Here is a 140,921-nt window from a genome sequence, read left to right on the forward strand (position 1 = left end):
TCAGCTCATTACAATTGAGGAAGAGAAGCAGGAAGCAAAGCGCCAGTAAGCAAACGGAATTTCTTTTTCATCTAAAGAAGCCCCCAGTCAGAATGGGTATCTCCCACTCACAACTAGCATTGCAAGATCAGTACTATAAGTACTTATTATAATACTCTCTCTCTCTCTCTCTCCCACACACACACACACACACACACACACACACGATTACTGAAATTCTATAGGCTGTCTTTCAGGGCCATTCCCTTGAAAATCGGCACACACAATAAAGAACATAATAAATTAAAAAATACTTCAACATTGGTATAAATTATTAGGAGACAACACTTTGGCATTGTAGGTTTAAATAAAACCATTGAATTTTGACACGGGTTGTGGGAACAACATTTTCAAATAAAAATGCTGAGACCAAATTTCAAATTTGCTAATGTTCCAAGTTAAGAGACTTTGTTAGGATATAACTTTTAAATACAGGCATGAATGTTGATGGCATAAGAAGCTACTGTGTAGACCAAGTCAGACCCTTGGTCCACCAAACCCTGCAGCTCTCCAGGGTTTCAGGCAGGAGTTTCTCCAGCCCCGTCTGGCAGCCTGGACCGTTCTGCATGCAGAGCAGGTGCCCCACCACTGAGCCTTGCCCCCTTCCCAATATGATTGTTCATATGGATATGATTGATCCACAGGCAGCTAGATGTGGCATAGAGCAGCCTCCTACCCCTGACTGCCATGACATTTATTTTATTTAAATTATTTGAAGATTTCCCTTTTGCTCTCTTATCCACAGTAGCACTCATCAAGACAGGCTTTTTAAGGGGAGGGGAGATATGATGCAGCCTAGGATCTTTTTCCTCCCCCACTCCTCGCATCCAGCAAAACTGCAGGGAGGGTACCGCTATTGTCACTGGGTCAGGGCTTGTGGGGGTAATGCAGCCGGAGCACACCTTGGGCCAGGAAGCATCAGCATGTCCACCTGTCAATGACTGCAAGCTCAAGTGGTTAATTTTATCTGTGAATGGACACTCGCAGGTATAACATCTCAAACATTCATATCATCTCACATAACCTCAGAGGCAACTTTTTTTCCCCCAGTTCACACATTCGTGGCTCAAGAAATCACATGCTATACATTCATGTGTGGAAGAAATCATTATTTATTTATTTATTACACTTATATACCGCCCCTATAGCTAGAGCTCTCTGGGCGGTTTACAGAAATTCTAAAATTGAGATAAAAACGAGTATACAAAATTTAAAGTTCTAAGACGCAGAACATACATACGTAAAGCATTAAAAACCATTAAAAATAAACATGTGGGTGATTAAGATGTGCTGCCATATGCCTGGGCAAAGAGGAAGGTCTTATTTATTTATTTATTACATTTTTATACTTCCCAATAGCCAAAGCTCTCTGGGCAGTTCACAAAAATTAAAACCATTAAGAACATAATAAAACATCCAACAATCTAAAAACCCAAATACAAAATACAATATAAAACGCACAACCAGGATAAAACCACACAGCAGAAATTGATACAGGATTAAAATACGGAATTAAAACAGCAAAGTTTAAATTTAGGTGTTAAAATACTGAGAAAATAAAAAGGTCTTCAGCTGGCGACGAAAAGAATACAGTGTAGGTGCCAGGCGGACCTCTCTGGGGAGCTCATGCCACAGCCAAGGTGCCACAGCGGAGAAAGCCCTCCTCCTAGTAGCCACCTGCCTCACTTCCTTTGGCAGGGGCTCATGGAGAAGGGCCCCTGTGGATGATCTTAATGTCTAAACCTGGTGCCGGAAAGATAGCAGTGTTGGCGGCAGGTAAGCCTCGTCAGGGAGATCGTTTCATAGTCTGGGGGCCACCACCGAAAAGGCCCTGTCCCTCGTTGCCACACTCTGAGCCTCTCTCGGAGTAGGCACCTGGAGGAGGACCTTAGATGTTGAACGTAGTGATCGGGTATATTCACGTCGAGAGAGGCATTCCTTCAGGTATTGTAGTCCCAAGCCGTGTAAGGCTTTATAGGTCAAAACCAGCACCTTGAATTGGGCTCGGAAACATACAGGCAGCCAATGCAAGCGGACTAGAGCAGATGTTATATGGTCGAAACTCCTGGTTCCCGAAATCAATCTGGCCGCTGCATTTTGCAGAAGCTGCAGCTTCCGAACCGTGGTGGTGTATCCGAATCATGTGATGTACAAAGAAAAAGCCAGGTATGACATGGCTGTTGAGCCTCCGGCCCCGCCATATTTCAATCAAAGGATCAGCCCACGACCACTATATAGTGGTCCACGACCACTATATAGGAGTGCTACTGCTTTGCCATGATGGGGAAAAAAAGCCACAGCAAAGCAGCAGTGGTGGCCCTACCCAGTTGTCTCATAGCAGCTCGCCCTGAGGAAGGAAAACAACAGAATGAAATTTAATAGGGATAAATGCCAAATTCTACATTTAGGAAATAGAAACCAAATGTTACAAGATAGGGGATACTTGGCTCAGCAATACTACAAATGAGAAGGATCTTGGAATTGTTGTAGATTGCAAGCTGAATATGAGCCAACAGTGAGATATGGGTGCAAGAAACGCAAATGCTATTTTGGGCTGCATTAATAGAAGTATAGCTTCCAAATCACGTGAGGTACTGGTTCCTCTCTATTCGGCCCTGGTTAGGCCTCATCTAGAGTATTGCGTCCGGTTCTGGGCTCCACAATTCAAGAAGGACGCAGACAAGCTGGAGCGTGTTCAGAGAAGGGCAACCAGGATGATCAGGGGTCTGGAAACAAAGCCCTATGAAGAGAGACTGAGAGAACTGGGCATGTTTAGCCTGGAGAAGAGAAGATTGAGGGGAGACATGATAGCACTCTTCAAATACTTGAAAGGTTTCCACACAGAGTAGGGCCAGGATCTCTTCTCAATCATCCCAGAGTGCAGGACACGGAATAATGGGCTCAAGTTACAGGAAGCCAGATTCTAGCTGGACATCAGGAAAAATTTCCTGACTGTTAGAGCAGTACTCTGCTATTCTATGATTCTATAAGGATGCTATGAGCATCATCAGACAGGTGGATTTTTGCATTTCCCTACCGTCGCTACGGCCTCCTGCTGCTGTCCCACAATAGCGACGGTCTCTTTACATGGGCAGAGAAAGAGGAAGCAGCAACAACCACATGACCCTTTCAGGGGCTGCATATATAGCACTGCTTTTCCTGCACACAGCAGGAAATGGAGGCACATTCCGTTGTTGTTTTTAAAAAGAATGGATTAAAAGTGGCCTATATTGCAACAGAAAAACTAGCGGAAGGGGCCAGTGGCATAGCGTGTAGTTGTCTTTAAAAAAAGCAGACACAAAAACTGACTCTTGAGGTGCAATCCGATGAAAGTGATGAAAGTTGCTGTTAGTTCTTTATATAAAAAACTAAAATGCTAAACCCCTGAAAATATACATCTTCAAATGGCAGCAACAGAAAAGGAAATGCTAAATGTGTGCTCACTTCAAATCCCTGAAAATGTCAAATCCGTGCCTCTACGAGAGTGCTGTAGACTGCAAGAAGATCAAACCAGTCCAGTCCAGGAAATAAAGCCAGACTGCTCACTTGAAGGAATGATATTAAAGGAAAAACTGAAGTACTTTGGACACATAATGAGAAGACAGGACACCCTGGAGAAGAGGCTGATGCTAGGGAAAGTGGAAGGAAAAAGGAAGAGGGGCCGACCAAGGGCAAGAGGGATGGATGATATTCTGGAGGTGACGGACTTGACCTTGGGGGAGCTGGGGGTGGCGACAGCCGACAGAAAGCTCTGGCGTGGGCTGGTCCATGAAGTCACGAAGAGTCGGAAGCGACTGAACAAATAAACAACAATGCTGCAGAGCTTGCACTGCTATGCTGTTTTTGTTTTTCTAAATCGGTTTATTCTGCGGCCTGAAAAAAGTTGGAAGCTCAGTGGAGCAACAATTTAATGATGACAAGTGAGTCGACAAAGCATGGCAATGCCACAGTACTTGCCAAGGGTAGATTCTGGACTCTTAACTGTAAACATCTATGCCACTCCTTAAATATTGGGACAGCAGGGGGCAGCAGAATACAACTTTTTTTTAAAAAAAAAAACTATATTGTTGTTGCCTAATGGCTTTGGAAACCAGCTATTTCTCCTCACTCTCTCTCAGCATGGTCTACGCCAACATCAATGAATCACAGATGACAGGCTTAAGCATCTACTGAAATCTGTTTGCAACTTCCAATCACAGACTAGGAGAACTGGAGGGAGGGAGAAAGAGTGAGATTAAGTCAAGAGGGAATCTACACTTCGTACTGAAGGCGCCTGTGTGCGCCTCCAGTCCGCCCTCAAAACGATGGTGTAGACGGAGAAAGAAGAGACGGAGGAAGAGGCGGAGGAGGCGGCAGCTGGGGAACCGGCCGCGTCCTTGCCGCCACCGCCACTGCTACCTCCCCGCCGGCCTCCTGCTGCCGGGGTAAGAGCCACCTGGGTCGGAGAGCTCAGCGGAAGCGGAAGCCAAGCTCTCCGACCCGGGTGGCTCTTACCCCAGCAGCAGGAGGCCGGCGGGGAGGCGGCGGTGGCGGCAAGGACTCGGCCGGTTCCCCAGCCGCCTCCTCCTCCGCCTCTTCCTCCGTCTCTTCTTTCTCCGTCTACACCATCGTTTTGAGGGCGCACTGGAGGCGCACGCAAGCGCCTTCAGTACGAAGTGTAGATTCTCTCCAAGTCAATGGCAGGGTCAATGCACACCTCTAATGTGTGTGTGTGTCCTTAGCTAGACCTAAGGATTATCCCAGGCAAATGGAAGGGTCGTCCCTGCCTGCTCCCGGGATCTCCTGTGTGTCATTTGGATGCACAGGGATGATCCTGGGACAATTCCAGGATATAGGCCTGGTCTAGCCATGGCCTCTCTGTGTGTGCGTACACATATATACATACATTAGGAATGTGCACTGATACCCAAACCCACACATACCAATTCAGGCCCTGATTCAGCTTTTGCTCGGGCCAGTTTGGAGTCGGTCCACTTCAGCTCAACCTGCGTCAAGGTTTGGAAAACTGAGTCTTTATATTTCCTGTTGACTATCATGAAAAATTAAACACACACACACATATAGTAACATTTTTCTCTTGGTCAGAATTGATGATAACTGCAGGTATAGCAGCCCCTTAGGAGGGGATTACAACTGCCTGTTGTCAGAAAAATAGGTCCAGTGTTTCTTGCTATGTACCATTATATTTTGATGAACTTTTAAAAGAAACTGCCAATAACATTTTTCTTCCTTGGCAGAACTGGAGGAAAATTTCAGGATTCGTTGCCCCATCAGAGATCATGGGCCTTGCTAGACCTACTGCTGAATCCGGCGGTGAGAAGGGGCCAGGCTCCACTAGAAGTAGCGCAGCCTGTCGGCCCCGTCTACACCTGAGGCGTGACGGGGCCAAGGGAAGTCCCGTCGCGTCTGCCATCCCCCCCCTTAAAGTGGCCGCATGCGCAGGAGCGCACCAACGGCCAGGTAAGTGTGTGTGTGTGTGTGTGTGTGTGTGTGTGTGTGTGTGTATATATATATATATATATATATATATATATATATATATATTTAAAAAGCCCCCCCACCTCCCCTGGCCTCCGATCCCCCCTCTCCCCCCCCATGTCCCCACCTGCTGTTTGCCGCCGCTGCCAATGTCCCAAGTCGCTCTGTGCCGCCGCCGATGACGCCGATGTCCCCAGCCAGCGTTTCCTGCGATGCCTGCAGGCCTGGGGACATGACAAAAGCAGGAAAAGCCGGCTGGGGACATCGTCGTCATCGGTGGCGGCATAGAGCGGCTTGGGACATCAGTGGCGGTGGCACAGAGCGGCTTGGGACATCAGTGGCGGCAGCGGCAAACAGCAAGTGGGGATATGGGGGGGAGGGGGGATCGGAGGCCAGGGGAGGTGGGGGCAGGTGGGGGGAAATCGGGGGGCAGGGGGGCAGGAGCGCTGTGGCCTGTCCGCCGCTTTCCCCGGCTACTCGCACGTAAGTCCACACGCCCACGGTTCCGGCCTCAGCCCGACTTAAGGCTGGGGCCGCAGGAAAAACCGGGCTAAAAGGGGTTTCAATTATACCGGGCCCAGGGAGGTTTCACCCCTGCCTGACCCCGGGATCCCCTGTGCATCATCTGGATGCACAGGGGCGAGCCCGGGGCGAGCACCAGGCTAACCCTCCGTCTAGCAAGGCCCCATGTCTGCCAAATTGCACAATGACAGCCACAGGGCTGGGTTGTACAAGGGAAGCCTTGACATTTTGAGGGTCCCCAAAAGAGGACATACTTACTGTATCTTCCTATGTTCCTTGTGGACCATTGTTCTGAAAATTAAAGACAGCCTAGAGGTGTCCCTAAATAACAAATCAGCAAAGGTTCAGAGGGATAGGTGCAGCATTTCATGTGGAAGGGGAGTTCTCCAATTTGGGGAGTGATTTGCTTTTCTTTCCCTTCACACACACCCATTTTTGGGGGGTAAATTTGTATGAAAATGTACAGGTCATTAGAGGTGTCTCCAGGCAAGAAACTTGCGAAGTGTCAGAAGGATAGGAGCAGGGGTTAGGGAATTATGATGTTTGAAATCCAGTTTAAGGTATTTCCATAGCAAAGTGTGCTGACACAGGAAGGCTGGCCATGTCATAGGGGCTGTCTAAACGCACAGAAAGCCCCGGGGTGGGTGCGCAGTGGCACTGCGTGGATTATACAACACAACAGCCACTGCGCACCCACCCCAGGGCATCCCAGCAAAGCTGTGGAGAAAAAAAAGTCAAGGACGCATTTTCATGCTTCTGTAGAAACAGCCGGAGACGTGGTGGGATGAGGTTCATGCTTGGAATATAGCCATTGAGGGGTTTTCCTTGTTCAAAGGGAATAGATCCCAAGAAGGGAGGGGGAGTAGTGTTATATGTAAGGGATGTATATAGCTGTGTGGAAATTCATGATTGTGAGAGTGGAAGCTCTGCTGACAGCATTTGGGGACAGAGAAGCTACAGGTCTTGTGGCTACAGGTCTGCCAGCCATTTGGATGATATGATGGATGATGGTTTCCTGGAACAGATAACAAAATTTTCACAGAGACAAGCAATGATAATAATGGGGGGTACAACTGTCCTGACATCTGCTGGAAGTCTAACTCTGCAAAGAATGAATCATCCAATGTTTTTTTGCAGAGTGGTAAAGCAGCAGTTTCTGCAGCTGAAACTCTCCCCACGGCCTGAGTTCGATCCCAGTGGAAGCTGGTTTCTGGCAGCCGGCTTGGGTCGACTCAGCCTTCCATCCTCCTGAGGTCGGTAAAATGAGTACCCAGCTAGCTGGGGGAAAGGTAATCACGGCCGGGGAAGGCAACGGCAAACCACCCCGCTATAAGGCCTGCCAAGAAAACGTCAACGAAAGCTGGCGTCCCTCCAAGAGTCAGTAATGACTCAGTGCTTGCACGAGAGGTTCCTTTCCATTTTTCCTCAGACAATACGCTAACACACTGTGGGTTGCATTCAGGAGTGACCCACAAGGCGTTAACATGTTGTGTGTGTGTGTGCATGTGGAGTTTTTCACATCCACAGTAGATACATTACCCACCCTCATTACCCACTCCCTGTAGAGTGGGTACGGGCCCTGGGGTGGCTTACTGCCTCATCTATCAGGCTCCCTGTGGATAAATCCAGGTGACCATAGAGATGGCCTCCTAGAGCTGTCATGGATCTGCCACAAAAAGTCCTCAAATTGGCTGAAATGATTACTGAAGAAAACGACTATTTAGGAATGTTTAACAACAATGAGATAATTAAGATTGTGAGCTCTAATTTATGGGACAGTTGATAATAGGCATGTGCTCCGCTCCGATTAGAAGCGCAGAAGCAGGAGCGAATTGGCCTGCTCCGCCTTGCCCAGAGGCGGAGTAGAAGCGGACCGCGGACCCCTAGAAGCAAGACGAAGAGAAGCGCCCATTTTCGAAGCGCTCCGGTTTCCGCGTTCCGCTTCTATCGCCATCTTGAAACATTTCGCCCATAGGATTGCATTGCGGAAAAGAAAGGGGGATAACTGTGTTGTTTTTGAAGCTATCTTTCTAAAAATTCTTGTGCTTGGAGAGTCGTGGATGGGGGTCATTTTGAGACTACTCTCAGCTCTCTGCGTGGTGCAGGTCGCGTGCTAGAATTTTTAAAAAAACCGGCGGGAAAAATACCTTTTCCGAAGGGCTGAGGGGCAGAGTCAACTCCCGGTCATGATCACATGATCCCAAAGTTGGAGGAGGGGATAGGCAAAACGGGTAACTTGGGATTCTGGGAACTTCTCTTTCTTAGTCTGAACGGACTTTTCCCAGTGTTTTTTAAAACAGTAGCCCCACCAAATGCACAAACACAACCTGTGAAATCATATACTAAGCCAATAATTAGAGATAGAAACACAGCACTGCTACCCACCCTAACTTTGGGGAACAACTGAAAAGATGTGGTGCAAGGGGATGAGCTCCCCTAGGGCATCCCATGTGGACGTGCCCCCACTCTCTCCTGTACTTGGAGGGCCATTAGAGCCTTCCAAAGAGAGTAACCCAGTGGAGCAATGCCTATCATGAGTTGAAGTGAGCTCTCGTGGTGGAGCAATGGCTTTCATGAGTTGAACTGACAGCCTTGCTTCTTAAAAGACTGGTTGACCAGTCAAATTGGCAGCTGCTGCTTCCCCCTCCCCTGGGCATGTCCCCCTATTGCTGGTAAAAGACAGATATAGCCTTTTTTAAAAAGTTCTTCTTGTTGTTTATTCAGCAACACTGCTGCTTTTAATTCCACCCCTCCTTTGTTTATTTATTTATTCCATTTTATATGCATTACTGGCTTAAACTTGGCTCACTTCCTTATGCCCCCAGAAATGTCTGCTGCCTGCCTGCCTGCCTTCCCTCTCTCCTCCCCTGCCCGCCTCGCAGGGATGTTGTGTGTGTCTGGCTTTGACTCAGGGGAGAAGTCCTTCCTGCGCTCACTTGGAGTTTTGGAAGTTCCAAATCCATTTTTCAAGTGTGGAAGAAGATTCATACTCCCCAATTCATGGCATGTTGGGATTTCCTTTGAAATGGCCCCATTGAGATGTCTGCAGGTTTAAGCCCCGCCAAAATACAGGGAATGATGGGACTGCCTTGAGTCTGGGCGTGCATCTGTATCCCTGGATAAGCTATCATGGTGGCGAGTTTGAGATTTCTAACGTGCAAATTGACGGAGCTATTGGAAAGGGGTGTGAATGCGTGTTGGATTTTCATAAATTCCCCAAAAATCAGGGGATGATGGGACTGCCTTGAGTCTTGGCATGCATGTGTATCCCTGGATAAGCTGTCATGGTGGCGAGTTTGAGGTTTCTAATGTGCAAATTGACGGAGCTATCAAAAGGTGTGTGAATGGGGTGCCCGATTTTCATAAATTCCCCAAAAATCAGGGGATGATGGGATTGCCTTGAGTCTTGGCGTGCATGTGTATACCTCTATGAGGTGTCATGGTGCCAAACTTGAGGTTTCTAACTTTCACAGAAAAAAAGTTGTATACTTTTTTAGCTTAATGCAAGCCTATGGGGGGGGGAGGGAAATGGAGCTCCGATCCGGATCCGGAGCTCTGAGCGGAGCGGAGCGGACATGGGCGGAGCGGGGGCGGAGTGAAGCGTCCCGATCCGCAAATCGCGGATCTGGAAGTGAAGCGGAGCGGGGGGTCCGTGCATACCCCTAGTTGATAATATCAGTTATGAGGTAATTTCTACACAAAACAGTATGGGTATGTGCTGATTTTAGAATGCGAGAGCTTCTTCTTAGAAGCTCCTCCTGTCAGCTGAATGGCCTATTCAGTATTGAATATGGAACTTGGTACTTAGAATGAGAGCTCTCCTTTTTAGAGGGTTAGGACTAGGACTCTAAGAACAAGGAACAGTTGAAATTCTATTTCTTTGTTATTAAGGTAAGGTGGTAAACAAGGAGCGAAATGCTTCCAAACTTTTGAACTATAGACAGATAGCACAAAAAAAGTTCCTCGTCCATAGCAGAGCGCCTGATGGAAACACATTTGATGATCTGTATGGTCGTAATCACCTAGCAATGCTGGGGTGGCCAGCGGGACCCCATTCCTGCCACGATGGCCACGGGGATGTGTGGATTCAATGGCGGGAAGATGATTGTGGGACTGTGGGAAGGAGAGAGATAAAGGAACCACACTGCCTGGTGTAGTTCCATGAACATGAGTACTAGAATTCTCCCTTGTGCACTTTAAGAGCCCGAATGATATACTCTCATGGAACACATCCTGTTATCTGAGTTATGGGCTTCTGGTCTGGGGTTTATAAAAGGGTGTTGGTGTGTTGAGAGAGGGTGCAGGCAGAGTTCCACCAAGTCCTATACTTTGTTGTGGTGATATGAGCAGGGCGGCTGGCGATGGGAGTGATTTTGGGGTATTTCCCCCTTCTCCATTTAGACAAATGGGAAGGATTCCCCCCAATGTCTGATGCCCCCTGCTCGCCCCTCCACTCGCCCGCTTGCTTGCCCGTCCGCTCGCCCCCCCACTCGCCTGCTTGCTCGCCCGTCCACTCGTCCCTCCTGGCCCCCATCTCTCCCCCCCCCGCGATTCCCTCGCCCCCAGCCCGATGGGCACAGCGCTCCATAGGAGCACTGTGCCCAGTGCGTGGCTTCTACTGGCTACTCGCGAGTAAGCCGTGGAACCTGCTAGACTTTCTGCAGCCCCGGGCTCAGCATGGGGCTGTGGAAAAACCGGGCCAAAAGTGGATCTAGTTATCCCGGGTCAAGGGTGGGTTTAGCCCGCCCTGACCCTGGGATCCCCCGTGCGTCATCTGCATGCACAGGGGTGAGCCCGGGTTTCAGCCCGGGCTAAACCCTCGTTTAGCAACGACCCAAGGGTCCATCTAGTCCAGCACTCTGTTCACACAGCAGCCAACCCGCCGTCGGCCAGGGATGAACATGCAGGACGTGGTGCAACAGCACCCTCCTACCCATGTTCCCCAGCAACTGGTGCACACAGGCTTACTGCCTCGAATACTGGAGATAGCACACAACCACCAGGGCTAGTAGCCATTGATAGCCTTCTTCTCCAGGAACTTATCCAATCCCCTTTTAAAGCCATCCAAATGGGTGGCCGTCACTACATCTTGTGGTAGTGAGTTCCATAATTTAACTATGCGCTGTGTGAAGAAGTGCTTCCTTTTATTTGTCCTGAATCTCCCACCACTCAGCTTCATGGGACAACCCCACTGGGTTCTAGTATTTTAAGAGAGGGAGAAAAATGTCTCCCTGTCCACATTCTCCACACCAGGCATAATTCTGTACACCTCTATCCTGTCTCCCCCTCACCCTCCTTTTTCCCAGGCTAAACAATCCCCGTTGATGTTACCTTCCCTTGCAGGGGAGGTGCTCCAGCCCCTTTATCATTTGAGTTGCCTTTTTCCCAGCTCCATCATAACCCTTTTTAGGTGTGGTGACCAGAACTACACACAGTATTCTAAGCATGGCGGCCCCATAGATTAAATTTTGTTTTAACTGTTTTATTCTGTTTTTATTTTCATTTTATCTTGTACACCGCTCTGAAATTTTTCAGTGGGGAGTGGTATATAAATATTCTAAATAAATAAATAATAAATAGATTGGTATAAAGCAGCCTTCCTCAACCTGGGGCGCTCCAGATGTGTTGGACTACAACTCCCAGAATGCCCCAGCTGTCCAAAACATCTGGAGCGCCCCAGGTTGAGGAAGGCTGGATAAAGGCAGTATGATACTGGCAGTTTCATTCTCCGTTCATGCCTAACATGGAGTTCGCCTTCTTTGCAGCGGCTGCGGGGTGGGGGCGGGGCATTCTCGCCGTCGAGCCGCAGGGGCGTTCGGTGTATTTAATATTCATGAGGTGGGCGGCGCCACAGCGCAGGGGCGGCGACGGCGTGGCCGCGAAGCCACACCCACCCGTCCTTTCTGCCTCGTGCCCGATAGTAACCCCGGCCACGCCTCCTCCTCCTCCTCCTCCCGCCCCCCTCCCTGCCTGGCTCTCGCCTGTCTTCGGACAGCCAATGGAAAGCCGCGAGCCGCCTCACGCGCCGGGCGCCGCCCTTCTTTCCCAATAGGAAATGGCTTCCCTTCACTCTCGCTCAGCCCGGCAGGGGCCGCCCTCGCGTGTGCTGCGTGAGGGAGGGAGGAAGGGACGGCGGCAGAGGGTGTGGATAACCTTTGCCTCAGTGAAGCGTTGGAGTCCTGGCTCCACCCTTGGGCCACCTGTTAGCCAATGGGCGGCGGGAGCCGGGAATTTCGGGGCCAATCGCCCTGAGAGGGGAGCCGCCGGGGGCGGGGTCTAGATGCGGGGGCCGCCGCGGCGGTGCTGCTGCTACTGCTGCTGCCGGGCTCGAAGCGGGTCCGGCTGGGTGGCCTGGCGGAGAACATGGCGGAGGGCGCCGGGACGGGGTTCCGAATAGGCGTCAGCCTGGCGGAGGTGGCGGAGTCGGTGGGCTCTTCGGAGCAGGCGCTTCGCCTCATGCTGTCCATCTTCCTGGGTGGGTAAACGGGAGCGCGGCGGGGCGGAGCGGTGACGGCAGGGAGCGGAGCGGAGGCTGCTGCTGCCGCTGCCAGCCTGGCGCCCGCGGCACGCGGCAGGGCCCGGCGTGAAGGGCAGCCCTGCAAGGGGACCTTCTGCAGGCGGCTCCCTTGTGGCTCGTGTGGCCCCAGGGAAAAGCTGCGCCTGCCGAAGTCTCCCCCGCCGTGGAAATGGAGCCTCCACGTTCCTAAGCAGTCTACCTCGGAACGAGGCTTCTTGAATCAGGGAGGGCTTTCCTGTATGTGGCACAACACGTGCTCAGCGGACAGAAGGACACAAGCCTGCTTCCTGGCGTGTGGAGGATGTCTGGGAGCAGGTGCTGGGGAACACCTCTGCCAGACACCTGCTGGGCCCGCTCCCTGCTTCTTCTCTCAGAGGACAGGACTGGGCTAGATGGTCTGATTCGGAATAAGGCCGCTTCCTTTGAACAGAAGTTGCTGAAGAAGGAGGAGGGGTGAGGGGAGATGAAAAACAGGAGTTGGGCGGGTGCCTTCATGCCCTTCAGAAGCATCCGGCTGGCTACTGTTGCAAAGAGGATACTGAGCTAGATGGTCCTTCAGTCTGATCCAGCAAGCAGATTGTTATGTACCGACTCCTTTGCATTTAGGGTCATCCTTCGTCTGCTTGCCTTAGTTACAGGCGTCTGGCGTTAATACTGGTCTGCCATAAAGGTCTTGAGCAGCGAAATCAGAGGGACTTGTCTGCAAAGGAGGGGACTGCAGGGCTCCTGTATGGTTGTGTAGGAGAAGGGATTTGAGTAAACCCAGCAGCCTTTCTCAGCCCTATATGACAAGTTGCATGTACCAACACTTTTTTTTCTCTTACATTCTTTTAGAGGCATCCACAAAATCTTATGGCATAATAAAGTTGTTAAAGGTGCTGCAGTCCATCTCTGTGGTCACCCACTGGTTATGGATATCTGAAATCATCACTGATCTGCCATTAAGGTGTAGCACAATCAACTGTGAGTGAAAAGTTGCAAAGAAGAGGACAGCAGGGCTCTTTTGCATTTTCATGAGTATACAGAAGAGGGAAGCAGCAGGTGCAGCAACTTTTCTCACTCTTGCAAAATTCCTCTTCTTCACAGTTCTTAAAGATGCACTGGCTCTTCTGGCTCCCTCTTGCATCAGTAGTCATTTCCTGGATACAGTTGCTTGAAACTGGGAACGATCAGTCAGTACCACAGGTGTAGAGCAGTAAGCATACAGGTGACTAGATGCAAAAGAGGACAGCCATGGTGCCGTACATGCACATCATTAATGGTGGTGGTGTGGAGTCCAGTGGTGCAGTTCTAAGCACACCTATTTGAAAGTCGGACTTGGTTAGGATTGGGGTGGTTTTATTCTATTTGTGATTCACACCAGCGTTGGTACAATTCTAGAAATGACAGGATAGTTTCCTATGTAATTTAAAATGCAAGAATATATGGAGTTCACTGCTATGTACATAAGGATCTGTAAGTTGGGGCACTGATCCAATTTGGCATTACAAGAAAACTGGTACAGGCAACTCTGATTCCTTCCTAAAGCCCCATTAGCCAGGAAAGAGGGCAGCGAGGGAAGGAAGAGCCGTGACAGGAACTTGCTTATGTTTTGGTGGCCCATAGCTAGACCTGAGGTGCCAAAAGGGAAGCATCTCTGGCTGCTGCAGGATGTTTTCCTTTCTTGGAATATTCTGTTTCCCTCCGGCGGGTGCGGGGGACGGATAGGGGCAGGTATCCTACAATTTGAGAGCAATTGGCATATGGCTTTTAGATGTTTGTGGGATGCATGTCCAGAAAAAGAGAGAGATGGTTGTGTTCAATTTTAGTGTAATGTATCTAAATTGTGAAAAGGAAAACTAGATCTAGGTATATGAAATGATTTCTGATGTTTACACTTGAAAAGGTGATAGTAACACTTCCACATGGAACCACTGCTGCATAGGATGCTTTGAAACAGGACTCTGTAATATATTTTTTTGGTGAGGTAGTAGTACTTGCAATAGATATGTCACTTTGAACAAAATCACTTTATCAAAGCACCTTTTTATATTGCCTTTGTCTAAATTGAGACAAAGCATAATTGTGTGTATTTTCTCAGAAGTAAGTCTTTCTATGTTCAGTGGGACTTGCATATTTGCTAGAAAGTTAGTCCCATTGAACTTGTAACAAATAAAGTGATAATGATCCTATATATAAGTACATGGCAGTAAATTCTGTTTAATCATTGGGATGTTAGAGAATATCTTACAATGCTGTTGGGATCCTTTAAACATTAATACTTAACATTTATATGTTCACCTGTTTCCCCATGAGAGTCCACATGTCTATACAAGCAAAATGTGTGTTACACAAACACTATAAAAACCTGAAACAGAATTCACCACCAAGGCGTGGCTGTCTTAATAGTAGAAGAGCGTGGGAATCCTGGAACATAGTTAATTACTGTGGGGGTGAGAGAAATTTACTGGTTTTGCTCATTGGTGTGGTGCTATCACGTGAGAAATATTGTGTAGACATTCTGCATTCTAAGGGTCAGGCACTGTCAAAATGCAACATGTCTTGCTGAGGGAGTGTTATATATATTGAAGCACATAGTTCCTTCTGCTTGCTGTTCTTGATGGTCAAGAACATTTTCACTGATTTTAGGATCTTCCTCATAAAATTGATTGATTCTTGATCTTCACTTGCAGGTACTCTGGGATCTCTTTGTTTCTGAAATTGGAATCCATGTTTATGAAGCTGGGTCCCCGTGTCTTTTACCCTTTAGGTTTTCACATTCTTCCCTTAGTTTTTTATCCAAGGGAATCCTCCTCTTCCATTCTTCCACATCACTCCAAGCTTCTACCCACTTCTTGCCTGAACAGAATTCTTTTCTTCTTGCCATTCTTACTGGGGTACTAAACCTCTACTAACCTCCCCAGTACCTGCCCCCAGTTTCTTTCCCTATAAGTCCGGATGGAAAGCACTTCATCTGTGAGCAATTCACTTCCTCTCAATGCTGAACCCACCAATCCCACAATATCTTGCGCCATCTTTAATTGGGCTTTACATTTCTGAAACTACTGGGGAGAGGAAAGAGAAAGAGAACAGAAGAAATCTTAAATGAGGGTTTAGGTGTGTTTTAGACCTAAACATTTAAACTTATTTCTAGTTTTGTTCTTACCTGTTTTGAAATGCAGGAACTACTCTTGACAAAGATAAGAGTGTGCCTATCTGAGATGATCCTGGTGCTTACATGCACTACTTCCACCAACCTTATGGCTTGTGTACTGGGGGCGTGGCTGCCCATTCTTTTCTCCCATCCTGCTCCTCTTCTTTCGGTTCCTACTCCACCCCAATGGGTGGCTGCCTTAAAACTATGCTAAGGTGACTTCTATGCCAGGCTAGCGTGTGTGGGATGCTGGCTAATTCCATATCTAGGCAGACAATGTTCTGTATCTTTGCCAGGCAAGGAGGGGTTGGGGAAAAATGCAGGCTTAGCGGCCACCATGCACATGGAACTCCTCGTGTGCTGCTGTACTGTGCAAACCATGTTTACCACAGCTATTGCTCTCATGCTATAAATGCAACTGCCCAGTTACCTTATACTGTATAAGTTACATTGTAATTGGATTTTGCCAGTTTGTGAGGGTATTTTCCCAACTGCATTTATTTATTTGTTACATTTATATCGCACCTTTTCTTCAAGGAGCCCAAGGCAGTGTACATGATCCTCCTCCTTCTCCATCTTCCTCTCCATTTTATCCTCACAACAACAGCTTTGTGAGGTAGGTGAGGCTGACAGTTAGTGATTGGCCCAAAGTCATCCAAAGAGCTTCATAGCTGAGTGGGGACTAGAACCCGTGTCTCCAAAATCCCAGTCCAACACCCTTATCCACTACACTACACTGATTCTACATCTTTGTGCTTTCAGCAGTACAGCCACACCTGATGGCTGGAAGTAGCTTTGCTCACTTCGGGTGAGTGCCTAATTACAGGAGTCCTTGCATCCAAGCGTGTTGTGCAACACCTCCAAAATTATAGCACTTTGAATTTGTATCCAGCACTACCTTGTCATGATTCTCAAGTTTTAATAGAATTGATTTCCATGGTTATAGCACAGCCTTCCCCAATCTGGTGTCCTCCAGATGTTTTGGACTTCAACTCCCATCAGCCCCAACCAACATGGGCAATGGACAGGAATCCTTTGAGTTATCTCCAAACCATCTGGAGGGTATCAGGTTGGGCAAGGCTTATATAGCGCTTCTCGTTTTTCCATGCCAGCTCTCTCATTTTTATTTTAACGAGATCATCTTTGGTCTTCTGGTACTTTTTCAGTATTAAAGAAGAAAGTTGATGTCAGCATCTTGGGCATGCAGTATCATTAAGTGGTCTTAAGATTTAGTCTTCTGTGCCTTTCCTTATTACTAGATGCATTGATTTAGATGGATATTGACTTTAATTGGGGCCCATAAAGTCTGCTATACCTCACTTGTCACTGTGTACTGAACCCTCTTCCACAACCTGGCTCTGAGAGAGCTGTCAATCCTATTTCTAAGTCAGACCATTATTTCATCTAGCCCATTACTAACCATTCTGAATGGCAGGAACTCTTCAAGGCCTTGAGGAGAAAGAAATCTTTCCTCAGCACTGCTGAGTTTCTGCAACTAGGAATGCCAGGGATAGATCTGCCACTGACCTGTGGCCCTTTCTAGGTGAACATTGGAGGTCCCAGGCTGTAGACAGACTGAAATGATGTATTATTCAATTTATGAATCACCCTATAGCCAAAGCTCTCAGGGTGACATCATAAATAATGCCTCTGGTCTACTCTTGCTAACGTTGGATGATATAGCTATCTCAAAGACAGGATGCTGGTTCGTTAGAATACTAGTGGAGGGCAGGGTTGGCCTTACCATGGGACAAGCTGAGAGAGACACTTCAGGGGAGTAGTTTGGGGGCACTTATTACAGGAGCCAGGTAGGAGATGGACAAATCTGATGCATGGGGTGCAGCCCATCAGTTCTGTGCAAACCACATTGACACATAGTACTTTGTGCAGCTCCTGTTCATATCAATAGGGCTTGCACAAAAGCCCTTCCCAGTCAATTGCAACCTATGTGGGTCCCCCCCTCTTTTATTACAGGAATTTCTACCTAGACCCTCAAAACAATCCTAGGGTGGCTTGCAGTGCCAAAATCCAAAGTATAATGAGAAACATTAAAACATATAAAAGTACTCTAAAAGGTTCAGAATCTTTGACAGCAGCATAAAATCATAAGCAGAGTTAAAACAGACTAGGAGATGTGGAGACAAGAGATGAAAACTAAGTGTGTGTGTGGGCTGCCAATTGGCTCAGACTCTAGGCAGTGTTCTGGGTGAAGGCTACCTGCTTCTTATATTGAGCACATATGCAAATCCTCTGGCACTATCAGGGTTCTGAAGGGTTGGGTTTGTGATTGGAAATCTCATGGTGTTCAGAGCTGTTAAGTCATGGCTGCAATTCTGCCAAGAACTACATGTATCCCCTACAATCTGCCCCATTTGCCTTTCTGAGAATCAGCCTTTTTCTTTTGCAGTTCCTTGCTTGTGTAGCTGTGAAGATAAGCGTGGGAATATAGTGGACTATACTGAAAAGGCAATGAGCGTTACAAGCACAATAAAACACATTATAATGTATCAGAATGGTTGTGTGAATTTGGCCCTTAAAATGACCTGTTTGTCTTGAAGGTAGATCACAAGAGACTGTTTGAGAGAGGAGTATAGGCTCCCTAAGGTTGGAGACGGGATATTATTTTCTGTCTTCTGTTATCCAGAAAGTTAAAGTTGCATGATACACAGCCAGGGGCAATGGTGTGTGTGTGTGTGTGTGTGTGTGTGTACACACACACATGGTTCTTTTGTCCCATATTATTATTGGGAAATAAGTTTTATAGATTTTTGTTATGCTTCAAAAATCTGTTTGGCCAGAGGCCTGAGTAGGACAAAAGAAATGAGTGCAAACCACAGGAAATGATTCTAGTGTGTCTACTTCCTTCAACTCCCTTCCTTAAAATCTAGTGAATTTCCAGCCTAATGTTCTCAAAATTCTGGGCTGCTGCTAAGATTAGGAAGATTAGGCAGGACAGAGCAAGACTGATGGCTTTAAACCTTTGATTCCATCAGTAAATCATTAAACCTGATATTCTGAGTGGCTCATTGGTAGTATGGATTTGAACCTTGGAGCTGCCTTGAAGCCTTTGGGCCATAAACACAGTGATTTCTCAAAGGCATTTCTTCAATGTTCAAACTTAAAGCAGAGCCCCAAGTTTGTTGTGAAGATGAATGAGCATTGGAAACGTTGTAGCTTTGCTATAAATCGAATATTAAAATAACACAGAAAGCTTTGTGAAAGAGAAGGCACGTGGACTCAGAAATAAACCACTTCAGGGGAAAGGAGTGTGAGATCTGATTACAAAGTTACTTCTTCGGTATATGGCAATTGGGTGGTCATATTTATAGCGTGACTGATTGTACTGGAGAGCAGTTGGTCTCGTAAAACGTAGCTTTACGCGATGCTGGAGTTCAATGTACAATAGGCTAAAGGAGCTAAAGTTAGTCATGAACAAGGGGGGAAAAAGACGAGGAGAAGTGAATTGAGTTGGCTCTTAGGCGGAGGGAGTCATGCTCCAATTTAGAGTATAGAAATGTAAAAAGAGCTTCCTGATGGATTACAAAATGTTACAGATGGGAGTGGGGAAACTTGTGTGATCAGTTGAACAAATAACTGCCTTAACAGATTTTATATTGTAAGGAAGTGATGCAGGAAAGCCTGTGTGGTTTTAATAATAACTTCATTGTGGACATTTTGCAGTGAGATGTGCAAGAAATAAAGATTTTATATTAAAAGGGCCTTTAGGGGACAGGACCTATCATTTCGATGCACTCTGTGTATTGGGATACATTGCATTTCTCTACAGGATCCCTGTCAATGAAGTCAGGCCATCTCACAGCAGCGAGGGGATATTTTGCCACCTTTACCACTGTCCCAAGTGGCCCTTATCAGCCCAAGTCTTTCCTAGCCCCCTCTTCCTAGTTTTTATTTCTTGGTCACATGATGAAAATAGAGAGAGATAATCAACACAGTGAGACTTGGCTCAATCAATATAAATCATTATATTAACAATATAAAATAATAAACGTTAAAAACAACCATTTTACTACAGAAAGATCACTATAAATTGTGTTAACAGGTTTTGCCTGGGGTTTGTGTGTGTTGTGCTGTGCTTGTTTTACTTGGGGCTGTGTTTTGAGTGGGTGGAGGCAGTGTTGGTGTGGGTGGGAGATTTGTCTTGTGTTTGTGCACGCATGTTTTTCTGAGGATCAACAGTTTGCCTTCTATAAAATGGGTATTTCGTTTTTTTTAGTACAAATGTTTGATTTGGCACTGGGGGCTCAGACCTCATCTCTTGGCCAAGTTATGTGTCTCTGAGGCTCATCAGTTTGGCTTTGGAGAAAAACACTACAGGATGAAGAAAGCGTTTTTGTATTTTGGTGCCCAGACTGCACCTCTGCCTTGTACTTAGGTTCTTCAGTAAGCTATTTTGCTTTAGGCCTCATCAGTTTGCCGCCTGGGAAATGGGCATGTTTTGACTGGTCACATCCACCATAGCGGCCATTTTGTGAATAAGCAACTCCCACCTCTTTCATGGCAAACATTATGTGAGAAGAGTGCCTACAGCACACTCTCAAAATTCTAAATGTGCTCTCAAGCCCCAAAAGCTTGGGTACCTCTAGAATAATCATTACCAGAGAAATAGCCTTCTTAATTTGTGTGATATAACCATTGGTATTCAGAATAGTATTTGGAGGAACAGGGAAACCCATACTACCCAGCCGTTTCCAACAGCTTAATTAAGAGGTGTTGAACTTGGCTTGGTCTGGGGACCAGATTTCTCTCCCACCCCCAATCAGTCCAGCCCTCAGTGATGTTATTTGGTACTGGTCCTTACCCACCCCGTCCAAATTTGGCTTTTCTTTGTGCCTCTTTCTTCATAGCCATCAGTGCTTGCAGTCTCTGACTTTGTGCATTGCTTATCTTTCCGATTGGAGCAGTGCATGGACTCGGCCAGCATTTGGAGAAGAGGCTCCTCTAAATGCCAGTTGAGTCTTTGGCTTTGCACACTGCTCTTTATTTAGGATTTATACTTTTCGGGTTATTAAATTTGTCCCCTACATGCGCTGGCTTTCCCCTTGTTTCAGGTTTTATTGGAGTGGGACTAATACCAGTATAATAAATGTTTATACAGTTCTCCCCCACTCCAAACCCCCCACCCCAATCCTTACAACCATATAAAATAGGCCAGTGTAAACACCTCTGCCCCATCCTCCTTACAGATTGGGCTTATGAGATAGCTCTGTAAGGCCATCCAGTGAGTTCATGAGATCTGAACAGGGGACTTAGAGGTCCATCTGTGTTCCGTGAGTACTGGAATCATCAAAGGGTTGGGTGGGTAAGGTCCAGCTTTTATAGAATCCCTTTTGTCTTTGTCAAGACTAATTTGTGTTCCCATTCTCTCTCTTTAGGATACCCTTTTGCCTTGTTCCAGCGTTATTTCCTTTTCCAGAAAGAGCTCTACCTCATTCACCTGTACAACACGTTAACCGGGCTCTCAATTGCTTACTTCAACTTTGGTAAGGGGGCTGAGAAGATGGCTGCCCAACTAGTGAGTACCAGTGTGTGGGAGGGAGGGTGATGTTGCTTCTTTGTGTGCTTTCTAATCACCTTCCTTTGTCTTTTCAGGGACACAGTTCTGCCACTCCTTCCTATGTGTCTTCATTCAGTTTCTTATACTGAGACTCATGGGCCGTACAGTCACTGCCGTTGTCACTTCTTTCTGCTTCCAGATGGTAAATATGTCCTCTCTGTGTTTCTCTGTGGTTTTCTTCTCTAACCTAGTGCCTTTCAGAAATATTGGACTTCAACTTCCATCATGGCCAGTGGTCAGGAAGGCTGAGACTGTCCTCTACAACAACTGGATGACACCAGTTTAGGGAAGGTTGCTCTATATAGGATTCTTTTTGCCCACTACTGTTCTACTCAGCAAGTACTATGCAGGAGCCTGGGGCAGATAGAGGAGACAGAGAGCCTAGGGAGTAATGTACCATTATGACTAATGTTTTTCAGGCATATCTGATGTCCGGCTATTACTTCACTGCCACAGAGAACTATGACATCAAATGGACCATGCCACACTGTGTCTTGGCTCTCAAACTGATTGGTAAGCAATTCTGTTTCTGAATCCCTTTTACCACTCAAACAATCTTGCTTATTTACAGTGCAATCCTATATGTGTCTACACAGAAATAAGTCCCACTGAGTTCAATGGGGCTTTAAACCCAAGTAAGTGGCTATAGAATTACTGGTATACAAGTACCTTTCTCTCTTGGTTCTTTTAAAAATATGTATTTATTTGTATCTTCTTCTTGGTGGAATATCAGGGCAGCTGACCTGGGGCTTATAAACAAACAGTGACCAGATCCACGTCAACTGAGCTCCAACAGTAATGCTCACAGACCATTCATCACCTCTTGTTTATTTATTTATTTATTATTTATTTATTTATTACATTTTTATACCGCCCAATAGCCGAAGCTCTCTGGGCGGTTCACAAAAATTAAAACCACAGTAAAACACCCAACAGTTTAAAACACAATTACGAAATACAGTATAAAAAGCGCAACCAGGATAAAACCACACAGCAAAGTTGATATAGGATTAAAATACAGAGTTAAAACAGTAAAATTTAAATTTAAGTTAAAATTAAGTGTTAAAATACTGAGTGAATAAAAAGGTCTTCAGCTGGCGACGAAAGCAGTATAGTGTAGGCGCCAAGCGGACCTCTCTGGGGAGCTCGTTCCACAACCGGGGTGCCACAGCGGAGAAAGCCCTCCTCCTAGTAGCCACCTGCCTCACTTCCTTTGGCAGGGGCTCACGGAGAAGGCCCCCTGTAGATGATCTTAAGGTCCGGGTAGGTACATATGGGAGGAGGCGTTCCTTCAGATAACCTGGCCCCAAACCGTTTAGGGCTTTAAATGTCAATACCAGCACTTTGAATTGGGCCCGGACCTGGACTGGCAGCCAATGAAGTTGTAAAAGGACTGGCGTAATGTGATCTCGCCGGCCAGTCCCTGTTAATAACCTTGCTGCCCTGTTTTGCACCAGTTGAAGTTTCCGGACCGTTTTCAAAGGCAGCCCCACGTATAACGCATTGCAGTAATCCAAACGAGAGGTTATCAGAGCATGGATAACTGTTTGGTCTGGAACTTCTTGATCATATTGTCATGTGTTTCTCTCTAGGTTTGGCCATTGATTACTATGATGGCAGAAAAGAAGTGGTGAGTAAAATTCAATTATTTCTCTCCCCCCACCCGGTCCCTCTGTTATCAGGAATTAGGTTCAGAGCAGTGATTGGAGACCAAACTTGTAGTTATTAGGAAAGAGCCCTATGACACATCCTGGGTCATCTATGAACTTAGGAATCCCTCCCCAGAATGCTTATCGGGTAGAAACACACACACCCCTTTAAAAAAAATAGAGGTTCTGGCGGAATCTCAGAATTGAGTTTCAAAACCTTGCTGGGTATTAACAGACAAGTAGAAAGGAACCTCTTGTAACTACAGAAGATTGCCAGATCCTAGTAGCATAAGCTGAGCTACAAGTAGGGGTAGAGAGAAGACTTAAAACCCCTTTAGACACAAGTGTCTGGTATAAAAAGTTTTAAAAGGTGGGTTTATTAAAGGAATCTGAATCTTAAAGGCATTTATTTTATAGTCCCCATCTTTCAAAAGGTTCAAGAAGCAAAGGAAAAGGAAAGGAACCTCTCATGCAAGAACTGAGTCATTACTGACTCTTGGAGGGACGCCAGCTTTCGCTGACGTTTTCTTGGCAGGCCTTATAGTGGGGTGGTTTGCCATTGCCTTCCCTGGCCGTTATTACCTTTCCCCCAGCTAACTGGGTACTCATTTTACCGACCTCGGGAGGATGGAAGGCTGAGTCGACCCGAGCCGGCTGCCTGAAACCAGCTTCCGTAATGACTCTGTAATGAGAGTCAGTAATGACTCTGTGCTTGCATGAGAGGTTCCTTTCCGTTCCTTTCCTTTCCTTTCCTTTCCAGACAAGAAAAGGCATTTTATTGGCAAACTAGGCCAATGAGTTTGAACCTCCAATCCAAGGGAGCAGTAATGTCTTCTATGTTAATTCGTCTTCTATACCAAAGCTCTTGTGAAGTATTAACCCCATTCACACCTGTGGGCAGGAGATTTCCAACGAACTAGAAGGGAGAGTGTGAGACTCCTAATCATGCATTTGCTCACTTGTGCTCTGGACTCGGCCAAGAGCTGCTGGGAAGAAGGCCAGAAAAAAAATAGAATTCTAAGCCAAGTTTATTTCAAATATGAATCTGTGATCCTTTACAGGCCCATCTCCAAGTGTCTGGGCAAAGAGTAGCAGATAGTATTAGGATGGCATAAGGTGGGGGGGAAGAAATACTGTAAATTCTCTCTGATGACCTTCTCTTGTTCCAGGCAGTCTCTCTGTGGGTGGGTGTATCAATGTGTGCAGGGAGTCAGGGTTGGGATTAATCTAATCTCCTTGGAGAGTGTAATTTGTTGATATGAATGTTTGAGGAATCATGTGTTGGAGGATTGGGTAGAGTGATACTCTGTTACCAAAGTAGAATCTTATCAAAGTTTATACTGTACCAATCTCTGCCCCCAGTATCTGTAGCTCCAGGGAACAAAGTGAGAAAGTCTTGCAGTTGGCAAGCACTCAAATAAAGTAAGTCCATTATTAAGATTGCTGATGTGACATCATGCCATCGGGCTGGAGTCTCTGTATGGCTGACAGTGGGGAAGAGACTGCTTTTGGAATTCTTGTCAGTGGACCCTCTTGCTCAGGCGATGTGGAACTACTGAGATAGGGAGCTTGAAGGCTAACTCAAATCTCATGCAGCTAGGAAACGTCTAACTTAGGGATGCTAATGTTGGTGTTTTTATTGTTACAATGCAGGAGTCCCTCACCCATGAACAACAGCAATTTGCTGTTCTGGGAGTTCCTACTTTACTAGAGGTCTCTGGCTTCTCCTATTTCTATGGTGCCTTCATGGTGGGGCCTCAGTTCTCCATGATACAATATCAGAAGCTGGTAAAAGGCGAGATGACAGATGTCCCAGGCCAAAGACCCAACAGGTAATCCTCCATGTCGAGGTCCCCTATCAATCAGCTCCCAAAGTACCTCTGTTTTGAGGGTGCATCTTTGCTGTTCCTTGTGCGTTAGTAAGTAGTACTTCTAATCAAATGTGTTGCACTTTGGGAGGCATTTTGGCATTCCAACTTCGTAAAGGTAATTGCATCAGTGAAATACATAAGACTTGATTGATATGAGACACACACACACATACTGTTCTGAAATAATAAGAGTACAGGATCTCTAGGTTTTTTTTCTTGACACTTATTTCAATTTCAGCTTTGTGCCTGCTCTTAAGCGCTTGATCCTGGGCCTCTTCTTCATGGTAGTCTACGTGAAAGCAGCCCCCTACTACTCTGAGGAATATCTTATCTCTGATGCTTATCTGGTAAGTAGCGCTAGAGGGAATGGAATGCTAACTCCAGGTTATTTGAAGGAACGCCTCCTCCCATATGTGCCTGTCTGGACCTTAAGATCATCCACAGGGGTCCTTCTCCGTGAGCCCCTGCCAAAGGAAGTGAGGCAGTTGGCTACTAGGAGGAGGGCTTTCTCTGCTGTGGCATCCTGGCTGTGGAACAAGCTCCCCAGAGAGGTTCGCTTGGCGCCTACATTGTTTTCCTTTCGTCGCCAGCTGAAGACCTTTTTATTTTCTCAGTATTTTAACACCTAATTTAACTTAAATTTAAACTCTGCTGTTTTAATCTCATATTTTAACCTATATCAATTTTTGCTGTGTGGTTTTATTCTGGTCGTGCTTTTTATATTGTATTTTGTATTTGTGTTTTTAAATGGTTGGTTGTTTTATTATGCTCCTCATGGTTTTAATTTTTGTGAACCGCCCAGAGAGCTTCGGCTATTGGGCGGCATAGAAAATAAATAAATAAATAAAAATAAACTCCAGAACAGGAAGAATAAACTTAGAGATAAGAACTTTTAAAATCTGAGTGATTATGATAAGGAAGGATTAAACTTTTCACTCCTGGCCATTTTTAACAGCAAACGTGCTGAACTGAAAGGAGGAGCAAAGTTTGGTGTACAGGCTCCCAACTTTCCTGCTATTGGTTCTTTTGCTTCAGTTCAACCAGTACTGAGTTCAGTTCTTTGGGCTGCCCCAGTGCCCCACATCTCCATGTATTTCCCTTCATGAAGCACCATAAAAACGTGCAAGAGAACCTTTAATTCGCTAGGAGAAATGAAAACCTACACTTTATAACCAAAACTACATGAGAAATCACACCTTTTTAGTATCAGAAATCCACCATAGACACTACGTGGTTTCGAAATAATCCTTCTCTTTTATTTATATGCTACATTTCTTTAGAAAGTTTAAGGGAGCGATCCTGTGCCCTCCCCTTCCAAGACAGCTTTTCGGAGGCCATAGGGTTGTTCAGTTTCCTGGCTCCAAACTGGTGCCAGGAAACCACACTGCCCTCCTTCTCATAGCCGGCACAGAGAGAACCATGCCCACTACCTCTCTGCACTTGCAAAACAGATATGGAGATGGTGGGTAGGGGAGAGCCATTCTCAGGGGCGGGGAAAGAACCAGATGGGTATCCCCAGCCCCCTCCCCTCCCCTCCCCTCCCCAGAGCCTCTGCTGGATGGACATGTCTGTCTAGCTAAAATGCAGAGCAGGAGACGTGAGGCGCCTTCTGCTCTGCATTGGATACTCGTAAGCCTCCACGTTTGGAGGCTTACGAGTACTGAGAGCACATCCCATAGGACTGGCTTTAAGTAGCATATCCAGTATACCCATTGTAGCACTGAGAATATATGTGTGTGTGTATCTGTGTCTGCCTGCTGCTATCTAGGCTAGGAAAATTCACCTTAAGCTGCCTGGAATACTCAGTTCTTGGGTATGTGACTGACTGAGCCTCTTGCTTGGCACGGCCTTGTCTTTGTGCCGGTCTCTGTATTGTTGCAACTTTGCGACTAGCGCTCTTATATAGCTCTCGTTTTCCCAGAGTGCTATATTTGATACACCATCAGATTCTGAGATTGGTTATGTTGGAGCCAAGCTAAATTACCAATGCTACAAATTGGGTTTTTAAACATACTGGTTCTTTCTGGGGGTGGGGTGGGGGTTTAACTGGAAAGGTCTTAATGGTATCTGCAGCTATTAAGATCTTTGAAATTCTATTTTATTGTAATTGGGATTGTTTAAAGTTGTTTAAACTTAAAAGCGTTTTCATAATTTGTGATATTGAATTCTATTATTCTTATATTGTAAGCAGCCTAGGGAAGTTAATGGTCTCGAAAGGCAGCTAAAAATAGATAAAATAAATAATTGATTATCACTAGAATGCTTTCATACAAATCCTGTCTCTGGTTTCTGATACAAATCACAGATTTCCTGTCTTCCTGCAGGAAGAGACCTTCTGGTTCCGCTGCCTTTATATATTGATCTGGGGCAAGATAATACTCTACAAGTATGTTACATGCTGGCTGGTCACGGTAAGCCTGGAAGCTAAACATAGTCTGCAAAACCACTTCCGCCACTTGGGTAAGGTTGGGTGATTCAGGACAACTGAATCTTGTGAATCTCTGTGACTTTCATTGCAGGAAGGAGTCTGCATCCTAACTGGTCTTGGATACGATGGAAAAGATGAAAAAGGGATGCCAAAGTGGGATGCTTGTGCCAACATGAAAGTGTGGCTCTTTGAGACAACTCCTTATTTCACAGGGACCATTGCCTCCTTCAACACGAACACCAACGCCTGGGTAGCCCGGTGAGCAATGCTGACAGACTTCTGCAGAACAGTTTTAGCAGTACCTGGACAGGCAGGAGATGGCCTTGCTGTGAGAAAAGCTCTGTAGATTTTGTACCTGAGAGTGGCAGTGGGGTTTTTGGGGGGTTTTTTTTGTTTGTTTGTTTAAAAAAGGCACATTTCTAGCTTTGAACAGTTCAGAAGCGTGAACAACTTCTGGTGAAACCTGCAGAGCTGAAAGGAGTTCAGTATGGAATTCCAGCAGACAGAAAAAAATCTTCAGTGCTCTGCAGAGCTCCGTGCTCTTCACACTAGTTAAAAGTCTAATAACAGCTACTAGAGCAGGAGTCAGCAAAGGCATCCCAAGACCCCTGAGGTGCCCATTGGACCCCTTCCATCCACTCCCTGGCACTTTCCCTTATCTCTGCAGCTGGGAAACAGGAAGTCTCCCAATTACCTGAACCTGGTAATTACTCAGAAGCGATGGCAGTGGCAGGTGGAACAGCTGGCCAGCCAGTCAGAAGCAGTAGAAGGTGGGGGAGAGGAGCCAGTCATATAAGAGATGGGGCAAGAAATGTGCCCACAGCCTGCCCCCAAGAGTAGAAGCTGCCTGGGGTGGGTGGGAAATTGCCGCGTGATGCCTGCCAGACTTTTAGTAAATTCATTAGGATTTTCTTCTGAGTAAACATGCCTATTTTAGTCAGTACATTTATATCTGTTTTTCTTCCATTATGGAACTCAAGGTAGTGTACATGGAGCTCCTAGGTCAGCCTTCCTCAACCTGGGGCGCTCCAGATGTGTTGGACTACAACTCCCAGAATGCCCCAGCCATCTGGCTGGGGCATTCTGGGAGATGCAGTCCAACACATCTGGAGCGCCCCAGGTTGAGGAAGGCTGTCCTAGGTGGTCTGACCAGAGTCCTCTTAGGAAGCTGTGCCCTCACACTAAGCATGCAAACTTCTTCTAATGTCTGTGGGCACAATCTAGCCACCCCTCGTTAGGTTCATATGGCCACCTCCTCAAAGGCTAAATGTTCTTCACCACGCGCACCATTTTTAAAAACTTGGTAGCCACCTAGCAGTGGCCATGGGCGCACATATTAACTTGTGAACAGGCTGAACACAATCCTCACTATAAGTCTTTATTTATCCTTATTGAAAGCCATGACAGTTGGTGAGTTTTGAAAATGATAGGACTGCAATGTAACACCGCATCCTTTCCCTCCTCTGGAACCTGTAAGGAAAACGAATTGGCCGAAGGTTTCACGGTATTTCTACTCAGAAATATCAACTATTCCCTGTACATCTATGGATAGTGGGGATGGCTTCCATGCAATAGTCTATGAGCATGACTTGTAGATAGAACCTTACGTTTAGAAATTGAGTCACTGCAGTTCTCACACTTATGCATATTCTTAGGAGAATGCCAACACATCTGTTGCCCCAAACTGAAACATCATCAGAATGTTTAGAAGACAGGAAACACTTGCACCGATCAAAGTCGTCGGAGGGGAAAATGAAAACTGACCATAGCAAAATAAAATTGAAGTGAAGCTTGGCAAAACAAATCCTAGTTGTGATCTAGAGTCTAATTTGCATTATACATCTTAGCATCATTTACAGCAGGAGTGCATGACTTTTTCGGCCCCGAGGGCTGCACACGCCGGCAGCCTTCTCTACCTCCTCTCCCCCCCCACCCCCAGTGATCCTGATACAGGTTGCTCTTTTCAAGCTGGTAGACCTGAATCTCCACTCGCTCCCCATGCAGACCGTGCGTTCCTCATAGAAAAGAATGGTCTATATCGCAGATAGCAAAAGTGCCATCAGGGGAAGATTCGGGAGCAGTAATGGTGAAAGGCCGCAAGGCCTTTGGGGCCCAGGGTTGTGCACCTCTGATGAACAGGATTGCTCTACACCACGTGATCACCTTGACAGGTTGTAACAATAGATTTGACATACCTCTAATTTTCTCCGCTGCTCAAATACAAAAAGCGGCAATATGTCAGTAGCAACGGATATGCTTCCAAGCATCAAGCTTCAGGTTATATTCCTAGCATCTCCAATTGCATAGTTTTCCCCAAAACATCCAACTAAACCACTTCTTTCCCTAAAATTTGAAAGAACGAATCATTTCACCACAGGGGTAAAAATTAGGGTTTAATTTGAGCCGGGGGTGGGGCTAATTTTAACTGCAGATTTAAAAGTCTTTCCTTTTGCTCTTTGATCTTCCTGAAGCAAAAAAAATAAAAATAAAACCTCCTTGACCTTTTTCTGGACCTTCTGGTTAATGTTTCTTTCTGGACACAATAAAAACAGTGATTGTCTTTTAAGTTGCCAACCGACACTGTTACTTTTTGTTCTTCATCTGCAGCTATATCTATAAACGACTAAAATTCCTGGGAAACAAGTTAATGTCACAAGCCATCTCTTTACTGTTTCTGGCTGTCTGGCATGGGCTGCACTCTGGCTACTTGGTGTGCTTCCAAATGGAGTTCCTTATTGTCACCGTCGAGAGACAGGTAAGCTTTTAAAGGAGTCATTCTAGTAATTGTCTTGCTAAAGTTTAGTATCTGGATGTTCTGGTTTTTCTAGAAAACCCTCCATCAGATTAGGTGAATTGTGTGTAGAGACACTATATTCTCTGGATGTTCTGGTTTTTCTAGAAAACCCTCCATCAGATTAGGTGAATTGTGTGTAGAGACACTATATTCTCTGGATGTGAGAGCAGCACTGTGAATCACTAAGGGCAGTTAATTGTGACCTCATTTGTGTGTTTCACCAGCAACATAACCAGCATCAGTTTAAAGAAGTCTGTTTGGGTGTTTTTTAGCCCATTTTGTTTGTATTCGTTAAATATAAAATGTAAGCCATTCCTGTGCTTCAGTATTCCAAAGGCTGTAGTAAACGCCAATCTATTTAAAATGTATTAATTGAACTAATGCAGATGATTAAATTCTGTAAACTAAGGCAGCATCTACACTACTGCTATAAAATGGTTCATAACCGTAGTGACAACTGTTGGGGCCCAGGACAGACTTCACAGACTGTTTTCAAATCATTTTCAAAGCGTCGTATGCTGCTTGCTGTAGATCTCGCCTAAGACGTCAAGGCAAAGCTGTTGCAAATGATATCCTACGAAAATGCCAGGAAGGCATAATGCAAACCTATGGCTTACTTTAATGTCCGAACACAGGCCTGCCCACAAAGTGATTTGTTCTGGGTTGGCTAATTGTGGCCTGCTCCTTTTTACTGAATTTTACTGAACCATTAACAAACCACAGTTGGGGCTGTTGCTCTGCCTCAAGAAGTAGCTGCACCATGGAAATGGGAGTGGGCTTGCAAACTTGAATCATGAGCAGATTGGAAACAAAAGCAGACAAACTGCTCAAACTCTGCTGTGGGTTCTTGACTATTAAAAAGCATGATTTTGTTACATCTCAATCCAGCCACTGAGTAGTTCTTTTTGTTGCAGCTCATTAGCCTGGTACAAAGCAGTCCACCTCTGACTACCCTGGCCTCCATCACCATCTTACGGCCAATCTTCTATGTGCTTCAGCAAGCTGTTCACTGGATGTTCATGGGATATTCTCTGGTGCCGTTTTGCCTCTTAAGTTGGGAAAAGTGGATTAAGGTACTGAAGAAGTATAAACTCTCTAAAAGGAGGATGGCCTCCTCTCCACACTTACTGGCAGGAGGAAGTAAGAGTGAGCTACCTTAACACTGACCTCTGCATTTTCTCCTTCACAGGTGTACAAGTCTATTTATTTCCTAGGTCACGTGTTGTTCTTCACATTACTGTTTGTATTGCCTTACATCCGAAAAGTACTTGTGCCACGAAAAGGAAAGTTAAAGAAAGCTGAGTAACAACCAAAAGGTGAGAAAATCCCTCTGGTCTGCTATTGCTTAAGAATAATGGTCTTAGAAGGCAAGCAGCTAAGTAGTTTTGTTTTTTCTCTTTCAGATTGTACCACGTGTGCATTTATTATGGGGATGGTTGAAGCATCACCTGCCAAACTTCTGTGGTCAAACCCTTGCAGGGTGACCAGGGGCAAAAAGAGCACAGGGGCCAAGACCCCAAAATTAGGGGAACTGGCTGCAAACTCCTCCATCCCGTCTACAGGTTGCCTTATCTTTTAATGTCTCCCCACGAACACTCCTGTCTCTGGAAATGTCAGATGATTGTAAAGCACTTGATGCAGCTGCCATCTGGGAATGGAGCCACAGCCTGACTTTTTTACTTTCCAATTCTGCTAGATAAAATTGGTCCCAGTTGGTTTTTCATTCATGCTTGAGATGCTTTTTTCCACTCATTTTTGGAGCTGGAACTGTTTCTCTACTGTATCCTGGCTTTCTTGGCATGGGCAAAGACTAGTGTTGTATGTAGGCTAAAGCAAAGTATGAGGGATATACTTAATGCAGTGTTTTATGTGATTCTTCAAAGGATGTTCCTCTCCCCTCTAAGGCACACGAAGTTTACCAATTATTTTCAGGCCTTGCTCCTGTCTTCAATAGTACTGTACACCACAGCAACTGAACTGATGAAGCTATTTCCTAGCAGAGATGAAAAGATTGTAACCCAGTTGCAGCAGGAAGCATTTATTAAGATAGCAGTCCCACCACCACCACTGCTGCTACAGTGGTGGACACTTTATTAGCTACAGTGACTGCTCTGAAAGTTCCATTTGAGAAGGTAAGGGATAGAACCGTGGTACTAGTGGTTCTTGGCAGGGTACTTGCCTGAGGACATATAGAAAACTGATACCCTACAAGAACATAAGAGCCATGCTAAATTAGACCAAGGTCCAGCATTCAGCTCTCATATGCTGCAAGATAGTAGAGGTAGCAATATAGCCATCGGGACATATAGCCACTGTTATCCTTCTCTTTCAGAAATTTGTCTAATCCCCTTTTAAAGCCGTTCAAGTTGGTGGCCATCACTACATCCTGTGGTACCAAGTTCTAGGCTGTGTTCAGACAACAGTGAGGTAATAATCACCTTGACAGTTGTTTATCTAGGGGGTACTTCCCCCCCCCTCAAATCCAGCTGGACGAGAGCGGCAGCCACCACTTTGACCACTTTTGCCTTGTGACTTTGTAGCTGAAGAAATATCCAACGGTGGTTCAAATAGCCAACTCTGCACAGCATTATGTTAAAAACTCCCTCCACACAACATAACCCATGATGGGTTAAATAACCAACTGTCAGCTTTTTAACTTGCCATTGGTTATTGTGTTGTCTGAACCCAGTCCGAGTTTGACTATGTGTTGTGTGAAGAAATGCTTCCTATTATCTACTCTGAATCTCCCATCATTGAGTTTCATGGGATGACCTTCGATTCTACTAGTATACGAGAGGGAGAAAAAATGCCTCCCTATCCATCCCCCACACACCATGCATAATTTTGTACACCTCTATCACGTCTCCCTTCACTCGCCTTTATTCCAGGATGTTGTAACAGTTCCTCATAGGGGAGGGGCTCTAGCCCCTTGATCATTTTGGTTGCACTTTCAGTGCCTTGTCCAACTCTACGGTATCCTTGTTGAGGTGTGGTGATCAGAATTGTATGCAGTATTCCAAGTGTAGTCACACCAGATTTATATAAAGGGAGTATGATATTGGTAGCTTTGGTTTCAATTCCTACTTATGCCCAACATGGAATTCACCTTTTTCTTAGCAGCCATGCAGTGTGTCAACATTTATCTAGCTGTCACCACTCAGATCCCATGAGCATATACGTGAAGTTACCATACGTTAGCCTGCCTATGCATAGCTCTATATGCAAGGACACTTCCACTTCATTAAGACAGTTTTTATTTGTTACAAAAGAGAACAAAGGAATTTAAGCATCTATTACTTCCATTGAAGAAAGAACGCAATAGGTAGAACCCTGCAATATACATAATCACTCCAGAATGTTGCGCTAGCAGGTGATGTCAAAATTAGCATTAATAAGCTTACACCACTCCCCACGCTTCTTCAAAAGCTGTAGTGATCTTGGCACAAGTCAAAGCAGCAGAGAGTGGATAGTTGCTGATAGAAATACTCTTCTCTGAGTAGTCAACATTAACCTAGAAGAGAAAAACAGCGATCAACATTTCAGTCAGCTTCCATATTCTATTTCTGGTACAAATTGTTATGTAGACAAAGGTGGGCAGCTTTTGGCCCATTATCCCTCACCAGTGGCTATGTTGGCTAGGGCTTCTGGGAGTTGTAGGCCAAATCAGCAGGGGGGACACAAGTTCCCCACCCCTAATCTAAACACTTCTTTTGCTTGCCAATGTAGACAATACAATGCTGGATGGACAAATGTTCAGACTTGATGTTAGACAGCTTAACAGCATCATGAACCAGTCAAGCTATATTTATTTTTAAAGCTCCACTCAATGGTCAAAAACGGAGATAAATTACTTCTACTGTTGTAGGAGATATTCCCCTCTCCTTTCTACAAAAGCAACTTACCAATAATACCATATTTCTTCAATTCTAAGACGCGCTTTCCCCCCATATAAACATATTTAAAAATGGGGTGCGTCTTAGAATCGCAGGCGTGTCTTAGGGGTTTTTTTTTTCTGTTGGTGGTACTGAAATTAGTGTGCGTCTTACAATCGAAGAAATACGGTACAACACACTACAGTTCTTGAAAGAGTTCCACAGACACAGCCCTTACAATATGCCTGTAATACAGGCAATTATCCTACAGGATGTGTGCCTAAGTATAATGTGCCCATCATAACTGAGCAGTGTCTTGTCCTAAGGCCTTCTATTATTATATTTATTTATATCCCGCCTTTTACCCAATACTTAATAGGTAAGAAAACACATATTTACACCTCTTACCGAACCATGAGCAAAAGCTCCCACAATGATAGCTATAGGGTCTGCAGTAGGGACTAGGTCACGCACGTCTGTCACAGTAGGGGCTGAAAAGGATGTGTCGATTTTTGTGCAGCCTACGGGGAGGTGATCAGTCACTGGATTCTTAATAACCTACAAGGGGGGGGGAATGAATTAATGTGGAAGTAGAAACAAGAACCAAAGCACATAGAACCACATAATACACTAGCAGAGTTATTACCTTTAATAATTTCTGTGGCCCATCAGCAGCTCTGACACTGAATTTATGCAGCAACTGAACTAAGGAGACAGAGAGAAAGAGTTTTACATTGGAGATACAAGACTAAGGTAGATGCCATTGCATTTATCTGTTTTGGAGTTCCTTTTCCTGCCCTGTTACTTTCTGACTAGTGATCCAAGGACCCCTTTCCCTTAGAACACACTTGCATAGTGAACCATTAAATCAGCCGTTTACGCAGTATGGCCAGCCAGGCAGTAACCATTCTGATATTCCAGGGAGGCAGGCAGGCAAAAGAGGAGGCTGAATTGCTGTAGAAAAGGTAGGGAATCTGACCTTCCAGATGCTGGACAATTCCCTGACCACTGAAAATGCTGGCTGATGGGATTTGAAGTCCAACAACTGGCTGACCACAGGTTCCCCACACCTGTGTTAGAAGAGCTCATGGATTTAATAAGATATTCACACTGATGTGCAGCTGATGCTACAAACCGTCTGGAAGAGCTGCATTGCAGTTAATTTGTGCTCTTCCGAAGTTTAGTAGCCTGTACCATTCAGCTACAAAGTAATTACCACAGGGCCAGTAGAACGGAGTGGCTGGGGACTACAAATGGGCAGTTTTTCATCTAGTTTAGGGCGCCAGGAGACCATTTCCTTCCTGCCACCCCAAGGCTGCAGTCCCAGAAAAGAATGTAAAACTAAATTGGGGGGTGGGGGGGAAATGGTGTCCATAGTGCAAAGAGGGCCAAATTTAGCTTACTTACAAGCTAAATTGGACCGTTTTAGCGTTCTAGCCCCCCAAAAAAAACATTTTTAGAGGGTGCTCTGTGAATTTGGAGAGGGGGGGGAGGGAACCTGCAGGTTGCCCACCTTGATGTAGGTAGAACCACCCCATGGTATGCTTAAAAATCATGTCACTAATGTTATTTAGCATTTTCCTTGACCTTATGATTCCACTATTATTTTTATTCCCTTGAGTACTGTAGCCCAAAGCTTGACATGAACAACAACAACAAAAGATCTATGTGTACATCCCCCACCCACCCCCCACACTTTTAGTTCCCAAAGCTACTTCCACAGAACCCCATGAGGTGGATGAACCCCAGTTCATCCACCTGTGCCCTCCGTTTTTCCATCCAGCCGAAGGTTCTGGTTTTTTAGTCCACTGCCTGATCCCCTAGTTTTTATAGGCGGTTTTTCTATTCATCCTGCCTTCACTCTGAACTTTAGGTCCTGCATAATTATTTTCTGCTACACAAATTCACCTTTCATTACCTTCAATGAAGCTACACCATTTTTTAATATTCTTTCTCCAGCTGCAACACTGTTTGCATCCCGTCTACTGTGTGACGTGGCAATGCAAACTAAGAAAATGCAACACCCATATTTATTTATTAACACTTATCTACCACTCTATATCTAAACTGATTCCAGAGTGATGAACTATAACGGTTAAAAGAAAAAACCCCACCATATTAAAAAGGTTTTTTTTGAAATACCAATAAAAACCATGGCTGGCCAATCAAGGAAGGTTTCTTGAAATGAAGATATTTTCAGCAGGCACCAAAAAACCCGCAACGTTGGTGCCTGCCTGAGCTCCAGGGGCAGCCAGAACACTGAAGGCTCTTTTGCGGGTGGACTCCAACCGAACCATAGAGGTTCACAGAACCAGCAGGGACATGCCCCTGACCAGGCAGGTTTATAAGATAGGCGTTCTCTCGGGTATTCTGGTCCCCCTGTGACAAATAGGCAGCCAGGGCAGTCCCTTCAGAAAAGGAGTTGCACGCTGAAAAGCTCCTGACGCAACAGCTGGCCAGCTACATTCTGCACTAGCTCCAGCGGCCCAGCCCCAAGGGCCGTCCCACAGAGTGCACTGCAGTAATCCAGTCTTGAGGATGCTAGTGCCTGTAACACTGTTGCCAAGCTATCCCTGTCCATGAGATGCTGAAGCTAGTAAAAGGCATTCCATCACTGGCCACTGGGCCTCCAGCAACAGTGATGGATCTAGGACGGTGATGGATCCAGACTACGAACCTGATCTTTCAAAGGGAGCGCAACCCCATCCAGAACAGGCAATGAGCCTACCTTCCAGATTTGGAACCCCCTCACCCACAGGCTTCCATCTTGCCAGCCCATCAGTGAGTTTAGGCACTGATCCGGGACTTGCACAGCCTCACCTTATTCAGATGCCACAGGGAAAGAGAGCTGTGAGCCATCAGCATACTGATGGCACTTGGCTCCAAATCCCATAATGACTGCTCCCAGCAGATTCATATAGATGTTGAACAACACTGGGACAAAATTCTACCCTGCAGAACCCCATAGCTCACTTGCCAAGGAATGGTCACCCAATGTTACTCTCTGAAATTGACCCCTCAGTTAAGACAGGAACCACTATAACAGAGTGCCCACAGAGTTGATCCAGGAGAATACCATGGCCGACAATATCAAAATCCAGTGAAAGATCGAGCAGAATTAACAGGGTTGCACTCCCCGTCTCTCTCCCAATAAAGGTCATTCTGCAGGGTGACCAAGGCTGATTCGGTGCCATAACCTGTTTGAAACCCAGACTAGAATGGGTCTAGATAATCAACATCCTTCAAGAGTGTCTGCAGTTGCTCCACCACAGCCCTCTCAAGAACCTCTGCTAAGGAAAGAGTTACTGCGCCTGGGCAGTAATTGTCAAATACCATTGGGTCTAGAGTGGGGGTTCCTTCAGGAGAGGTTGCACTACTGCCTCCTTAAGGAAAAAAAGGAACCACCCCCTTCACGCCAAGATGCATTTATCACTCACTGGACCCACACAGTCATATCCCTTCAGCTAGCTTTTATTAGCCAGGAGGGGCAAGGATTGAGACGCCACGTGGTTGTTTGCATTGCTGCAAGCACCTTGTCCACAACATCATGCTACAGCGACTGAAATTGATCCCACAAAATCGGGCAGAGGGTGGCATCAGGAACCTCAACTGGAGCTGAACTAACAAAAGCATCAAGTTTGCTGCAGAGACAAGCGCGATGCACAAAGGCCACAGCGGATCCTTGAGGGGACCAGGGCTCCATTTGCTATGGAGAGTTAGTCACTGGAACACCTGAAAGAACTTTGTGGGATGGCTACTCGAGGCTTACTCTGCTGCCTGCACTGCCATGCGATAGGCACAATTATGTGCTCTAGCACGTAATCTGTCTAGCTAACATCCTGCATGTTTCATTGACCACAGCCCCCCAGTATACCAAGAAGCAGAGTGGGCACTAGAGCGCCAGAGAGGGCACTCGGGTGCAATCAAGTCCATTTAGGTTATTATACATGCATAACACTGGCAAGTGATGCGTAACTGTAAATATTAGTAAAATAGACCTGCCAACCTATGGTGGAATCCAATAAAGCTCCAATAAAGTTGGAGGAGGACTATTCTCCCTTGCCCCCCCCCCCTCAAAAACTGCTTCAGAGGACTGGGGAACCCCTTGGAGCACGCTGAGGGACTGCAGGCAAGAAGCAAGGAGGAGAAAGTCTCGTAGCTGGATTCTGGCCATAGCCCGTTCTTACCAGCCTTTGGACACATAACCCTTTTCTCACTCAGGGCATGATATTTTAAGAGGAGAAATGAATCTTACCCATGAGGCCACAAAAACGATCAAAAGTCCGAGGAATTCTTGTCTGGGGGTTGACTTCAATTAGGACATTCTTTTCTGTATGGATATATACCTGGAGAAGACCAGCTCGGTTCAAAGGACTGTCCATGAGCATCAGGAGGCTCTGTGATGAAAAATGAGAGACACAATCTTAGGGAACAATCCTATGGAGATAGTTGACAGCCTCCCCTCCCCCAGAACCACCCCTCCCCCCCCATCTCCATGTGTGGAAACATAGCCAGAACCATGCTGGGTCTAAGGAAGGGGGGGGTAGGGGAGCACAATTTCCGGGCTCCATGGTCTGAGCCCTGTTTCCTATGTATCCCCCGCCAAAATTTTTGTCTAGGGGGCACAGGATTGATCTCTTACATCTATTTTAAAAAAGGAAATAATTTTTATTGTATTAACATCTGTCCAAAGATTTCAGTAACATTTTAGAGAAAAGGCTGTATCTAAAGGAAATACCATTTTATAGGTATGTTTCTGTAAAGGCTTCAGCTGATACAGGTTGCTAAGCAACAGTAACAACGTGTAACATCAGCTGATACAGGTTGCTAAGCCCCTCGCCTGACTCCTCCGGGCTTTCCAAGGTAATCCTACCCCCTTTTCTGCCTCTTCGCTCCCCCCCCCCCCACAAAGGGGGCAGTGCCACGGTCCGGAGCATGAGCGAGGCACAGCCGGGGCCCTTGGTGGTCGGGTGGGAGGCCGCTCGCCTGCTGTGAGCCCCAGCCCCATCTCATGTGAGCTGGGCGGGCGGCCCAAGGCTGACAGGAATCCCGGGGAGAGGGGGACACCTGCTCCCCCTCCCCGCAACCTCCCTGCCCCCTCCCCCAGGTCTGCCAGACGGCACTGTATCGGCGGCCTCCAAGCAGCCCGTGCCCCTGCGATGATATTTAATTAATAAACTTTAAGATATGCTACAACGGCGTATGTTACACTGAGTACAGCTAGTTACAAGACATATGAGTTAGGAATAGAAAATATTTGACATATGAGTTAGGAATAGAAAATATTTGGGAACATTTGTGGTTTTAATCAAAACTAGAATTAACAGTGCTATTTTTATGGCTTTTCCATGACAATTAACCAATCAATATTTCAGGACTAGACACAAGTCATAGGCTGGACATACGATCTTTATTGTATGTTAGACATATGAACATACCTGGTGGGTGATGTCAGGTCGAACCTTTCCAGGGTCCCGGCCACTCCGCAGAAGCAATGATTTATGCTTGTCACAGTTCAAAAGTTCATATGTTTTCCCAACCTGGAACCATGAATTAATTCATTCATTATCTTCCATCCCACATTGCCCATTGGTGTAATCAAAATGGCTTATAATTTTATTAAAAAAATAAAATACAAAATCATTGAACAAAAAGGTAAAAAGCAGTAGTTAAAAAAACATTTGGCAGATTAAGAAAATACTTATTGGAATAAAATTGCCTTCAGCATGCCTCCCCAGGTAGGCTCTTCACCATCTGAGCGCCACAACTAAATAATAATGTAACTGTGGCTCAGAAAAAGCAAACAGTATAGAATCTTAGGTTGCACAAAATCACCGCATAGGCAGAGCAGGGCTCTCCAACACGGCACCTGCGGTTGCCATTGCTCATGTAAGGCCAGACTGAGGCACCCTCCGAGCTATTTTCATCCTCTGCAAGTGAATGGCTTGGTCCATTGGCTTTAATAGGGGTAGAAAAACCAGCCCTAATGAAAAACAACTGGAGGGGAGCAAAGTCCACACCCCACCAAGGACCACTGAGGCAGTAAGAAAGAAGGAGCAGCCAGAGAGAGAGAGAGAAAAGAGCCAGTGTGAGTAGCACACACATAGGGCGCACATTCATATGCACACACACAAGTAAGCAGGGGAGTGCTCTCAACTTTTTGTGATTGGTCCTCCACTTCACCCCACAGTGTGCCTAATTTGTGGTGGTGCCCTGGCACTTTCACAAAATGCCAAATGTGCCCATACTCCAAAATGGTTAGAGACCACTGCAGTAGGGGATGCCCCTATGCAAGTTTCGGCCAGAAAAACAAAGAACCATCCTGTTGGATCAGACTGAAGGTCCAAAATCCTCACTCCAACAACAGGCAATCTTATGCTGCTGATATTCAGTGGCATACTGCCTTTAAATATGGAAGTTCCATTTAGCCTATCAGAGGCCGCCACCACCAATTAGGCACTCCATTTATCTGCCTAATCTCTTTTGAAGGCATCAAAACTACTAGCTGTAACCACATTTTACAACAGTGAACACCACGTGTCATGTAAGGAATGAAACACTTATAACGAAACTAATTGAGAAGAACATAAGAATTGCCTTGCTAGATCATGATTTTGGAAAGGACATGAACAGGCCGTTAAGGCCAAAGCTCCAATCTGTTTATCCCATGCCCTAATAACCAATATTTAGAACATGTACAGGCAACCTGGTACCCGCAGAGATGTTTTTACTACAACTTCCATCAGCCCCAGCCTGCATTATCAATGGTCAGGGTTGATGGGAGCTGCAGTCCATCAGCTTGCCTACCTGATTTAGAGGTTTGCTGCCTCTGACAATGGAGACTCCATGCAGTTATAATGGCTCTTAGCTGTGTTTAGATCTTCCACCCTTCATGAACCAAATCATTTTTCAAAAGCCATCAGAGGCTCAATCTACACGTGCACTAGCGGAATGAGGAGGCAGAGTGGCCACTTTCGCTGGAGGGATGCTGCTCTGGCTCCACCTGCGACATCCTCCACGAATTATTTATTTAAAATATTTATACCCTGCCCTATATCACTAACACCTCAGGGCGGTGTACAGATAAAAACATACAGTATAAAACAATAAATATACACAGTTAAAAACAAATTAAACCATGAACCAAGTAAAAACAATATATAATTTAAAAGCAATACAATTAAAACAATGTGAGTTTAATCATCAAAGGCTTTGTTAAAAAGCTATGTTTTTACTTGGCATCGAAATGCAATCAATGTTGGCCCCAATCGGACAATTCCACAGTCCGGGTGCCACCACAAAGAAGGCCCTCTCCCATATAGCGTATATGTTGCATTGGTGGGATGAGGAGAAGGGCTCCTCCAACAGATCTAAGGTCTCGGGCGGGCGTATATAAGGAGAGGCGCTTTCTCAAGTGTCGAGGTCCCAAGCCATTTAGGGCTTTAAACGTCGTTTCCAGCACGAGTGAACACGCAAACCCGGCGGAGCGAAAGGAGCTGAACTCCGGTAGCTTTCCGCTTGCAAGAAGGCTTGGGGTGTTTCCACGCGAGGCCCCAACACCGGCCCGCCTTCTCCCCCAACACCGGCCAGCCTCCCTTAGGAGGAGGGACGGGGCTCGCTCGCCATCGGCGTTTCCCCCCGCACCTTCACCGTCTCCAGCGACGCCCCCTCCAGCACCACCAGCAGCCGCCGCCTCCCCGCGCGGCCAGGCTCCGGGCCCCCGGCGTCGCCTGCGGGGCGCTTCCGCGCGGAGCCCACGGCCGCCGCCATCTTGGAGCCAGGCGAGTCGCATCGCCACCACGCCGCCCGGCAGGCGTCTCGGTTTTTGAACCCACGGAGTTACTTCCGGGCCAAGGGTCAAAGCTAAACCGCTCCCGAAAATCGCACTTCCGTTCCAAAGCTCACGGACGGTAGAACTTATGTCGCGATTTAAGCAACAGGCGGCCGTGTCTGTATCCAGCACGCCGCCGCCATCCGTTTTTCCTTGCCGTAAAGGAGGGGAGGGGAGGGCCGGGCCGAACGCGGCTCAGGCGGAAACCGTTCCGGAAGTAATACCTGCCGCGGAAGTTGCATATCCGGCACCGTAGGGCAAAGGGGAAGAGGTCGTCCCCGAGGCGCCCGCCTTGCTCCGAAGGCCGTCACTTCCGGTGCCCTTCTCTCTCTGGAGCAGCGGCGTGGTAGGCAGGCAGGGAGAGCCGTTGGGAGAGGCTTTTTGGGGGTGGGGAGGGAGAGGCTTTTGTGGGTTGAGAGCGGCGGAGGCTCTCCGGAGCCCTTAGTGCGCTTACTTAGCAATAAGCCCCATTGAGTTCAGCGGCACCGCTCTCGAGGGCGCTGGCCTCGTGGGAGTGGTGCAGGGCAGAGGGCGTCGCAGGGGCTGCTTGCTTGCCAGGGTTTGGGCTGCCAATTTTTTGAGTTAAAAATGCTAGCACCCTAGATCTTGAACATGTGCAGACTGCCTTCCTCTGATGAAAATGAAAAGCAGCTAATGGCACAGTTCTTTGAGCATGTGCAGAGAGTGCTTTTCTGTGATGAGAATGGTTTCTAAAAGCTTGTGACATAACTTGATGGGCATGACCTTTCCCCCCCCCCCCCCAAAGCCTGTGATGCAGTGGTTCTGAGCAGGTGCAGAGTGCTATTCTGTATAAAGGAGAACAGGCCAGCTTCTGTTCTCTGATTTCAGGTTAAAAGTGTCCAACATCTGAGGAATGATCGTCTCGAAATTATATTCAGTTTAAAAAAGCAAATGGAAAGTAGAGAATGTCAGGGATGCTTTAGGGTGGATTCCTGCATTGAGCAGGGAAGGCCCCTTCCAACTCTGCTATTCTATGATTCTATTCAGCTCAGGGGTCCCTTTGGTGTAGCTCTTATAGTTTTTATAAGAGCCACACCTTTTATCTGACTCAATCACTTTTCATTCTCCTGGTAGCAGGAGAATGAAACCATGAGGCAGGGTTTAAGCGTTTGGGTAGGGAAATTTGTAGGTATGCATAGAATGCAACATTTTGATTTCTCATTTTATGGCTCTTTTCCCATACGAAGGTGACTATGGCTCAGAGCCTGAAGGACTTCGCTGGGCGCTTGCCCACTGGCCCACGTGGGATGGGCACTGCTTTAAAGTTCCTGTTAGGTGCTGGTGCTGCTGCCTATGGTATCCGTGAGTCTGTCTTTACCGGTAAGGCGTTTCTGTGACTTTTGCATGCTTTTATCTCTGTTTTCTGTACAAATATGGTAGCCTCTGACTGCTTTTGTCTCTATTTCAACAGTGGAGGGTGGGCAGAGAGCAATATTCTTCAACCGCATTGGCGGAGTTCAGCAGGACACCATTCTTTCTGAAGGACTGCATTTCAGGTACCTAACTGCATTTCAGGTCTGCGCAGTATAGGAAGAATGTTTAGAACCTACTAGGGATTCCCAAGATGGTGTCATCCCTACACCAATATTTTCCAGTAGTATCCCATCTCCATGGAGATTTCCTATTGAAAAAAGAGCCTGAATTTAATTTGAAGTGCCAAGACTTTTTTCCTTTTCACAACCCCCTCAAGGACCTATCCAGGTCAATGTGAAATCATTTTTTAAAAGATGTATTGATTCTGTACTAATGTTGTTCCCCACCTCAATCCAAAGGGAGAGGCGGGTAAGAAATAAATAGATGATGATGATGGAGATGGACCTCTTGTTAGTCACTAAGAAGGAAAAGGTTCTGTTTCTGCTAAAGATCACATTCTGAAATCTTCAAGAGGTATCTACCTACTTGTAAGAAGGTAAGCCCTAAAACCTGGGCCAAAACACTGAGGATTGTTTGTTATTTTAGTGCATTACTACAAGTAGGAATCAAATAATACAGGTTATTTATAACCCATTATCAAGAGAATGCATTGTTTGGGAAGGCACTGTAGCATGTTTTTTCCTCTTGCCAAATGAGAAGAGAGAGAGGGTTTCCTTTTTTCCAAATACTTGTGACACACATGGTTTGTTTTTTTCTTACACCTCATATTTCGTTTTAACCTATCTCTATTTTTACCTCTCCAGAATACCCTGGTTCCAGTATCCAGTAATTTATGATATTCGAGCTCGGCCTCGCAAAATCTCCTCTCCAACAGGCTCCAAAGGTGAGGGCGTAGAGGCACACAGTTTTGGGGGTTTTTTTTTGGTTTTCTATCCCAGCCTTCAAGAAACTCAAATTTTTACAATAATCCTCTGATGGGTGGAAAAAGGGGTAACTGTTCCAAGGTCATCAAATGAACTTCATTTAAGACTTGAGATTGAATGTAGGTTTCCTCCATCTGAGTTCAACACTCCACTGCATAGGCCCCTACATCCTTCTGTTATGGAAGGACATATGGTTATGTAGCTAGGATGTGAAGGGAGGTATTTAGAGAAACCTGTACAAAGGAGTACAACCTGAGACAATCTGGGTCAGAGCTAGAAAGAGAAAGATGAACCTCTGGACTCTGATTGATTTGATTCTCACTCTAGATCTGCAGATGGTGAACATCTCCTTGCGTGTTCTGTCACGGCCCAATGCTGCAGAATTGCCCAGCTTATACCAACGCCTTGGCCTAGACTATGAAGAACGGGTCCTGCCTTCCATTGTCAATGAAGTGCTCAAAAGTGTGGTGGCGAAGTTCAATGCCTCGCAACTCATTACCCAACGAGCGCAGGTCTGTTCCCTTCTCCTGCAGGAGACCCAGTTCCGCTTTTCACAGGAGGTGGGTTAAAAACTGGGGGCAGAGTGGGGCTCAGCCGTCGGGCTGTGGGGCACAAACGTGGATGCTTCCAGGACATGAGTGGTTATGGATACTTTAAGGGAATTTCCAGGGGATGGATGGAATGGGTTACAGTGCTGCTTCGGACTCTTAAAACTTTGTGACCCCTGGCTGAAGGAAATTGCTACTTCCTAGAGGTAGATGCTGAGTCAGACTTATGGGGTCATTATTTCAGGTATCTCTGCTTATCCGTCGGGAGCTCACAGAGCGGGCAAAAGATTTCAGCCTTATTCTGGATGACGTTGCCATCACAGAGCTGAGCTTTAGTCGGGAGTACACCGCAGCAGTTGAGTCCAAGCAAGTGGGTGAGTTGCTACTCAATTCCAGGGGAAGGGTTAGGGCTTGTCTTTCATTGTCTGTTGTTTTAAATAAAGAACCAAGCGGTGGTTTTTGGTCCAGGATAATACTAATACTGCAGGATTACTAGTAAAAGGTCTGAGAGAATGTGGATTTACAGATTGATTTGCTGTATTAAAAAATCTGGTGGTGTAATGACTTGTAGAAACTATTTGGTCTCAAAGCAGCCAGCATAAGGAAAAAAGAATTAGAAAAAATGGCTTAATAAGTAGATTTTATTAAATCTCGCAACACAAGGGGTTTTGTTAACTGTTAGTCTTAAATGATATATCATATAGGAACTGTATATTGTTTTAAATTGTAAGTTTTAATTAATGCCTGTATGTTTTTAAGGATGACGTGATCTTTTGAAATGGTAGGAAGACTTATTCAATAAAGTTTTATTCATATTCGACTTGTAGAAACTATTTGGCTGTGTCTTGACATTCCCACTGGAGTATTACACAGGCCTACTTCTCAGCAGTGTAGCCTGAGTCTGGACTATACTGCTCTGGATTGCACATGGGGACTGACATGATGAACATGTGGTTCACTGCCTTGGGTTTTGTTTTTTGTTTTTTGCAAAAAGGCGGTATATTAATAAGTAATGTTCCTCCATAATTTTTTTAAAAAAGAAACACATAGAAAATTAGCATGCCAGGGAGAAGTGTAGCCTAGAACTGTTTTCCTGTAGGGGTTATTTTTAAAACTTATAGAAGAACATTCAGTCATGTCAGCCTCCATCTGCTGTCTGAAGTGGTACAGCCCACCTCAAGTTCTGTTTCCTTACCTAAATTTGTAACAACATAAAATAAGAGTGCTAAGATGGCTGCACCATGCACAAATGCCTGGGAGTAAACTGTGTTGAACATAGTAGGACTGTTCTTGAATAAATACGCATAGAATTGCCCTTGGAAGGAGCTGGTACTGAGAATTTTGGGTAGATGATCCCAAGGAAGTTGCCCTTGATTCCCAAAGACACTGGTTTGCTTTCCTTTCTTCTCTAGCCCAGCAAGAGGCACAGCGCGCTCAGTTCCTGGTGGAGAAGGCTAAGCAGGAACAAAGGCAAAAGATTGTTCAAGCAGAGGGAGAAGCTTCAGCTGCCAAGATGATATCCTTCCTTTGCTGTGAAGAGACAGGCTGCTGCAGTTTCCAAAGAAAACAGACTCTCCCAGAACTGCCAAATTGCGGGCTTTTGAGTTTGGACTGACCTGAATGGCATCACCTTGTACCTGTGAAGTGAACGGCATCTGTTCTCGGCTGTTAGGAGGCATTGATGATTCAAAAAGCAAAGGCAGGGGGCGTCACGCACATAGCAGGGCGTGCAAGACGGCAAGCACTGAGATTTGGGGAGGTTCCACAGCTGCCAAAAGACCAGCAGCAGCTGGAGGTTACTCCCTCCCAAGAGTATTTTCCCCTCTTTCTGGGAACCCCTCTCTATCTTATCCAGAAACAAGCCAGGTGTGCTCCGTGGAGGAGAGATTTGGAGAGGCGGTATACGGAAGGGGGAGCACTCCTGCTCAAATAACGTCCCCCCTTCCTGGTTTATATGCTTTTTGTGCAGCAACACGGTGGAGGCATTTACTCGGCCGTGTAGGTTTATCCCAAATCTCCAGGTTCTGGAAGGTGGCAAAAGGTTAGGACAGGGTAGGTAACGTGTGGCCCATGTGTGTTGTCCCTTGCTGTGCCTATTTGTTTTTTTTAATTATTATTATTATTATTTATTTATTTATTTAGCACCATCAATTTAGTGGCAGACCATTGCAAAGGCTTAGAATGGATCGATTTAGCGTGCTTTCAAGCTAAATTTGTCCTTTCGAAGCCTCCGTAGTGGCAAACTGAAACTTTGTTTTTACTCTCTGCCCCCCCCTCCCCATTTTCCAGTGCTGGGAGGGAATGCTGCCCTTGGTGGGTTAGGGTGGTGGGGAATTGGCCCCTGGACTGCTCAGAGTTGCCTGTCCCTCAGTTAGAAAGTGGGGCTGAAATTCCAAAACTTTTGAGAAATGCTGCCTTGACCAATTCTTCACATTGGTGAAGCTCTCAGCAAGAATCCAGGTTACATCAAGCTGCGCAAGATCCGTGCTGCCCAGAACATCTCCAAGACGGTGAGTTTTGGGATGATGCGTTTGCTCTCATGCCCAGGCTTCCCCCCTCAGGCGCTCCTCCTTCACAATGCCAGGCCAAGTGATGAAGCGAAGGCGAATATGATAACGCTTCTCCTGCTGATGCCTCTGTCCACTTCTGGTGCTTGCTTATTTATGTCAGTCTCTTAACAGGGGGGCTGGAAGCCTTTGGTCCTTGTTTTAAGAGCAGGCCCACATCATGTTCAATGTGCCACACCTAGCCATGGCCACTCGCAGACCACAGTGTGCCACAGGCCAGGGAAAGGCTCACAGGAAATATCAGATGAGAAGCAAAATGAAATGCCTGAGTGGAAAGACTGATGGACCTGGCTTGAAAGGAATCGGTGATAGAGCAGGATTAAAGCACGTCGTGTTCAGAGTTAAGCTGAATTTGGAATTCAACTTTTAGAGCTTCAAATCACTGCAGCCATTCGTTATTTTCTAGTTTCTGGGACCTAATAAAACCCTACCCTTAACTGTTTGTCTTTTCCACCCCACTATAGGCTTTGGCAGCCACCTTGGTTAAAAGTTTACAGCTCAGTGGTATATTTTAACTCCAAAGAAATGGTCATTAATTTATCCTCTCCCCCCCCCCCCCCAATTTTAGTGAAACCTTGTGCTCTGGTGGGAGTTTTGCTAACTCCCTTCCTCTTGTGTTTCACAGATCGCTGCATCTCAGAACCGTGTGTATCTCACAGCAGACAACTTAGTACTGAATCTACAGGATGAAGGTTTTACTAGGTGAGCTGCTTTGTAGAGATGCAAATAGGCTCCCTTCAAGGCTTTTCGTTTTCTTCTGCGATGGAACTTATGAGCTATATTCCCAAATATGATTTAGGGAGTGTTAATCTGAATGTTGACCACCTGGGAAGCCTTTATTTCAGCTGCTTTGAGTTCTTTGGAGGAAGAGCAGAGTATATACAAATTAGAGAGAGAGAAATGCACACCCATACACAGCTCTATTTACCTTGATTTCTGGGTGTTATATAAATGCACATATACTGTTAGTTCTCCAAGCTGTCTGGGTGTGTCTCACTTGCAGGCGCGCAGGTAGGTATAACAGGCTCCACAGATATTTCTAACCAGTCCTTTTTTCTCTGTTCCTTTTCCCTCCACCACCATCTTTTTGATTCTCCGGAACCAGAGGAAGGTAAGACTCCGTATTCTAACTTTATTTTTATGTCTTATGGCATGTTGTAAACCGCCCAGAGAGCTTCGGCTGTGGGGCGGTATATAAATCTAAATAAATAAATAAATAAATAAATAAATGAGAGTGGAATAGTAGGGCTGTAGGCTGACTAAAAAGACAATCCCGGTTGATTAGGGCCACTCATCTAAGCAAAAGTTGCTTTTAATAAAACTTCTTACGGTGCTAGCAGGTGGCAGATGTGGCAGCAGGCGCTCTCTTAGAATGGCCATTCCCTCCTTCGCTATGAGAGTGAAAGGGGAACGCCTCTTCTGAGACGATCCCTGTTGTGACATGTGTACCATCTAAAAACACCAGCTGCGGTAATGCGAAAAAAAGGAATAATGTTATTAAAAGACTTACTATGATGGGACTATTGGTTGTGGGGAGGATGAGGACTGGAGAAGCGGATTGGATTTAGCTTGTCCTGAGCAGAATACCTGAAAGGCAGTTAATCATTAGGGAAAGATGCTGCATAGAAATAACATTTCTAGTCATTTTATGCCCACCGTTGCAGTTTTGTGGGAGAGCCTGTGTGCCAGACTAGGTAGGCCTAGTTATGAGCCAGACTAGGCATGAATTCTAGTGCGCACTCTCCCAACAGTGAGTTCTGTTTGTTTTAATTGAAGTTTAGCCACAGGGGCTATGAATTTGTAGGCTGGGGCAGTTGCTTATTACCACGTTCAAAATACTGGCACCTTGAAGGTGGCCGTAGCTGTGCAGGGCCAATTTCACTGCTTGCACAGTTACTTTTGAACTGCTCTCACCAGAGCATACACATAGAAAGTGAAACACGTGGGTGATCTACCAAGATAAGACTTTCTAGAGAACCTTAACTATGGCTGTAATCCTATATACATTTTCCTGGAAGTACATCCCATTGAACTCAGAGGTGCTCATTTCTGATGTAGGGGTGTGGCTTTTGGTGCAGGCATGAACTTCTTGATTACCCCAGAAAGGAAGTAATTGTACAGATAGGAAATGTTAGTTGAAACCAAGCCTGTACAGATGAGTCGCAATTCCTATCACAGGTCCCCCTGCCTGTGCTGTGTGTCTCATAATCAGGGATGATTTAGGGTGGATCCTGCATTGAGCAGGGGGTTGGACTCGATGGCCTTGTAGGCCCCTTCCAACTCTGCTATTCTATGATTCTATGATAATCCTGTGATACCTCTTTCTTTCTCTCCCAGTGACAGCCTCCTGTTTAAACAGGTGAAGAAATGAAGTACCGATTGCCTCCTAGAACCACCCAAATGACTGGCAGCCTGGGAGTTATGGATAGCCTTGGTAGTGCCTGGCACATCACTTCTGCCCATATGTATTCTCCTTGGCCTTCCTTTCAGTTGTCATTTCCCACTTGTGTCATCTTCTCTGCCCACTGCTAAAAAGCCCTTTCTGGCTCATCTGATTCCTTTTTTCGAGAACTGTCAACTATGGGAACCAGCTATAGAATCCAGCTTCGCGATGAAGTGGTGGGTCGAGTCTTTGCCCCCTTGAGCACTGATCACATCCTTCTCGGCCTGAAGCCTTGGGCAAGCGGAGAGGTTGCATTGTGCTGTCTTCAATTTTGTGTCGATTCTTCCTGCTGAGTCTGGGTGAGGCATTATGCATTTAATAGCCTGTCGCTGTCTCGCTCTCTCTGAACCCCATTGAGCACCTAATCTCAGGAATGGATGGGTCAAGGGGCTTCTGCAAGTGCTGTGATCTCCATTTATGTAACTTCTATTCGCCTTGTGATTCACATCTTTATAAAAATAAAATCAGGTCCAAAACTCTTCCAAAATCACTGTAAGAGTTGTAGAGTTGACCAATGGAACTTTGCAAGCTGGTCCTGGGCCTCCTTCAGTCTGTTCAGCCAAACGATGCTCGATAATGTCTATATCAGAGAGCTTTGACTATTGGGTGGTCTAGAAATATAATAAAGAAACATAAACCTTAAAAGCATGCTATGACTTAAGCAATCTGAGGATAAAACCATGGTGACGGACTCCATCTCATAGGCAGTTCTGTTGGTTGTATCATACAGGGCACCATCTCTTATGGTCTGGGATGACTGAGTTATTGAGAGCCATAGCTGTAGGCATGGTGTTCGGAGGGCAGGCTCCCTCCTGGGCGTTCACCCTTTTTAGGTCATGACATCAAGCAGGGCGAAGTTGAGAGGCGGGCTTCAGAAGTATTAAATGCCTTGTGAGAGGAGTGTTTCTAGCCAACCTGAAGTAGGGGGCTGTGAAATTACACCTAAATAGAGCCTCCTTGAAGCCCCAGGATGATTCCAAATATTGGACAGTCACAAACCTACGCTTTTGGGGCAAGATGCTCAAGCAAGTGGTGGTTCTACAACTCCAAGCACTTTTGGATGACCCTAATTATTTGGATCTATTTCCATCTGGTTTCCAGCCTTGCTTTGGCACAGAAATTACTGCCATCCTGATGATCTATGCCAGGAGAAGGAAACTCAATCCTGATCATTTTCCTGGAGCTTTCGGTGGCTTTCAATACCATTAATTCCTGTGTCTTTTTTTAAAAAAATGGCTGTTGGGGTGTGTATTGGGGGCGCTGTGTTTGAGTGATTCCATTCCTACATGGATGGCCAGTTTGAGAAGGTGCCCAGCCCTGGGCCACTGTGCTATGGTTTGCTGCAGGGCTCTATTTTGTTCAACATTTACATTAAACTTCTGAGTGAGGCCATCTGGAGTTACAGTGTGAATTCAGGTGACGCACAGAGGTGCTGAACTGGTTTCTGGAGTTAATAATGGAATGGCTGAGGTCTAATAGTAACTGAACTTTGTTCCTCGACAGATGGGTATGTTGTGGGAAGATGGTTCAGCTGGGCCAGGAGGTGGTGTTGGGCCTGTTTTGCGTGGAGTTGTACTCTCTTGAAGTACATGTTTGTAGTCTGGGGATGTTATTTCATCAAGCCTTATCTTTGGTGGCTCAAGTGGCCTCTGGGGAATGAAGTGCCTTCACCAGCGAAGACTGGTGTGTTGGTCACATCCCACTTGGATCACTGCACTGTAGGCCTGCCAGTTCCAAACACAGATGGGAAACTAGATAGTACAAAATACAACAGCTAATCTACAGCCTGGTCTATAAGGCATATAAATATGCTTGAAATTAGTTGCATTTGTTCCCAGTCCATTTCTGGGCTCAATTCAAAGTGCAGGTTTCAGGTTTTAAAGCTTTTAATGACTTGAACCAGAATACCTTAAGGACTACTTCTTTAAGGGAATCATTTTAATGCTTCCAAGTATTCAGGCCCTTCTCCCAAGCCGTCTTCATAAGTAAGGCAGGGGCAGATCTGCAAGGATGCCTTTTCTATGGTGCCTTAACTTGGAAGGCTCTCTGGACAGGAGGGTGGGGAAGTACCCTTGCATGAAGTCCGATGTCTCTTTGGTGCCAGGCAAAGGCCTCTTTATTCGCCCAGATCGTTTAGACGTGGAGTTTTTGTGCAACGATTCAATCTGGTTATTATTTTCTGGTGCCACTTTCTTACTCTGTTTTGAAGCACATAATGGTTTTGATTTAAGTTTCTTAGCCACTCAGAGGTTATAGCCTGAAGAGTGGGATAAATGTCTTTCAAATGAAATAAATGTTGGCCGTCCCTGGGACAACTACTAGATAGTTGTGTAATACAATGGTTTGGCACAAGAGGGCAGTGCTCTGTCAAAAAACAGTACAGCCTACCCAAAAGGGTATGGGGGAGGGGACTGCTGCTCTCCACCTGTAGGATTGGGGGGGGGGGCAAATTCTGTCCCAAAGGCCTTTCCACCAGTGGCATGCTATTGTGGCGGGATACAGGGCCACAATAGTTTTAAATGTTTTAATTAGTTATATGATGCTTGCGTTTGTATTGTACCCTGCCTCACTCCAGAGGGAGAGGCGGGTAACAATTACTATTATTATTATTATTATTATTATTATTATTATTATTATTAAGATTCCCAGCCACTCATGGAAGAAGGATATTTTCCGAAGACCTTCCCACCCAGGGCTTGGGTACACCCAAGTCGAGAGCCCCATAAAAGTAACCATCCAGAAGGATTTCTAGTTATTTCCTGGAATGAGCTCCTCAAACATTCCACGGGGTTGGGTGACATGAAAAAAGAGTACCACATTTCAGTCTGTTCTGTCAGGGATAGTCAACCAGCAACCTGAATCTGGCCCCCGAGGCAATTTTTCTGGTCCTTGTCAGCTTCTAGCCAATTTTAGACAAGATATCAAAATATTTTTGCTCACGGTCATAAGACAAAGAAAACTCTCAGAACATACTAAAAGGTGGGGATATTTCACATTTTAATATTGCATCTTTTAGGTTTGGGGCAGCCCTGGGCATCTGCCCCTTAACTTGGAACCATTTCCTGGATGGAATACCCATTCACATAGAATCAGAATAGCAGAGTTGGAAGGGGCCTACAAGGCCATCAAGTCCATCCCCCTGCTCAAAGCAGGAATCCACCCTGAAGCATCCCTGACAGATGGTAGTCCAGCTGCCTCTTGAATGCCTCTAGTGTGGGAGAGCCCACCACCTCCCTAGGTAACTGATTCCATTGTCGTACTGCTCTAACAGGAAGTTTTTCCTGATGTCCAGCTGGAATCTGGCTTCCTGTAACTTGAGCCCGTTATTCCGTGTCCTGCACTCTGAGAGGATGGAGAAGAGATCCTGGCCCTCCTCTGTGTGACAGCCTTTTAAGTATTTGAAGAGTGCTATCATATCATGCTAATGTACTCCAATCCTTTGTTCACAGGCAGGAACTGCCCTCAACATTTAAGAGTTTTACGTAGCAATTATATCTTTGTCATGCAGGCATGATATCAATGCTTTTGTTGAAACTCAAAAACTCAAGGGGTGTTTTTTTTTACCATAAGATGTGCCATTTTGTTTATGGGTGCCAGCCATGGCTTGTACAGCATTTTCTACTCACTTTTGCCACAGGATGCTTAATCTCTGGGTTCCTTCAGGTTCTGTCGCTTGAGTCGTGGATGATCCCTCCTGGGGAAGGCAAACTCCGGTATCCTACTCACCCTTGGACAACCCCAGATAGAGAAGGGCTCCCACAAAAGGGTACAGGATATTGGGCTTCTGTGCCTCTCACACTCCTTAAGTTTACCCAAGTTTAGTGTTTGCCTGGTTGTTTTGGACCATGCCCTGCCATAGGCCCCAGTCCCTCTCAAGCCTCATTTTAAGAAGGACATACTTTTCCTGTCCCAACTCGGACCAGGAGGTTTAATGCATCCTAATTCATTGGTCTACAAGGACAGGGTTCAATCCTAGGAGAGGTATCTAAAAGGTCCCCATCTATTTTTCTGCACGTGTAGCCTCCAAATGCCCCCTCTTGCGTGTGTGTTCATTGGTTCCATCTCCTTGGCCAGAACCTCCGCTTTGAGTGTGTCCTTCCCTGGTTTGCTTGTGGATGGAATTGCAACTGGCACTCCTTTTGCTCCTCCTTGCTCACTCAAGATTTGGGTGGTGTTGCAGTCAGCCCACGCTTCTTGCAGAGATGGCTAACACTAGGTTTAGTCGGGCATTCATAACAATCAGGGCATTCAGAACAATCAGCCCTGGAGGAGGAGCACTCCAGCTTGCCCCTCTCATCGTTTGTCAACCTCAGCTCGTGTGTGTGTGTGTGTGTGTGTGTGTGACAATCTGAAGGGAACCACCTCTTCTACCTGCGGAGGCTCTCCAGGTGAGCACAAATGCTAGAACATCGGCATTCTTGCTCCAGTGGACGGGATACAGGAGGTTCTCTTCTCCGGACTGAGGGAAAGGCCGTTGATTTTAACCCCTTTTGGAATGCCTGAATAGGGCTCAGGCAATTCCACAAATAGGGGAATGGTGACTGAACAAGGCTTGCGTAAAAAAGAAGGTAAGCTCATAAAATGCTTTCAAACTGACCAGGCAGGTATGCAGTTTTGGACTGGACCCCTTCTCTCTTCCCTTTTAGTTAACGGCAACTTGGAGGAAAGAAGGTGGGATATAAATGTAATAAATAAATAATCTGGGCCTGGGTAACTAGTGTGGTGTAGTGGCTAGAGTGTCAGACTGGGAGTCAGGAGATCCAGGTTCTAATCCCCACTCGGCCATGGAAACCTACTGGGTGACTCTGGGCCAGTCACAAACTCTCAGCCCAACCTACCTCACAGGGTGGTTGTTGTGAGGATAAAGTGGAGAGGAGGAGGATTATGTACGCCGCCTTGGGTTCCTTGCAGGAAAAAAGGCAGGATATAAATGCAATAATAAATAATAACTAGCTCCATTGCACCTCAGCACAAGTCCCTTGCTTTTCCTCTTACTTTGCTTTCTACACTTAACCTCGACCGTTCCTTTTCCTTCCAAAGAGTGTTAGTGACTCCCAGCCTTCCTATGCCCCGTCTGTAGGTGGGTGGGAGCCCTGCGGTGGCTGTGGATCTGCGCCATGTCGGTTAGAAGATGCAATCGCAGCTTCACAGCCACCGTGGGGCTTCCCCGTGACGCTGCGATTTCGAACAGAGCAGCGTCAATACACCATTTGCGTTGCCTGACGTTGCTCTCCAGGGCCAATCTAGAATGGGAGCTCTTGGACAGAAGCAGCAGCGAATGGCCAATGCCCCTCTAGCATGTGCCGCCCACTGAATTTTGCTTCACAGTAACACCCCTAACCTGTGAGCAGCTTTGAATCACTCCCAGGGAGCCAATAGTCTTTCTCCACCAGGATTTGTGCCCTGCCCTCAAATCTGAGATTGAAAACCCAATTAATAGTAAAGCAAAAATTAAGAAATCCAGAAATGAAACAAATAAAAAAAACACTGATTGAGTTCCAGAGTAAAGAAAACCAGCTCATTAGATGAGAAAGGAAAGGGAAAGGCGCCTCTCATGCAAGCACTGAGCCATTACTGACTCTTGGAGGGATGCCAGCTTTCGCTGACGTTTTCTTGGCAGGCCGGTTTGCCGTTGCCTTCCCTGGCTAGTTGAGAAAATCACCCAATTATTTCCAGAGAACAGTGAGAAGGTTGGGTTGCTAATCAGAGTTTGGCATTGAAGTTATGGTTCTCAGTTGTTGACAGAAGATTCAAACACATAATGGAAAGAAATTAGACCAGGAAGAAAGTGAAGCTATAGAAGCAACATTTAATCAAAGGCAGTGTATCTGATGTCTTGATATGGCAGGGTCTGGTGCCTGGAATGGCTGAGAGGTCATGAGGAACAGAAGAATCTGGAGCCCATGTCTTAGGAAAAAGTAGCCTGAAATAACATGGGGGAATGTTTCGAACTCTCAATGGATTTACTGGGATATGTGGAAATCGAAGGGGTATTGGAGGAGGATGGTCATGTCACAGTTGTTGAGTACCACAGTCTGCACATGTGCTGGAAATGTGTGTCAGAGATTCTGCCCCCCCCCCAAAAAAAAACAAGCCCATACAAACATGCCCACAGTCAGCTAAACATAACATGGATGTGTCATAAGAGGGAGAGGACCGCGTTCGAGAAGGTGCCATTTGCATCTTCCATCTGAGACCCTGAAATGCCTTGGGCTGTTTCTCCATAGTTCAGTCAACCTCTGGGGGAAGTTCTTAGCAGAGAACAAGAAAGTGCCTGCTGTGAATGGAGACATTGAGGCAGCCTCACTGGAAACAGCGTGGCATTACTTTTTCTTCAGGGAGCCCTTTGGTTTCTTCTCCTTTCCTGAAGGCCATGGTGTTTTCCTTTTCTCCTCATTCTTCCCTTTGGTATTTTCTAAATTCTCATAGAGGATTGGTTCCTCCTTCTGCCTGTACAGAAGAAAAGGAGCAAAGAAAGATGAGACAGAGAGTAAAGGGGAAAATGGGGGTGGTTCAGATGTAATACCAAACCATGGCTTGGTGTTCTATGAACCAGCTTCATCATAGCACCCCCCCCTTCCCCTCTAATGTGGGTATCCCTTCCTTTCCTGTTGTGAGGCAAAGCATAGTTTGCCATTTTGTCTTCGCTGGTAGACTAGACTGGAAACCAACAATCAAGCCTTGGTTTCCAATCCTGGTTCTCTGAGTAAGGACAAACCATAGTCTGCCAATTCGCTGTTTTGTCCCAAGCCAATGAAGAAGGTATTCACCATGCATGGAGGGGAGAGGGAGGGAGGAAGAAGAGTGAGTACCTGAGGCTGAAGGTCCAGCCAGGCTTATTCACAAAATGTCAAACCACACACCTGAGAGATGAGCTCAAGTTAAAGGAAGCCAGATTCCAGCTGGACATCAGGAAAAACGTCCTGACTGTTAGAGCAGTACGACAATGGAATCAGTTACCTAGAGAGGTTGTGGGCTCTCCCACACTAGAGGCCTTCAAGAGGCAGCTGGACAACCATCTGTCAGGGATGCTTTAGGGTGGATTCCTGCATTGAGCAGAGGGTTGGACTCGATGGCCTTGTAGGTCCCTTCCAACTGCTGTTCTATGATTCTATGACTCCAAGGTAAGAACCATTACATCGGGTTCTGGTGTAAACCCAGTTTTGCATTTGTGGTATACTAATAAGTCACTGGATCAACAAGTCGCTTCCCATGCTATGGAAAAGTATTGGCCCTTAATCTTATAATCATAGAATAGCAGAGTTGGAAGGGGCCTACAGGCCATCAAGTCCAACCCCCTGCTCAATGCAGGAATCCACCCTAAAGCATCCCTGATAGATGGTTGTCCAGCTGCCTCTTGAAGGCCTCCAGTGTGGGAGAGCCCACAACCTCCCTAGGTAACTGATTCCGTTGTTGTACTGCTCGAACAGTCAGGAAGTTTTTCCTAATGTCCAGCTGGAATCTGGCTTCCTTTAACTTGAGCCCGTTATTCCATGTCCTGCACTTTGGGAGGATCGAGAAGAGATCCTGGCCCTTCTCTGTGTGGCAACCTTTTAAGTATTTGAAGAGTGCTAGCATGTCTCCCCTCAATCTTCTCGTCTCCAGGCTAAACACGCCCAATTCTTTCAGTCTCTCTTCATAGGGCTTTGTTTCCTGACCCCTGATCATCCTGGTTGCCCTCCTCTGAACACGCTCCAGCTTGTCTGCGTCCTTCTTGAATTGTGGAGCCCAGAACCGGACGCAATACTCTAGATGAGGCCTAACCAGGGCCGAATAGAGAGGAACCAGTACCTCACGTGATTTGGAAGCTATACTTCTATTAATGCAGCCCAAAATAGCATTTGCCTTTCTTGCAGCCATAGCGCACTGTTGGCTGATATTCAGCTTGCGATCTACAACAATTCCAAGATCCTTCTCGTTTGTAGTACTGCTGAGCCAAGTATCCCCCATCTTGTAACTGTGCCTTTGGTTTCTATTTCCTAGATGTAGAACTTAGCATTTATCCCTATTAAATTTCAGCCTATCAAGATCTTGCCCCAACCCTCATGCATAAAGGGGTCTATTTAACTTTTATTTTAAGCAGCCTGCACATTATAGAACCGTCAGAATTGGCAGTGATTTTGGAGGCTATCTAGTCGAACCTTCTGCTCAAGGTAGGATCTGCAGTGGAACTACACCTTTCCATCAACAGATGTGAATGTCCAGCCTCTGTTTAAATACCACCATTAAAGGAGAGCCTCCCCCTTCCCCCAGCATTCATTCCACGATCGAATGGCTCCTACCATTAGGAAGCTGCCTCTAATGTTTAGCTGGGACCTTTCCTACAATTTCTACCTGTTGGAAGTTTTAGTCCTCTGTTCTGCAGCAACAGAGAACAAATCTAATTCATCTGTTGCAAGACAACCCTTCAGGTACTTGTAGACTGTTATCATGACTCCCCTTAATCTTATCAAGAGTAAACATACCTCTCTTTCAACTGTTCCTCAGAATTTGGTTTTCAGACCCCTATTCATATATAGGTTTATCTCCCATCTTAGCAGTAAAAAGATTTCAGAAACATTTTGAAAATTGATAGAAGGGGTTGAGGGTAGGACATTCACTGCAGCTGTCTCCCTCCACCCAAATCAAATTCAAACTGAACAATGCTGGAACTTAATTGTGTGTGTATGTTTTAGAGTTTGCCCCAGGAGAGAGCAATGTTAGTATGTTTGGAGGAGAGCCATGCCACCATCGAATTGCCGCTCTCAAAATGTCACATTGGTCTCCACCGTAAGATGGCTTAAGAAAAGACGCTGTAGCCATTTGCACTCTTACTTGGAGGATTTCCGCGAAACCTTTGTGTGCGACGCCTTCTGTGCCGGTGGGTAGGTTATATTCCCATATTCGGACTCGTTTGGTCTTCCTTTCTGAGACTATAGCAGAAAAAAAGAATTTACAGAGTGGGGTGCTGTGTAGCTGAACTGTTGCATGTGTAGATGGACTAATTGAGTTGATGTGCACCCAGCCTTTCTACCAAGAAAAAAGTCACTCAAGACAGCATGTAATCAAATACAAACAAACAGAAGGCAGTAGTTTTAAAATGACTAATATATATAGGGTGCCAAAGCTGCTTTCTGCGTTTTTCTTCAGACCATAAACAGACAGGCTGCCTTCAATTGGAGGGGTTTTCTCCCCCACAAGAAAGTTTTTTGAGGATGAATATCCTATAATTGACGGTTTAACCTGATATGGCGTTTGTTCCGAGGAAGCTTGAGCAGTGAAAACGGGAAGTTTATTGCAAAATCCTGTCAACATCTTACAACGCTAGAAAGAATAAAATATAATAAGAGCAAACCTTATTTATAATATATCCGTGAACATATGTTTATGTACTGATGTATAGCCAAATGTGTTTAATAGACTAAAGTGTGTTAGTGTGTCTTTGTTGGGCTATATTATAGACTTGCATTGTCTTATAGTAGGAATAGCATTCTAATTATTGGTTTATTGTATTATAGTACCCAACACCGCTATTGTCCAATAACTATGGGATACATCAGCTTTTTTGTAATTTTTGTATAATAATGAATGGGTTTCTTGTTAATCATCCTTCTCCACTAGTGGTTCGAGTAGTTTTGGCACCCTATATATATTAAGCATGTAATCAAATAACATTTCATTAAAACCATAAACAATAAAAACAGAGCAATAACAGAATAAAAACAGCATCCAACCCAACAGTCCTACTTACTCAAGATCAGCTTGAGTAAAAGCATCTTTGGCTGCCAGCAGAAGGACAGTAAAGAGGGAGCAAACCTAGCCCCCCCCCCCCCCGCCTGGAGGTTCCACCGCCTGGGAGCAGCTGCCCAGAAGGCTGTCTCACCTATGCACACGCACACGGTAGTGAGTGCACTAGAACCTGGAAGTATTTCGCCAGTAGCAGAAGAGGAACATGAGCTGGCCAGCTCCATAACCGACTTCTCCCACAGATAATATACCAACCATGCACAGCGACTGAGTGGCAACTGCACTTAGTCTCCCATACCTGCATAACATCCAGCTTCTTCTTCGTGATCTCTATAAACTGGCAAATGGCCATGTAGATGAACTTGTACTGAGCTTCGGTTTGCACCATTCCGGAGCGCTGGGCCCGAACCATCTGGATGGCCTTTGGGATGTCGATGTCACAGTCCAGCCCTGGGCCACAATGAGAAAGACAAAGGAGAAGAAGACCAGCAGTTAGCAACATGTTTACGCAGCAGTCTCACTGAGTGCAATGGGGCTCACCCCAACTCAGCACAGGCGGGTTATCCATTAGCAGCAGAGCCCTGGCTCCCTGCCTGACCTCAAACGGATGTGTTGCCCCCTGCTTTTTTCCTGCTTACCGCTGTGCTCCTGAGTCCACTGAGTGATCTAATGCAGGACTCCCTGTTTTATTTTGGAGTGGAGTTGCACAAGTGCAAATATAGCAGAGCGCTGCGCATGCTCTGATCTCTCTACAGGCATCTGGGCAGGCAGTTCATCAGAGAAGGCCATGCTGCCTGGATGCCATATGTGGACGTACCAGGCCCACCCAATCAGGGGGATCAAGGGTTGAGTGGTGGAATGGGCCTCAAGGAGGATGGCCCCAGCTGATTGGAGTGTGCAGTCCACAGCTGAAAGGGGTTGCCCTGCTTGCACAGAGGAAGCGAGCAGCTGATTGGGGGAGATTGAGGGGCGACATGAGAGCACTCTTCAAATACTTAAAAGGTTGTCACACAGAGGAGGGTCAGGATCTCTTCTTGATCATCCCAGAGTGCAGGACACGGAATAACGGGCTCAAGTTAAAGGAAGCCAGATTCTGGCTGGACATCAGGAAAAACTTCCTGACTGTTAGAGCAGTGCGACGGTGGAATCAGTTACCTAGGGAGGTGGTGGGCTCTCCCACACTAGAGGCCTTCAAGAGGCAGCTGGACAACTATCTGTCAGGGATGCTTTAGGGTGGATTCCTGCATTGAGCAGGGGGTTGGACTCAATGGCCTTGTAGGCCCCTTCCAACTCTGCTATTCTATGGCTCTATGACTTGCACTGGTCTTCCTCCCTCCTCCGCCATGCGAGCAGCAGTCAGCAGAGTAAGTTTTATATTCCAGAAGCTGGGGGAAAGAACCTTAGTCTCTATGTAGTTAGCAGCAGGGACAGTGAGTGCATGTTACTTCAGTCACTTGTGAATTCTTCAGAGGTCTCTGAAGCCTGCCTGCTTGGAAGGAGCGTCCCAAGGGTGGAAGCAGTCCAGGGACACAGAACAGAAGTGACCTCACCTTTTGTGGAGATCATGTCCACGATCATATCAATGACAATGATGGTCCCAGTCCGACCGATCCCAGCACTGCAGGGAGAGGCACAAATGAAGGTTAGGGAGATGGCAGTGCATTCAACACACCAGGTAAGACTGGCCTTGCTGGTTTATACCAAGGTGTAGTTAGCCCAGGGCTGTGTTTCCAATAGCCACCCCCCCAGAGGCCTCTGGAAAGCCTCCAAGTAGGGCATGGTCTTTGGCAAGAGGGTTGTTTGGTATGCAGAGGTATATTTCATCTACACATGGAGGTCCCATTGAGTGGTTATGCCTAAAAGTTGTGGAAAGATTCACTGCCCTCTATGAAGTTGTCAAATCCCTTTTTAAAGGCATCTGAAGCAGCTGTCATCACCACTTCCTGCGGGAGTGAATTCCAGAAGTTAAATGTGCACTGCATGAAGAATAAGCCCTTTTCCTTGGGCCGGAGCCCCACTTGAAGCTGGCATGGTACAGGCACCACACACAATATTTGCAGCGCTGCGCAGGGGAGCCACTATATTCCCCCGGCACAGAAGCCCACTTTACACAGGGTTGGGAGTATGCGGCAGAGCCTGGAAGTGGAAGGCTCAACATTTAGTAGGAACAAGGGCCGATCTACACAAGCAGGTGTGGCTGGAGAGGGTGCATAAGCTCAAGGATTGCTCCTGAGCCCCTCTGAATGCTGCTGCTACTGCTGCCGCTGCCGCTGCCACCATCACCATCATGTGTGAACTACGGTAGCTCTGGGATGTTGTGTCTTTTAGCAGCAGTTGTGTCTTTTAGCAGGGGCAAGGTCTCTCAGCAGGGGGGCTCCCCTGGGAGGGGCTATAGCTCAGGGGCAAAGTGCATGTTTTGGGTGGAGAAGGTCCAGATTCTATCCCCAACATCCCCAGCTGTAAGGGTTTTTTTATCAGCAGTGCTGGTGGAAGACACCTTCCACCACTTGCGGTAGACAGTCCTGACTTGTTAATGTTTTAGAGACTGCTGCCGCCAGGCAGAGTAGGGAGAACTGGGCTGGACAGACCAACTGCCTGCTTTAGTATAAAGTTACTTCCTATCTTCCTATACCCAACAGACAGGCTGTCTATACACAGTGGAAGCCGCATAGTGGCTGCGGATCTGCGCTGCATCAGTTATAGGATGCAGCCACAGCTTCGCAGCCACAGCAGGGCTTTCCTGCGACACTGCGCACTGAAAATGTCAGGGACTTGCACACACCCTCTTTTCAATGGGAGAGATGTCAATACGGCTTTTCCACTGTCTGGGGTCAGGCCGTGGTGGAAGGCGACTGGTGATTGATCACCTTCCACCAGGAAGGGGATGGTAGTGCTCCAGTACCTGGATGGTCGCCGAAAACCCTGTGCTCCCTCTTCGATGTCAGAATTACCTGATGCCATGCTGGGAGAGGAAAACCACGGGGATTTAGGGGGAGGCGGAGCCAACTAGGTGCTGTCAAGACAGCCTCAGAGTCCAAGGGTTGATACAAATGTTAGCACTATCAGATTGTCATGGACAGGTGAGTGGAACTACCATGTGAGCTTATGCTGCTGCTCCTCACCTCTCTCACACACATTTCTTCTTCTTTCCTTTCAGCTCCAACAACGGCTAGTGTTGTATGTGCACCACACCATAGTTTGCAGACATTAGAAGGCGATTTACAAGCTGTGATTGCTTCTGAGAAAGGATGGGTGTGCATGCCCCCCTGCTACACCTCATCTCCTAACCGTGGCTAAGTGCAGCCTGTTGCAGGCATGGGACCTATGGGGTGATGGAGAACCGGGGCTCTGCTTGTTTTAGTTGGGCACAAGTGCTTCTCCAGACACGTTCATTCTCACCCTGCACCACTAAGGACATAACCATTAAATCTTTCGATCAGAGTTGCTTGTGGCACACTGAAATTGCATACGCACCACTGGTTTTCAGGAGGGCACTGTGATATTGTCTGGATTAGGTTCCTAAGCATTGGCATGCAGCCTTCCATTGGTTGCTTATTCACCCTTGAGCTAACTGGAGACAGCTCACTCACCTGCAGTGCACTACGATGGGTCCAGCCCCTGGCACACTCTCCTGCTTCAGATTGATTTGGGCAAGGAAGCCAAGAACTCCTCCAGGCTCACTTGGGACGCCATGGTCAGGCCAGCTCAGGTACTGGTAATGCCAGATGTCTCTCACATCCTTGTCCTAGCAGGCAACGACAACAACACACCTTCATGTGACTCATGTCTGTTGCCCCTCTTCGGTCCTCCCTCCTACCCACCCCCCGTGCTCTCCCCATCAAGCTTACAATCTGCCCCCCGAACTCCGGCAGCAATGGCTGGAGGAAGGAGATTAGAGTGTAGCTTTGCCAGAGTTGTCGGACACATTCACAAGGAAGATCTCCTATAAGAAGACAGCTGTGCTCTTCTGCAGCTTGCAGTTATTTCAAATGGTGGATGTAGCCCATAGCCATTATTCATTCATAGCAGAGGAAGCTGCCATTTGGATTCTCTGCCTCAGGCACCAAAAATGTTTTAGTCCACCCCAACTGCTCTGAATCTATCCAGTCTCTCAACCAGCCAGTAGAATCCCATCTTAAGAGCTGCGCTTTCTATCCACTGGCTATTACGGAGCTTGGGTTTTGTCCATCTGCTGTAAATGTCCTGGAGCCAATTAGTAATACTGTGAGAATTGCATAGCCTTTGTGATTCCAGGTAAACCATGAAACTTGCAGACGAACAAGGCCAGGCCAGAAAACTGAATCTCCGGAGTGACTGGATGCTTCCAGACAGAGGCTTCTATGAATTAATTAATTAATTAATTATCACATATATTCCACCTTTGTTGCTCTTGCAAGGAACCCAAAGCGGCTAACATGACCCGCCTCTCTGTTTTATCCTCACCACAACTGTGTGAGGTATGTTAGAGTCAGTGACTGGCCCAAAGTCGCCCAATGAGCTTCATGGCTGAGTGGGGATTAGATCTTGGATCCTCTCAGTCCCAACACTCTAATTGTTACACCACACAGGCTCCTGTCTGCTAGCATTAGCAGACGGCCTTTCTATGTGATGGTCTAATCATGTCCTGGCTCTACTGTTCAGAGGAGGGCAACCAGGAGGATCAGGGGTCTGGAAACAAAGCCCTATGAAGAGAGACTGAAAGAACTGGGCATGTTTAGCCTGGAGAGGAGAAGATTGAGGGGAGACATGATAGCAATCTTCAAATACTTAAAAGGTTGTCACACAGAGGAGGGCCAGGATCTCTTCTCGATCCTCCCAGAGTGCAGGACATGGAATAACGGGCTCAAGTTAAGGGAAGCCAGATTCCAGCTGGACATCAGGAAAAACTTCCTGACTGTTAGAGCAGTATGACAATGGAATCAGTTACCTAGGGAGGTTGTGGACTATAGTCAGGCTGCATAGAATCATAGAATAGCAGAGTTGGAAGGGGCCTACAAGGCCATCGAGTCCAACCCCCTGATCAATGCAGGAATCCACCCTAAAGCATCCCTGACAGATGGATGTCCAGCTGCCTCTTGAATGCCTCTAGGGTGGGAGAGCCCACAACCTCCCTAGGTAACTGATTCCATTGTCGTACTGCTCTAACAGTCAGGAAGTTTTTCCTGATGTCCTTGATTAGATATCCCAGGTTCTCAATAGTGAGGTAAGGGAATTATAAAATCACAGAATCATAGAATAGCAGAGTTGGAAGGAGCCTACAAGGCCGTCGAGTCCAACCCCCTGCTCAATGCAGGAATCCACCCTAAAGCATCCCTGACAGATGGTTGTCCAGCTGCTTCTTGAAGGCCTTTAGTGTGAAAGAGCCCACAACCTCCCTAGATAACTGATTCCACTGTCGTACTGCTCTAACAGTCAGGAAGTTTTTCCTGATGTCCAGCTGGAATCTGGCTTCCTTTAACTTGAGCCCGTTATTCCATGTCGTGCACTCTGGGAGGATCGAGAAGAGACTTTTTTCTTTCCCATCTAGAAACGTCTCTGATACGACTGCAGCATAACTTCTCGTGGCGACATGGCCAATGTGAGCAACCTCCTCCCACGGTAGGCCCATGGTTATGATGATATATCATTATCTTGCTTGCCATAAACAATTGCCACCATTTTGCTCACAAACCGTGGCTTCTTCTAGTGGCAAAGCGGTTGTTCCAATAGGACTTATTTGGTACAACCACAAGCCACAAGCCGAGGCAGAAGTTGGCCAACAAGGGCAGTGCAGCTGTGTGCATCATCCCTCAGATAAAATCATTCAAACTTTCCCAGTTACCTATCACATTTCCACCGGCAAGCCAACGAGGTTCTCGTTGTTGCTTTTCCTGGGCCCTTCTTTCAAGCATCACTAAGATTCCAAAATGCTGGGATCAATTTTCCTGGAGATCTTACTTCTGCAACAGTTCCCCAGGTACTCACGTTATTGACCCACGAAAGGTGAAGCTGGCGGAGTTTATACTCCAGGGCATCGTGTTCTCCTGTGTTTTCCACGATGTATGGCCCATACTCTTTGCTGCTTCCCACCTCTGGCCAGTAGGGGACACATTTGTTCTGTCAGGGAACAGGAAAAAAAGGTTTGTATGGGGCGATTGCGGTGGGTGGGTGGGGGAAAATGGAAGAAGAAGAAGAAGAAAGAGGAGGAGGAGGAGGAGGAGGAGGAGGAGGAGGAGGAGGAGGAGGAGGATCAGAGCTGCCGCTAAAGTGAAACTTGAAGCAAATGTATGCATTCCGCCTCAGGTGAAATGTCTGAAGGATTTTTAGGGAAGCCAAATGAGTTTTAATGAGAGTCCAACAAAAGCGGATCTACGCTGGAGCCCCTTTCGTCTGTGAGGCACAGCTGGGCCAGTAATTTCTTCAAAGGCCATTACCGTTCAGTGGGCCACGCTCCAATGGAATACAGCGCAGTACCTGCTGGGTTTATAACGCAGTCAAGTGCCGTAGCCCAACACATCACGTTGTAATTGCAAGGGAAGTATTATTAAATTATTAAGTATTTTTATCAAATTATTATTCATTTGATGTGTGAACAAGCAGACATCAAATGAAAGGAAGCCAGATTCCAGCTGGACATCAGGAAAAACTTCCTGACTGTTAGAGCAGTACGACAATGGAACCAGTTTCCTAGGGAGGTGGTGGACTCTCTCACACTGGAGGCCTTCAAGAGGCAGCTGGACAGCCATCTGTCAGGGATGCTTTAGGGTGGATTCCTGCATTGAGCAGGGGGTTGGACTCGATGGCCTTGTAGGCCCCTTCCAACTCTGCTATTCTATGATTCTATGATTCTATGTTTTACCATTTGAGTTTATAGCACAGCCACAGCAGAGTGGTGCAATTGCGGGAGAAGGGAGAAGTCATGTTGCTGTTTTAGGTTGCTTTAAAAAGAAAAAGAAAAAAGTCCGGTAACTGCATGCACGCCTTTGCAGCTGTGCAGGAATGTGGGTTTGACCATAAATTGTGTGCTATTCACAACTGTATATACGTAGGGGAGAAAATAGCCTAAAAATATCACCAATTGCCTGTCCACAAGTCACATCAAAATCGGTGTTGGGAAAGAGCAGGGATGGGAAAAAGGGTAGAAGATAAAGTTGTGGGGTGGCAGGGAAGTTGAATATTACAAAATTCTACAGCTGTGAAGCCACTCCCACCAGCAAGAGTGATAATACTGCTATTGGAACAGACATAGGGCCTTGCCCGGTCCGAGCCCCGGGCTCGCCCCAGTGCGTCCAGATGATGCACAGGGGATCCCGGGCTCAGTCAGGGGTAACCCTCCCTTCGCCTGGGATAACCGGCACCGCTTGTGGCCCGGTATCTCCTGTGGTCTCGGGCTGAGCCCATTCCGCCGCTTTTCCCGGCTACTGCATTTACTCGCGAGTAGCCAGGAAAAGCGGTGGGCGACGCACAGTGCTCCACAGGAGCACTGCGGCCATCAGAGCAGGGTGGGGAGATTGGGGAGAAACCAGAGCTGGGGAAGATGGGGGGGGGGGGAACCGGAGCCAGGGGGATGGGGGGAATCGGAGATCGTGGGGGATGGGGGGATCGGAGATCATGGGCGGGGGGGGGATCACGGCCAGAGGGAGGAAATCAGGGACTGGGGGGGAGTGGGGAACCCTTTATTTTTTTAAAAGAAAACTACCTTTATCATTGGTGCGCTCCTGCGCACATGGCCCCTTTAAGGAAGAAACAAAATGGCCGATGTGATGGGCCATTATGCCGTCGCCTTGACGTGTGAATAGGAGCAACAGCCCGTGCTACTTCTAGCTCAGGCTGGCCCCTCCACACGCCCGGATTTTAAGGTAGGTCTAGCAAGGCCCTTAGTGTTCCAACAGCATAGCTTACTCCAGAACTGCACAGAAAGTGCAGCCCCTGGGTGGGGAGGATGTCACTGAAGTAGCTTGTGGGAGGGGGAATGAAACATTGAGGGGGAAATAGGCATCAGGAGAATGGGTTGGGGTGTGTGCATTGAGTCCTGGTGGTCATCTATAAGTCGCCAGGATTGCGCTTCATTCTTTTTTAACCTGCATTTTCTGGGATAAAGCAGGGAAAACGCGAAGGTTTTGGGAAAAGTCGTTGTATAATTAAAGGTACAAATATGCGCATTTTGGGGGCTACACATCGGCACTGCAGCAACTTTGTGGCTGCGTCATGTGTTGAACAACGGGAAAATTAGGAGGTAAAGCCGATTCAAAGAGCCCGTTTAGATGAGCTCCTGCAAACGAGCGAGACATTACAGTACCAGGATAAAACGCTTGCACAGACTGGCTCCAACTAACCCAGTGGTTCTCAACCTGGGGCACTCCAGATGTGTTGGACTGCATCTCCCAGAATGCCCCAGCCAGCAGAGCTGGCTGGGGCATTCTGGGAGTTGTAGTCCAACACATCTGGAGCACCCCAGGTTGAGAAAGGCTGAACTAACCCATCTGAACAGTTGTGGCTGGTGGGCAGTTTTCAGCACGGAAGAACGAAGACCCACGGCTTCAAGCACTTCTGCGCTCCCACTGATCCCAACCCTACACTGCTTTGCAGCACAGAAATGCCATGGAACACTTGGCTAGTACACACCCAGACTACTAACATTTCCAGGAGAGTGTTTCACATCCCTAACCTCAGAGAAGAACACTGAAGCAAAAGATACGGCATACTGAGAAGGCGGAGATCTGGATGGAGAGTCATGGGCCCAACTTACCCTTCCTTTCTCCACCTCCCGGGTGGTCATCACGATGATGCGGGAGTTCTCTTGCCACACCATTTGCCAGAAATCATTGACCGTCGCGTCCAAGCAACCTTGGCTAGCAATGTACGTTTTACTGCATTCCTCAGGACTGAACAGCTTGTTCTGTAAAGGAATGAGCAGGCAAAATAAATTTGAAACGGCCAGGAGCAAATCCACCCCACTCCATCTTCCTTCCTGCGAGGCACGGCTGGAGACGCTTCCTCACCTTGATATAGTTGGCATTGATATAATCAGACCCAGAAACATTTACATCTCTGTCTTGGAGGATCACCCGGGAGTGGTCAACTAGAACAACAGACAAAGTTAATACATCACCAAGGAAATGCTTTTTGTAAAAGGGGCGTTTGCAGCCCACTCCTCCGTGGCCTGAGTTAGGCATAGTAACCCAGGCACTGTAAAAAAAAAAAAAGCTATGCAAATCAGCTCTCTCTCCTTGCTGAAAAGCAGGGGTGCAGAACCTCCAGCCCATCTCTGCCTCCCGGCATTTCTAGATTCCCCCAGTGGGGAACAGTTTATCCTCCCCCAGTGAAGCCCACTTTTGGAGCACATGCAATAGAATGAGTAGATAGAGATCTACTGGAATGAACTACTTTGAATTGTAGGTGGGTGGAGATATTATCATATTTCTTCGATTCTAAGATGCACTTTTTCCCCATATAAACATCTCTAAAAACGCCTTAGAATCACAGGTGTGATTATTATTCTTAGAATCAAAGCTTTCTTTCTGTTGGTGGTACTGAAATTAGTGTGCGTCTTACAATCGATGGCGTCTTAGAATCAAAGAAATACGGTATCGTTGAATATTTGTTGGGTGTGGGGGAACCCTCCTTCTAAGTAGAAAATCGGCACCAGTGGCTGGAGAGAGGAAGAGTCTAACTAGCCTTTGCTTTGTGCTAAGTTTCTGCTTTTTAAAAAATAGGGGAACATATAAACATATGATCCTCCCCAAGTGGCTGAAATGGTACACTTTATTCTGTCACCTGAGGACTTCCTATCACCTGAGGAAAGAGAGGTGGAGTTCCAGACTTACATGGCAAGATATTCTTATAGCGATTCTTGCTCTTGTTTTCCAGTCGTTGGCCTTCATGCCGATCATACAAGTTCTTTGTCTCTTGTTTCTGCAGGCTCTGAAAGAGGGACAAAGTGAAGAGGGGTGAATGAAGGGCATGGTGAACAGCTGGAGGAGGGGACACATCACAGACAGACAGACAGACAGACCTAGGGAGGTGGTGGGCTCTCCCACACTAGAGGCCTTCAAGAGGCAGCTGGACAACCATATGTCAGGGATGCTTTAGGATGGATTCCTGCATTGAGCAGGGGGTTGGACTCGATGGCTTTGTAGGCCCCTTCCAACTCTGCTATTCTATGATTCTATGACATGACAGAACTCTACACACTTGAATTCATGGGGATGCTGTATTTCACAGAGGTACTGTTAAGTGCTCGGCTGTGGATTATGGGCCCTCTGGGTCAGGAAATGTCCAACAGGGGAGGAGAAGTTCTAGGCTAAGGAGATCCAGCTCTGCTTGAGGCATCCCTCACCCCATCTTCCTTTCCTCCCTCTGTTGCTCAAATTTTAAGTCCTACATGCCTCAAGGCAGGCCTTTTTTAATGTAAAGTGAATGGAGGTGGTGCAAGCATGTCCACCCTTAGTAGGAGTTAGGCTAGAAACAGGGCAGGAGCCCTTGGGCCATGGGTTAGGGTCCAGACCCTCCCACCCGTCACAAAGAAGAGCAAGCTCCACAAGTCTCCACTCACATCAAATTCCTCCCAGAAACCACCTTTGGCTGCCTCTTCCATTTGGCTTCTCTTGTTGAGCATCTGCACCCTGTTCTCGATGTCAGCAGCGTTCACTCGGGTGGCATTGAAAGGCTAGGGAAAGGAAGACAGAACAAACAGATTACTTCCCTCAAGTCTGGCATAAAAAGTAGGGCCAGAGAGCCAAGCCATCCAGCGTCTCAGCATCTAGACTGGTTTGTCCATGCATGTGCATTACTTAACACCTGCCTACATGCTGCACTCATGACATGAGAGGGAGCCTCTTGAGAATTCTAAAGGCTTCTCCAAAGACAGGCAGAGGAAGCTGGAGGGGATCTTAGGGCTGCCGACCCACTTTCTCCCTCCATTGCTGATCTGTGTTTATCTCTCTGCTTAGCAGCTACTTTTCCTTCTGCATTAGGAGAGGGGGGAGCAAGGAAAATTATCCGCGAAGAGAGAGAGAGAAAAGCAGAGATGAACAATGGAGAAAGGCTATCCAGGAGAGCCGTCAGAACTCTTAACAGGCAGAACCTGGCTTGCATCGGGTTACTTTTCATTTGGTGAACGTAACGCATAGCCAGGCAACAGAAAATACAAACCGCCGTGAAAAGTATTGTATTTGAAGTGATGTAATGTTGGATGATCTATGATGTTAGATTTAAGGCTGTGCACAAAGGCAACTTGTCCATCCTTGAACAATTTTTATTAGCAACATGCATTTTCATTCAGGAAAGCTTTTTAGAAGAATCACCAAAACTCTTGAGTTGGAGTGTTTGCTTGCTTACACTTCACACATCATATAGCAGCACAACCACATGTGATCCTGTGCAGTCATAAGGGTGGGTGGGGAGTCCTCGCCAGTCTGGCACAGGTACCTGTGTATGCTGCAGGGGTTTGCAAACACATTTCTTGCATGCATTCATGATATATGTATTATTTTATTTTATTTATTACATTTCTATACCGCCCAATAGCTGGAGCTCTCTGGGCGGTTCACAAAATTTAAAACCATTCAAAGTATAAAGGGAAAAGGAAAGGATCCTCTCATGCAAAGCTCTTGTGTCATTGCTGACTCCTAGAGGGCGCCTGCTTCCGCTGACATTTCCTTGGCAGACTTCGTAGCGGGGTGGTTTGCCGTTGCCTTCCCCAGTCGTGGCTACCTTTCCCCCAGCTAGCTGGGTACTCATTTTATCGACCTTAGAAGGATGGAAGGCTGAGTCGACCTGAGCCGGCTGCCTGAGAACCACTCTGCGCCACACGAGGCTCATTCAAAGTATAAAACAACAGTATAAAAATATGATATAAAATACAATATAAAAGCTCAACCAGATAAAAACAGCAGCAATGCAAAATTATGTATAACATAATATGTTATACATAATACATTGTATCTTGTAAGATCATACACTGTATTAAATCCATTTATAAATATGTCCAGAGTCTCCCCAAAAACAAATTAATTCAAAATCTGATTATCACTAATCCTAGGTTTAATATCAACTGTATTTCTCTTCCTGATTAAGGCTACATCCCATCTCTTCATCAACGATAAGTCCAGATTTACACCTTGTGTCAAAGCATTACAATCCCATCATGGTAACACCATTATCCCTCTTGCACATTTTTACCTCGCAGGACACACAATGACACTTGTTGCAGCATTTTGGGTAACGTGGCATAAAAAGCAGGAAACTGTAAAGGTGGTAAGGTGGAACATGTCACCTGCCCCAACAGTTATCAATGCACTTCAATACTGCCATAAAGTAGTAGTGTGGATCTAGCCCAGCTCTTCTTAACTGTTGGAATATCTATGCCCTTACACATGTTCACCCAGCAGATCTTGAGCACCATCACACGGGAGGGGAAATCGCATTTCCTTACCATTGCTTCTCTGCCCCTGCTTTGGAGCATCATCACTCCTTACTCTGCCCAGAGGGGAAAGAGGAAGAAAACAAAGACTGGGTGGCTCACGCAGGGGCCGTTTTAATCGCACTGCTTTTCCTGCACAAGTTGGATTAAAAAGGGGCCTATTTTGAGACGGGAGGTGTGCGAGAGGCACACAAAGTCATAGAATCATAGAATAGCAGAGTTGGAAGGGGCCTACAAGGCCATCGAGTCCAACCCCCTGATCAATGCAGGAATCCACCCTAAAGCATCCCTGACAGAGGGTTGTCCAGCTGCCTCTTGAAGGCCTCTAGTGTGGGAGAGCCCACAACCTCCCTAGGTAACTGATTCCATTGTCGTACTGCTCTAACAGTCAGGAAGTTTTTCCTGATGTCCAGCCGGAATATGGCTTCCTTTAACTTGAGCCCGTTATTCCGTGTCCTGCACTCTGGGAGGATCGAGAAGAGATCCTGGCCCTCCTCTGTGTGACAACCTTTTAAGTATTTGAAGAGTGCTCTCAGGTCTCCCCTCAATCTTCTCTTCTCCAGGCTAGCCATGCCCAGTTCTTTCAGTCTCTCTTCATAGGGCTTTGTTTCCAGACCCCTGATCAACCTGGTTGTCATCTAAAAGACATGGGCACATCCATAAGTGGGCAGTAGCCTCCGTGCGATAAAACTCTCGTCTGATGAAATGCCTTGTCTGCTACCGACAACTGCATCAGGCTATGTTGTTCACTGCTTATGTATGTTGGAATATACCCTAATAACATTACTTTAGGAGTATCCAATAATGTGTGGCCGCTTCTAATATTGGAAATCCATAACATTTTTTGCCTACAGATTCTTAAACAGGAGTATCCCACCAAGCATGTAAGTAGGTACCTTAATTACCTCAGTCCTTCCCCTCTCTCCACCCACCCCAGCAGATCAGCGCCTCTGCTTCTACACTACAAAGGGCAGAGGGGAAGCAGCAGTCCCGAAACAGCCTCCACCCCCTCCCACCCCTCAATGATCTTGCACAGGATCGTCGAGATGGGGGCAAGGTCAACTCCACACTCCAGAAAGAGAGAGCGAGAGAGAGGTGCACATGCAAGTGTGGCCCCCAGCTAACACTGGAGCCCTGAGGGCCAAAAAGATTGTGCACTACAAATCTTCAGGAATATCATGATAGCTCAGAAAGTTTTTGTAAGTCCATCCATCTCACTGAAAGAAGTTTACGTTTCCCAATATTGCTCTCCAATCAAAATCTTCAGTAAAAATTATCCCAGCTAAAGAAAATATTTCTGGGCCCCATCCTCCACATTTAGAAAAAGTAAGTTATCTTACATTTTGTACATGCATTGTACTTTCTGTAGGCCATGTCATATAACACAGAGCTTCTGTACACACAGGAAAAATTGCTCAGACTTACCAAGGCTTTTGTCTTCTGCAGTATTTCCACCTTCATGCACCCATGTGATTTTGAATTGAAAACATCCCATCCTCAGAAAGGCTCCATTGTTTTTAGTGGTGGGATTATAGCGCGATGCTGACTTTATAAACTGGGGAGATCCTGCCATATCCCAACACTAACTTTAAATACCACTTTAAAAGTGAGATTACCGGGGGATAGTGCAGGAGACATCCTGGACATTGACAACATCATGTAATGGACCCGTTTGTTTAAAGAAGCTCATAATGGGATACAAAAAGTCTGAAGTTGAGTTTAAATTGTATGTTTAATGGATGCTGGCCTTTTTTTTTTTTAACAAATACATTGTTCACAATATTATTTTTCTTTAGCTCTCTTTCTCTTGGATGTCTCTTTAGGTATTTTAAAGCGAAGCACTTAATAAGTGGTATAAGTAAATATAATGGGATGAACAAACATATGGGTGAAATAGACTTCTTTGTGTGCATCCCCATTTACCTGTCTCAAATGTACATAGGATCCAGAAGCCTCCTCAATACCTGTCTTCTTAAAATGCTCCACCAGGTCAGCCAAACTTCCAAACTTTTCTGCACCCCCAATTGTGTACTGCCCCTTCTGGAGGAAACAGAAAGTGTTGTTATTCAGATCCCTTACATACGTAACACCCTGCTCCCATATCTTCTTTGTGCTGAGCCACATCTGGTTATGAGGGACAAATTAATGACTTACTTGGCCTCTCTGTTCTGCATCTGACCAACTAAATGCTTCATGACTGGCTTCTAGGAACTTGGTCTGCCTGGTCATATCAGTCCACTAATCTGGGTCGCTAATTCCAGTTGCTGTCCATAATAGCTGGATAGCTGTAGTTTCTTGTGGAAACCTACACACTGTTCTTATTTCACTCTCACATATGTCATGGATGCATTCAGCTCAGCAGCTGATCCCCAAAGCATGTTGAGGGAGCTATGGCAGCCAGTCCATCTCTGTATACCACCCAGATAATCTGTAGCTGCTTAAGTACAGGTGCTGTTAGACATTACAATTATCAAGATTTTTTTTTTAAAAAAATTATTATTATTATTATTATTATTATTATTATTATTATTATTATTATTATATTTATTTGTATCCCGCCTTTTGCCCAATGCTGGGCCTCAAGGCGGCCTTACAAAGTTTAAAGCATACATTGGGGGGGGGGGGAACAAAACCATAAATGTTTAAAATACACAACAAAATTATAAGACATTAACATAGACGGAGGGCCAGATTATTCTCCAAAGGCCTGCTGGAACAAACAAGTTTTAGCCTGCTTCCGAAAGCCCGTCAAGGAGGGAGCCAGCCTAGCTTCCCCGGGAAGAGAGTTCCAGAGCACCGGAGCAGCCAACGAGAAGGCCCTCTCCCATGTTCCCACCAAGCGTGCCTGTGAAGATGGTGGGACTGAAAGAAGGGCTTCTCCAGAAGATCTCAAAGCACGGGCAGGCTCATAAAGGAGAATACGGTCTTTCAAATAACCTGGACCCGAGCCATATAGGGGAAAAATGGGACATTTGCCCCAATTACATTAATATCAGACCAGATTTTGGGCCATCCAGCGTCTGTGTCTGAATTGAATCTGGATCAGCGGCAATTCTAATCATTCTAATTATTCCATTTAATTTTCTAATCATTCCATTTAATTTATTTACAGTATTTATATACTGTATACTATGTACAGGGGAATACATCCCCAAGGTGATTTACAATAATAAATATTAAAATAACAATTTAAAGGGTAGACATCTAAATATATATATATATATATATATCAAAAACTATATATCAAGCAAAAATAAGAGCTATAACAGCAGACTGTCAAGTTTTTTACAAATATATCAACTTCCAAAAGCTCAACAGAATGCATTCATTTTCATTTGTCTTCAAAAAGAGACAGAGAATTAAGCTATTTGAGTCTCATGAGTGAGGGAATTTCACAATTTAGGGGCTGAAAATAAATTATCTGAAATGAACCTGCTCCTATGAACCTCTAAAAATTATGATTACTGGAGAACAGCCTCATAAACGCCTTAGGGTTGGGCTCATAAATTTGTAAATGGGCTTGCCTAGAGGTGTCCAACCCTCCCAATGACTCCTTCTTACTCCATGTTTATCAGCCATTCATAATGCGAAGGAAGCTCGTCTCATGGAGGCCTTGGACATTCTTGGGGTGGCTGGACATTATGGAAACTCTAACTCCCATGACCCCCACCCATTCTGAATGCACAGTTTTATATTATTTATTATTATTATTATTATTATTATTATTTATTTATTTATTTATATAGCGCCATCTATGTACATGGTGCTGTACAGAGTAAAACAGTAAATAGCAAGACCCTGCCGCATAGGCTTACATTCTATTAAAATCATAGTAAAGCAATAAGGAGGGGAAGAGAATGCAAACAGGCACAGGGTAGGGTAAAACTAACAGTATAAAGTCCAAACAGCATTAAGTTTTAAAAGCTTTAGGAAAAAGAAAAGTTTTTAGCTGAGCTTTAAAAGCTGCGATTGAACTTGTGGATCTCAGATGTTCTGGAAGAGCGTTCCAGGCGTAAGGGGCAGCAGAAGAAAATGGACAAAGCCGAGCAAGGGAAGTAGAGGCCCTTGGGCAGGCGAGAAACATGGCGTCAGTGGAGCGAAGAGCACGAGTGGGGCAATAGTGTGAGATGAGAGAGGTGAGATATTCAGGGGTGTCCAAAGTCTCACAAACCTGGTGCAAATCAGATGGATCATCCTCGCTGCTCCTACTTTGCATCAGCTTCCAGAGAGAGGACAGAGTGGAGAAGGCCATGTTTTCTACTAGTTTTATACTTTAAGTTGTTGTTGTTGTTGTTATTCAGACCTACCTTTGCCTATGTCACTCCGTAAAACCATAAATAATAATGGTGCTATATAAATAACCAACCCCAATCAATTTAATTAATTATGAATCTGACTGGGGAGAATTTGGTCATCTCTGCTTTTAAAAAGTAATTCTTTACCATTGTTAGGGTTGCAAAGTCTCAGATTTTCACTGAACGTTTCAGTGTTTTAGCTCCCTTCTAATAGAGCTAAAACTGCCCAAAGGTTTAAATTGTTGCTACAGCAGATCCACGGACAGATATAACATCCAGTGTGCGCCATTGCTAGAGCACTGGATTTCAGATTGGAGAGACCACGGTCCAAATCCCCACTCAGCCACAAAGCTTTACTGGCTGCCCTTGGCTCAGTCACCGTTACCACACCTTAACCTATCCCACACGGGTGCTGTGAAGATAAAATGGGAGGAACCTGCCTCAAGAAGGGTGGGATATAAATACGACAAAGGAAATCACAATCAATACATACATTAGACTCGAAGGGTTCTTGCTGGTTTCTTAATCTGAGATCACAAGAGATGGCAACTGAGAGTGCTTTGAACACTGTCCTATAGGAACAAAAAAGTATTCTGTCTCCCCCCTCCCCTCTCTACTCAGCTTCTCACCTCACAGATGACCTTGACATGGGTGACTTTGAATCGCACTTTGGGGTTGCTGGTGGCTCCAGTCAGAGTAGCATCAGTCCCAGTTTTAGGCTGGTCAGTCAGGACAGACAGCACAAAATCGCCAGGCTTGCTAAGGCTTTCACGCACCAAGAAGGTCCATGGCGCAGCCTTGGTTTGGAGTAAGGTCTCAGCTGCTGGGCCAGAAAGATGCCCATGGTACCATCTAGGAGAAGGAGAGGAGAAAAGAAGTAGGCTTTGCAAAAGGAGGGTAACAGTGTCTGGAGCATGACTGGGGTAATGGAAACAGTGTGGGACGTACAGTACATGGCCCAGGAACAGGAAGGAAAAGACGGAGCATCAGATGATCTGGCAAGCCTTGTGCCATCCCAAAAGTCACCTGCGCCAACAGTTTGAGATAGAAGTTGGATTCTTTCTTTCTTTCTTTCTTTTGCATGGGCAGTAAAACTTTTTGGGATGCCTCTGTCCATAGCCCTTATTCGTCACTAATTGCCCTCCACCATTATCTGATTTTGTGCGCATGCACGTATTTAGTGAGCTCTGCTATCAGAGGCTTCTTTGTCTGGCCTTTTCCATTTTTATTGCAAGCTCTTACATGGTCAGCATTTTAAAAGAATGTGCACATTTGACTACACAAACCCCATTGAATTACAAAGGAAAAAGCCTGTCTATGGAAAAAGTAGGACAATGTTTTATTATTGCCAGTGCATCTCCATTTCAATAACAATATTCTTAATAGTAATATTAAATACTTATATCACACTCTTCAACCTAGAAGCACCCAAAATGGGTTACAAAAACAAAAGAAAACAAAAAACAGTAATACATTAAAAATAAACATGCAATATTAACACCTAAGAATGAAAAAAAAATTAAAATCCTTAGAAGTGGCAGAGTTAGATAATAAAATCTTGTTTGCTGAAAGATACCCTGCTCACCATAGCAATGACAATATTAGTAAATAACTGTTATTGATAATAATGTACAGAGCAGCATCCTATTGTATCTTGTACATGATCTCAGCAATCCTTATAACAATACTGTATGCTAAGTCAGTTCTGTTCTGCTATTGCAGAGGCCAAAGTTCCCAAACCCACGTTTGCCTAGACAATACATCAGCATAACTAAGACTGGATCCTATGCAGTCTCAACAATGCACGGAAGATGAGGCAAAAGCACTCCAGGAAACATAGAAGGTTACAACAGCCGTGGAGTCCACTGGAGACACCACTGGCATAACCAATCATGCAGTCGCGTGCCAACACCCACCCACCCCAACCTCAGATGCCAGGTTCAGAAGGTTCCAACAGACATGCAATGCTGCTGTAGGGCGACTGACTATATTTTGGAAACCAAAAAGGAGGACAACATGGTCAGGCCCCAAGGGGGCGTGCCCACCAACATGTCCAGCCCCAGGGGGCGTGTACTCTCCAGAACATATCATTTGTCACATATTTGATTTCACAGCACGCAATTAAGACAAACTTGTTCTACATAACATCTTAACATTAAAATCACTGAAATGAACAAGTGAGACATTCAACATATCTGAAATTCACTCACTCTTACTTTTGTCGCTTTTGCTGTACTTTGAAGCTTTTGCTATACTCTGTGTGTGATACATTCTGCCCTTCCCTCAAATATCTTTTTTGTTTGTATTGTCACTCCTCTGCAAGCTGCTGCTGTTAATGGGGCTTGCAGCTGGCTGGCTGTTTTATTTTTAAATTTCAATTTTTTAAAAAAAACTTCTATATGATTATCACAAGTTTCTCTACTCTAACATTAGGGTTTGACAACCTGAACTTGAAGGATATGGCTCCAGCGGTTTTTAAAAATAATAATTTTAAAACCTTGAACATTAAAAAAATCCTCAAAAATCAACGGATGAATGGATCTGCTTCAAACTTGGCATGGCTAAAGCCATACTTAACAGCTATCATGGTGCCAAGTTTCATCTCTTTAACTTTAAATATGACATTTAAAAATAATACTAATAATTTTAAAACCTCAAACTTTAAAACATTCGTAAAAATCAACGGATGAACAGAGCTGATTCAAACTTGGCATGGCTAAAGCCCTACCTAAGAGCTATCATGGTGCCAAGTTTCATCTCTTTATCTTTAAAAATGACAGAGCTGTAAGCATTTTTGTTAAATCCCATTGAAGTAGAGCTGGCCTTTGGGTGGGAAGGATGGGGAAAATCAGGATTTTTCTTCAAATTTCATATTTTCCCCCTTCCTGGATTTGTTACCAAAAATCCTGACAAATCTGGGTTTTTCCTGTCATATGGTCACCCTGGGGAGACAGCCACAATTTTTATTTATTTATTTATTTATTTATTTATTTATTTATTCAAAACATTTCTTGGCCGCCTTTCAGGGCAGAAGTCCTCAGAATGTGGTTTACAACAATAAAATACATATGGTCCCCATCCTTATGGAGGTGCTTTGGCGCTGCAAGGTGCCTTGCACCCACACTTGCCTTCCTTTCCGGAATCTGCACGGGAAGGAAGGCAAGTGCTATTTTTCTAGCCTGCACTTCTGGAAAAGAAAAACAAACAAAAGCGGGGAGGAAAGGAACAAGGCAGCAGAGGAGGACGCAAGAGGGCCTGGGAGAACCACTTCTCCTCCCTCTGGTTGCCTCATTCCTCCCCCCCCCCCGTTTTTATTTTTTATTATATATTTCTGCGGAGCTCCGCAGATAGAGATTAGAAAATTTTAAAAAGAAGGGGAGGAACAGGCAGCCAGAGGGAGGAGAAGTGGTTCTCCCAGTCCCTCTCGCATCCTCTTCTGCTGCCTCGTTCCTTCCCCCACCCTGCATTTTTATTTTTATTATATGTTTCTGTGAAGTTCCGTAGATAGAGATTACAAAATTAAAAAAGGGGGAGAAGGAATGGCCCTGTTCCTCTCCTCCCCCCCCCCATTTTTATTTTTTGTACTTTTCTAGAGGTGCGGGGCCAACCATGGCAACCAATCAGCCGTCGCCATCAGCTGTGGCATGCCTCCCTGTCCAAAAAAGTCAGGGTAAGTGCCTGACTTTTTTGGAGTAGAGTTTCCAGGATTTGCCCCTGGACAGCTTCTCAATGGTGGCTGGGTCATGTAGATGATTTGCCGCTACTGTGAAGCAACCCCAGGACAAACCCTTTGTGTAGATGTGCCCATGAACAGTTAAAATATTAAAAGCAATAAAATATAAACACAATAAAATAGCAACTAAAAACAATAAAAGACAGCAATGAAACCAGCAAGAACAACAATGGCAAGAAGATGGGAGATTGTTCCAAAGGGGTAGTGCTGGTGCCGAGAAGGCCCTCTCCCACATGACCACCCACCTAATTGTTCTCACGGGTGCACAAATGAGAAGGGCCTCTCTGTCCGATGTTAATGGACCAGTAACCAGTGCAGCTGGCACAATATCCACCACCCTTTCGGAACCCCTCTGCCAACAGAGATGTGCCAGCAGTGGGATTGTGCCGGTGTAATGCTGGGGGTGCCCAATGGTGGTGTATCTTATTAACGAATCTTTGGTACTCAGGATTTTCATTCAGGAAGTCAGAAAGGATCATTCTGTCGCATGCTCAGGGACTATCCAGATGTGACACAAAAAGCTTTGGAAGCTGCAGCATGTGCAAAATGCAGCAGCCAGATTGATAACAGGGACCAGAAGGGTTGAGCGTATAAGACTGACTCTCGCCCGCTTGCATTGGCTGCTTGTATGTTTCCAAGCCCGATTCAAGGTGCTGGTTTTAACCTAGAAAGCCTTACACGGCTTGGGGCCACAATACCTGATGGAACGCCTCTCCCAACATGAACCTACCAGAACACTACGCTCAACATCTAAGGTCCTCCTCTGGGTGCCCACTCCGAGGGAAGCTTAGAGGATGGCAACAAGAGAGACGGCCTTCTCTGTGGTGGCCCCCCAACTGTAGAACAATCTCCCTGACAAGGCCTGCCTGGCACCAACTTTGTTATCTTTTCGGTGCCAGGTTAAGACTTTTCTCTTCTCCCAGGCATTTAGCAATATGTGATTAGCCTGGGTCTGTTCTTTTAGGCTCATATTTTTTTAAGTTGTTATAGCAGTTTTAAATGTATGTGTATATTGTATGTTTTTGTGGTTTTTAATTTTTGTATATTGTTTTTAAGTGTCTTAATCTTATGTAAAACCGCACAGAGAGCTTCGGCTATGGGGCAGTATACAAATGCAAATAATAATAATAATAATAATAATAATTCCATTTGTACTCTTTGCAAAGAAAAGCTGCTTGCAGGGGAAGGATTTGGAGCAGAGTGGTTGTGAGTGAAGTCAGGCTTCTCACCTCCCACCCCAGGCTTCTTCTCTCAAAGTTTTGGCCGAACAAATGACTACTCTGACACCTGGCCAGCAGTGAAGTGTCTTCACTTTAAGGGGTGCCATGTTATATTTAGATAATGGAGGGTGGGGGAGAGTAAGACATATATTCTTAGTTATATTCAAGATTATGCAGTTTGAAATAGAAAAACAACGGATATCACTCTCCTTAAATAGCATTCCTAATTCACTTCCCCTGAAGTCTCTATCACCAATGTCATGTGAAACGGCTTAAATAGAAGGCAGAGTATGTTACCTATTTAACCCAAAGCACTGCAATTTAATTATATCCTTTGACCACATTTTGTTTAAAAAGTACAGCTAACCGCCTCATTGATTGATACACACACGCACACACACACACACACACACACTTCATAATTACTTCTGAGCAAGCTCCTAACTTTGTTGTTTCCAGACAATACATTTAAAACCAACGCAGAACTTTACTTATATATGTATCACCCTATAACAAAAACGATCAGTTTACAGTAAAAGTTAAATCAGTAAAATATACAAATAAAACATAGACAATAGTAGAATAAAACTGCAATAAAATCAGAATGGGGAATAACGCTTGTACAAAAGCTCTAAAAACCACTAAATGGTGTGTGTTTTTAAGACTGAAAGTCCTGCAAAACACACCATGTAGATGCCAGGTGAGCCTCGCCGTGTATTCCATGCCTGGGATGCCACCATTGAAAAGACCCTTTCTCTAGTAGCCACCTGCTTCACTTTATTTGGCAGAGGTACCCAAGAAGAATCTCTGAAGGTGCCTTGTCTGGACGGAGATTGATTGGGCCTCCACCAGTCCATTGCTACCCCCAGGCACTGATTCAGAACATCCACTGCCTCACCTGGATTTGATGAAAAGGAGAGATAGAGTTGGGTTCATTCCAGTATTGACGACACCTAGGGCTCCATCACACCTACGTTTTTTATCCAGGCCCCTGTTTTGATGGCTGTGCTTTGGCGGCGCAAGGCCCCCAGCTCCCGCACTTGCATGCCTTCCCGGCAAGGAATGCAAGTACGAACTTTCTGCTGCGGCACTGAGCACCAGGAGGGATCGAGGAAGAACAAGGCTGCCAAAGGAGGTCAAGGAGAGAAACGCAGGGTGCCCTTAACCACCTGTCCTGCTTCTGACCTCCCTTTGGCTGCTCGTTCCTCCCCCCCCCCGGTTTTTTATCTGTATTTGCAAAGCTGCGCAGATATAGATAATAAAATTTTAAAAAAAACCCCGGGGGGGGGGGAATGGGCCCTGTTCCTGTCCTCCCCCCCAATGTTTTTATTTTTTTTATTTACTACAGGGCACGGGGCTCTCCTAAGCTCCTGGAGGTCTGCCCCCTTCCTTGTCACAGCCAATGGCAACCAATCAGGGGGCGTCATTGGCTGTGACACACCTCCGCAGAAAAAAAGTCAGGGTAAGTACCTGACTCCTTTTCAGTGGAGTTTCTGGTGTTTGCCCCTGGATGGCTTCGCAATGGAGGCTGCATCATGTAGATGACCTGCCACTACTGTGAATCGACCCTGGGGCAAACCCTTCATCAAGACAAGCCCCAGTTTTCATCCACGGTTTCCTCCTCCGTTTCCTTAGCAAGTTGAGGGCTGGGCACTTTCACATCTGTGCATTGTTGCACCCTTTCAGCTCATGTATTTTTTCACCTGGAATGCTACGATGCCGGTGAAATCTCAAACCCCGCCACTTGGGAAAGGTTTACAGGGAGAGAGGAACAAAGGTTTGTTTTGCTCATTTCAAAGGGTGGGCAGATGAACAATCATTTTAATTTCTTTTATAAAGATGGTCAGGTCCCCTCCTTTGCTCCAAGGTAACCAAAATGCTTACATCTGTGTAAGTTTTAAAGATAAAGAGTTCAAACTTGGCATGGTGATAGTTCTTAAGGAGTGCTTTAGCATGCCAAGTCTGAGTCAGATTGGTTCATCCCTTGATTTTTTAATGATTTTTAAATCCCCCCCAAACCCATTTTCCTGGTAGTCCACAAGTGTGAAGGATTGATCTTCCTTTCCTTTGATTATGAGAAGCTGTGCATCTCCAGGTTCATAAACCACAGATCTGCTGGTTCCCTTACTCAGGAGTAAATCCCATTGATTTCAACTGCATTTGCATCCAAGTCATACTAAAATCCGATGAATGCTTACTTTTGAATAAACCCCATTGAACAGAGAGAGACTTACTTCTGAGTAAACACATATAGAACTGACTTTTAATAGTATGGTCACTCAGAAGCTTTTTGAGCAAACTGGAAAGACGTTCTCTGCAACCCTATGCTTTCTTCTGAGGTCTTATTTCTGTTTACTCAGAAGTAAGTCTCTATTTAATGTGGTTTACTCAAAGGTAAGAAGCCTTCATCTGATTTTAGTATGTTCACGCTCCAAAGCCTCCAGGAAGGGTGAGGGAAATGGGCATAGCCTAGGCAACAATAACAAGAGAAGCTACTCCCAGTGCAACACTGTCCGACAGGATGAATGGAGGGGGAGTTGTCCAACTTCCAACAACCAATAAACTGTAGGGGGAGGTACAAAGGAGATCAATGGGCTGAGGTGATGGCGAAAACAACAAGGTGTGAGAGTGAACCTCAGCAGGGTAACAGCAAGCGCTACAGGAGAGGTGTAAAGACGCTTGGGACGTACAAGCGCACAAGTGTAAGTTTGCAAGCTTTCATACGCTATGGAAACGAAGTGGGATAATTCAAGGGAAAACCAGGACAAATGTGTAGGTGTGATGGAGCTTTTTCACACACCTTGCCCTCTTTGCCCCCTCAGTCCTCCCGCTGGTATCCCATCAGCCATTATGAGTTCTGCCAGCTGGAGTAGAGCGGCAGCCACCACTTTGGTCACTCTGGCCAAGGGACTCTGTAATTGCCAAAAAATAATCAACTGCATGCACTGATATAGTCAAAGGTGCCCGACGCACAACACGATAACCAGCGGTTGTTCAAATAATAAACTCAGCACAGCATTGGTTATTTGCATTGATTATTTCCGCCGAATAACTAACCGTGGTGTGAAAAAGACCTGACACATGATACAATAACCAACCCTTGACTATTTAACCCACCATTGGTTATTGTGTTCTCCGAACCCAGTCTGTGTAGGCCAAATCAATATGTGTTGATTTTCACATCTTTTTCAGACATGTTAACAATAAACATGGACTATTTTAACTGTAATTAAGGATGCCAGTGAGTTCCAAAATATAAGCTGCAGAAGGTCTGCCCTTTTTTATATCTGGTCACTCAAGTATAGCTAGCATAGTATAGTATAGCTTTAACTGTTATGATGATGAGGGAATTTCATCAGGTGCTGAATGTATAAAAATGATACCTGCTGAAATTCCCTTTTCTATGCAACTGTTAAAGATACAGGAGCCCTGTCCTCCTTTTCAGATGGTCACCCTACAAATACTTGCTCCTTGAACAGGGCCAAAGGGTGGAGCCAGAACCATCAGAGCCAAGGCAAAACCTGGTGGGTCATAGATGGAGCCTGAAGGGGTGAAACCAGAGCAGAATTCCTCCCTGGCTTTGGAAGTCAGGCAGGCGTCAACATTGTGTTGCATCCCGCACCTCCAGAAAGTATTGTCTCAGGAAGCCTTCCTTGAGTTCTATCAGAACTTGGTTTTATCAGAACTCTGTTTGGGTTTTTTAATTGTAATTATTTTAACATGGTGTTTTTATTCTTTTATCCTATCTGCTGTTCATCACCTTAAATTAATTTTTTATTTATTTATTTAAAACATTTCTTGGCCACCTTTCAGGGCAGAAGTCCTCGCAAGGTGACTTACATCAATAAAATACATAAAAAGTTAAAATCTTAAAAGCAATAAAAACATAAACACAATAAAATAGCAATTAAAAACAATAAAATCTAACAGTAAAACCAGCAGCAACAACGGCAACTCGTATCACAAGGAGGCCACGGTAAAATAATGTTTTCAAGGCCTTCTTAAAAACTGCAAGGACCTCTGATGGGAGCTTGTTCCAAAGTCGTGGGGCCACTGCAGAGAAGACCCTCTCCCGTGTGGACACCCACCTAATGGCTCTCAAGGGTGGGCAAATAAGAAGGGCCTCTGTTTCTGATCTTAAAGTGCAGGCAGGCCAATATGGGTGAAGGTAGTCATTCAAGTAACTTGGTCCCAAACTGTTTCAAATAAATTAAAGTCTGACAATATCTGGAGTTTACCAGTTTCTCAGACTCCAATCCTGGTTTCTTGTCAAATTCAATAAAATAATAGCTGGCTAGCAACACTGTTTGCAGTTTTTGTCACTGAACATCTTTCAGTTTCCTCCAAAGGTGAGTCTATAATTCTGGTGTCCATACATGTGTCTCTGTGTTTAAAAATATTGTAGGTCTAATACAAATCAAATTCTGTGGAGTCTAATTATGCATTACTTTCATATTTAAGAAAGGAAACAAAAAATTGTATGCAGCATGCAGTAATAAGTAAGAGGCCTTGACAATGTCCATTTGTAAACCGCCCAGAGAGCTTCAGCTATGGGGCGGTATATAAATGTAACAAATAAATATAAATCTATATTACACTTCTATCATGCAGAGCTAGATCATATGGAAAAATAAATGAAATAAAGGTGAATAATATGGGCCAGAACTGAGAGAAATTACCTCATCCCAGCCCAAAGATGAGGATTTTATTTTCGTTTTTCAGGGCCCTTCTCATTTCAGGAGCCATCTGAACCTGCTGAAAAGTCATGAGGGTTAGATCAGGCCTGTACAATGTGTGAACCACCTTGGCCCATGTGAGCGGCAGCCCACCAGGAGGTTGGCAAATGGACTTGGGGGGTTTCTGCCTAACCAGGGCTGGGAAAACCTGAGTAGCTGTCAAAGCACCTGGCTGGCTTCACTTGGTTTATGTGGGCCTGGTTTGAATGAATTTGAATAAAGGGCAGGGAATGAATCCCTGTAATACATGAAACAAATGAGGTGCGTGTTTAAATAACTATTTGAGGACTTTTAGGGCTCTTCCTGCCTTTACTTTTGAACCTTTTCTTGAAGAAACAACGATGCCCAGAAATTACTATTGTCACCATTTTAAATGTTAGGAATGACCAGGACTGGCAGTTGCTGAGTGGGCCTCTCTCCTCTGCAGGGAGGAAACAGTTAAGCTCAAGGGACCTAGATGGGAGGAAGCCACGTGATGGAAAATCTTGGGGGCGGGGAGGGAGAAGAGCTTTCGTAAGTGCCTGGAGGGCAGAACTTTCCAACCGCAAGGGAGGAAGCAGCAGGTTCCCTGACCAACTGCTGCATTTTGGATGCAAACACACACACACACACACACACACACACACACACACACACACACACACACCACACACACACCACACACCATGCAAAGAGAATAAACATAATTATCCCTTGCAAGGGAACACCAGCCTGTCCCGCCGGAGGACAGACCTGGCCCCACCATGTGAGCTGTCAAAGCACTTTGACTCCATTCCTGCTCCTGATTACAAAGCAGAGTGAACTTACGGGAAAAAAACACATGTTCTGACATTTACGCCCTGTGCTACAGACATGACACACAAACTTGCAACAGAGGCGGAAAGGGATGTTGGATAAGGTTGCCTAGAGAAAGAGCAACACATATCCCCGTAAAGATTAATTGCTCTTTGCTGCGTATTTCATGCACAAACTCTGAATCTTAGACACATCACAACTTTCTTGTTTAACGATGTGTCAAAAATAGCAAATCAGTGAGACAGAGGAAATCCAGTTCCAAATATAAGTCAGACCGATCTTGAAAGTTCATCACATGGCAATAGGCAGATTGTGAATCTCTCCAGATAAGAACGATTAAAGAATAAAAAGGGAACAATGGGCGTTGAGGGAAGAGAGAAGGGGCATTTACACATTACACTGAATGTGTGTGTTCATATGGTCTACATGCATCTACACAAATACTAGAGTCCTACTTAACCCTGGGTACAGATCACACATACAGCTGTACCTGGGTTGAATGAATGCATGTATAGTTGTGTGAATATATGTTGGGGTTGTTCACGCAACACGATAATCCACCGTGGGTTATTTAACCCATGGTGAGGCTGGGGCGCATGCTGCCACCATTTTGAATATGCATCCCCCGCTCAGAGGTTGTCATGTCAGGCAAACTTGGGAAGTGTGGCTTATGCAAGGATTAAACAACCCTCACATAATCCATGGTCTATTTTAGGGTATGTGAGGGTTGTTTAATCCTTGCATAAGCCACACTCACTGGGTTTGCACAGCACGATAACCCCAGAAGGTGGGTTGGATATGCAGTTTAGCGCCCACAGACACCATGGCTCATTGTGGGTTAAATTTTATGTGACCACGTAAAGTGTACCCCCTGCCCCCCGCAGGATCCTTGAACGACAACTGGTTTTGGCCCTGAGAAATTTCTACATAGGATGATTCTGGCGATGGTTTTTTATAGGAGTTCCAGGGGGTGTTTTTTTGTGAGACAATTCTGAGGGAGTGTGGAAGCTTTGAAAGAGGGAAGAGACTGGGGAGTCTACAAGGAATAACAAAGCACCAGCTAGAGAACATAGCGGAGGAGAGGACTACAGACTAATATCGTGACACCGCATTCACGCAGCAGCAGGCAGGCTGAGTCCTGCAGCTGTATTCTATTATTATTATTTATTTATTTATTTATTTATTTATTTATTTATTTATTTATATAGCACATATTCCAGCCCAGGGTGGTGTGGCAGCAGGCCGACCTGACACGGGAGACCCTAAGCCAGCCTTGTCCAACTAGGTGCCCTCCAGATGTTGTGGCCTGCAACTCCGAGCTTTCCTGACTATTGCTCATCCTGGCTGGGCCTTATGCAGCAGAGGTTGCGCCAGTGGAGCAGTGAATCTGCTCCAAGTTTCAGTCAGAACCAGACAGAACTGGGAGATGGTCCAATACATCTGGAGAGGCTCACTCGTGGATAACAAATTTATTGGACTCCATCCCCTCCTAATTATTTTTTTTAGAAACGTTTGTTTGTTTGGAAATGAACCTTAAATTGTATAGTTATCTGAATTGTTCCTATCGCTTCCTTCTAATTTTTACCCTCTTTATTAAACAAATTCTTGTCAGTGAACATTTTGGACTTTCATTAGCAATTTGATTCCATTTTCAAAGTTTCATCACATTGCTTTGAGTGGGTAGATAATTTCTTTTTAAAAAAAAAACCCCACAACATTACAAAATTAAACTACTTATATTTATAATGGTTTAGGTAGAAATAGTAACTTTTCCAGAGAGCGCAACCCTACTGAACGCACTAAGGGCTTTTTCCTGTGTAGAGAAGCAGCACCACTTTGATGAGCAGCCTGCCTGTAGTTTTGTTTTTTAATCCATTTACTTATCCAAAAAATATTAACAACTCATTTCTACTGTTTGTTAATCAGGTTGCTTGAATATGGCAGCAGCAACGCATTCACTCACCCTTTGGTGAGCAAAAGGATCCTGGGTCATCATCCAGACATCCCTTTATGAATACATGTACACTGAATTACATGTGAATAATTGTACATGTGTACAGATGGGCAATCGGTATACGTTGTACATGTATTGTACATATGTTGAATTTTACATGTGAAGAACTACACGTATTCAGATCAATCTGCAGTGTATGTGCGTCGAATGTAATGTGGAAACAGCCCTAGGGCGAGAGTGGAGGGAGAAAGGGGAGGGGGAAACGCTGCTCAGTTACAGGCATAAGCAGGCCTGTCTTGTCCGTACCTCTCTGTCGTGGGATCAGAGCAGTTCAGCGGATACCTCAAGTCTATGATGGTTCCATCTTTATCTTGCAAGGATCCCTGCTGCTGTGTGTAATATTCCACCAATTCTGACAAAGTGGCAAACTTTTCTCCTCCATAGAGGTCATAAAAATCTCCTGTATTCTGGATACGAATGTGGGTTACCTGGTCACCAACTCTGTAGGAAGAGGCAAAAGCATCTAGTCAAGAAAGGTTGGTAGCCTTAGGAAATGGGGAGAAGAGCACGGCAAGGCAAGATAGGACAAATCCCCCTCCTCCACCCCCTTCCCATTCCATGAGCTCAAGAAATGTCAGCCAAGAGAACGGGAAAAGGTTAAGCAGAGCTTGTGCTCACTGGGCTTAGCCTCATATTAAATGCCAGGGCTCAATCCCAGAAGATGTTATGTAACAGAATCGGAGCCTTTCTTTCAAAAACTTCAGCTATTGGGCAGCGTAGAAATGCAATAAATAAATAAATAAATTGGAAGGAGCACCAGACAAAATGTCATGGTAAAGAAACTAAAAGGTGGGGTGCCCGGGAAAGTATAAATGGTTGCCATTAAGGTTCCCCTTCACACGTTTTCATTTGCTCTATAAGCAGTAAACAATTTCCCCACCTAAGTGCCCAAGGTGGGCAGGGACCGCAGCATTGGAATTGCCACTGATATTTTCACTCCGTGTAAATTCCCAAACAAGCTTTTAGGTCCTTCCTCAAATGAAACTTCTGAAGAATTTTGTAGGAAGCCAAAGGAGTTTTGTCAGACAAGTGACGTTCTCAGGCAGTGGGATTTGAACATCTAGCTAGCTGGCAAAAGTGGAGGGAGAGAGAAGAACGAGGCTCAGAACTGGCACAGAAGCAGGAAGCTACTGGAGGAAGACCCTGAGGGAAGGTCCGCAGCCTCCACCAAATGCCAGGAAAGGGTCTTCCTGCTCAAATTTCTGATGACTTCCCGGAAACAGTGAAGCAGCAGAAGTGTTTGGAAATTGGGAGAGAAATGGCGTTGCTACCAACTCTGGCCTGGAAACTTGTTTGTTGGTTTTTGTTTTGGGGCTAGTTGTCAGGAAAGCGGTGAGCTTTCCTTTCCTTCATTTTTTATTTTTGGTAGGTTTTTTCACTGGACTCCACCCCTGGACTTACCCAAAAAATTCTCTCCCAGACCCACAAAGAAAAAAAAAAAGGAAACCCCCATACCTACACCCCCAGACAGAGGGGTCCTAGGGCCAGAAGGCATTGTGGAGCTATTCCAACTTTTTTCTTAATGGATTTGCCATAGTAAGAAAGAAGATGGAAGAAGTTGTGGGAAAACACAGCAGGGTTCCAAGAGGAAGACCACGTTGTCTGGAGCCCCCATAAAATTCCATGCATGATTCAGGGCAATGGCACAAATGCAATGGCATTTGGCTGGCCACAAGTTGAAGAGAATGCTTGACTAGACAGGCCTTTGGTCTGACTGAGCACAGCCCTTCTTAACGTTCATATATTTATTTATTTTATTTATTTATTGCATTTTTATACTGCTCAACAGCCGAAGCAGCCTGGGTGGTTCACAAAAATATAGAGTAGGCAGCAGGCTCCCAAATGTCCACCGCCACCACCACCGCCACCCTTTGGTTCACCATGTCCACTCTCTAATCCCCTTCTCCCTTCCAATCTGGCCCTTGGATCCTCTATTCCAATTTGCTGCAGAGTTTTCTGGATATCATTTTAAAATTAAGACATGGATAATTTCCCCCATAAATTTCAGAGAAACATCTTTGGGTACTGTTAGGCCAGGGCTGTTTATGGGAAGTGTACACAGAAGGACTAGCAGAGAACAAATAGTCCCATGGATAGGACTGGGATACCACCAATGGGGATGGAGACTTACAGCTGGAAAATTACCTGACAGAAAGGGAAAAATCCCCCTTGTTCTTCCGGCTGGGACGAGCCAGAAAACTGCCATGAACTCCTCGTGCTTTGAGCAAGGCTTCTGCATCTATGCCACTTAGGTCACGATGGAACCACCTGGTAGCGGGAGAGAAAAGGAGGACATCATAAATTGGGAGAGAAGAGAGGCAGATGGATGAAGGGTAGAGCACAGTCCAGTGCTCCTGAGGAGGAGGCCTCAAGGCTCTCCCACAATCCACGGAGGGTCACCTTTGCATCCCCCCACCCCACTTCGCCTAAGTTCCAGCCAAGCGCTGGTTTACACATGCATGTCCGTCATTTAGGAATGAGTATCAACTGGAAACTTGCATAGGTAAATTAACCAGCCCAGATAAAACACCACAAACACAACCTTCGCCTCACCTTAAACACAATGCTTTTAAATGGAGCCAGTTTACACGTTCAATTGCCGTTATTAAATATTGAATAATCAAGTGATGAGAAATGAAATGATCTACATGTATGGAGGGGTGTGTGACGCTTTTATTTCTTTTCCTTTCCTTTTTTATGGGCCTTACACCTGTCAAAGTAACACGGAAGTCATAACCTTTGCAAACCGCCCAGAGCGCTTCAGCTATGGGGCGTTATATAAATGTAATAAATAAATAAATGTAGCTCTTGGACCTTTTCCCAGCCTAGAGAGAAAATGGCTACATTACTACTAAATTCTAAAGGCATAGTAGCAGATCCAGGATTATTATTTTTTTAAGTGTTACATTATTCATATGGGAACTGGCCTTACTTCAGGAAGGAAAAAGTGTGAGGCATCGAAAGCAAAGGCTCTTAACTCTATCTCAGCCCCAACACCAAAACCCTTAAGACCAGATGTAACTAACACAATGGTTTCTCTCTACCACCACCATACTGTCTTTCTCTCAGACACACACACACACACACGGAACATAGGACCCTCCCAGCTCCAGTCCCAGGAGGAGCTTTTTCAAAGCCTGGGAAAGAGATGATTGATCCCCCACTTGCATTCCCAGCACTTTCCTTACCTCATTATTATCAGGGGACAGCAGGCAAAATCCAAAGTACAGTAAAAATAAAAATTAAATGGAGAAGCGCCCTCTAAGATGCCGATAAAGGAGAAGTGAGTGTCTAATGTTTTGATGCGACTTCCCAGCTTCAACTACGCCTTCCTTGCTTCTGTCCATCTACCTCAAACACTCCCTCTGCCCATTAGGCTTTCATGGTCTATTCTCCAGTCTGTCTGTCTTGGTAGGTATGGGCAGACAGACAGAACTGAAGCCAGTACACAACTCAGAGTTGCTGTTTGCTATTACAGGAACAGGAAGCCTATCTAACATCGCTGCTCTTCACTGCAAGCTGCTACGCGTGCACTTCTGCTTCTCCTTTTGGGTCTCTCTCCTTCCGTCCCCTCCTGCATGTACACATCATTATTTCTGAGTTTGTTTGTGGGGGTTTATAATACATATATAATGACTGAGATGAGTGCAATGCTGCTCATTTAATTGCCACCGCTGGAAAACCAACACCACCAACAAATGTAGACTGATTCAAAGGCAACGGTATCCCAAAGGTGTGTGGTACGGGATGAATACAAAACACTGGCTGGAGGAATGATGCTTAGAACTTGATCAAAGTCAGGCCAGGAACCAACCTCGGCCATTTCAAATGTGAAATTAATACTAAAATTAGAAGCCTCTTGGTTGCCCTTTGAGAGAACTGCCAGCCAATGTCCACAATACAATCTGACAATTTTCAAGTTGCACAGAACTCTACTTCAGGTTGGATGTTAAATTGAGAAAAATTAAAAAGGGGGGGATGTTTCCAATATTTCCCTCAAAGCACCTTCATTCCCCAATTAATTTCACAATGTATGTATGCATTTAAATTTTGTGATGTATGCATGCTTTCAAGTTACACAGAATCCTTCTTCAGGCTGGCTAGCAAAATAAATGTTTTTTTAAAACAGGAAAAGAAAGAAAGAAGGGCTAGTCAAACACACACACACCCTTTGTGTTTGTATATGTTTGGACTAGGAGTTGAGAGATCCAGTTTCTAGTCCCCACTCAGCCATGGAAACCCACTGGGTGACTTTGGGCCAGTCACAGACTCTCAGCCCAACCTACCTCACAGGGTTGTTGTTGTGAGAATAAAATGGATCGCAGGAGGATTATGTATGCCGTTTTGGAGGGGGGAAAGGTGGGATAAAAATGTAATAAATATAAATAAAGAAAATTCAGCCTTGGGATGCAGGGATTTTGTAAAATCCATTCCATCCACATTTCACGGATTGCCCCGGTGCCCTTTGTCCTATCGTCTGCTCATTGATGGAATCAGATTTTTTTTTCAATTTCCCAGATTTGCACAAATTCACATGTGTGGAAATTCACATTGTGAAAAATGCACAACCCCGATGCACAAATTCCACCAAAAGTGCATGTTTATGCTTTAGCCTATGGGGAAAATGTGCATTTTCCACTGATTTTCTAAAAATGTATTTTTCTGTGACTAAATTTGGATAAAATTCCAGAAAGTAAAAAAAATTGGTCCACAAGTCTGTGGAATCCATGCAACTCAGGAAAAGCTGGTCCACTGTAGAATGAATGGGTCCGATTCATAGAAATTCAGACTTATTTGATCCTCTTGTTTTATCCAACATCCCTAATCCAGCCTGAATGGTATTTCTGTTGAAATTCAAAACTTGTACTGTAATCTTTGATTGGTCCTAATAAAGGTAATATTTTACTCCCCCGGGGATATTTTTAGTGGTGCCAGTGCAGCTGTGTGAGATCTGAGTGGTTTGTCCCAAGACTTCCTCCAAAGTTGCAGAGGACGCTGGGGCTGCAATTCTCAGGTCATATACAGCCCATGCACGATCCCAGAGTTACACATCTGCAATGTTGGAACAAGTGCTAGGACAGCTCCTTGCCACAGCAAAATATTTTGGATTGACCTAAGAGAAACAATTGCAAAGAGTTAATTGCACATCTTCCACCTCTACTTTGTGGGCTGGTTCACATGATCATAGAATCACAGAATAGTAGAGTTGGAAGGGGCCTACAAGGCCCTGCTCAATGCAGGAATCCACCCTAAAGCATCCCTGACAGATGTTGTCCAGCTGCCTCTTGAAAGCCTCTAGTGTGGGAGAGCCCACAACCTCCCTAGATAACTGGTTCCATTGTCGCACTGCTCTAACAGTCAGGAAGTTTTTCCTGATGTCCAGCTGGAATCTGGTTTCCTTTAACTTGAGCCCGTTATTCCGTGTCCTGCACTCTGGGAGGATCGAGAAGAGATCCTGGCCCTCCTCTGTGTGACAACCTTTTAAGTATTTGAAGAGTGCTCTCATGTCTCCCCTCAATCTTCTCTTCTCCAGGCTAAACATGCCCAGTTCTTTCAGTCTCTCTTCATAATCAACATTGCTTAAATAAGCCACAGCGGCTTGTATAAGCCATAGTGAATGCCCAGCGCAATTTGAAAAATCACTGCCCAGGGGCAGCTTGTTGGGTCATCTAAACCTGGGTGGCATGGCTTGTTGGAGGATTAAACAACTCTCCAATATAACCCTCGAACAAACTATGCCTCCTTGGTTTGGATGACACAACAAGCTGCACCTGGACGGTGGTTATTTGAATTGTGCTGAGCACATTGTTTAAGCCATGAACAAAGTGATTGTGTGAACAAGACCACTGCCTTGAAAGCTGAAACTTCATTGAAGGCTTCTCTGCAGAGTGGTGTGGAGAGGGGGAAATCTGAAAGAGGAAAGCAAACAGAAGATGGGGTGATGCAAGGATGCCTACCCTTGTCCCTGCCCTTTGTTTTTTCTCTTCCTCAGCTGGAGTGAACTCTTTGTTACAAGGAAGAAGGCAGTAAAGAAAGATTAAAGCAATTGATGGACCTATGAACCTGCCTGGTACCAAATCATACTATGTGCTCAGTCAAGAAGGGTGCAGACAAGCTGGAGCGTGTTCAGAGGAGGGCAACCAGGAGGATCAGGGGCCTGGAAACAAAGCCCTATGAAGAGAGACTGAAAGAACTGGGCATGTTTAGCCTGGAAGAGAAGATTGAGGGGAGACATGATAGCACTCTTCAAATACTTAAAAGGTTGTCACACAGAGAAGGGCCAGGATCTCTTCTCGATCCTCCCAGAGTGCAGGACACAGAATAACGGACTCAAGTTAAAGGAAGCCAGATTCCAGCTGGACATCAGGAAAAACTTCCTGACTGTTAGAGCAGTACGACAATGGAACCTGTTCCCTAGGGAGGTTGTGGGCTCTCCCACACTAGAGGCCTTCAAGAGGCAGCTGGACAAGCATCTGTCAGGGATGCTTTAGGGTGGATTCCTGCATTGAGCAGGGGGTTGGAGTCGATGGCCTTGTAGGCGCCTTCCAACTCTGCTATTCTATGGTTCTATGATTCTATGCCTACTCTGGCAGCAGTGCACCATGACCTCAGGCAAGAGTCTTTGCCAGCCCTGCGACCTGATACCCTTTTTACTGGAGATGCTAGGGGAGGAACCAGTGGCCTTCTGCATCCAAAGTATGTGCTCTACCACAGAGGCAGCCAAAACTCAACAAGGACTCATTATTGCTTGTGATGGACAATATAAAAAGAACATTTGGGAGGACATTGAAATATCAGAATCCTTATCATCGCCCTTATCAGGAGTGGGCAATTTCCAGCACTTGGGGGCTATAATCAGCATCTGCCATTGCTCAATTTGTTGTGGTGGCAGCAGCCAAAATTGAAGTGATTTTACTGGGAAACCAGCCTAGTGGGGAGCATGTGCCTTGTTTCTAAACAGAATCGCTCTTCCAGGAGGCTTTGGGGAGGGCAATTCTGCTTGAGAACAAGGCAGGCGCTAGCCGCAAATCATGTTCCCCTGAAAAATTGCGAAGTGGTTTTGGCAGCATGATTTCGGCAGCAGGGGAACCCAGCAGGAGCTACATGCAGCCCATGGCCCATGTGTTGCCCAGCCCTGATTTAGACCTACCCCATGCCGCAGGCGACCAGGTGTATTTCCACTCAACAGAGATACCCAGGAAGAGGAGAAAAGGGCAACCTGGACAAAATTTCCAGATCCAGTTTCCTTTCACACACACACACACACACTCTCCAGTGAAGAATTCTGTCCCCAACTCTCCTAGGCAAAAGGTAGGCACCACTGCCGGGTGAGACATACCTGCAGGATGGCATCAGGACCCCAAACTCTGGGGTTGCCACTAAGAAAGCCTGAGAAGGCCAGGTACCAACTTACAGTCCTTCTGGAAAAAAAGCAAAACCAGAAACAATACAGACAATGTCCAGTGAGCACAAAGAAGGATCTAATAGTGCCAAGAGCAGGCAAAGCACCATTTATATTAATTATTTTAAAATATACACAAAACAAATATTGTTTACATTCAATGTATTTTATTATTTTTGTTGTTAGCCAACTTGAACTATATAAGGGAAGGCAGGATATAAATATTTTAAATAAATAACAATATTGCATAGTATTATTTTTATTATTATACAAATCCTCTGTTCTTATAGTCTTTTAATACATTACAGTGTTGGCAGTAATCTTGTATTTATTTACATTTTAATAGATTGTAACATTGTAAAAATTCAAGACATCTCTCTCTTGCTCTCTTCGTGCCCCTTCCTCATTTAAGATCTAGTAAAGCTATTTAATTTGCACATTATTGTGACATTCCAGATCATCACAAGCCATTCCTTGTTATCCACTTTTTTGTTACGTCAATTTAAGTAGCTACTTACAGATGACCCACCATAAAAGTCAGGACATCTCCTGTGATTGGTGTGATCTCGTTGAGAGTACAATCCTATACCTGGCTACTTAGATGTATGTATTGATACATTCAATTGCACTTACTCTCAGGAAAGTGGGTACATGATTACAGCCTTAGAGTATCTTTCCATATGACTGACATTATAATATATTGCCACCAGATGTGTAAAAACTAAAAAGCCAACACCTGTGCTTCGACATTGCCAGCATCTAAGGAAGAGCTACATATATTCTTAATTCTTACTGCAGTTATGGATATAGAGAAGGCCCAAAGCAAGCGAACCTTTCTCTGGTGCATGCGCTTGAAATCCAAACAGAAAAGGTGCAGAACTGAAGTTTACCTGCCCAGGTTAGCAGCCTCTTCCTGAATGGCACAGGTATGGCAGAAGTAGAAGAAACCCCAGTTCAAATGGCTGGTCCCAGGACACAAGGCTCCATTCTTTTCTCTGGCAAACGTCTCCCTGAGCTGTAGTTAATAAACACACAGGAGGGTGTTGGGAGGGGAAGAGGCTAAACCTGTGGGGAGCAGCAGGTAACCAGGGGAGGGGCCGCCTGCTCTCTCCGCCCCATCCACCATCAGCGGGGCCCTCACTAGGTGGGTCTGTGAGCGATTTGCAGCTGAAACACACAGAAAGCAAAAATAGATTTAGGCTCACCCCCAGCCAGATCTCTCTGTCAAATGCCACTTGCCTCTCACTTGTGACCATTTTCGGCTGACTTTTCACAGTGCTTGACTTAGCAACCTAGCTGTCCTGAGCTTTGCCTCCCCACCCCTCAAAAAAACACCCAATATATAGCCCCTTCACTGCTGTTTTAGCCTCATTACCACAGGTATCCACCACTTTTAAAAAAGAAAATAAAAAAGTATGAATCATTTTAGACCCAAACTCATTCGTGGGCTGTAAATGTGACCTCTTTTGTTAGTTACATCTTATCTCTAGAAATGTTAATATGCTGTGGAGCCACCTTAAAGCATTTTTGTTTGTTTGTTTCATGCAGGAGTTAATTGTATTTTTGCACTCACCATTTTGAATCTTTGTCAGCTCATAAACCTTCTCTTGCACAAAATGTGCCCAGGATATGCTGAGCTGCAAATGGAACACTTTTCAAAATGTGTTCCTTTCGGACCTATTTCTCACTGAGGTGGTAAACCACGTTGGACTGCAGGTGAGGTGAAATGCAACTCCATGCACATGTTAATGTAGCCACATAGAAGTCATAGAATCCTCCCGTTCTTCCTACCGTTCTTCTGTGTGGAAGGAATTAAAGCAAACTTTTTTTAGAGAAGCATTTAGCGATATGTGGCCATTCTGTCATGCATTGAACATACTGTAATTGGCAGTAGGGCCTTCTCCCATATGAAGGATACTGCTCCCCAGAAAGCAGGGACTAAAAGGGTGGCAGGAGTTGAAAGGGTCAAAAATTCGATATATTTCAGTTACTCAGTAACTCAGTATGGTGTTACCTCCCCCCACCAAAAAAAAGCTTAGGCCACAGCTAGACCTAAGGTTTATCCTGGGATCATCCAGGGTTCGCCCCTGCCTGAGCACTGGATCTCCTGTGTGTCACCTAGATGAACAGGTTTGACCCCTGGACGATCCAGGGATAAACCTTAGGTCTAGCTATGGCCTTAGTTATGTGATCATGTATCACTGATCAGTATTGACTGTAGTAACAACTTGAGTATCAAAGACTTCTTTTCCTTCTATTGCCCTTTACAATCAATAAATTATTGAATAAAGAAGGTTCATCTTCTAAAAGCGTAAGATAGATTTGTTTTTAAGACATGGTCCAAGAGGTAATGGCATGATTTTGGGCGGAAATACTCATCTAAAGGAAATAAGTTGTTTTTGCTCATAATCATTCTTGTGCCAGTTCATATGAGATCTGAAGTGACTGGAAATATGTAAACAGCTTCCATTTTATCTAATGCAGAGTGAATTCTGCCCGTCAATAAGGGATTCAAGAGCATAAACAGTCCATGGCCCAACATTTGTTCCCACGTGTGGCTTGGCTGCTCTATACAAGAGGGACGCCAAATGTCGCATCCTGGGTGTTCACTGTCCCGTTTTCAGACATTTCAGGTTTCTAACTCATAGAGAAAGGTGCTAACTATTTTTATATGGCCATCAGGGAGTACTAAGCATCTTTTTTTCTGTACTAGTGTTGTTTTCTGCAAGCATAGATTGCACATTTCTGACTACAATGGAATTCCTCCACCCACCCCCCACGTGCATTCTCACCATGTGTAATTTATGTGCCTCAAAGAGCAATAGAACCCTACAGCCCAACATTGCTTCCCTTCCCTTGGATTGCTTCTCTGTATTGTGACATAAAATTATGTGAGGGAAAAGGTTGTCCCTTGTTTTTAGGGAAGAGATGAACAAAACCGCTGTTCCTTCCCCTACCTTTTCTCTGGTACTTGATTTTGTAGTCAGCATGGCAGAACTGTAACCATTTTGAGATACACTGGAGTCCTGTTTAGGCATTTGCCTGAATGCATGACAGCTTGAAGGGTGTACTGGGATGAGTTGTGCGTGCTGCCTCCACCCTCTGGGTCTCTGAGTGCACCCCCCCAGTCCAGACCTTGCCTGATCAGGGTTCCACATCATGCTGAGAGTTCTACTTCCACTCAAGTGAACACAAGTGGAGCTCCCTTTCAGACCTTGACAGTTTAGCATTGCAAGGACTGCACTGAAGGGAGCAGGGGCGGAGCACCTGGAGATGCTGGGGATGGGGCCAGTAGGCACAACCCTGTCCTAGGGCACACTTTAAGACCTCACATGTTCAGTCAGGGCTTTGGGCTATAAGGGTACCAAATTTCAGTTCTAATAATATTGATACCACCATAACTGAATCTGGACTGTACCATACTAAGAAGAAAGTGCAGGGAATTTGTGGGGTGTGGAGAGAGAGAGAGAACGAGAACAAACAGGAATGGAGTGTGACAAAGTCTGGCCTCTTCTGTCTCACATAGAATCATAGAATAGCAGAGTTGGAAGAGGCCTACAAGGCCATCGAGTCCAACCCCCTGCTCAATGCAGGAATCCACCCTAAAGCATCCCTGACAGATGCTTGTCCAGCTGCCTCTTGAAGGCCTCTAGTGTGGGAGAGCCCACCACCTCCCTAGGTAACTGGTTACATTGTCGTACTGTTCTAACAGTCAGGAAATTTTTCCTGATGTCCAGCTAGAATCTGGCTTCCTGTAACTTGAGCCCATTATTCCGTGTCCTGCACTCTGGGATGATTGAGAAGAGATCCTGGCCCTACTCTGTGTGGAAACCTTTCAAGTATTTGAAGAGTGCTATCATGTCTCCAGGCTAAACATCTTCTCTTCTCCAGGCAAAACATGCCCAGTTCTTTGGGTCTCTCTTCATAGGGCTTTGTTTCCAGACCCCTGATCATCCTGGTTTCCCTCCTCTGAACATGCTCCAGCTTGTCTGCGTCCTTGAATTGTGGAGCCCAGAACTGGACGCAATACTCTAGATGATGCCTGACCATCTAGATGAAGCCTGACCATTCATCCAAAATGGTTTCCCACCATGGGCAGAATTTAGGAGGACTGGCACAGACAGCTTCAGTCAAAAATACACTGTAAGATATTAACAAAGAAGTTTTTATTCACAAGCACAAAAGGAATTCACACAAAATACGAAACAAGTACTACGCACCAAAGTCAAAAACATCTCCCATGACAATGAAAGAAAGAAAAAATGCCCCCAAATCCGCTTAACCCATGCTGTTGCAGGGATTGTAACATGAACTACACAGGCAAATGCAGCAGAGGCTGCCTGCTTCATGACGCTGCAACACCCCCTGTTCCAACCCCATGTGGAGGCAGCGTCATTGGAGGCAGGAACATGGATTTTAGCTTCCCAGACATGCTTGCAATTTCGGGGTCCTGAGACTCATAAGATTTTATCAATCGGGCAAACTTTAGGACTCCTAGAAAAGAAATAAGGGTAAATTCTGTGATAATAAATCTATCCATCATAATAACCCTGACATCTTAGTTTTTCTTAAAAATCTCACTTGGCATAACCTGAACAATCATTGCATCCGTGTGTGTGTTCATTGCTCCCGGCTAAGACACAATTTGCATTTTGTGCTCCCATAGACATAAGAGACCTATATAACCCCTTCACCTCCATTTCAAATAATGAAACACTTGGAACCCACCTTCCCCATCATTACTGAAGCCATAGGCTTTGATCACATCCTGTTGGATCTGGGTGGCCACGGGCAGCAGGAACTGCAACATTTTGCCCATGTCATTGCAGGCATTGTCCCTCGCCTCCTCCATGCGCTGGGCGTTTTCTGGTGAACCAAATGCCTTGATCACTTCTGCCAGAACCACTAAAGGAAGAGAGCAGAAAGGCCTAAGGCTAGTCCCACAAGCAGTCGCAACTTGTGTATGCAGTGTACACAGCAAGTACAGGAAAGAGGCTAGTAGTGCCACCTGCTACTCGCCCTAGGAAGGTGGAGGAGAAGCACCATGGTCAAATAATTACACCATCATCCCAAACTGCCGGGGATGAGCAGCACCAAGCCCTGGGTGCGCCCAGCCAGGAAGGGGCGTTGAAATGAGGCCAGGCCGCCTCCAAGTTCCCGGAATAAGGCAGCTGAATGAGAGACCCTTCCCCTCCACAAATAAGGGCCCCAGCCCCGCCACAAACGCTGCGTGTGCCTTTCACTGTGCGTCCTCCCCCCGCAGGAGGCATTTTGAGAGTTGCCGGGCATCATTTCCGAGGCGCTCTATTTGCGCCCGCCTGCGCCGTTCCTGCCTTTCGGCCTCCTCCTCGTTTTGCCCACCCCTGCCTTAAGCCTGGGCTGGCCTCTAAGGAGAGCGCGCCTCTGAGCAGACGCAGGCGGCGTCCCTGTCGTCGCCCCCTCGGCAACCGAGAAGCGCAGCGGCCCGGCGGGGCTTCCGCGTGCGGAAAAGCGGCCTACCCTGCTGCGAACGTCGCCCTGGGCACCGCGGTGGTTGCAGCTGCTGCTGCAGTTTTTTAGAGAGAAACTCAGCTCCGCCACCCCACCCCACCCCATGCAGTCCCGGCTCCGCCACCCCGGAGAGCGAGTGGGCGGGCAGCCTCCGTGCCTCTCGGCAGCGCCTCCCCGCTCTAACGCCGCCAGGCACACGGGTTCCGCCGGGCGAGCCTCCGGGCCCGCCGCCCCGCTCACCTTTGGCCTGCTCTGCGCTGAGGGAGACGGGCTGGGCCGGGGCCGGGGCCGGCACGGGGCGCTGCAGGCTCGACATGCCGCGGGATGGAGGCGGGCTGCAAGAGGCGAGCCTGAAGACCGGGCAGGGAACAAGCGGGGCGGCGCGCGGCGCTTCCTGCGCTTCTCCCCGCCCGCGGAGCGCGGCGCTTTCAGGGGCGGGAAGGCCCCAGCGCCGACACAGAGCGGAGCCTGGTCCGCCCTCCGCGGAGAAACGGCAGCGGCCTCCCGCAAGCCGCCCCGCTCCTCTCCGCTCCCGACCCGGGTGACGCGCCTTCCCCCGACCGCCTCCCTGCTTCTGGGAGCCGGAGGGTCGCCTCGCTGCCGCGCTTGGGTCACGCGCCGCAGCCTCCCCGGCGCACCACCTCCCCGGCCCTCAGAGGGGTTTTTAGCCAAACTCGCGATCAGGCAGAGCTCGCCGAAGAGGTTCAGGGGCGGCGGCTGGGCCCTCACCGTCGGGGGGACGGCAAGCCACGCGGGGAGGGCTCGCTCGCTCGCTGCCTTAACCCACCCACCCCTCCGGTCCTGCCAGAAGGCTTTCCAGGAGCACCTGGAAAGAGGTCGTCCCATGAAGCAGAGTGGTGGGAGAGCCGGGACAAATAAAAGGAAGGACTTCTTCGCCCAGCGCATAGTTAAACTATGGAACTCTCTACCACAAGAAGTGGTGATGGCCACCCATTTGGATGGCTTTAAAAGGGGGCTGGATAAATTCCCCGAGGAGAAGGCTACCGAGGGCTACTAGCCCTGATGGTGGTGTGCCATCTCCAGTAATCGAGGGAACATGGGTGGGAAGGTGCTGTTGCGGTTTTTAATGCTTTATGTGTGTATGTTCTGTGTTTTAGAATTTTAAATTTTGTATACTCGTTTTTATCTCAATTTTAGAATTTCTGTAAACCGCCCAGAGAGCCCTGGCTATGGGAGCGGTATAGAAGTGTAATTAATTAATTAATTAATTAATGTCCTACTTTGTTGGTTGGCCACTGTGTGAACAAAGTGCTGGACTAGACGGACCCTTGGTCTGATCCAGCATCAGGGCACTTCTTATGTTCATCTGGGTGGCCACTGATGAAAACAGGTTGCCGGCCGGATCCGGAGTGTTTCCTGCCCCCCACATTTTCCCCTTCCTGATGCGTAGCAGTTTTCCTTCTCTCGCTTTTCCTTCTCCCTCCGGCCGAGCACAAGGGCCTTCTCGCCCCTGGGTGACTGCATGCAAGGGTCTCCAAAGTACCAAAGTCTGCTTGACCCGTGCAGTGAGATTGAAATTCCAAATAGAGCCGATTAGTTCGCTGCTCATCGTGAAAATTATGGGCTGAATCTATATGCAAAAAAGAAAAATCCGGTTTGCTTCCGGTAATATGGTACGCTCACTATACCCAACAATAACATACGTACACATTAAAACTCCGTATTCAAAGCACGCATGTTTCTCAATCTATTAGTAAACCAACTTCAGTGAGGCTCTCCGCTAAAGCAGAAAGCCTGCTAGACAAATACAAAAAGAGCTGAAATCACTGAAGCGAGAGAAGCGATCGGCATTGACCCAAGAAGAGCAGAAGACGTTTCAGGTGATGGTGAACAAAATTCTAATACATGCACCGTCTCGCTGGCAGTACGACCCAAATTATTAATTATACAGCCCCCTTCCCCGTAATTCTTTATCTTTTGCAGGAGTTATGTATTTAGTCTTTCAAATAAGGTTCGGACACCAGAGTGCTCATATGCTAAAGAGATGGCTCTCATTGGTTGCAATGACTAAAGACTCCGCCCTGCCGGTGACGAAGCCCGGGAGAGCGGCTGGGGGAAAGGGTTCCGAATTTTGAAGCGAAAAGGGAGGGGGAAGGACCGCCTCTTAAAGAGACAGGGCTTCGCTCTTTCTCTGGGAATATTGCGCCTCTGCGCTTAAGTTTTTTTCCTCTCCGGGGCCAGGTTCAAAAGGCGGTGCAGCCTCGTGGAGAGAGGAACTAACTATATCAATGTAATTATTATTATTAATAATAATAATAATACCATATTTCTTAGATTCTAAGATGCCATCGATTGTAAGACGCACACTAATTTCAGTACCACCAACAGAAAAAAAGGTTTGATTCTAAGAATAATAATCGCACCCGCGATTCTAAGATGCACCCGTTTTTAGAGATGTTTATATGGCGAAAAAGTACATCTTAGAATCGAAGAAATATGGTAATAATAATCCGTTAGAGATTTGAACGACTGCCCCAGGCCCTTAAAATAGGGTGGCCATATGAAAAAGAGGACAGGGCTCCTGTATCTTTAACAGTTGTATTGAAAGGGGAATTTCAGCAGGTGTCATTTGTATATATGGAGAACCTGGTGAAATTCCCTCCATCATACCAGTTAAAGCTGCAGGTGCCCTGCCCTCTTTTAAAATGGTCACTCTAGCATAGCTCCTGCAGCTTTAACTGTTGTGATGAAGAGGAAATTTCCCCAGGTTCCCCATATCTACAAGTGAAACCTGCTGAAATTCCCTTTTCTATGCAACTGTTGAAGATACAGGAGCCTGGTCCTCCTTTTCATAGGGTCACCCTACTTAAAAACTGCCACCTTTACAAAAAGCATGCCTACCCCTCCAGGGTGCTTCACAATAGATACACAATCCCTTGTGTTTAGGCTGGTTTTACCTCTGGGGCGCTTCCAGACAGGAGGGTTCTAGTGCTAATAATCTGAAGGCATCATGTAGCCATCCTGCCCTCTTTTCCCCCATGGTAAGAAAACAGGTGGAAGAAAATAGGGAAACTGCGGAGGGATACATGAGAGCTTCGGCTGCTGGGCAGTATGGAACTGTAATACAGATAAGGAGGGGACGACGTCTCTGCCCTCATTGAAGTGAGGCAGGGGGAGGACGCCATAAGAGCCTCACCTGGAAGCACCCCATATCTGCAAGTTTTCTTCCCTGGATCACCCTAAAACATGTTACCCTGGACGTGTTTGTTCCTGCCAACAAAGCTTTGCCTTGTTCTGTGGTGCTGCTGGGCCTTGGTACAGAAGGGGCTGCCTTTTGCTGTCCAAACCATGTCATCATTCCAAGTAAATATCACGGAGGCACCCTGAGATTTAGGCCATGGCTAGACCAGGCCTATATCCCGGGATCATCCCTGTACATCTAAAGGCTTCATCCCACGTACCTGTTTCCCTCGAATTATCCCCTACAGCAGTGGTTCCCAATTGGTGGTCCGTGGACCCCAGGGGGTCCATGTAACCCACCCAGGGGGTCCATGGCACCATTCACATATTAGCTCTGCATTCTAATAAAAGAAAATACGCCATCTCCCCGCTCCGTTTGCTTTGACAGTGGCATCATGCGCAAACGCACCTGCATGCTTCAGAGATTACTTCCCTGCACCTAATCCTGAAAACTCATGGAGAAGGAATCCTTTTGAATGTGGTGATGTACAACTAACAACTCTATCTGCGGAAGAGCAAGATGCACTTGTTGACGTGACTTGTGATGGTTCAGTGAAATAATTTTTCAAAGAATATAGACTGGACCAATTCTGGGCGAAGATTTTCCTGATTATAAGAAGTTAGGTGAAAAAGCTTTGAAACATCTAGTTCCCTTTTGTTCCACATATCTTTGTGAACAAACATTTTTGACATTTTGTTCTATGAAGAACAAACATAGAAATTGGCTCGATGTTGATCCAGATTTGAGATTAAAAGTAGGAAATATTGAGCTGGATGTGGAAGGGATTGTTCGGGACAAAAAAAGGCATGATTTATCCCATCACATTTAGGTTTAGTAGCTGCTCAACAGGTCACAATTTGTTCAATTGTAAACTAGACGTCAGTAAAATTAAATTTGTCTTTATATTCCTAACTAAATCAATGTCATTTTTGCATGGTAATATCACAAATTTTATGGTCTGTTTTTTAGTATACCTAAAATAATTTGCTTATTAGGGGCTACTCCTTATTTTCTCAAAAAAAATTGCTTTGCACAGGTAACTACCATAGAGATAACAAAATTTTCAAAAGTAGGGTGGTCCTTGGCTTGGCATTTGAAAAACAAGGGGTCCGCAGTACTTAGCTAATTGGGAACCACTGCCCTTCTGCGCAAAGCTGTTGTTGTTGTTGCTAGCTAAATCACACCCTGGGTGGCAGCACTCCTAAGATCCTTTGAATACCAGGAAAAAGGTTTAAGGGGGGAAACGTAAAAAAAAAAAAAAAAAAAAAAAACAGATGACCCAATCCAATTCAAATTTGGTATGCTTAAAGCGCTCCTTAATATCTATTACTGTGCCAATTTTGATGTCTTTATCTTTAAAATTTACATAGATGTAAGCATTTGTTTAATTTGAACCTTAAGAGTATCAAATCCTGCTCCTGCACCCTCAGTGGCTGCTTGGAAAACAACAAATGATTCGCTCCAAAAGTAGTAGCAAAATAGGTCGGGTCTTTAGGCTTTATAGCACAATTAAAGCAGGATGCATGGGAGTACTGCACAGTCAAAGCAGATTATGAACTGGAAAACTTCAGAGTCCTTTGCACGCAATTCAGTGATTACACTGGTGTGATAAAGCTCTAAATGATACACAGGGTCGACCCCTTCATTTCCCTGGGATAATCCTTAGGTCTAGCTAAGGCCTAAGAGTACTGCAGTCTATAGTATGACTCTGCTAGTGGTGGAAAAATATCCTATTTTGTATCTTATGCTAAGGGCACAGTAAGCCAGGCCAATGCTCCCCCACCACCCGCCCTGTATTCAGCTCAATGCCAGGGCTGTCACCCTGCCTCCATTACAATTAGAATAAGAACGTAAGAGCCCGGCTGGATCAGACCAAGGGTCCATTTAGTTCAGCATTCTGTTCACAGAGTAGCCAATCTGCTGTCGACCAGAAACCCACAAGCAGGACATGAGTGCAGTAGCACTCCCCCACCCATGTTCCCCAGGAACTGGTGTACATATTGCCAATACTGGAGGTAGCACAAGGACTAGTAGCCATGGATAGCCTTCTCCAGGAATTTATCCAACCCCCTTTTAAGCCATCCAAATAGATGTCCATCACTACATCTTGTGGTAGTGAGTCCCATAGTTTAACTTTGCACTGTGTGAAAAAGATTGTTCATGCAAGAGGTGCTATCTGGATGGATGGTGGTCATTCATTTAAGGCAAGTAGTAGGACTTCTTATCTATCCCTTCTGACAGTTCACAAACTCAAGCAAGGATTTTCTCTGCAGATGTATGCCCTCTCCCTGTGTGCATAAATCACTGTATTCTGGTGTGCAAGTCTGATTCAGAAAGGGGAAGAGAGATCACACAGATTAAACTTTGCACGGGTCATGCTGTCTCACACATGCATATGTCCACCTGTTCATTCCTCCACTACACAGAATAAATCCTTGGTGAACCCAATGGTTTTAATAATTGCTCCCCATCACCAGGGATGTAATACAAAGTGAGAACAGAGGGGGAAATGTTCCCTGCCTAAACCCCATTTTTCTAAAGTGGAAGCCTTTAGCTCTGTTTCTCGGATCTGGGGCTTCTGCTGATATAAGCACAAACCATCTTCCTCCAGTCTTTGCTTGCTCTTGAAGCATCATCATCATAAAAACAGAACCAAAAAGAGCATTATCCAAGGTGCTAGATTAGGATTCATCCACCCAGTTACCTAAGCACATCAGGAAACACAGGAGACCCAAGAGCAGTGGAGAAAGGAGACCTACCGACATACACAACCCACTCTAGACTAGAGCAACATACTCTGTTTTCAGAGGTGTCCTGTTCCACTTCCATACTTTGCAACAAGATACAGTGGATACAATTTCAAAATCTTGATCTCTTTGATAATAATAGACCCTGGCTGTGCAAACCAAAACAGTTTCCAGAAGGCCATTTTTTGTTGCTGCTTGGCTGCTTTTTTCTTTAAGAGCTGCATTTATATATAAATTATTAGAATTAGGGGAGGGGGTGGAATTGAGTGTGTAGGGAGATACTTCTCCCATAGTTGGGTATCTTTTAATGTTCTTATGTAAATATATATGAGGACAGATCAAGATATACAACCGTGAGATTAGACACACACACGGGGAGATCAAGGAATCACAAATTGCTACGCAAAACTGCCACGTCTAACGGGATGTGCATGAGTTAAAGTACATCAACTGGAATTGGGCGAAGGGGAAAGGGGCAGCTGCCATTGCGGAAAGTCCCACCATGCTCTGCATTGCTTGGTCACATTAATCTCCCCCGGCCAGTGAAATGGGAGGGGAAAGGCCATCTTGAAAATAGTCCCACAGCAGTCTAGTCCTGCACCACCAGTGTTCCCTCGAGGCATGGATAATAAGGCAGCTGCCCTCTTGAAACAGTCCTGTGGTGCTATGCACCTCTCGACTCGGCCCAGACTCTCAAGAGCTGAGCAAGACCATGGCAATGCCTTCTTGAAAAGTCCCATGATGCATTGTTCCTCTGGACTGTCTTGTGTGTCAAGGTGTGGAGGAAGGTGGTTGGATGGAGTCCCATCATGCTTTGATTTCCTGTTGATTAGCCACATCTGCCCAAGGATGGGCAGAGAATAGATGCTTGATGGTTTATGCAATGATGGTTTATGCCTCCACCTTCCAAAATCCTTGTTGGTGTTTCACACCCCCTGGTCCTTCCCTCTTGCCCCCCCTCCCCCCCCATGTGGTTGTTCTGGTTTCTTCACTCTTCCGTTGAACGACATTAGGAGTTGTGTCATTGTGCAGCTTCCCCCTTGCCCAGGGTTTGGTTGGTCGATTTCCTCTCAAAGAAGAAGAAGCAAGAGGGGGTAATGAAGTCATCATGGGGAATGGGTTCCACTTAAAGGGGCTTGTCACTTTCCTTTTTCAGGTGACTGGGAGAAAGAACCAGGAAAAATGTAGAAGTAAGAGTCAGCTAACTTATACATTTAAAAAATTCATTTCAAGTCAGCCTAATTGCTTTCAAAAGAACTAGCTTATATCAGTCTTACCTGGGGGCTTGGTGCTCAGCAAATCTCAGGAAGGGCCTGAGGAAGGAACTTTTGATGCCAGAGGTAAAAACAATCCAATGGACACACCCCTTCTACTAATCTATCTGGAAATTTTGCTATACAACCCCTTTATTGAAACAAATGGAAGCCGTGAGCATCAACTGCTGCACCTATTCGCTCAGTTAAAATGTGTTTTTTGCAGGAATACTTTGTAAGATTGTGTATCACAGGTCAGAGGTATATGCCACCCACTTTGCCAGCCTTAATGATGCTGCAAATCTCTAGCCTTTTCATGCAGTAGCTACTGCCAACTACTAAGCAGTCTTGCCCTTTCTAGTCTTAAGACAGCCGCTTAGTAGGACGGAGAGGATTAAAGGCCCTTTAAAGACAGACATACTGCCCAGGGAGCTTCAGCTATTGGGCGGGATAAAAAGGCAATAAATAAATAAATAAATAATAAATAAATATCTCAGCTTTACTGGTTTGTTTACTGTGTATTTATCTGATTTATGCCCTGTCCCTGGAACAGGCTCCCATGATGAATAACCAAAAGTTAAAATTACCGTAAAACATATTAAAACACCACAATATTTTATTTACAGATATACACCCTCCCTTTTGACAAGTACCCTCAAGGCTGCTTATGAAACAAATCCACATAAAAACATAATAAAATTATTAAAACTAAAAATAAAATAAAAATAAAAATAAAATAAAATTAATAAAGCAGCTAATTAGAAGCAAGATTTTAAAAAAGCAGCTAAAACCAGTAAAGAGATCCTAAATATCACTAAAAGTCCATGAGAACAGGATGGACCTTGGTGCCTAAAACACAGCAATGAAGTCACCAGGTGAACATGTCTAGGGAGAGTTTCTGATTCTGGGCATCAAAAGAAAAAAGTCCCAATCTGGGAGCCACCTGCCTAGCTTCCAAAGGTGGGGCACACAAAGAGGGGCTTCTGAGGAAGGTGTCAAGTGACTGGTAGGTTCATATAGGAAAAGTGAGTCCTCTGAGACACCCGGTTGTTTAGGGCTTCAAAGATCAAAACTAGCACTCTGAACTAGCCCAGAATAACTTGGGAGCCAGTGAACTTATGTTAGAATTGGAGTGATACGGTACTAGTTTACCACCTGGCCATCGCATTCTGCACCCGTGGGTTTCCACACACTTTGTAGCCCCACATACAGTAGGCTGCCTTCTTTCTGGGCGGAAGAATTAGAGCAAGGCCTTAAAAAGGATTCCATGTAATGGCCAGCGAACAAGAGTTCTAGAAAAACACAGCAGATCCTTCAAGACTAAAGTCTGCCCAATCCTCACTTAGGGCACACTCCTGCACATTGTGTGGGAGACTAATAATGGTGGTGGACATTGGCTCAGCTCCCTTTCAGAGAAGTTTGTCTTCTGATTAAGGAATTCCTGAGAAGCTAACAAGGAATCCCACAACATTCGAGAGCACAATTTGAAAACCATGTCTCTGATCTCCAGTCCTTGCAGTTTGGCAGGAGACTAGAAGCTGGGCCGTGAAACATGCCCTGTCTTCACATTCAACTCCTGGATCCCTCTTACACATGGGTGGGGAAAAAAAACCTAATTTGCCACCCCCAGCGGTGCACAGAAAGCCACAAACCTGTAGTAATCCTCCTGCGTGGGGAGTGGCACTCCATGCAGAGGGTGATGGGCGTGTAGCCATTGCTGTTGTTCCAGGGCCAAACGCTGCAGCTCTGCTGACTGTGCATGCATGGCTTGGAGCTGATGTGCTGCAGACATCGGGGCAGAGAGTGAGCCGGGCAGATCTCTGTAGGGGGCAGCTGCAGCCAAAGGGGGAAAGAAAAGAAAACAAACTGACAAGGAATCCAAAGATCAGGCCTGCTTGGGGTGGGGGGACACTAGAGCCTCGGGGGTGGGGGGCACTGCAGTGGCACAGAAGAGGCGACTGGTCATGGAAGGGTGCGCCTGCCCAAATGCCCTCCTCTGCACCCCTATCCAGCCCTGATACCCCCTCTGCATCTCCCCCACCCCCTCACTCCTGACCCTTGCTCTTCCCTCATTTCTTTGTACTGGACTAAGGCCGTAGCTAGACCTAAGGTTTATCCCAGGATCATCCTGGGTTCGTCCCTGCCTGAGCACTGGGTGCCCTGTGTGGCACTTCGATGAACAGGTTTTTTCCCCAGGACAATCCTGGGATAAACCTTAGGTCCAGCTACGGCCTAAGTGACATCAAGGCCCCAACGCAGACCCGGGTCTCCTCATTTGTACTTGCCTCCCATTAGAACCATTGATACAAGTGGACTCGCACGTTTAAAGCGATTTACTTCATTTTAATAAAATAAAGTTTAATGCAATTAAAACTAAGCTCCTGAGTACTTGTCTGTCATCTCAGCGCTTTTGCACTCCTTGACCTGAACATTGGAAGCCGGGAGCAGGTTTAATTCTCAGTAAGCGATTGGGATAATAATAATAATAATAATAATAATAATAATAATAATAATAATAATAATAATACTGCCTGCCCATTTTTCCAGGCATTTGTTTGCCTACGCATAAGGGCTAGAGTAATTTATGTTTTAACAAAGTGAAGCAGAAAATGTGGTGAAGGAGCACGTTCTGTCCCTGAGAAGTGCAGCCCCCCAGAACCTTTCCACCTCCACCACACAGTCCTTGCCCTGTTTCCCACTCAGGGCCTCTTCTCTGACCCCGGGTTGTTTCGCTGCTCCAGACCTGGGCCCCCAACCCAGGCTCTCTCCACCCGCCGCTTCCCCAACGTTCATTCTGCCCTGGCCCGTCTCTCTTCACAGCCCCCCAGGCTCTCCTGTCCTTGCTTACACCCCCCCCCCCACACACACCCTCCCAGCCACCCATTGCAAAGCTCTTACCAAAAAGCTGGTGGCGCAACACCTCATTTTCATGGAGTGGGTGCGGAAGAAGTGGATTAGGGATAGTACCAGCTGGGTAGGGTATCCGGGTGAGATGTGACCCAGAAGCCAGGGGATCAATAAGAGGGTGGACAGAGGCTGAAGCTGCACAGAGGGGAGAGGAAAACAGATCTTGACGTAGGAGGAGCAGCAACAGAATAAAAAGTGCTGTGTGATATGCAACGAATTGAGTATATTGTGCTCCTGGTTTCATGCATTCACGCTAATTATGTGTAGCATTTAAGTAGCCTTTTCCTCCATGCTAAATATATGTAGCATTTAAGTACGTACCAGTGGTACACAAAAGGGCCGGTTTCAGTTACTTGGAGACAAAATGTAGGGCTGGGCATACTCGCTGGGAGCGAATGCTGCATTGTTGGGGTGAGACTGGACCGAGGACTTCCTTGCTTAATACACAAGCTCTCATGAAGAGGTTTGGCAGATGTAAAGGTGTGCCTGAGAATCTCAATAAGTTTCTAGCTCTTATGGATCCCCAAACCTATGCCTAGTGAAATCACAAAACCCAAAGGAATGACTGAAGAAGGCTTCCAGCGGTTATGGGGTAGGATTTCAATAACCTGCCTAGCTCATGACCCCTCCCTCACTAGCAGAAGCAGAATAAATTATGCAAGGTCAGCAACTGTGTTACATAAAACTGCTTAATTTGCATACATTATGGAGGTGGCAGAAGTAAGCATTTTTTTGGATTACAATTTGAATTACCTTAGTGAAGAATTTTGACTAATTTATTTATTTATTTATTTAGATACAGGACACACATACCCCTGGCCATGACCTCACCAGGAGCAAAGAGGGATGGAAGGTGCAGCTAAGAAACTGTCCAGAGATAGCAGAGAGGCCCCTGGAAATCCTCTCCAAGTAATCAGAGTTTAGTTTTTAACTTGCCGTCATGCCCCTAATGGGTCAAAAATACAGTGATTAGTAATTAATTGCCCCTTCCAGATCAATAGGAACAGCACGGTTGCTAAGGCTTAATTCTCGCTGTTGAGCTGTACCACATCAGACAGCAGGTGGGGGTTCAGATAACTGAAGGCTGCTGTGTCGCCAAATATTCCCTGTTCATAGAAAATGTGTATGTCAGGGAGAATGGTCCTACTCTAGATCTTTCCTTGACATGCTAGTTTTCTCATGTGCCGGGATATTGTTTGTTTGGAGGAGCATCCACTCCCACCTGGTACAGCCCTTGCACAGGCCCACCACATGAGTAAGACCAAGGCCTAAAGGTCAGACGGCACTGAAACCAAGACACCTCTGGAGAGACGTCTGCGACACACTTACAGACTGTGCTGGAAGCAGTGGGCTCTCCTCACCTGCATGGATGGCATCCTGCTGGTGGAGATGAAGGTGGGAGTGGATGTGGGAGTGCTGGTGGTGATGGGGGGTCACGTTGAGCATCTGCAGCCGAGCCAAGGGATCGTTGCTCAGAGCAGCGACTCTCTCTGCATGCTGCCGCTCAGCCGCTAATCGCTCGGCATAAGACATGTCGGGGCGCAAGGCTGGGCCGCCCGCCAGCGCTAGCCGCTCCCGCTCCAGGTGGCCCAGCCCTGGATGGAAGGGGAAAGCCGGGTGCAGGCCTGGGCCGGCCTGCAGAGCGAGCCCCCCGTGTCGTGGGAAAGGATCCATGGCGGCGCTGGGCACGGCGTGGAGCTGCTCCAATTCCGCCGGCTTCACTTCAAAGCCAGGCTTAAGGCGTTCGCGCAGGTCCCGGTCCCTGAGGTCTCGCTCACGGGCTTCCCGTTCTCGCAGCTCTCTCTCCCGTGTGGCCGGGTCGCTGCTGTAGATGGCTGGCACATTGTAGCCCAGCAGTCCAGGGTCAACTGCTCCCAGTGGCACGTAGAAGGGGTGGTTGCGGTTACTTGGAGACATAACGTGGGGCCGGGCATACTCGCTGAGGGTGCGGAGCGCCGGTGTGTCAGGGCCCAGGTACGGTGGGACCGTGGCTACTGCGCTGCCTTGCTCAAAAGACGGGCGGTGAGGGACGGGGCCAAGAGACGGGCACTCCACTGGTCTGCCCTCTTGTGCCACCTTCTGCAAGAAACCAGAGAGATGATGTTCAGTGGGAGATACTCTGACGGCAAGGGGTCGTATGCACAGCTGAAGTTGCCCTGTGCCAAGCCAGGGCAGGGATTCACCTTCCCGGGACTCTAGCCTGACGGGCAGAGGCACTCCAAAGTTGTGGCAGAGAGGGTTCCCAGTTCTGCTCACCTGATACCATTTTAACTAGAAATGCCAGGAGCTAAGAATGGGCGCGTCTGCCTGCACTTACCACGCTCCTTTCCAGTTCTCTTTCCTTCTCCCTCTCACGCTCCTTCTCCCGTTCTCTCTCCCTCTCACGCTCCTTCTCCTCCCGAGCCTTCTGCTCCGCTTCTCTGCGCACCTTCTCAACTAGATCTGCCCGTTTCTTGGCCAGTTTGGAGCCATCCAGGGGCACAAAGTAGAGGTCAGTCCGTGAGCAGGAGTTGAAGCCACGATCCAGATGTTTGTTGAACCTGTGAACAGAAGAACTAGGACATCAGCCTCCAGATAAGGAGGGGAAGACCAGAAGTGATGAGGCCAACTGAGAAGTACCCTACACAGGAGGTGTAGCTCTACCTCCAGTGCCAACACCTTCTCTTCTAATACCCCTGAGGAATACACTAAAAAAAATACACAGTTCTGCTCTGGGGAACCACATTCTCCAAGAACTGCAAAACCTCTTTGATTTGCATGAATTAAACCAACCAACGCTACATGTTGCATCATTTATTCTGCTTCCACTAGTTGGGCTGGGAGGTGGGGAAGAGGTTAGGGGGCTTCTACAGGGCACTGAAGACTGCTGCCCGTGGGCCCACTGGAAATCTTCTTCAGCGACTTTTCTGGTTTTCGAGGTTTTGCCAGGCACTGCCACTCACTTAGCCAGAGGCTTGTCTGTCCTCGCAAGGATAGTCCAGGCCCATTATTTTCAGCCTTCTTTAAAACAAAACTAAGGCCATAGCTAGACCTAAGGTTTATCCCTGGATCGTCCAGGGGTCAAACCTGTTCCTCTAGGTGACACACAGGGGATCCAGTGCTCAGGCAGGGGCGAACCCTGGATGATCCCAGGATAAACCTTAGATCTAGCTGTGGCCTAAGTCTCTAGCCCCTTTATACTTTCAGAGATATAAGGGGAAAAACAGGCAGGCATCGCTCGACCCAGGAAGAAGGAAACCTGTTCTATTGTTTTACATTTTATAAAATTAAATTTTATTTTTAAAATATTAAAAACCGTTACACATGTTTAAAGTTGTTTTATTTTCTGGCTATTCTGCCCTATTTCCCCCTTCACCTCCCCTGTCCACAGTGTAGCCTTGTTTGCTCCTACCCACAAAATTTCTGATTATGTTCTGCATACTTTAAAGCAAATTTTGGCAGATATTTGGATTTGCTTCTTTTTTAAAAAAAAAGAAAAAAGAAAGAAAGCCAAGATTCTCAGGAAGCTGAATTCTTCACCGAATACCATATCCTTTAACATGGATATAGGCCATGAATCCTAGCACCTCTCCCCATCCATGCAGAATTAAATCCTTTCCTCAGTCCAGACTCTGCGTGCCTCTGTGTGATGCAAGTAAACGGGCAAAAGAAATCTTCTGGGTAGAGTGAAGAAGGGGCATGTCCGTGAAGGGTGGTCCGTGCTCCATAGCCATTCCTGGCTCAGCAGTATTGCAGCATCAATATTTTTCTGCTTAATGTTGGAGGTCCAATAGTCAAGGGACGTAGAAGTGGGGGTCCCCACTTGCCAATGGGGAAAGTACAGCAAGGCTATCCAGCCATTTTGCCTTTACTGAACTAGGGTGACCTTATGGAAAGGAGGACAGGGCTCCTGTATCTTTAACAGTTGCGAAGAAATGGGAATTTCAGCAGGTGTCATTTGTAGATATGGAGAACCTGGTGAAATTCCCTCTTCATCACCACAGTTAAAGGTGCAGGAGCTATATTAGAGTGACCAGATTTAAAAGAGGGCAGAGCTCCTGCAGCTTTAACTGTTGTGATGAAGAGGGAATTTCACCAGGTTCCCCATATACATCTGACATCTATTGAAATTTCCTTTTCAATATAACTGTTAAAGATACAGGAGCCCTGTCCTCCTTTTCATAGGGTCACCCTATACTGAACGGTCACATTAGAGGTTACAGTGAAACTCTTTGACTCTAACCCAGGCCTGCACAATCCATGACCAGCCGAGATTCACACAACCCACTTCATCATAAAGCTGTGTGTCTGCTGTCTGCCAAGGACAGCAAAAACTGCAATGTTAGATGTCAATCACCCAGCAAGCCACAACACCTGGCTGACGTGCTCAGCTTGGGTTGGTGGGTCACAGGCTGTGCAACTCTGGTGGAATGGGGTTTCTTCCATTCTTTCTGACTTCTCAGCCTCCCCCCATCCGCACCCCCCCCCCAAATCCACTCCCTCTCATTCCTCACCTGGCTGATTGGCTGGCATGACTTGGTACGTCCACCACTTTGGGAGCTGGTGAAGGACTCCGGACTGGAGGCATGGGGCTCTCTGGCGGCTCATATTCTTCTGAAGGCTCTTGCTTGATCTGTGCTGCACTGAGGGGCAGTGGGGGCAATGGTGGAGGAGGGGCAGCCATATTCCCAGAGGCTGGGGAAGCCATGGGGGCGGGCGAGGGGGCCTTGTAGCCACTCGCCGCAGGGGAAGAGGTCAGCCTGTACCCCGGTGGCGTGGCTGCGCGGAACGAGGACGTGGAGGAGGAAGGAGGAGAGCCTGGCTTGTAGGGGGCAGGGGGCTGGAAGGTGGGCGATGGCGAAGCGGTTCGCTTCCCGTAGGGGGCCACAGCAGGGGGGGGCACTGGAGGGGACACCGTCTTGTAGGGGGCTGAAGAGGAGGAGGCCATTGTGGTTATGACAGTGGATAGGGTAACTGAGGCTGAGGTGACAGGGGGCCCAGCCCCATGTGCAGGCGAAGGTGGAGGTGGTGGAGGGAAGGCATAGGTGGCAGTGCTCTGCCCCTGGGGATGACTGCAGACCCCTGGGTATGTTCCCTGGGACGAGGAGGAGGAGGAGGACGAGGAGGAGGACGAGGAAGAGGAGGAGGAGGAAGAGGAGGAGGAGGAAGAAGAAGATGCAGAGGGGGCCTGGCTGTACGTGGCATGGCTGTGGGGTGGGTAGAGGCGTAGCCCATAGGCAGCGTGGGAGGGGTGGTGGGGACCTGGCTCCAGTGGGTGGGCGTACCCGCCAGATGTCTGAGGAGTGGCAGCTGCTGACGGGGAGAGCCCCGTGCCACTGCTGTGGTTGTGGTGGTGCTGTGGCTGAGTGGCCGGGCCAGGAAAAGAGGCAGGAGGGTGGGAGCTGGTGTTCCCTAGAGGGCGGCTATACGGTGGTGGGCCTTGGCTCCACACAGGCTGGGAGGGCATGGAGGGCTGGGTGTACTTGGGGGGCTGGCTGGAAACCGAGAGGCTGCTGGGTGGGGGGAAGGAGTGGCCGTAAGAGGAGCTGTAGCTGGGCAGGGCCTGGGAAGGGGGAGGCAGGGGGTACTGGGCGGAGGAGCTGGGCGGGGGCGGTGGAGGGGCATAGGGGTAACGGGAAGGGACCGGGGACTTGTCCTGCCCCATCCCATGGGGCGACGGAAGGTGTCCACTCAATGCCTGCCCCACCATTCCTGGTGAGTTGGAGGTGGCAGCCATGTTGTTTAGAGGGCGCAGAGCTGGTGGCGGAGGCAGGTTGGCCAAAACATGGGGGAAGGTGGCGGCAGCAGCAGCAGAAGGAAGCACAGCCGGGGCATTGTTTGGAGGCGTCTTCTGAGGGGGCAGGCCTCCTGCCACAGAAGCGAGAGAAATCGGGGTAGTTGGGGGCGGGTTGTGCTTGGCACTGAGGGACTGCTCACGCCCACCTGGTGGCGCTGGGATGCCCGCGCCTGCACTCACGGCTTTGGGGCCCATCTGGACCACGTTAGCATTAGGATAGTGAGGAGCATGGGTCGTGCAGGAGGTGGGGGGTGAGGAAGAGCTGGAGGATGGAGTAGGAGCTGGTTGGGGGGCTTGGGCCTGAAAGATCCTTGAGGCCTGGGCTTCAAGTTGAGACTGGTAGCCACTTGTGGGGCCCTGAGGATGAACCTCCCCTGTTAAGCTGAAGTTTGGTTCTGGCGGCCGGGCCAGGCCCTCCACCAAGGGAGCAGGGGAGGGGCTCTGGGGGAAGAGTGGGGGGTGATGGTAAGACCGGGACGGTCCTTGTGACAATACAGAGGAGGAATCAGAATCGTTCTCCACACTGCCAGGGCTGTAGACGCTGGGAGAGGTGCTCCGGTTATCCTGGTCAATGTCACGTGGGTCACTGCTGGTCTCATCGTTGAAGCTATGACCATCGAGGCTGTCGACATCTGAGGGAGACTGAGGCCTCGGCAGCTCCTGGATTGCAGAGATTGAGCAGAGATTAAAAGAGCCTCGCTTTAGGAAGAGTTCTAGAGCTAAGCAAAAAGGAGAGTTCCAGGGCCTGCTGGCTTGTGTCAGAATAATCAGCAGCAGAACATGCGCGGGCTCTAGGCTAGCTGAGCAAAGGAAAGGCAGAGACAGTTTCCAAAGCCCGTGTTGCAGGATAGTTCTGCAGGTGCTTGGGGCATGCAGAGAGAGAAGGACCGTGACCACGGAAAACCAACCTCTGTTTTCGTTTTCTTTGGGGCATTGGTGTCCTCTCCTTCGCTCTCGGAAATCTCCTCCGGTCGGCTTTGCTTGCTTCCTTTAGGGGCCATTGACTCCTCCACACGACCTTTCTGCAAAGCAAAGAAAGAAAAGGGAGAGGCATACTTCAAGGCAAGTCCCCTTTTGAAATCCTACGATATAAATTCCCCATCTCCTACTAGCTGCTGGAAATGTAACATAACACAACATGCAAGTGAGAGTAGCTGAAACTGCTTCCTGCCATTAGTCACATGGTTGATCTTATTGTGTCAGAAATCATACCGTGAATGGGAATACATCACCGTGCTATTCAGCCAATCGGATTTTGCTACTTGGTACAGATTTTGCTGCAGAGAGTGAGAGCAATGAAAATTAATAAGTGAACTATGGCCTCATCTACACCAACCAGGATATTGCACTATGAAAGCGGTCTACGGTATAAGTCAATGGGCCCCAACAGTTGTCAGTGCACTTCAATACTGCTATAAACCAGTAGTGTGGCTCCTGCCTTTTATATACCACTTTCATTGTGCAATATCCTGCTTGGTGTAGATGAGGCCTATAACTGTCCCCAAAGAGGAAGCACTTTCCAGCACAGCTGATTTTTTGTGTGTGCAAAGAATTGTGAATGCTGGAAAGCACAACCTTTTAGGGGTAGTTATTCTTTACTTATTCATTCCCTCACTCTCAATTGCCCTCACTTGCTTTCTGCGATGTCATCAAGCAGCAAAATCTGGTTGATTGCATTACATGGTGATGTTTTCCCATTCACTGCATGATATCTTAACTTGGTGGGATCACCCAGGAGGGAGGAAGAAGCCACAGCTTGAGGATGGGGGGTGGCACCAAAGGATAAGCTGCAGGGGGGTGGGGGAATGTTGTCACTATACAGGATAAAACAAAAGGTGAATATTTGCATTATCCAAACTTTTTTCAGGAGAAATTTCTGCACCATTAAAACTACTGGGTTTTGTCCCAAACTAAAAATGGGACTATTTGGTGCAGTTCTAAGTAAGTGTGTGTTGTGTACTATAACATCATTCTAATTCTCGGCTGCACCCAAGACTGACTACACGTTGGTTAATAGCTAAGATATAGGTATGATGCTCTACCTTGGTTGTTTGCCGGGATTTCTCAGCTTTGCCATCACTGCTGGAAGTGCTGACACCACCTGGAGAGGCTCGGCCCCGTGTCCTGAGCTCCTCTCGGGGGCCTGGAGTCTCCTTCTTCCGACCACTCCGCATTGACATCTTTGGCAAAATAAAGGGAAAGACGACAAGTTATTTCAGCTATTCTGCAGCTCTTCCTGGCTCTTTCAAGTCTGGCTCCAGCCCCGCATGCTCCGACAAGCATTCTCAGGGTCGATTCACACGATCACTTTGATGTGCGGAGCTGTCAAAAAATCTAACACTTTACGTTGCAGTCTCTAGAGGCAGCAATGCGATACGTCTCCCAGCCTGCTTTGACTCTGTCCCCAAAGATATTTGCCAATCTAAGTTAGTCTTTGCGGGGACAAGGCAGGTGGGGGCATAGAATTTAGACTCTGCATTAATAAAAGACAAATGTCACGTGTCGAGTTTCCTGAGACTTAGAATAATATTATCTGCATGGGATTTTGCAGCTCCACTTTTTATCAAACAAATGCAATATGTCCTCCTTTCCTGTAAACCACCACTTCCTCTCTTAACATTCTTTCATTGACCCAAAGTGGGAGGAGCAGGGCGTTGTTGTTTTTTTAATGTCCTGTACTTTCCTTTCTCTGCATCAGTGAAACACAATATGTGATCTACCAAACTGGGCAGATACGGTTACCAATCATGTGCGATGGCTCACCGGGGGGCTCAGTCAATCTCCAGGTTTAGCTGCCTGCTTGGGATTGCAAAAATGGTGGTGGGTGTCAAGCGCCCAGCAGACCCAGCTACACCGTGAGTGGGCAGTGTTCAGCGTGGCAAACTAGGAGTTGTGCAGGCCTTCCTTCAAACAGTCAGTAACGGTGAGCAGCTTTCTTGAAAAGTATCATTCACCGCTGCTGATCTGGAACCAGTTACCTAGGGAGGTGGTGGGCTCGCCCACACTAGAGGCATTCAAGAGGCAGCTGGACAACCACCAGTCAGGGATGCTTTAGGGTGGATCCCTGCATTGAGCAGGGGGTTGGACTCGATGGCCTTGTAGGCCCCTTCCAACTCTGCTATTCTATGATTCTATGATTCTTGTAATGTCCAGCTGGAGGGCTCTGACGATTCAGTGAACCAGAACGTTCGGAGGGCCCTGCCTTAAAGCTTCCAATCCTTAAAATCCAGGGGTGGGCAACATGTGGCCCTCCAGATGTTTTGGCCCTCAACTCCCCTCAGCTCTAGCCAGCATAGCCAATGGTGAGGGATGATGGGAGTTGTAGGCCAAAACATCTGGAGGGCCACATGCTGCCCATTAACAAGTGAAGCCCTGTTTTAATTCAATAGGGGCTGACAATTAAGGGCACAACTTATTTCTTCTTTTTTGAGGCAATTTTCGTTCTGGTTTGGCACTGTAATAGGGAATAAAAAATATTCCGAGTTCTGCCTTTCCTTCTAAGAGTGATAGTAACTTTCATTAAATTGTTAGTTATCTATCACTACTTTTCGTACTTCAAAAATGCATCTATCCTGACATTTTGATGATAAGCACATTTAAAATATCATCAATTAATACATGAGTTAAAAGGCAGATAGTTAATCAACTTAAAAAGAAATCATCACCCTATTTGTTTTTTATTTCTACTTGTTGTTGTGGTTGCTGCTAATGCTTTTCTTCCCCCCCCCTATTGTAGAGGTGAAAGGGGTGGAACACTTCAGCCCTTGTATCTATTTGGGATGTGTAAAGCACTCACAACCGGCCTAAGTTGCATGCCATGTGTGGATGGCTCACAACTTACGTCAAGAAATTCCTAAGCATTTCCTGTTTCCTTCGTCTTCTCTACCGTTCCCACCCCTAGGCCTTAGCTAGATGGGGTGAAATCCCAGGGCAATTCCCGGGATCAGGGAGGGATGATCCCTCCTTTGCCCTGGGATCTCGCTCTACCCTTTAGGCCCGGTTTTTCTGTAGTCCCGGGCTGAGCCAAAGACTACATAACGTGTGGCCAGGCACCACGGGTTGTCCTGGCTCCTCGCGGTTCCTCGTGAGGAGGCGGGACCCGCGCACAGGGTGCAGAGCTCCTCAGGAGCTTTGTGCCCATTGGGGGTGGGGTGGGGGGAGTGGGGGAATTTTTTTTACAAAGTACTTACGATTTGCGCATGAGCAAATAATTTTAAAATGGCAGGCGCGACACCTCTCCCTCTGAGGTCATCATGCGCTGTGTGTGAACAAAGGGGGAGATCTTGCAATAAAAAAATCACGAGATCTTCACCCCTCTATCCCGCTGGACTGCTAGGTCTAGCTAAGGCCCTAGTCTTTCTCCCTCATTGTCCCACAAACATCCACCACAGTTCATGTAAGCCCACTCCTGGGTACTTTTCCCTGGTCTGGACATATGCTTTACTTCTGGTCTCAGGGTCTCCTCCTTTCTCAACCTCTTGATCCTTTTCTTCCAGACATTTTTCACTTACGGAGTCTTTATTTTGTCGAGTCTTCATTCTTTTGGGTGTAGGGTCCCCATTCTCCTTCGTCCGGGTGGATGAAAACATTAACTTTTATTCCTTCCCCCACACTGCTATTCCTTGGGAGACTGAGGTGGGAGCCTCAAGGAACTACACAAACTCCTCAGGAAAAGGGCAGCAAAAGGCAGGGAGAACTTTGTCCACGGATATTATGGGTTTCCGGCAATTTCTAAAAGAGATAAATTTGTTAGCAGAGAGAATAATAGGCCTCGAAGTGCTGGTATGTGAATCAGAGTTAGAACTTTTCCTTAGTAAGCCCCCAGATATATGGAGGCGCCTTGCACCCGCATTTGCCTTTCTTCCCGGGGGTTGCACAGGAAGGAAGGCAAGTGCAATTTTTCAGATAGGGGTTGACCTGTCCTCCAAGCTCATCCTGCCTCTTGAAGACTTAAAAAAAAAAATTGGGGGGGGGGAGCAATGGGGCCATTCCCCCCCCCCTTTTAATTTAAAGATCCCAATATGCGGAGCTCCACATATTCAGATGAGGGTTGACCGGTCGTCCCATTTATATTTATATTTGTTTTTGTGGAGCTCTGCAGATTTAGATTATAAAAAAAAGGGTGGAGGGGGAGACGAACAGCACTACTCCTCTACTCTCTCCCCCCCCTTTATGTTTTTTTAGTTTTTAAGAGCCTCAGAGCTGCCTTCACTGCCCAAAAAAGTTGAGGTAAATGCCCGACTTTTTCGGAGCGGATTTTCCAGGGTTTGCCCCTGTATGGCTTCACATTTGCAGCTGCATCATCTGTCTGAAAATGGAAAGATGCTCATTTATTGCAGCGTAAAGAGCCATATGGACAAGCCCTAAATCTCAGCTCCTTTCAATGAATCTACCAATACTATTTAAAACTCAATGAACTGATAGCATTTAAAGCTGATCCCTGGAAATTACCCAAAGGAACATCTACCTACCGCAGTGGAGAGAAATTTACATATGTATTGAGTCCAGCCTCTGTGTGCTGGATTAGGCACCCAGGCCAGAGGTTCCTCATCTGGCCCAAGAGTCGTAGGCCCCCTCCATGCCCCCCCTCCTTAAGCCCTGCCAAGTGGCCTGAGGCCTACTGGGGCTTGGGAACGAGGCAGGGAGAGGAATACCTGCGATCAGAACTAACGAGGAGATTCCCCTGGGGAAGCAGCCGGCCGGCCCTTGTAGGAGATCCTGAAAGCGGGAGCCGAGTCCCTTCCTTTCACGTGCTGCTTGCCACCCCAACTGGGGCAGTGTGCAGCATGCAAGTGCTCAGCCGACTCACCTCTGCCTGCCCCGCATCCTCACCCAATGGGAGAAGGCGCAGGACGGGTGAAGCCACCCAGCACTTGGCTAGGGCTTCACAGTGTGTCGGCCTTTCTCCAAAGTGGGTAGCCCATGCAAAGTGAAGCCAGGTCCCAGGCCAAAGCACGGGGGACCAAATGATGTCGGGGGATGTGGCCGTGCCCCCTGATATCTTTTGACCCAAGGTGGGGGTTCAGCCCATCCCCCCTGAAACTAGTTCCCCATCCCTGATTTAGGCTGTACCTTCTCCAAAACTGGTAAGAACAACAAAAATATACAAAATCAATTAATGACATAAATTACAATAAAAGAATGCACCATAGCTGCCTCTTATTGTTCCTGTATCACCATTTCGTTGTTTTTAACTGTGATGGCTCTGCTTGCACTTTAACAGTGATACTGTCTCCCTTATTATATTTCTATGAAGACAGAATACAAGAAAAAGCAATTGCTTTATCATTTGCATAGTTCATAACCATGCTACTTCTTTCCTTTAAAGCTCCTTCAAAATACTGAGTCCCTCACCAACAAGTCAGTACTGCATCGGAAATAACAGTAAATGATATTCACACGGTGCACATTTACCTGCACCCAAAGTTGTCACACATATGACTCATAACGTAAAGCAAGACATTGGGGGCTCCACCGGTATTTGTCAAGGCCCGGTCTTTGCAGCCTCCCAGAGTATTTGTGTCTCTTTTCTGACTCCAGTTATCTTTCTTGGTCCAGTGCAATCTGGCTGCCACTGAAATGTGAGTCATGTGGTTGCTACTCAACGTGGTACACTGTTTATGAGAAGTGCTGCCTACACAGCTTGGGCCAATTCCAACAGTGCCAGTGAAACTGCACACACAGGCCACAGCTAGATGGGGTGATATCCCAAGGCGATCCCCGGGGATATCATCCCACATGACGCACAGGGGATCCCGGGGCAAGATCCCTTGCCCCGGGATCATGCCCTGCCCTTTGAGCCCGCTTTTTCTGTGGTCTTGGGCTGATCCCGAGACTGCAGAACATGTGTGTGGGCGTCGCGGTTTGTCCCGGCTCCTCATGCTTACTCGTGAGGAGCCAGGACCCGCATACTTTCTGCGGCCATCGAGGGTGGGATAGGGGGAGTGGGGAAATTGTTTTTTTTAAAAAAAACAACAACAACCCACCTACCTTTGAGCGTGCGAGTGCTCGTGCGCATCTTCTGTGTTTTTTTAAAAAAGAAATGGCGGGCGCAACATCCTCTCCCTCCGAAGTAGTTGTGCACCGCGTGTAAACAGAGGAGAGATATCTTGATAAAAATATTGTGAGAACTTCACCCCTCCGTTGCGCAATACCAGATAGGTCTAGTTGAGGCTGCAGTTTAAGTTGGCCCACATGGTATGGCCCTTTTCACACATGCAGCTCCCTGAGTAGCAACTACACTGCCCCAGTAACATGTGAAAATGGCCTGAAGATCCCAGTATTCTGAGCACAGTATTAGAAGAGCTCAATTATCTAAACTGGAGGCACTGTGCTCCAATTTCTTGCCCCTAAACCACAACACAATTTTTCAAAATCTCCCATCACATTCCTTCCACCCCAACTGTTGGCACTGACTAGCATCTATTCATGTTCTGATTTGTTACATGTGACTGCTTCTTTGATTTTTAAAGTTTTGACTGGAAAGTGGCTATCTATTTAAAGAACCTCCAGTTTTAGGTTTGAGGAGATGCCCACAATGGCACCACCATGCAGGCCTTTGCAGGGGACCAATGAAGGTGGTCCTCATCAAGAGATTGATTGATCCAGATTAATTTCTGGTGGTTCTTGGAGATTTTGTTGTCACCTCAGCAGTTGATTCAGTCAGATCCCTGGTTGATCTCTGGAATATGGAAATAGCTTGGGTGGTTGACACTATCATTCCTGAATATCTTCTCCCACTGAGTAGAGCCAAATGAGTTCCCTGCTTTTTTTGTTGTTGCTGGAAGTGATGAAATGAGCAGGATATGACTAAAATGGCATTTGTGGAAAACTTAGAATGAGTCCGACTGAACATGGGCAAGAGTACATTTGAAAGCCTACTCTGTGGTGATGACAGCAGTGAAGAAAGTGTTCTTTGCCACCATTGCCTCTACCCCAAGTTGCTCAACAGAGCTTTTTGAGGTGGCCAAAAGCTTATTATACTCTCACCCACAAGAAGAAAATGGGGACCACTCCATAACACATTGTAACTAATTTGCGCAATACTTTACTGTTAAAATCACTTGTATCCATGCCATCTTAGACGTCATAATTGATAAAGGTCTGGTGGATGTTGTTTTGGCCCCTGCTTGTCCAGCTATAATGTTCAGTTTGTGCAGCCTGAAGATGTTGAAAAATGTGGCCCGACTATGTCTGTGCCTTTGCCCTTCCTAGCTTATAGAAGTGACCGGGAACGGACAGAGTGAATGAGTGGGAAACTTGGTGGGAGTTTTACTTGATTGGGTGCTATCTATTTCTTTTATTATTGTGTTTTAACGGGTGTCTTTAGGTCATGTTAATAAAGATTTTGTTTTTAATCTGTATTTTATTATTGTTAACCACCTCCAGTGCCATATTGGTGGGAAAGCAGGATATAAATTAAATTAAATTAAATTAAATTAAATAAATAAATAAATAAATAGCCCTCTTTGCCAACTGAAATGAAGCTTAAGTCTGTATAACTGAATTTACTCATATTAGTCCCCTGGCATCCTGCCCTTTCCCTCCTCTCCCCCTTGTCATCTTTCTCACTGTCAGTATGTAAATTTTGAGCACCTTAGGACCCCAACCTTTTGCGGGGTGGTGGTGGCTTATGTAACTATGTATAGTACCATTTACATTAATGGCATAATGATAAGAATAACTGTCAGTTAGAGAAACTGAGGTTTAAAACAACTGTTAAACTTTTCCTTAATGGAATCCTATAATCCCACTTAATTCTTATCATTCTATCTCACAAACACTGGCAAGACAAATTTATGGATCCTATTGCTATCAGTGTTATTAACTTCTCTCCTGGACTTTGGAGCAGACAAATTTCTCTCTTGCTTTTTTCCAGCTTTGATTATGCAGATAGAAAAGGATACTGACCAGCCTCTCAGGACGGCCATTAATTCAATTCCTGCAGGTTGCTTTGTGTACCCTGGAGAGAAGTCATTTTAAAAAGTGAAGTATTATTCATTTAAACTGAATTACATGTAAATTATTGGTCCCTAATATTTACAACTTCATGGAACCCATAGAACAAACCAGCAATAAAGAGCATAATCCACTGGGGAGTTCTCCTGCACAAGCCCCATTGAGGACAAAGGCTGGGGGAAAAATTGCTCTTGAACAGCTCCTGCCTGTTACCTTTAATGAGGCTTGCTCAGAAAAACGTCCTGGTGGATGGAATACAAAGGGATGTCCAGTGTCTGGCACTCTGGCAAATTTAGAGGTATTAATTCCTTCACTTAAAAACTAATTATTAGGTTGCAATCCTCTGCCCAGTACCTGGGAGCAAGCCCCACTGAACTCAGTTGGACTTACTTCTGCATAAACATGTATAACGTTGGACTGTAAGAAACTAGGAACAGCTTTCATCATGCTTTTGAGAGATAAAAACAGACATATGTGTTGGGTTACTGATGATGGTGCTTAATGGTACTGAAACAAAACCGGAACAGGAGACACATGCACAACTCCTTTTTTTTACACAGAAAATATTCACCCCCAGAAGTTCATAACTTGAGTACTAAGCAAGAAAGTTTGCATCAAACACACTTTGAGCTATTTGAGGATGATGTGTAGAACGCTTTCTTACACAATAACTCTGATAACCTCTCGTTTGGATTACTGCAATGTGTTATACGTGGGGCTGCCTTTGAAAACGGTCCAGAAACTTCAGCTGATACAAAACAGGACAGCCCACCTACTAACAGGGACTGGCCGACGAGATCATATTACGCCAGTCCTTCTACAACTTCATTGGCTGCCAGTCCAGGTCCAGGCCCGATTCAAAGTGCTGGTATTATTATTATTATTATTATTATTATTATTATTATTTATTTATATAGCACCATTAATGTACATGGTGCTGTACAGAGTAAAACAGTAAATAGCAAGGCCCTGCCGCATAGGCTTACAATCTAATAAAATCATAGTAAAACAATAAGGAGGGGAAGAGAAAACAGCTTGGGGCCAGGTTATTTGAAGGAATGCCTCCTCCCATATGTGCCTGTCCGGACCTTAAGATCGTCCACAGGGGTCCTTCTCCTTGAGCCCCTGCTGAAGGAAGTGAGGCAGGAGGCTACTAGGAGGAGGGCCTTCTCTGCTGTGGCACCCCGGCTGTGGAACGAGCTCCCCAGAGAGGTTCGCTTGGCGCCTACATTGTTTTCCTTTCATCGCCAGCTGAAGACCTTTTTATTTTCTCAGTATTTTAACACCTAATTTAACTTAAATTTAAACTCTGCTGTTTTAATTTCATATTTTAACCTATATCAATTTTTGCTGTGTGGTTTTATCCTGGTCGTGCTTTTTATATTGTATTTTGTATTTGTGTTTTTAAATTGTTGGTTGTTTTATTATGCTCTTCATGGTTTTAATTTTTGTGAACCGCCCAGAGAGCTTCAGCTATTGGGCGGTATAGAAATGGAATAAATAAATAAATAAATAAACGAACAATATTACAAATCATCTACTCTGTTTAAGATTTGCCTTTGGAATCATGGGGCTCTGTAGTTCAGTATAAAAGAGGGGCTTTGTTAAGGATGCTTGCTTGTTGACACCAGTAGCAGTGATACAAACCACCAACTCAATGCAAACAAGGAACCTACTAGCATAGCAGAGGGAAACAGACGCTACTGAACGGTGGAGCTGGTGGAGCCTACTGTGGTTTAGCAGCTGTGAGTAGAGAAGTTCCTGACTTGTCTGTGCCACATCTACTTACTACGCGATCTTAGACAAGCCATGAGGACATATTTGCAATACGATGATGATATTGCTCTTCTGCCTTACCTTTATCAGGATTACAGAGGGGTATATGAATGCTTTAAACACTCAAAGGTGCTGTTAATTATTATTAGAACTTATTAAATTTGAATAACTGCAAAAAAAACCCCACCCATTTTAGGAGTTTCAAAAGGTTATTAATTATTTATTCTTAGAGAGAGCTTTTCTTATTTTGGAACTTCAGCTATCTCCTATGCCCTGTCCACTGTCATAAAACACAAAAACTGCTTTGATGTTAGAGACCAAGAGCCACCTAGTCCAGCACTAGGCTTCCAGGACCAGCTAGCTATGCATCTCTGCAAATGGGCAGGCCTTCTGCTGCTGTTTGACTTCAGCATCTAGGGTTTGGAAGTGCCCATGGACATTCCACTGAGCTATAATTGCTAACAATCATTGATAGACTTGTATTCCATTGAATTTGCCTGGCCCCCTTGAAAAAGCCTTCTATGCTAGAGGTCACTGCCACATCTTTAGATAGTGGAATACAAAAGTGGAGAAACAAGTAAGATGTGCTTCCTAACTTTATTTGCTTTGAAGAGAAGGGATACCTGGATTTGAACCAGGGGCCTCTTGAGGTGCAGTCAAATGCTCTGCCATTGTGCTATAGTTCCAGGTAGTCACGTGAAAAATATCAAACTCTTTCCCAAATTTGTAGAATGACGGACTACTCCTAACAACGAAAACATCCCCTCCTGGTTAGAGACAGGGGAGAAATTTGTTTGCTTCACATATTAATATGAAATGACCCAATCTACAGTTTCTGGACAAACCAGAACACAATGATCCAATGATTTTCCCTTTTCCATATTTTGGGTTGCTGCTATTCAATCAAAAATTGTGTTCACAAATGTGTATTTTAGAGAAAGCTGCATACAAAAAGGCATGTAAAAAAAGAAAAGAATCCTTAACAGTCTGTTCTACTTTTAAACACAGTTGAATTTATAAATAAATAAATGATTTTGGGGGAAATAGTTTGCAAAAAAATATATGCAAATATTTGGTGGAAAATCTGTACAAAAATCTGTACAGATTTTCATGCAGATTTTCAAAATAAAATTCGTAGGCTGATGTGGAAATAGGACAGAACAAATATGCTTTAAAAAGTGAACATTCTAGAAAGTGAAACAGATGTAATATAACCAATGTAATGTGGCCACGACATGAAGCATTGCTGTCCTTGGGAAATCAATGCTTTTCAATAGCAATGGAAGACAACCAGCCCAAAACATAGCATAAACTTGTGAACAACCCACACGCACCCATATAACAGTTTGTGGAACTACTGGCAGACATACAGCCAGAAATATTGTGGTGGGAGGTTCAAGGGTATACTTGTCAGCAGGAGGCATCATAAGGTTATGAACAAGAAGGTTATGAGCCAACACATATCAAACAACTCAGAAAGATTTCACATCTCAATTCAGTGGGAGTCCTGTTCTGTTGTGGGCCATCCAGATTTGAATAATTAAGTGATATTACACATTCATGCAGGACCTTAGAGCCAGATGCTACTAAAATGGAAAGAGCTACAAATCTGATTTAAAAGTAGCTCAAAATAACATGGAATATCCAAAAAACTTGACAGGTTAATCCTGCTTACCTACTTTGGCTAAACACCGGCTAAAGCAGAATCCAATACTTGACAAATTATTTGTGGCTTACTCCAAGAAAGACATGGCACAGGCTTTTGCCAGCCTCAAATCATAGAGTTAGAAGGGGCTTTGGAGATAATGTAATCCAACCCCTTACTTAATGCAGTGGAAAAAGAGACCCAACGCCTCTTCGAATTCACCACAACTAGAATTATATCATAGGAGAGTAGCAAGATGCAACCAGCAGCATAGAAATGTCTCAAACATAGAAATGCACAGAGGCAATGAGACCCTAACACCAAATCCTGTGAGATGCTTGGCTCACGCAGAGCTGGGCCATGAATTTGATCAAATCCAAAAGGCAAGAAGGGGTGAGGAAACCTGCAACCTAGTTTCTGTGGCCAAAAATACACATGACAGCAACACGTCTAAAGTGAGGGGGGGCATGACTGAAAGTGCCAAAGGGATATACTAGCAAAGGATATTGAATCTCCCCCCCCCCCAAAAAAAAATCAGTTTTATCCCAGCTACGTTCCAGTACTGCAATGAGGCTTCCTTGAAGAAAAGTGTCATGTCACGAAGTTCACTAGGTGACCTTGGGCCAGTAACCATTCCAGAGAATAAAACAGATCAGCACTATATATGTTATATACAGTCAGATCCTTATAGAAATGACAGGATTCAATATAATAAATGTAGAAAATAAATACAATTTACTTCCATTATTTTTCTATCTAATCTATAGATAGTACGGTATGTTGTTTTCATGACACTCATTTTGTTTTTTAAAAACTGTGATTTTAACATTGTTTTGCTTTGATGCTTTGCAAGACGTCTTGAGAATTCCATTGAGACTATAAGGTGGAACAAAAATGTTAATAATAAATAAATAGATCCATTATAAAACTCTCTTTTCCTTCAAGAAGACACAGTATCATATATTTTGGCATCCTAAAAGGGAAGAGTGGCTACTCTGCCACTTGAACATTCCCTCCACTAATTCCCCTAACTATCCGCAGCAAAACGGAAAATATAGAGAGAGAGAAATCCAAGAGGCATCTCTAATTAGAGAAGGAACAGCCTGACAGACATAACAGCAATAAAATAAAAATAAAGCAACAATGGGATTGCAAAGTATTTTTCTAAAACTGGTTTCAAGAAAATAGAAGAAGATAGGGAAAACCTCATGAAACCTATTTATGAGCCAATGGCTGCAGGGGCATCTGTTCAGCCACAGGCAGGCAAAATAAGTCTCCCTCTCCTCTGAAGTAATCTTGCCTCTTCTTTTCCTGGCAATATGGATGAGGAAAAAAGTCCATAGACCTTATACTGCCTACACCTGTAGTAAACATTGGAATTATTCCAACTTGAGTTACCTGGAGTCAGGCCATGACTCAGCATTATCAGTGGCTCTTTAGGGTTTCAGGCAGAAATGTTCCCTATTTTGTTAGATTCTCTAAACTAGAGACGATGGACACTGTCAGCACATGTGCTGACAGAAATGTATCACCAATCCCTATTATTATCAATAATGAAATAAGCCTAACAGTGGCCCCAGTGCTGTTGTGTACAAATGGCCTCTCAGAATTCTCCACCCTATTTGTGGGTAAAGAAACTGGTGGACCACTTCATCAAATTTCTCTAGGAAGAGAAATTCTCCAAACGTTTCTCAGGGCTGGGGCTTGCCATTAGCATTTGCAGTAGTGACTTTTCTGACATTCTTTCCTGCCACTGCAAGTGGCAGCAAAAGCTTGGCAGCCTAGCCACCATTTTGCATTCACCACAATGCCCCAGACCTAAGATTATTCTTGGGCCTTGTGGGAAGGAAATGGCAGCTGCCAGGAAAAAAATAGTGCAGAATATTCAGGGGAAAATTAGTGAAGAGGCCTCTTCTTTCTAGAAAAAGAAAAATCTCAGAAAAATGTTTTCTGAAAAAATTCAGCTAAAGTATAAAATATAAATTTTAAAAATCCCCAGCATTATTACAGGGAAGCAGACCAAATGAGGCCAAGTGAAGCCACCAAAAAAATTACCAGAAATGAAGGCATGTTCACTTTCATCTTTACAAAGAACCCACCCTGGCAAAGCCATGGAAACTGTCCCATGTCACGGGATAGGGAAGAGAGAAATCTTCCCTAAATATCCATGGAGTTCCTGAGTCAAAACAACTACAATAGTGTGTCATCATCAGATACAGAGGCCTTAAAATCTCTTGGCAGCTTGCTCAGTTCTTGGTCTGATCAAAGGAATGAAAGTTTCCCCCTTACAATTTAACCCAAATCTCCTTCCTCTAGTACAGACCTGCTTGACAACGCTTCCTGTTTTCATAGTCCAAGTCAAGCAGCAAAGAGATTTATGGGTTACTACATATGAGTGATGGACAAACTGTGTTTGGTTTGGCGGGTCAGAAGTCGTGTAAGGGCAGTTCTAGTTGAAGACATTGCCTCAGTCAGCGTGGATCTTGATGGGCATTTTTTCACCCTCTTCTGGTCATTCTTTTGAATTTTAAAAAACTGAGGTCCAAACAGCTAATATCAAATAGGTTCTTGCCCAGATTCCACTTGCTTACAGAATTCAAGATGGGCACTGACAAAGCCCATATATTGATGCTTCTCGTGGTACTGGAAGGGATTATATGAAGCAACCAACAGAAATAAGATCATCCCGTTTCTAGAGATGTCGGACCTGGCCACGGTGACACATGCCTTAGTTACATCCCGATTGGATTACTGTAACGCGCTCTACGTGGGGCTGCCTTTGAAGAGTGTTCGGAAACTCCAGCTGGTTCAAAGAGCTGCAGCCAGATTGTTGACCGGGGCTGGTTACAGGGAGCACACAACTCCCCTGTTAAAACAGCTCCACTGGCTTCCAGTCTGTTTCCGGGCACAATTCAAAGTGCTGGTTATGACCTATAAAGCTCTATATGGTTCGGGTCCAGGTTATTTGAAAGAACGTATTCTCTCTTATGAGCCTGCCCGTGCTTTGAGATCTTCTGGAGAAGCCCTTCTTTCAGTCCCACCTTCTTCGCAGGCACGCTTGGTGGAAACATGGGAGAGGGCCTTCTCGGTGGCTGCTCTGGAACTCTCTTCCTGGGGAAGCTAGGCTGGCTCCCTCCTTGATGGGCTTTCGGAAGCAGGCTAAAACTTTTTTGTTCAAGCAGGCCTTTGGAGAATAATCCAGCCCTCCATCTATGTTAATGTCTAATAATTTTGTTGTGTATTTTTTAATTGTTTATGGTTTTGTTTCCCTCCCCCCCCCCATGTATATTTTAAACTTTGTAAGGTCGCCTTGAGGCCCAGCATTGGGCAAAAGGCGGGATACAAATAAATATAATAATAATAATAATAAATAAATAAATAAATAAATAAATAAAACAAAAACAACCCTGGGCTGTTTCAAGGAGATGATTTTATGGGGTAGAAAAATTGAGGAAATCAGAATGGTATCTTTTCTATCAGGGCAATCCCAAGGTATTTTGATGCACAGGGCAGAAAGCCCCAAAGGCCGCCTCCCTCTCATTAATGAACAAGGGGGCGCGACGTCTCCTGAACAAGATCCCATTCGTGTCAATAAAAGTTATGAAGGGTCATTTCTCACAGGATTGTGCCCCATGAGTTGGATCTGTCTCTCTTCTCAACATTCGAGGCAAATCCACTGGCTAAACTTTTGCCTTATGACAGAGATGAGTCTGGGAACATCAGTAACAGTAGCCAGTCCTTTTACAACTTCATTGGCTGCCAGTCTGATGGGCCTGATTCATGCTGGTACTGACATTCAAAGCCCTAAATGGTTTGGGGCCAGGATATTTGAAGGAACGCCTCCTCCCATATGTTCCTGCCGGGACCTTAAGATCATCTACAGGTGTCCTTCTCCGTGAGCCCCTGCCAAAGGAAGTGAGGCAGATGACTACCAGGAGGAGGGCCTTCTCTGCTGTGGCACCCCAGCTGTGGAATAAGCTCTCCAGAGAGGTCCGCCTGGCGCCTACACTGTACTCCTTTCGTCGCCAGCTAAAGACCTTTTTATTCTCTCAGTATTTTAACACAATTTTAACTTAAATTTAAACTTTACTGTTCTAACTCTGTATTTTAATCTTATATCAATTTCTGCTGTGTGGTTTGATCCTGGTTGTGCTTTTTATACTGTATTTTGTATTTGTGTTTTTAAAACTGTTGGTTGTTTTATTATGGTTTTAATTTTTGCGAACCGCCCAGAGAGCTTCAGCTATTGGGCGGTATAAAAATGTAATAAATAAATAAATAAATAACACCAGCTTAGCTCATTTCCCCATTACCTCTAGTTTTGGTTCCAAAAAGACCATTCTATCTATACACAGAGAGACATATATATATATATATATATATATATGCAGGAAAAGAGAACATACAATGGTATTAGACAAGCACACAAACTGACGGATACTATAATTTAGTAGAGGATTTGCTTTCTCCAGCTGGGGTTGTCAACACTGTTCATATTTTGTGTGGAATATGAAGGCACTCAAGGCACCCCAAAGGGGGAGGGAGGGCTGCCTTTTCCCGGGGCCATGTGGACTGGGTGGAGATAGGAGTCTCTTCTTTGGGGGTCTGCAGAGGTGACTCTTCCATGAGTCTGTAGGATGGTGGGAGCAGCCACAACTGGTGCAGGAGCCCCTCTCTTTCCTATTGCATGATGGAGCTCTACTTGTGTGGAATAGCCAGGAAGCCCACCATTCAATTTTTTACCTCAGCCAGGAATTCACTAGGCAAAGTATTATTATCTCAGCCAGCGATATGGAATAAAACTGGCCTACTCTGCTGGATTGCTTTCTGTGAAGCCATCTGAACACCGTAACGCACTATATAAATGTTAAGTTATCTTCGGGTTGAGAAGTCATCTGCTTAGCTAGGCTCTCAGCAGGCACATGAAGTGGAGAGATGTGGCAGGGGACCGGCTTTAGGAAGCCGCAGAATCAGCTTGATGCTCCACTGCCCTGTGGCCCTACAGGGTGGGCGGGTGGGTTTGTGTCTGGCTGTTCTACGAAACAAGAAACCTTCCTCTGAGCCTTGGAGTCTAAGGGGAGGGACTGAGAGGTCAGTCGGCTCTCATGCAGCTCCTAGAGGAAGCCACCTTCCGAGAAAAGCGCACAAATGGACACCCAGATGTGAATAATGCCCCGTGCTCTCTTTCTCTCTCCTTCACTCAAGTCCCCATTTATTTATACAAATACATCTACTCCATGTTTAGGTTTCTGCAAGTCCCATCTAGCCTAGGGGCTTGTGAGATGCCCAACCTTGCTCTTCAAACCAGGTATCTTCACTGCCCTCCTCCCCCACAAGGCCACCATCACCTCCACGGGTAGCAGGGGCTACTAGGACACAATTCTTAGGGAAGACACTCTGGAATGCCCCCGGTTCCTGGCTCTGTGGAGGCGCAGGAATCTGCTCGGGGGGGGGGGGCTGACGGAGCAGTGGGGTTTTCTAGCTACACGGGGGCGGGGGGCGCCTCTCTGTTATGGCAGAATGCAGCTGAGGGGTGTAAACGCTCTTTCTCCGCGGGGTTCTCTTGTTTGAGGTTCAGACGGGAGGCGTCTGATTCTGCAAGGCCCCGTGGATGTAGCGCAGGGATGGTCTTGTTCTATGGAGTTCCACGGAGTTGGCCATCTCTGGCTTCGTGAAGCGATTCGTTAGGCGTTCTTTGGGGTTCTCTAAACCTCTTGTATCTCTTCTGCAGAGCGCTCTATGGGGACGGGGAGGGTCGTTAATATCCTAGGCAGAAGTAGGGGTGGGTGGGTGCGTGAGAGGGGGGGGATGCTCTTAAAACACGACCTCCGGGGGGTGGGGAGGAGAACAAACATTCTCAACGGCGCGTGGGGTTCATTAAGCCCGATCCGTCCTGCTTTCTGACAACCCCCCTTTCCCTCTTCGCACCCACCCCTTCCTCCCCTAAGCCTCACATACAGAGAATGCGAATAGACGGCCAGGCGGCGCCTCCCCCCAGCCCCATCGCGTCCAAAAATGCACGCTCCGTGGGCCGGAGAGAATGGATGCCAAGCAGGCGAGAGATGGGGCACCAGTAGGAATCGCACTTACCGGGCTCCGGAAGGGAGGTCGAATGAAGGGGGGGGGGGTTTGAAGGAGAAGGAGCGCAGGAGAGCTCCTTCTGCGAGCCAGTCGTAGCAGCGGCGGCGGCGGCAGCGGCAACTCCTTCTTCCCTCCCTCCGCCTCTTCCTTTTTCTCCCCGGGACTTCAAAGATGGGGGAGCTGAGAAATAGAAGACCCCCCCTCCAGTCTCCAAGTGGCGTCTGTCGGCGGCGCCCCCCCCCCCCGCGCCCCCGGGTTCAGGCGCCGCCGCCCGTGCCTGCGCGCTCGCCCATCGCAGCGCCCGCCCGCCGCCCGCCGTCTTGGCCACCTCCCATTTCCGAAGAGCCCAGAACGCATAAGCAGCCCCCACCCTCTCTTGCCAACAACCCTCCCTCGCTGCCCCCCCCCCTGCACGCGCGCGCGCGCAAGAGCTCGTCCAAGGGGAAAAAATGTTTGCGCCGTAAAGCAAAACTATGGGGAGGGCGCAGAAATCAGGAGACGTTATATAACGCTTTTTAAAAGACGGCGGCGGGGTGGGGGGAGGCTGTGCGCGTGTGACTGTGGAGGACCAAAGGCAAGAACGCGGGAGAGCAATGGAGGCGGCCGGGGGGCAGGGAAGGGGGCTGCGGGAGGCGAAGGCGAGGATGGGGCCGCCGCTCGGGCCTTCGCCTCCATGAAGAATCGGGATTGCGCGCAACGTAAACCCGGACACCACGAGTTTTTTTCGTGCTGGGGGTGAGAGTGGCGCGAGTGGGTGTGTTCCTTACAACCCTGTGTACATTTACGTGGGGGAGTAAACCCCCCTTGGACTCAACAGGGCTTATTGTCAAATCTTTGGGAGATGTAGAAGATCCGGGCTGCACGAGACTCGCCCCCCCCCACACCCACCCACACCTTCTAGGCTTTGAATGGCCCGTGTCCATCTCCCACTCCCCGCGGCACATACGTTCAAATCGGGGAGGTGGGTGTTTAGAGAGGCCCCGCCAGGCCCTTAAAAATAATGTCTGAGAACGAGAGAGAAAGAAGGCGCTCGCCAAGGCGAGCAGACCAACAAAATGGGTTAGACTATTAATCCGTCTCCGGCGAGCTACAGCCGCTCAGAGATGACAGTGGTTTGGGTGGAGGGCTCGGCCCCCTCCCCTCCAGCCCCTTGCCCCTCCGTCCACCCCCTTTCCCTTCCCAGCTTTCCTGCAATTCCTCCTCCCCTCTCAGTCCCCAGTACAAAGGAATGGGAGATGCCTGGAGCTTTTTTTGGCAAGGCAAGACTCAGGAGCAACAGAATCTAGGAAGGGAAGAAATGAAGGAAGAGACGGATCGGATCCCGCAGGAACTGGATTCCCGAACAAGCTCTCCGTTCTTTAAAAAAAAAAAATACAGGGGAAAGGAGAGGAGGCGAACGAGGAAGGCAGCCTCTACTGAAGTGACAATGGCTCGCACGAAAGAGTTGGTGGGTGTGTATGTGTGTGTTTTAAACTGAGCTAATTCAGCCATGTATTCAGAAAGTACCACTGATGTCTCATTTGGTCTCTGTGCCTACTATTAAGATTCGGAGATACAGTTCATCTAAGTGGCAAAGGATGTGGACATTTTGAGACTTAGTTGCAACCGGTTCTGGGAATTCATCATTCAGATAATCAACAATCGGAGCTGGCTCAAGCTATTTTGCTTCCCTAGGTTAAAATTAATTTAAACCTGTCCTCTGCAAGAGGTTTTAGGGCTGCAATCTCTTTTCCTGTTCCATGCATGTGAATGGGCAGCCCTAAATCAGAAAAACCATGGGACACAAGGACACACTCCTTGGAACAATTTGCCCTCAAACATGGAATAAGACCAAAGGGACTTACAGCTGCAAAGAAGAGCATGGGAGGAGAGGAGAGGAGACAAAACAAAGTTGATCCCACACTCCAGATCCTGTCATCCAGAAGGTCTAGGGTGAAGGAATTGCCACCTTCCACCTAGGCCATAGCTAGACCTAAGGTTTATCCCTGGATCGTCCAGGGGTCAAACCTGTTCATCTAGGTGACACATAGGGGATCCAGTGCTCAGGCAGGGGCGAACCCTGGATGATCCCAGGATACACCTTAGGTCTAGCTGTGGCCCTAGTCACCATCTATAATGTCAGTTAGGTTGGGCCAGTCCTGCCAGCTATTATACTAAGGGCCTTCCTTGATTATTATTACACACACACACACACTGGCCCTGTTCAGACAACACGCTAAACCATGCTGCTTAACCACAAAATGGTTAACGGAATGCAATGCATTCCATTAACCCTTTGGGGGGTTAAGCAGCATTATACTTGCACAAGCCCCCATCAAGTACAGGCAGTGAGATACCCTGTCCTGATGCAGTCTTTCTGCAAGGGCCCTTCATGACCAATGTACATGCGGAATTGTTCAACATCTTCAAACTGACAGGACACTTACACTTTAGTGCTGGAGAGAGAGAAAGTGCACAGTGTATAAATAACACACACACACACACACACATTAGAACGCACAGATTCATTAAATGTTAGGGTATTACTATGGTTAGCATTTTTGGTGAGGAGGGGGTACTCATCCATAAATAAATAGAAAAAGAAGAAAAATTAAGCTTTTAAAGTTTAATTTTAAAATGCTACAAAATGTGTCTCTCATCACTAGTGACGTTGTATGTACTGTCCAATAGATACCCAGATCGATCACACTCTGCCTATTAGTCACAAAAACAATATATTTGCTAGTTGCAGGAAGAATAGCATTTCCCCCGTGACAGAACACAGTCAATTGAGTGCTAGGAAAAAGGAATAACCAGACAACAGAAGTGCTTCCTAGTGGGAAGTTGTCAGGATCCTGCACAATACATGAATAACAATTGTACATTTATTGTACAAAAAAGTGACTGTCTGGAAAGTCCCTAGAAAAACTTGGGGAGGAAGGTGCAGATTCTCCAGGTGAAATATAGGCAAAATAGAATGGTTGAGGGAAAGTTACAAGATACTTGAGGTCATTGCAAGTATAGGGAGGAAAAGGTTAAACCTTTGCTCTAAGGAACACACATAAACAAACAGAAACGGATAGAAATCTTTTGCATAGCTAATGATCTTCAATTGCTGGGCTAGGTCTCCTAACTAGTTGCAGCCTGAGATAGGTCGCAACAGCAGCAAATATTAAAAAATTAAGAAGTGAGACCCCAAATGCATGTTTAGGCTAAAAGTATGTTCTAGACCCGAAAAGGTTGTTTAGTTGGTTTCTTGAGGGAAGCTGGTTGGCCACTGCATGAACAGAATGCTGGACTAGATGGACCTTGGTCTATTCCAGCACAGTTGTTCTTATTATAATACATCCCTGATACAAAGCAAAATGGAGTGCTTGGGGACAGATACTACTTGCATTTGGTCAGTAGCTAGACAAGTTCTACACATGCAACAGAATAAAACGGTGAAATCTTGAGGTTAGAGTGGATTGTATCACTTTAAGCTGAAAATAGGATGTGACTTTTTTTTTTTTTTAATGTTCCAGTACATTAAAAAGACTCTACAAAACTATCAGTATGGAGAAAATTGGGCAAGGCACTTTCTCCCAGGCCATTTCTACACCTCCCCACCCCCCACCCCCCGGGATTGTCCCGGGATCATCCCTTTGCATCCCAGGAGCAGGCAGGGATGATCCCTCCATTTTCCTGGGATAATCCTTAGGTGTAGAAAGGGCCCCAGATGTGCCAGTTATTTTTCTTACAAGGAAATTGCTTGCAGTAGTTGTTTGTGTGGTGCAGGAAGGAGCCACTGCAGCAGTTCCGATGCCACAACAGAAAAGGAAAAAGTAGCCATTTAGATTACTCTTTGGTACCAAATCAACATTAACCTTAATGCATTCCATTAACCATTTTGTGGTTAAGCAGCATGGTTTAGTGTGTTGTCTGAATGGAGCTATAGATAGCTTCAGCCCAGACAGAAAAATACCTGCAGTCTTAGGAACATTTTCTCAAGCACAACCATTATTATGTGGTAATAATACTAAGTTTAAGGATTTGGTCGTGGACCATCCTGTTTGGACTACTGTAATGCACCTTATACGGGGCTGCCTTTGAAAACTGTTCAGAAACTTCTGCTGATCCAGAATGCTGTGTCCAGACTGTTGACCAGGGGTGGTTATAGGGAGCAGCTGATTCCCTTTATACAACAGCTTCACTGGATGCCGGTCCATTTCCGGGCATAATTCAAAGTGCTGGTTGTGACCTATAAAGCCCTGTATAACTTGGTGATTAGGCTACCTGAAAGACTGCCTTCTGTTATATGAGCCTGCCCAGGTTTTAGGAGCTTCTCTTGGTACTGCTACCATCAGAGGCAAGTTTGGTGAGTAGAGGAAAAAGAGGATTGTTATTCTGGCAGGCTATTGGCTTATGAACTGGTATATTGCAGAGGGGGGGCTGTTAATTAGTTGGGTGCTGTTTATTATATTTATTGTTTTTAATTGTGTTTTACTATATTTGCTTTTATGTTGTTTTAATTAAGATATTGTTTTTAATCTGTTTTTTATTGTTCGCTACCATGAGCATCGTTCTTTGGGGGAAAGGCGGAATATTAAATAAATAAATAAAACATGATTGATAGAAGTTAAGAAGGTCTATAAATTGTGTTAAAATTACAAACAACACCCATGGGCATGTATATGAAGTATATGAAGCCATAGGGTAGAAATAAAACTTTTTTAAAATACTGATATCTTTTGCTATAAATTGTGTCTGAATTCTCAATATTTAAATTGTTGATTGTACTATATTGTACTACACATTGTACTACACATACTACATTCAACATTTTCTTTTGATCATGCTGGAAATTAAAATTTCTTTTAATGTGGAAAGTACTTTACGGTAATTCATCCTCACAATAAATAAATACATAAATAACCAAGGGCAGGAGATTGTTAATACACCCATTTTACAGATGGAGAAGCTGAAATTGCCTCTCTCAGTTGAAGTCCAATATCAGTACTTTAATTTCACAGTATGTGGTTTAGTAATTATAATGCTTCACTTGATGTGTCCATGACTAATCCTAGCTCCTGAAATACTTTAAGAAATGTACAAAATCTGATATAATGACATACAGATTGCAAAATTCTGGACTGAGATTAGACTTCTGACCAGAATTTACATTGCATAATTGTGAAAAGCATGACACTTGTTTGCAC

At 46.0% G+C, this 140,921-nt stretch overlaps 6 protein-coding genes and 1 non-coding gene across 12 annotated transcripts; 2 read left to right on the forward strand and 5 right to left on the reverse strand.

Annotated features, from left to right (window-relative positions):
* Window positions 1-12,362: 12,362 nt before the first annotated feature.
* On the forward strand, window positions 12,363-33,070 carry LPCAT3 (lysophosphatidylcholine acyltransferase 3). 4 transcript variants are annotated; one of them, XM_063128948.1, is made up of 14 exons: window positions 12,453-12,514; window positions 13,391-13,519; window positions 21,083-21,190; window positions 21,300-21,406; window positions 21,684-21,777; window positions 22,857-22,894; window positions 24,567-24,745; window positions 25,023-25,131; window positions 27,109-27,195; window positions 27,304-27,470; window positions 29,820-29,967; window positions 30,921-31,079; window positions 31,196-31,322; window positions 31,410-31,729. In XM_063128948.1, the coding sequence occupies exons 4-13, from the start codon at window positions 21,359-21,361 to the stop codon at window positions 31,310-31,312; spliced, it is 1,146 nt and encodes a 381-aa protein (XP_062985018.1). In that variant the 5' UTR covers window positions 12,453-12,514; window positions 13,391-13,519; window positions 21,083-21,190; window positions 21,300-21,358; the 3' UTR covers window positions 31,313-31,322; window positions 31,410-31,729. The 4 variants fall into 4 exon arrangements, with proteins under 4 accessions (XP_062985016.1, XP_062985018.1, XP_062985017.1 ...); XM_063128946.1 differs by lacking the exon at window positions 13,391-13,519 and having other exon boundaries at window positions 12,363-12,514; window positions 31,410-33,070; XM_063128947.1 differs by lacking the exons at window positions 12,453-12,514; window positions 13,391-13,519 and adding an exon at window positions 13,555-13,597 and having other exon boundaries at window positions 31,410-33,070.
* A 173-nt stretch (window positions 33,071-33,243) lies between these two features.
* EMG1 (EMG1 N1-specific pseudouridine methyltransferase) lies at window positions 33,244-41,663 on the reverse strand. Its single transcript, XM_063128471.1, has 6 exons — window positions 41,523-41,663; window positions 39,317-39,418; window positions 38,134-38,275; window positions 34,525-34,583; window positions 34,287-34,436; window positions 33,244-33,517 (listed from the first exon to the last, which is right to left on the reverse strand). Exons 1-6 carry the CDS (start codon window positions 41,646-41,648, stop codon window positions 33,404-33,406), a joined length of 693 nt encoding a protein of 230 aa, XP_062984541.1. The 5' UTR covers window positions 41,649-41,663; the 3' UTR covers window positions 33,244-33,403.
* Window positions 41,664-42,002: 339 nt separating this feature from the next.
* Window positions 42,003-50,113, forward strand: PHB2 (prohibitin 2). 2 transcript variants are annotated; one of them, XM_063128951.1, is made up of 10 exons: window positions 42,003-42,055; window positions 42,918-43,050; window positions 43,142-43,226; window positions 43,908-43,987; window positions 44,355-44,539; window positions 44,820-44,949; window positions 45,988-46,091; window positions 47,008-47,085; window positions 47,768-47,856; window positions 49,486-50,113. In XM_063128951.1, the coding sequence occupies exons 2-9, from the start codon at window positions 42,924-42,926 to the stop codon at window positions 47,846-47,848; spliced, it is 870 nt and encodes a 289-aa protein (XP_062985021.1). In that variant the 5' UTR covers window positions 42,003-42,055; window positions 42,918-42,923; the 3' UTR covers window positions 47,849-47,856; window positions 49,486-50,113. The 2 variants fall into 2 exon arrangements, with proteins under 2 accessions (XP_062985021.1, XP_062985022.1); XM_063128952.1 differs by having other exon boundaries at window positions 45,988-46,080; window positions 46,997-47,085.
* Window positions 50,114-55,333: 5,220 nt separating this feature from the next.
* On the reverse strand, window positions 55,334-96,952 carry PTPN6 (protein tyrosine phosphatase non-receptor type 6). Of its 2 annotated transcripts, none has more exons than XM_063128960.1 (16): window positions 96,800-96,952; window positions 95,847-95,925; window positions 90,653-90,775; window positions 88,754-88,948; window positions 76,639-76,861; window positions 73,638-73,754; window positions 69,846-69,959; window positions 69,118-69,214; window positions 68,293-68,372; window positions 68,040-68,189; window positions 65,276-65,407; window positions 62,902-63,056; window positions 60,862-60,929; window positions 59,610-59,761; window positions 58,400-58,497; window positions 55,334-56,035 (listed from the first exon to the last, which is right to left on the reverse strand). In XM_063128960.1, exons 2-16 carry the CDS (start codon window positions 95,858-95,860, stop codon window positions 55,909-55,911), a joined length of 1,845 nt encoding a protein of 614 aa, XP_062985030.1. In that variant the 5' UTR covers window positions 95,861-95,925; window positions 96,800-96,952; the 3' UTR covers window positions 55,334-55,908. The 2 variants fall into 2 exon arrangements, with proteins under 2 accessions (XP_062985030.1, XP_062985029.1); XM_063128959.1 differs by having other exon boundaries at window positions 95,847-95,928.
* A 3,106-nt stretch (window positions 96,953-100,058) lies between these two features.
* Window positions 100,059-101,841, reverse strand: C6H12orf57 (chromosome 6 C12orf57 homolog). The gene is made up of 3 exons (XM_063128472.1): window positions 101,640-101,841; window positions 100,638-100,814; window positions 100,059-100,403 (listed from the first exon to the last, which is right to left on the reverse strand). Exons 1-3 carry the CDS (start codon window positions 101,713-101,715, stop codon window positions 100,255-100,257), a joined length of 402 nt encoding a protein of 133 aa, XP_062984542.1. The 5' UTR covers window positions 101,716-101,841; the 3' UTR covers window positions 100,059-100,254.
* A 1,287-nt stretch (window positions 101,842-103,128) lies between these two features.
* On the reverse strand, window positions 103,129-103,189 carry LOC134400983 (U7 small nuclear RNA). Its single transcript, XR_010025615.1, has one exon. It is a non-coding gene; the product is annotated as a U7 small nuclear RNA (small nuclear RNA).
* Window positions 103,190-107,036: 3,847 nt separating this feature from the next.
* ATN1 (atrophin 1) lies at window positions 107,037-135,821 on the reverse strand. Its single transcript, XM_063128953.1, has 10 exons — window positions 135,754-135,821; window positions 121,796-122,015; window positions 119,327-119,464; window positions 118,193-118,306; window positions 116,002-117,944; window positions 113,826-114,048; window positions 112,870-113,587; window positions 111,500-111,643; window positions 110,254-110,434; window positions 107,037-108,508 (listed from the first exon to the last, which is right to left on the reverse strand). Exons 2-10 carry the CDS (start codon window positions 121,871-121,873, stop codon window positions 108,475-108,477), a joined length of 3,573 nt encoding a protein of 1,190 aa, XP_062985023.1. The 5' UTR covers window positions 121,874-122,015; window positions 135,754-135,821; the 3' UTR covers window positions 107,037-108,474.
* Window positions 135,822-140,921: the final 5,100 nt, after the last annotated feature.

Source organism: Elgaria multicarinata, chromosome 6, assembly GCF_023053635.1.
Source record: "Elgaria multicarinata webbii isolate HBS135686 ecotype San Diego chromosome 6, rElgMul1.1.pri, whole genome shotgun sequence".
Classification (NCBI taxonomy): Eukaryota; Metazoa; Chordata; class Lepidosauria; order Squamata; family Anguidae; genus Elgaria; species Elgaria multicarinata.

What these genes read in the sequence shown, in the direction of transcription:
- LPCAT3 (XM_063128946.1), top strand. Translation starts at nt 12,403, where the DNA reads ATGGCGGAGGGCGCCGGGACGGGGTTCCGAATAGGCGTCAGCCTGGCG. An exon ending in TTACATGCTGGCTGGTCACG is followed by an intron (nt 27,196 to 27,303) that starts GTAAGCCTGGAA and finishes CTTTCATTGCAG; the next exon opens with GAAGGAGTCTGCATCCTAAC. An exon ending in TTGTCACCGTCGAGAGACAG is followed by an intron (nt 29,968 to 30,920) that starts GTAAGCTTTTAA and finishes TTTTTGTTGCAG; the next exon opens with CTCATTAGCCTGGTACAAAG.
- EMG1 (XM_063128471.1), bottom strand. Translation starts at nt 41,648, where the DNA reads ATGGCGGCGGCCGTGGGCTCCGCGCGGAAGCGCCCCGCAGGCGACGCC. An exon ending in TCGTTTTTGTGGCCTCATGG is followed by an intron (nt 34,584 to 38,133) that starts GTAAGATTCATT and finishes CTGTCTCCTTAG; the next exon opens with TTCAGTTGCTGCATAAATTC. An exon ending in GGCCACAGAAATTATTAAAG is followed by an intron (nt 34,437 to 34,524) that starts GTAATAACTCTG and finishes CCCCCCTTGTAG; the next exon opens with GTTATTAAGAATCCAGTGAC.
- PHB2 (XM_063128951.1), top strand. Translation starts at nt 42,924, where the DNA reads ATGGCTCAGAGCCTGAAGGACTTCGCTGGGCGCTTGCCCACTGGCCCA. An exon ending in CTCTCCAACAGGCTCCAAAG is followed by an intron (nt 43,988 to 44,354) that starts GTGAGGGCGTAG and finishes TTCTCACTCTAG; the next exon opens with ATCTGCAGATGGTGAACATC. An exon ending in CCCAGAACATCTCCAAGACG is followed by an intron (nt 47,086 to 47,767) that starts GTGAGTTTTGGG and finishes TGTGTTTCACAG; the next exon opens with ATCGCTGCATCTCAGAACCG.
- PTPN6 (XM_063128960.1), bottom strand. An exon ending in CTATAAGAATATCTTGCCAT is followed by an intron (nt 68,373 to 69,117) that starts GTAAGTCTGGAA and finishes CTGTTGTTCTAG; the next exon opens with TTGACCACTCCCGGGTGATC. An exon ending in GGGAGGTGGAGAAAGGAAGG is followed by an intron (nt 65,408 to 68,039) that starts GTAAGTTGGGCC and finishes GTTCCCTGACAG; the next exon opens with AACAAATGTGTCCCCTACTG.
- C6H12orf57 (XM_063128472.1), bottom strand. Translation starts at nt 101,715, where the DNA reads ATGTCGAGCCTGCAGCGCCCCGTGCCGGCCCCGGCCCCGGCCCAGCCC. An exon ending in CAGCGCAGAGCAGGCCAAAG is followed by an intron (nt 100,815 to 101,639) that starts GTGAGCGGGGCG and finishes CTCTTCCTTTAG; the next exon opens with TGGTTCTGGCAGAAGTGATC. An exon ending in CTTCAGTAATGATGGGGAAG is followed by an intron (nt 100,404 to 100,637) that starts GTGGGTTCCAAG and finishes TTTCTTTTCTAG; the next exon opens with GAGTCCTAAAGTTTGCCCGA.
- ATN1 (XM_063128953.1), bottom strand. Translation starts at nt 121,873, where the DNA reads ATGTTTTCATCCACCCGGACGAAGGAGAATGGGGACCCTACACCCAAA. An exon ending in CTCGACAAAATAAAGACTCC is followed by an intron (nt 119,465 to 121,795) that starts GTAAGTGAAAAA and finishes ATTTTGCCAAAG; the next exon opens with ATGTCAATGCGGAGTGGTCG. An exon ending in CATGCCAGCCAATCAGCCAG is followed by an intron (nt 114,049 to 116,001) that starts GTGAGGAATGAG and finishes TTCTGTTCACAG; the next exon opens with GTTCAACAAACATCTGGATC.